Genomic DNA, 144,179 nt, shown 5'->3' with positions numbered 1-144,179 from the left:
CGGGAGTGTTGCAAAGCAGATTTCGAATTTTTCAACGATCTCTGAGTTATGGCGCGATTTTTGGCAACAAATGGTCAGCCCATTAGTGGCCCCAGGATTGGTTTGCACTGGGAATTTGACACTGCTGGAGTTATTCCCTATCGTTGTTGCCTTAGAAATATGGGGAGGCGACATGCGCAATAAGAGGATATTGATTTGGTCAGATAATGAGAGCACTGTCATAGCCATTAACAAACTTACCTCGAGTTCTCCGCCAGTTCTGGCTTTGTTACGTCATCTTGTTTTCTTGTGTTTGGCGTTTAATATGGTTGTCAAGGCACGTCATGTTCTTGGTGTATGTAATGAGATTGCTGACTCTTTATCTCATTTCTAGTGGCATAGTTTCAGGGACCTGCACCCGCTGGCGGAACAGGAGGATTATCAATGCCCCTCTTTCCTTTGGGATCTGCCGGGGAACATCTGATATCAATGGTGCAGTCCTTGGTTGCTCCTGCTACATGGAGTGGGCATGCTAAGGCGTGGTGTGAGTGGTTAGCCTGTGCGGAGGAGGATGTGCTCCTCTCTCCTCAGAATTGCCATGGTATTACTGTTACTTACCTGTCTTGGTTGCGGGATAAAGGGGTGTCTGCCAGGGTGTCTGGGGTAGCCTTTGCTTTAAAGTTGTTGGGTTTGCTGGACGCCACTAAAAGTCTGGTTTTCTCGTTGATCTTGTGGGGTTGGAAGAAGGAAAAACCAACTGTTGACATGCATCGGCCTGTTTCTTTCTCATTATTGCAGCGGATAGTAGGTAGCACGGCGGATATCTGCGCATCCGCGTACGAGGGTTTATTGTTTCAATGTGCTTTTATGTTAGCATTCTTTGGCGCGTTGCGCATAAGTGAGTTAGCCTCCCCTTCGCGCATGCGTCTAGCGGGCCTCCTCAGAGAGGATGTAGTTTTGTTGCCGCCCGATTCTATCAGGGTGAGGGTTAGTCGTTCCAAAACAGACTTATATGGGCAGGGCGCGTGGTTGTCCATTTTTAGTCTTCCTTCATCCTTGTGCCCGGTGGACGTTGTCATGAGATATGTTGCAGTTCGTCCCTCCGTTCCTTATTTCTTGGTACACGCTGATAGCACCCCCTTAACAAAATTCCAGTTTACGAGGGTATTCAAGCGTTGTTTGAGTGTCGCTGGGGTAAATCCGTCGGAGTATGGTACTCACTCGTTCCGCATTGGCGCTGCGACAGTAGCGGAGGCTGGGGGCATGTCTGATGCCGAGGTTAAAAGGTTGGGGCGTTGGAAGTCAGATGCTTTCCGCAGTTATGTTCGCCCTCATTTGTTGATTTGATAATTATTTCTGTTTTCTTTCTTTCTAGGTTTCAGGAGGCCTGTGGTGTGGCTGCTGGGCCATTTATTGGGCTGCACAATGAGCTTCTTATCGGCCCGGGGGTACCAGTCTTGGCTTCCGTCAAGCCGATGTGCATTGGAAGGGTTTTAGGGGCCTTAAATGGCTCCAGGTTCTCCCTGAGGCGGTTAACTTAAGCAAGGTCACGAATGGCCCAGCAGTCGTGGTCATGCATGCTGGGGGAAATGACCTATGTTCTGTTAGGGTGACGGAACTTATTTCTATCATTAGGGCTGATTTCAATCCTTTTTTCCGGAATTGCTTATAGTGCGGTCCGAGATAGTCCCAAGGGTGTTGTGGAATGGTGCTCGCAACCATTCGGCCATTGAAAGGGCAAGGCGTATGGTCAACATGTGGGTGCATGTTAGGTCTATGTGAGGAGTGGTTATACGCCATCGACAATTGGAGGGGGATAACAAGGGTTTGATGTTAAAGGATGGTGTCCATTTAAATGACATAGGTCTGGACATCTTACTGTCAGGCCTTCAGGATGCAATTGATAGGGCGCTTTTCCTTTTGGCTGGTGGGGGTAGGAGCTCGGTATAGGGGTACACCTCACTCCTGTGGCGGTGTGGAGGGGCCTTGTCCGTTCAAGATAGGGACGACGGGAGAACAGTCACCTGCCGTACCAACTAGGACGTGCTCACCGCGGCAGCGGTGGCGTGGTACTCGAGGTGACGGTCATTGTCAAGAAGATCAAGATCTTCCGGTTTTAGCTGCGGACAAGGTTTTTCCCCTCCATGCTATAATAATAAAGCTGTGGCCTACCCCCACTTTATACCCACGCTCAGTCTATTGTGTCAGTTATTTGGAGAAGACAGACTGTTCATTTATATCCCTTTAGTCTCCCTCCTGTGCAGTCCGGGAGTCTGGCAGTGTAGCACATTAAGTACAAATATTTATTGCACACACAACCTTATTAACAGTTATCTTCTCACAGCCTAAGCCAATATATTATTATCATTGCACATGGGATGATATTATGCTTCTAATTGCCCAATAAAGTTTATTAACCCCTTCCCATTACAGCCAGTTTTGACCTTCCTGACAGAGCCTCATTTTTTTAAATCTGACGTGTCACTTTATGTGGTAATAACTTCGGAATGCTTTTACATATCCAAGCGATTCTGAGAATGTTTTCTCGTAACACATTGGACTTTATGTTAGTGATAAAATTTGGTCGAAACGTACAGTATTTAATTGTGAAGAACACCAAAATGTAGTGAGAAATTGAAAATATTTGCATTTTTAACAATTTATATGTATCTGCTTGACAGACAGTTATACCACACAAAATAGTTACTAATTAACATTTCCCATATGTCTACTGTGGATTGGCATTGTTTTTGAACATCCTTTTATTTTTCTAGGACGTTACAAGACTTATAATTTTAGCAGAAATTTCTCAAATATTCAAGAAAATTTCAGGGACCAGTTCAGTTCTGAAGTGGCTTTGAGGGGCCCATAATTCAACCCATTTTAAGAACTTCACCCCTCAAAGTATTCAAAACAGCATTTAGAAAGTTTCAAAACCCTTTAGGCGTTTCACAGGAATTAAAGCAAAGTAAGGGTATGTGCACACGAGGGCATTACGTCCGTAATTGACGGACGTATTTCGGCCGCAAGTGCCGGCCGAACACAGTGCAGGGAGCCGAGCTCCTAGCATCATACTTATGTACGACGCTAGGAGTCCCTGCCTTGCTGCCGGACAACTGTCTCGTACTGAAAACATTATTACAGTACGCGACAGTAGTTCCACGGAGAGGCAGGGACTCCTAGCATCGTACATAACTATGATGCTAGGAGCCCGGCTCCCTGCACTGTATTCGGTCCGGTACTTGCAGCCGAAATACGTCCGTCAATTACGGACGTAATGCCCTCGTGTGCACATACCCTAAAGGTGAAATTTACAAATGTAAATTTTTTGCAGAAATTGAATTTTAATCTATTTTTTCTGTAACACAGAATGTCTTACCAGAGAAATACAACTCAATATTTATTGCCCATATTCTGCAGTTTTTAGAAATACCCCAGTTTTTCCAATAAAATGTAGGTTTAACGAAATTTTTTTTAAGTTTCATAAGAACTAAAGGAGAAAAACACCCCAACATTTGTAAAAAAAAATTCACCCGAGTACGGCAATACCCCATATGTGGTCATAAACTGCTGATTGGATACACGGTAAGGCTCAGAAGGGAAGGAGCAGCGCCATTTGGCTTTTGGTATGGTTTTTGAGCGCCATGTTACATTTGCTGAGCCCCTGTAGTATTAATACAGTGGAAACACCCCAAAAGTGACTCTATTTGGGAAACTACATCCCTTGAGGAATCATATAGGGGTATAATGAGAATTTTGACCCCAAAGGTTTTTTGATGAATTATTTAGAATTAAGCTGTGAAAATGAAACATTTATTTATTTTCCCATAAGATAAGTTTTAGATCAACATTTTTCATTTTCACAAGGAATAAAGAAGAAAAAGCACCCAACATTTGTAAAGCAATGTCTCCCAAGTATGGCAATATCCCATATGTGGTTATAAACTGCTGTGTGGACTTGTGGGAGGTTTCAGAAGAAAAGGAGTGGTATTTGATTTTTGGAGCGTAGATTTTGCTGGAATGGTTTGCGGTTACCATGTCACATTTGTAAAACCCCTGATGTACCCCAAAAAAAAAAGTGACCCCATTTTAGAAAGTACACCCCTAATATCAAGGGGGTGTAGTGAGCATTTAGATCCCACAGGTGTTTTTCAGAAATTAATACATAGTTCACGATGCAAAGTGAAAATGTAAATGTTTAAACTGGTATGCCATAAATAATTAAGCGGGTTCTCCCGGGTATGGCAATGCCATACATGTGGACGTAAACTGATGTTTGGGCACACTGTAGGGCTTAGAAGGGAAGGAGTGCCATTTGGAGGATGGATTTTGCTTGGTAGTAGTTCTGTTTGGGGTTTTACTGGTATTTCAGTTTATAATGTGGAGGCATATGTAATCTGTGCGGAGTACATCAGGGTATAATAAGATGGTGTAATAATGCGGTAAATAATACAATATCCATAGATTTGTGGTACGCTGTAAAGCAATCCATTATGCACAGGCCAGTGTCACACTGATAAACGGTGTCCTTTCTTATCCCACTTTTGTAACTCTGTGCACGTTTTGGGGACTTTTCCTCCTTTGTAGTTTGGGAAATTTTGCTAGGAAAGTGTTACCCTGGTATAATACATGCGCCCTCTCTTCCAGCAGATGTGCTATGTCCCTTCCCTACCTAGTTCCTAAATATTAGGGCCTTGATAATCACTTCCAGGGGCATAACTAAGAAAGACTGGGCCCCATAGCAAACTTTTGACTGGGCCCCCCCTTCCCTGGGTGTAGATAGTGGCCCCTGTACATTGTGCCATACAGCCCCCCCAGTAGATACTGCCATACAGCCGCATGTGGATTCTGCCCCCTGTAGATTGTGATATACAGCCCCTATGTAGACTGTGCCACACAGCCCCCCTGTTGACTGTGTCACACCCCCTTGTATATAGTGCCACCCTTCCCCTTGTAGATACTGCCCCCCTTGTAGACAGTGCCATACAGCCCCCTGTAGATAGTGCCCCACCTCCATTTTTTATATAGTGCCATACAGCCCCCTGTAGATAGTGCCCACCACCTCCATCTTGTAGATGGTGCCACACAGCCCCCCTTGTAGATAGTGCTATATAGCTTTCCCCATGTATAGTGCCTTACAGCCCCACCTGTAGAGTAGAGTGGAATAAAGCCCCCCTGTAGATAGTGCCATACAGCCCCCTGTAGATAGTGCCACACTCCTCTCTCCACCTGTATAGTGCCATACAGCCCCCTGTATATAGTGCCCCATCTCCCCCTTGTAGTTAGTGCTATAGAGCCCCCAGTAGATAGCACCATACAGCCACTCCTGTTGATAGCTCTGTACAGTCCCCCTCTAGATAGCAATATACAGCCCCCCTTTAGATAGCGCCCCCCAAACAATAAAAATATTTTACTCACCTAGGCCCATTCCCGGGACGAAGGGAGCTGTGTCAAAGCATCAATGCCGACGAGATCCTTGCGTAGTGCGGTGTGATCCAGTGACGTCATCTGCGTATGGATCCTGTCTCTGCGCCTGATAGGCTGCAGGCCGAATGCAGCCTGTAGCCTTGTATATGGCAGAGTAGGGAGATACCTCGCTGCTCTGTCATAGTGTTCAATAGTATTTGCTTTTCTAAGGAACAAGATACTATTGAATGTGGCGTCGCTACCGCTGTAGCAGGCATAGCGGCTGCTATTGGCTCCACCGGGCATGGGGGGCGCCCGTGCGGGGCGGTATGGGCCCCTTATGCCACTGGCCCCATAGCAGCCGCTATGGCTGCTACAGCGGTAGTCGCGCCACTGACCCCTTCCTGAAACTGAAGGAATGTTTCCCTTTGGCCTGCACATCGGGATGTTTTTTCATCACCGCATTACTAGTGCCATAACTTTTTTATTTTTTGTTTGATGGAGCTGTGTGAGGGCTTGTTTTTTGTGAGACAAGCTGTAGATTTTATTGGTACCATTTTGGGACACATATGACTTTTTAAACACTTTTTATAAAAGTTTTTGTAAGAGGAAATGACCAAAAACAAACAATTCTAGAATTGCTTTATATTGTTTTTTTTTTTTCGGCATTCACCGTGCGCCATAAATTACATGTTACTTTATTCTGTGAGTCAATACGATTATAGCGATACCATATTTATATAGTTTTTTTCATGTATTGCAGCTTTTGCACAATAAAATCACTTTTTTAAAAATAATAATTTGTTTTTTTGTGTTGCCATATTCTCAGACCCATAACTTTTTTATTTTTGCATGGACAAAGCTGAGGCAGGGATTTTTTTTTTTGCAGGATGGGCTGTCGTTTTTATTGGTACTATTTTAGGGTAAATGTGACTTTTTGATCACTTTTTTTGTGAGGAGATGTGACCTAAAAACAGCGATTCTGTTGTTGTTTTTCTTTTTTTCTTTACGGCGTTCACCGTGCAGGATAAATGACAGAATAGTTTTATCGCTTGAGTCAATACGGACGAAGGGATACAAATTAGATATAGTTTTGTTTTGTTTTTTTGTTTTTTTCCAATAATAAAAGACTTATTATGGGTAAAAAAGGCCATTTTGGTCTTTTTTAACTTGAAACTTAATTTGTTTTATTTTTTTACAACATGTTTATTAACTTTTTTAACTTTTGTTTTTGTCCCACTAAGGGACTTGAAAGCCTGCACCTCTGATCGCTAAACTAATATATTGCACTACATACATACTGCAATTTATTAGAGCTGTCAGTCATTCACTGACAGCAAGCCTATGAGGACCCGCCAGAGGCACCCCAGCAAAAGGGTCGCCGGGGTTCCGGTCGGCTAAAGACCCCTCAGATGCTGCGATCTCTATTGAGCGCAGCGTCTGAAGGGTTAATCAGCCGGATCAGAGGCAAGCTCCGGTCCTGGCCATTACAGCAGGGTGTCTGCTGTAATATACAGCTGACACGCGGTGGCGATGGTGCGGGCACTGCTTTTAAGCACCATCACCACGACGTAACTGTCCTGCGGTTTTCGGGAACCACTTCTCGACAGCGCCATACACATGGCATGTCAGGAAGGGGTTAATATAATATTCAATACTGTGCAAAAGTTTTAGGCAGTTTTGGAAAAATGCTACAAAGTAAGAATGCTTTCAAAATAGAAGTGTTAATAGCTTTGTTTTTATCAATTAACAAAATAAAGAGTGAATAAACGGAAGAGAAATCCAAATCAATTAAATATTTGGTTTGACCACCCTTTGCCTTCAAATCAGCATCAATTCTTCTACGTATACTTGAACAAATTCATGGATTTTGTATGATTATAGTCAGGTGTATAATTAACCAATTATATCAACCAGATGAAAATGATCATCATTTTCATATGTAGGTTGAAACACAGACATGAACTGTAACAAAAACAGCTGTGCAGGAGGCTTAAAACTGGGTGAAGAACAGCCAAACTCTGCTACAAAGGTGACGTTGCGGAAGACCGTTTCATGTCATAGCTCCACCATGGCAAGACTAAGCACAGCAACAAGACACAGGGTAGTTATACTGCATCTGCAAGGTCTCTCCAAGTCAAAGATTTTAAAGCAGACTGGGGTTTCATGTTCTGTTCAAGCTCTTTTAAAGAAGCACAAAGAAACCGGCAACGTTGAGGACCGTAGATGCAGTGGTCGGCCAAGGAAACTTAGTGCAGCAGATCAAAGACACATCAGTCTTACTTCCCTTCTAAATCGGATTTCCAGAAGTGCCATCAGCTCACAACTGTCAGAAATCAATGGGACCCAGGGACACCCATTTACTGCTCGTAGAAGTCTGGCCAGAAGTGGTCTTCATGGAAGAATTGCGACCAAAAAGCCATACCTTCGACGTGGAAACAAGGCCACGTGACTCAACTATGCATGAAAATATAGGAACTGGGTTGCAGTAAAATGTCAGCAGGTGTTCTGGACTGATGAGTCAAAATTGTAAATGTGTGGCTGTAACAGAAGGCAGTTTGTTCGCCGAAGCCTGGAGAGCAGTACAATAATTAGCCTCTGCAGGCAACAGTGAAGCATGGGAATTAGGGATTTGGTCAGGATCAATGGTGTCCTCAATGCTAAGAAATACAGGCAGATACTTATCCATCATGCAATACCATCATCGAGTCTGTCTGGGATTACATGAAGAGACAGAAGGATTTGAGGAAGCTTACATCCACAGAAGATCTGTGGTTAGTACTCCAAGATGTTTGGAACAACCTCCCTGCCGAGTTCCTTCAAAAACATGTAAGTGTACTTACAGTGCTGTTTTGAAGGCAAAGGGTGGTCACACCAAATATCGATTTGATTTAGATTTCTCTTCAGTTTATTCACTTTGTATTTTGATAATTGTTAAAAAAAATCTATTAACACTTCTATTTTTGAAAGCATTCTTACTCTGCAGTATTTTTCAACAACTGCCTAAAACAGTACTGTGTATACACACATATATATATATATATATATATATATATATATATATATATATATATATATAGATAGAGATAAGCAGCACTCTGCGTCAAATTCCACCACGGTAATGGGTGCTAGCAGGTAATACAGATCCGTGGATTATGAGGGATAAGTAGAAGAAATCCAACAGCACTCGAATGGTTCAAAAAAGGGTGTCATTTTATTCAGTCAACAGCTGCAACGTTTCCGTCCTGCTATAAGACCTTTTTCAAGCATAGTGATACAAAAATACATGCAGTATATAAAGCGTGTGCCTCATTACCATAATGAGGAATCATTAACAAAGTGAACAGTCGAGTATTGTACAAAATACAAATAATTGTATAAAGGCATATGCTACAATCATGAAATATAAGTGAAAAAAGTAAAAAAAATTGAGTGATAAATATAAACATACATATAAGAACAAGCATATTGGAGCTTGATTAGCATTTAATCAAATATGCAACATGTGTATAGGGGTTGAGGTTACCAGGCCACTCACCAATCGTAGACCGTGAATGTAAATCCACAATTTCATTTTCGTACTGACTTTGCATGTGTTTTTTAACTATCTGGCGTCCAAATAGTATTGTGCATGCTCTGTAAACATAGCGGAAGTATCCTGTTTCATAGCAACCACGCGAAGCATAACATACTGCGCAGGCGCGAGGGGTCGGGAATGAACCTCACCGGATAAGGTACTGTATAACTAAATATAGAGGACCATTATAACACCATCTGCATCAAGTCTGTATGACAACAAATTACAGAGAGGACAATAGTCCAAATATATTACTGCATAGTGATCCAATCAATTAGGACCGAGGGACATGCACATAGCGAAATATGTCAATGTATTATTACTGTGTTAATTGATTAAGAATATATTATTCATAACGATGTGTATTATTATTTATTCATTTATTTTAAATTTTTTATTATTTTTATTTTATTAAAAAAACATGTTAAATATTTTTAAAATCGTTTTTTAACTGCCATGTTGCACACGAGTACTCGAGCCCCAAGATCCACACTTCCATGGACACTGTTGGCTCGAGCCAAGGCTCGCATGATACCCTGTTAAATTTTCATGAACAGGGATCACCATACGAACAGGGGGGTGGAGGTAGTTAAACGCAGATTGCTAATGTCAGACTACAGTACATCATGTTGGGAGCTGATTATCTCCCTTCTGAAACTCATATTGACCTCCAATTATTTTGTATTTGATGATAAATTCTACTTGCAACAGAGTGGAACAGCAGTGGGGTCCAATATGGCTCCAACGTATGCCAACATTTTTGTTTGCATGATGGAGGAGATGTCGATCTATGTATCCCACCACTTTGTGCATGTTCTGAGGTGGTGGCGATACATAGATGACATCTTCCTCATCTGGACTGACACGGAATACTCCCTGTTGGAATTTCTCACCTTCTTGAATCAAATAGATCCAGATATTCAATTCACCATTACCTATTCGACTGAGAAAATCCAATTTTTGGATGTTTTAGTAAATATTAGAGATGATGTCCTGTATACTAGTTTATACACTAAACAAACTGACCGTAACACACTATTGAAATTTGATAGCTGCCATCCGAAAAAGATGGTATGCTCGCTCCCATATAGTCAGATGCTCAGGGCGAGACGCATTGTGGATGATGATTCTGAACAAGATCAGACCCTAGATCAGATGGTCTTAAATTTTACGCAAAGGGGATATCCAAGACAATTACTACATTCATATAAAGATCAGGTCAAGCATATACTTAGAGAGAATCTGTTGGTGAATTCAAGACAACGTAAATCTACTAGTCGTGTTCCATTCGTTTCTACCTATAACGATTTGAGTGGTGAGGTGTCAAAAATGTTTAACAATCATTGGGGCTTTATTAACCCCTTCCCGACATTTGACGTATCCATACGATAACGGTGTCGGCTGTATGTTACAGCCGACACTTCAGAGTAACTAGCGGCATCACGCTCGGGCGCGATCCCGCTAGTTTAACTTGTTAAATGCAGCGGTCAATACTGACCACAGCATTTAAATCGTCAGAAAGAGGGGGGCGACCCCCTCTAACAGCTCATCGCGCCCCCTGCAACACAATAGTAGGGGGGCGATGGTTGCTATGGCTGCCTGGGGGTTTAATGAACGCCCCCAGGTCCGCCATCTTTGTACACCTATTAAGCCTTGCCTCCGGCAGGGCTTAATAGGTGCCTGTCAGAATCACGATATACTGCAATACATTAGTATTGCAGTATATCGTGCAAGTGATCTAACAATCGCTGGTTGAAGTCCCCTAGAGGGACTAATAAAAAAAGTAAAAATAAGTTAAATAAAGTTTTTTTTGGTGTAAATAAAATAAATAAATATTAAAAGTTCAAAAAACCCCCCTTTTCCCATTTTCCACCTAGAGCATAGTAAAAAAATAACTAAATAAACATAATTGGTATTGCCGCGTCCGTAAAAGTCGGAACTATTATAATATATCGTTATTTAACCCGCACGGTGAACGCCGTAAAAAAAAATAATTGTAAACGCCAGAATGTCTATTTTTTGGTCACCTCATCTCCCACAAAAAATGAAATAAAAAGTGATCAAACCGTCGCATTTACACCAAAATGGTATTATTAAAAACTACAGCTTATGCCACAAAAAATAAGCCCTCATATCGCTTAATCGACGGAAAAATAAAACAGTTGTGGCTCTCGGAATTTGGCGACGCAAAATAAATTTTCTTTTTTACACTTAGGTTTTTACATGTAAAAGTAGTAAAGCATTGAAAAAACTATATATATTTGGTATCTCCGTAATCGTATTGACCCACAGAATAAAGTTAACATGTTGTTTTAATTACACAGTGAATTCCGTAAAAACAGCGCGCAAAAAACCATTGAGGAATCGCTGTTTTTTTCATTTTCTACCCAACAAATAATTTTTTTCCCGTTTCCTAGTACATTATACGGCAAAATAAATGGTGCTACGAAAACTACAACTCGTCCCGCAAAAATCAGGCCCTCATAGTACTATATCGACGGAAAAATAAAGACGTTATGGCTTCTGGAATGTGGGGAGGAAAAAAACTAAAATGAAAATCTGAAAGTTGTTTACGACGGGAAGGGGTTAAAAACCAGTTATAAACACATTGAATCATTTAACAACACACCCCTCATGTCGTACAGACGCCCACAAAATTTAAGCGACACGTTAGTTAATAGTTTAATACAAATAAAGTAGGACAACAGACATTTCTTGGACCGAAAAAAGTGGGTAATTTTCCTTGTCTCCATTGCATCAACTGCCGTCTCATGTGCAGGGGCACTGGCGTAGCTATAGGGGTCGCAGCGGTCGCAGTTGCGACCGGGCCCCTAAGCCTGGGGGGCCCACGGGACCCCGTTGCCATACAGCATGTTTCCTACTGTGCCGTGAAGCCGGCACTTCGTGGTTACGGTCACATGGTACACTAAGTGTACCATGTGACCGTGTTGTCATGTGACACTCTTCCAGACGGAGCAGAAGAGTCGGTGCGGAGGACTCCAGGTGAGCTGCAGTGTAATGTAATGTATTGTGTTGTAATGTATTGTGTTGTGATGCCTTGTAATGTATTGTGTTGTTTGCGGTGGAGAGGGGGGGGGCGTTAAATCACAGCCCCCCCTCCTCCACCGCAAATTGCACAATACAACACAATACAGTATAGTACACATGACTATGAGAGCGGGGCTGCGGCTGTGTAATACAGTCACTGCCCCGCTCCTGTGTCCTGATATGTGCGCGCCGTCAGGATGATGCGCTGCACTAATGATCAGCGGCACTGAAGACAGAACATGGCGGGCGCGCTACAAAACACCCCCATGTTCTGTGTTCGGTGCCTGCGCCGCCGCTCATTAGTGCAGCGCCGGCAGCATCACCTCATGCTGACCGCGCGCGCACTTACTGTCAGGAGCGGGGCAATGGCTGTATTACACAGCCGCAGCCCCGCTCTATAACGGCGGAGATCAGAGAGACCTCTCATCTCCGCCACTATTCCACTGAATGCTGCGATCACAGCTGACTGCAGCATTCAGGGGAAAGTGAGGAGGGGGGATGCCCCTGAATCGCATCACAGGGAATTCCCTGTGACGCGATCGAGGGACATACCATATATGGGCAGTCAGCCCAGGGTCCATTGAAGGACCCCAGGGCTGTCCTACCATATTTCCTGTTGTTAGGCCATACTGAGGTATGTCCTAACAACTGCCTGTGTACTATACATACACAGGCTAATGTACTGGCTTATAGCTATAGGCCAGTACATTGAAGTTTAAAAATGAAGTAAAAACAAAGTAATGTTAAATAAAAAAAATACACATACACCTTTTTTACAATAAACATTAAAATAAGTCTCAATACATAAAACATACACATAATCGGTATTGACGCGGCCGTAATAACCTGCACAACTATTTTTTTGCATCATTTATGATGTGTACTCTGTAAAAAAATAAAATAAAAATTGCTTTCGATTACTTATGCCCCATTCACACGACCGTGCCCGCAATCACGGCCCGCGATTGCGGGCATGGCCGGCCACCGACTGCCACCCACATTTTCGGGCCGTGCTTCCATACAAAGTATGGGAGCACGGCCCGCAAAATGCAAAAGAACGGACATGTTCCATAATTTTCGTAACATTTCTACGGCACGGACACCCATCCGTAGTGCTACGGAAATGTGTCCGCGCTCAATGAAAGTAAATGGGTCCATTTTTGCGGACCGCGCTTGAGGTCCTCAAAAATGGAGGTTATTTACGGTCGTGTGCATGGGGCCTAATTGTGAGGCACGAGGTGCGATGATCAATTTAACCTCCATGTGCCTCACATTAATAGTAATTAACCCCATCATGTACCTTACATATTAACCCATTATTACTGAGAAACATGATAGGGTTAATTACTGTTAATGTGAGGCACATTCAAAATTCATCACACCTCGCGCCTCACATTAGAAAACGGAAAAACTTTTTTTTTTATTACTGTTGGCAAAGTAAATGAAGTATCGGTATCGAAGTCCAAATTTTGGTATCGTGACATCCCTACACTGTGGGTCGCGTCCCCCTGGGGGTTCGTGAGTCACTTATCGAGGTCCCGGTTCCAATCAATGCTGGAGCAAGGAGCTGACATCTCCTTGATCCAGCATTCACTGTGCCCTGAGCGGCTCGACGCAGGCAGGCGGGATGTAGCGACATCATCGCGCCTGCCTGCGCTGAGTCTCTCATAGCACAGACCGGAGGAGGCGAAGGACCCTCCACCCGACGTGGGAACGGGGATAGGTAAGTAATTATGGTATTTTTATATTATGCACATATGGGGGCATTATACTGTATGGGGAGCTGATACTGCGGGGGGGGGGGAATTATACTGTATGGGGGGCTGATATGGGGAGCATTATACGGTATGGGGCTGTTATGGGGGGGCATTATACGTTATGGGGCATTATACTGTGTGGGGGCAGCTATGGGAGCATTATACTGTGTGGGGGCATTATACTATGGGGGCTGTTGGGCAAGGCGTCTGGGCATAGGCGCGTGCAGGGGTCTGATGATGGTGGTGTTGGGGAGGGGTAGGGGGGCCGAAGCTGAATTCTTGCACCCGGGCCCATGAGCCTTTAGCTACGCCCCTGTGCAGGGGCGATGTCTTTATACATCTATCTACACATAGAGAACATAGGATCAAACAATTCCTTATATGTGACTCTGATTGGGTAATCTATGTTCTTTGGTGCCCATGCTCACTCCTATATGTTGGTGAGACTACCTGTGATTTCAAGATTCGCTTCAATAATCACAAATATTCTATCCGCAAGAAAAAAATGTGATTTATAGGTAGCAAAACATTTTTCGGATTTTGGGACACACAGAAAAAGACCTTAGGTTCATGATATGAGAACATATTCCTAGTCCCTATAAAGGTGGTAACAGATCGACATTATTACATAAAAGTGAACTCAAGTGGATTTTTCTTTTAGAATCGTTGAAACCAAAGGGCCTCAATGTGGAGTTCAATGTGACGAGACTCTCAAATTGACATTTTGCTTCTGTTTTTTCCTCTGGGGACTTGCGATGTCTTCCCCAGTGAATATATGTATATACACACATGTGATACATGATCTGTATATTGATTAATAAAATTTTTAATAAATGTCCTTTTTTCTCTTCACAGAGGATAACAGGATTTCAAGACCACTCACCAAGACTGGATCTAGTTTTCCATGCATGATGCGTGATATATGAGGGCATAAATACAAGTCTGTTTGCATTATTATTATTATTTAGTTTCTTTTTCAGTAGATCCTCTAAATGGATGATGGACATGCATATATTTGAATATTGTCCTTATCATGTGCTTTTTCACATATATATATGTTGAAGTTTTCTCTGCTTGTCTATTTCGTATGGTGATCCGTGTTCATGAAAATGTAACAGGGTATCATGCGAGCCTTGGCTCGAGCCAACCGTGTCCACGGAAGTGTGGATCTTGGGGCTCGAGTACTCGTGTGCAACATGGCAGTTAAAAAAATATTTAAAAAAAATGTAACATTTTTTTTTAAAGAAAATAAAAATAATAATAATTAAAAAAAAGAATAAATAATAATAGACATTGTTATGAATAATATATTCTTAATCAATAACACAGTAATAATATATTGACATATTTCGCTATGTGCATGTCCCTTGGTCCTAATTGATTAGATCACTATGCAGTAATATATTTGGACTATTGTCCTCTCTGTAATTTGTTTTCATACAGACTTGATGCAGATGAGCTTCGTTCCTGACCTCTCGCGCCTGCGCAGTATGTTATGCTTCGTGTGGTTGCTATGCAACAGGATAATTCCGCTACGTCTACACGAGCATGCACAATACTATTTGGAGGACGCCAGATAGTTAAAAAACACATGGAAAGTCAGTACGAGAATGAAATTGTGGATTTACATACACGGTCTACGATTGGTGAGTGGCCTGGTAACCTCAACCCCTATACACATGTTGCATATTTGATTAGATGCTAATCAAGCTCCAATATGCTTGTTTTTATATGTATGTTTATATTTTAACACTCAATTTTTTTTATCACTTCACTTATATTTCATGATTGTAGCATATGCCTTTATACAATTATTTGTATTTTGTACAATACTCGACTGTTCACTTTGTTAAGGATTCCTCATTATGGTAATGAGGCACACGCTTTATATACTGCATGTATTGTTGTATCACTATGCTTGAAAAAGGTCCTATAGCAGGACGGAAATGTTGCAGCTGTTGACTGAATAAAACTACACGCTTTTTTGAACCATTGGAGTGCTGTTAGATGATAGACTTGATACACTTTCTCAGAAGTAAACTGACTCTGGATATTACTTTATAATAAAAATCTATTCTGTGGGCCCTAGAAACTGTATCCATAGAAGATCTGGCCTCAAATCCATATATGATAGTATACCTCTAAATAATACACTAATACCATGTAATGCCGCTATACAAGGGCCAAATAATATCGCTACATCATGACCACATATTACCACCACATAGTGTCTGAAACATACCATCATACTGCTGCTGAAAAACAACAACACTATATAGAAAAATAATATCACCACCATAGAGTGACCATATAATGTCAGGCAAACAACCAATCGTTCGTCCACATATGGTTGATAGCCTAAGGCCTCATGCACACGACCGTGTTTTTGCGTCCGCAATTCAACCGCAAATCCACGGGTAAATTGCGGACCCATTCATTTCTATGGGCCCATACACACTATCCGTGTTTTCACGGCTCTCCGCATGTCCGCACATCCGTGCCGCAGAAACTACGGACATGTCCTATTATGGGCCGCAAATGCGGTGCGGACATGCCAATAGAAGTCAATGGGCCCGTGGAAATTGCGGATACACCGCCGTGTGTCATCCGCAGTTTTGCGGATTTGCGGAAGTGTTGCTAGGCGACGACCGGGAATGAGTTCTGTCGTCATCATGTTTTACCTAGGCTTTTTATTTTTCATCCGCATTTTGCGGATTACATACGGATGAACTGCGGAGGACATACGGATGAACAGCGGATGACATTTCACGGAACACGGTCCTGGAATTTGCGGACCAGAAAAACACTACGGTCGTGTGCATGAGGCCTTAGGCCTCTCTCACATATAGATATTATCTGGCATTTTAAGCTGCATGAAAAAATGCCTGTTAGGACTCCAAGATTTTGTAAAATGTAACAGCATTTTTTATTTAATTATTTTCTAGCATTTTTTAAATCCTATAGAAAAAAAGCCACCATACCCAAAGCATGTTGCCATACCCAAAGGCCACTGACCACAAAATTGTCTCAAAAAATGCGACAAACCAATAGGCAGTTGTATGTATTCCTTTCTATATTTCACTAAAGACTTTAATGTAACATCTTGCCACACTAAAAAAAAACCCACAAAAATCTGTAATAAAAAATGCCACAAGAAACGCACAAAAATGCAGCAAAATGCTGTGTGTGTGAATACAGCCTAAGGGCACGTTCAGACGTGGCAGAATTGCTGTGGAATTCCGCTGCGAATAGTCCGCAGTGGAATTCTCCAGCGGCTGTTTTTTTCATTTCTTTCTGTACATTTTTAGGAAAGTTAGTTCAGACGTTGCAGATAATTACTTAGCGGAATTTAGGCTGCGGTGCAGATTTTTCCCTCTGCAGCATTCTCTTTCCATTGCGGAGAAGAAGCGTAATTTCACTACGGATTTCAGCCTTTGCAATGCAAAAACTGAAATCTGTGGCAAGTCCGCTGTAATGACGGGGTAGGGAGACAGACAGGTGAGCCCTAATCTACCCGCCACTCAGTCCCTGCCTACTTGCACGGCCCATCCTAGGCGACGGCGTACAACTGGGCAACGGTCCCTACGCTCAATATGTGTACGACAGACAAACAGACAAGGGTACATAGAAGCTAAGGGAAATGGGGCAGTTACCCACGGCAACACCGTGAGCAACAGGAGTAGTGAATGAGCCAAGTCAAACCAGGAGTGTACGAGGTACCAAACACAGAGCAGGAGCTTAGTCAGTAAAGCGAGGGTCAAAAGGAAGCAAGGTCAATAATAATAGCAGGAGCAGCAGAGCTAGGAAACAGGAAAGAATCACAGGCTAAGACAAGCAGGAAATTAAGGTATAAATAGACCGAGGGCGGGAGCTAGAACTGTCTGGCCAGGCTGTGATAGGCTCTCCCACTCCTGAGCCTACCAGCCTCAGTGGTAGCAGATCAAGTCACTCTATCAGACCTAGGAGCAGGTGCAGACTGATAAACCATGGGCGTCGACACAGAAGCTGTGTCTGGCAGATCCTTTACAGTACCCCCCTTTTATGAGGGGCCACTGGACCCTTTCTAGGTGGACTTGGCTTATTGGGGAACCGAAGATGGAACCTTCTGAGCAATACACCAGCGTGAACATCCCAGGCAGATCCCTAACAGTACTCCCCCTTTTATGAGGGGCCACCGGACCCTTACTAAGAGGACCCGGTTTGGTAGGGAAGAGAAGGTGGAACCTCCTGATCAATACCCCAGCGTGAACATCACGAGCAGGTACCCAAGTCCTCTCCTCAGGCCCGTATCCTCTCTAATGGACCAGGTACTGGAGGGAGCCTTGGACTATCCTGCTGTCCACAATCTTGGCCACCTCGAATTCTACCCCTTCAGGCGTGAGAACAGGGACCGGAGGTTTCCTCGAGGTAGCCAAGGACCGGGAGCAGCATTTCAGGAGGGAGGCATGAAACACGTCGTGTATTCGAAAAGACGGGGGTAACTCCAGTCGGAAGGAGACAGGGTTAAGGACCTCAATGACCTTGTACGGCCCTATATACCAGGGAGCAAATTTTTTGGACGGGACTTTAAGGCGCAAATTTTTTGAAGACAGCCACACCAGATCCCTGACCACAAACAAGGGGTTAGCAGAACGTCTTCTATCTGCCTGAGTCTTTTGTATGCTCTGGGACACCTCTAGGTTCTTCTGAACCTGGGCTCAGACTGTGCACAGTTCCCGATGAACGACATCTACCTCGGGATTGTTGGAACCACCAGGTGAAACGGAAGAGAACCGTGGATTAAACCCAAAATTACAGAAAAAGGGGGAGACCCCTGATGAGTTACTGACCCGGTTATTAAGAGAAAATTCGGCGAGGGAAATGAAGGAGACCCAATCATATTGACAGTCAGAGATAAAACGCCTTAGATATTGTTCTAGAGACTGATTAGTCCTCTCGGTTTGGCCATTAGTTTCAGGATGGAAGGCCGAGGAGAAGGAAAGATCAATCTCCAACTTTTTAGAGAAAGCTCTCCAAAACAATGAAACAAATTGTACCCCTCTGTCAGAAACAATATTGACAGGAACCCCATGGAGATGCAGGATGTGTTTGACAAGCAAGGTAGCTAACGTCTTAGCATTGGGTAGTTTCTTGAGGGGCACAAAGTAGCACATCTTACTGAAGCGGTCTACTACAACCCACACCACCGACTTTCCTTGAGATGGAGGCAGATCGGTGATAAAATCCATGGAGATATGGGTCCAAGGTCTCTGGGGAATGGGCAAAGAACATAGTAAGCCCGCTGGTTGGGACCTGGGAGTCTTGGACCTAGCACAAATTTCACAAGCGGCGACGTAGGCCTTAACGTCTTTAGGCAACCCAGGCCACCAATAGTTTCTGGCAGTGAGGTGCTTGGTACCCAGGATGCCTGGATGGCCAGATAGTGCAGAGCCATGATTTTCCCTGAGTACCCTTAGCCGGAATTGCAGGGGAACAAACAGCTTGTTCTCAGGAAGGTTCCCGGGAGCTGAACCTTGATCAGCCACAATTTCGGAGACTAAGTCAGAATCAACAGAGGAAATGATTATACCTGGGGGCAAAACACAAGCAGAATCTTCCTCCAAAGAAGGGCTGCCCATGAGACTACGCGACAGTGCATCAGATTTAATATTCTTAGACCCAGCCCTATAGGTGACCAAAAAGTTGAATCTAGTAAAAAACAACGCCCATCGAGCTTGTCTCGGGTTTAGCCTCCGGGCAGATTCTAGGAAAACCAAATTCTTGTGGTCGGTAAGGACCGTTACCTGGTGCCTAGCCCCCTCCAGGAAATGGCGCCACTCTTCAAATGCCCATTTAATGGCAAAGAGTTCGCGGTTGCCAATGTCATAGTTACTCCCAGTGGGCGAGAACTTCCTGGAGAAGTAGGCACAGGGACTGAGATGGGTGAGGGACCTGGTACCCTGGGACAAGACAGCACCCACTCCCACCTCGGAGACGTCAACCTCCACGATGAATGGCTCCATTTGGTTAGGCTGAATCAGCACTGGGGCCGAGATAAAGCACTTCTTAAGGACCTCAAAAGCCTGGACCGCCTCCGGAGGCCAGTGGAGGACATCAGCACCTTTGTGAGTAAGATCCGTAAGAGGCTTAGCGATGACCGAGAAGTTAGCAATAAATCTCCTGTAATAATTACCAAACCCCAGGAAGCACTGTAGCGCCTTCAGGGAGGCAGGTTGGACCCATTCAGCCACAGCCTGAACCTTGGCAGGGTCCATACGGAATTCATTAGGAGTGAGGATTTGACCCAAAAATGGTATCTCCTGCACCCCAAACACACATTTTTCGGTTTTAGCAAAGAGTTTGTTTTCCCGAAGGGCCTGGAGCACCTTCCTGACATGCGCATTGTGGGAGGACCAGTCCTTGGAAAACACAAGTATGTCATCAAGGTACACTACAAGAAATACCCCCAGGTAGTCTCTTAAAATCTCATTTATGAAATTCTGGAAGACCGCGGGAGCATTACACAACCCAAAGGGCATGACGAGGTATTCGAAATGACCTTCGGGCGTGTGAAACGCAGTCTTCCACTCATCCCCCTCTCTGATGCGGATAAGGTTATAAGCCCCCCGTAGATCAAGCTTAGAGAACCATTGGGCCCCCTGAACCTGATTGAAGAGATCAGGAATCAAAGGAAGGGGATACTGGTTCCTTACAGTGACCTTATTCAAGTTTCGGTAATCGATGCACGGCCTAAGACTACCATCCTTCTTCCCTACGAAGAAGAAGCCAGCACCTACCGGAGAAGTAGAGGGGCGAATGTAACCCTTGGCCAGGCATTCCTGGATATACTCTCTCATGGCTTCACGTTCGGGACAAGAGAGATTAAATATCCTACCCTTAGGGAGCTTAGCTCCTGGTTCCAAATCGATAGAGCAATCATATTCTCTATGAGGAGGTAACACTTCAGAGGCCTTTTTAGAAAAGGCCATCAGTGAAGTCCTGAATAAACTCAGGTAGAGTGTTCACCTCCTCAGGGAGAGAAATAAAATTAACAGAAAAACATGACGTCATGCATTCATTATCCCATTTGGTAAGATCCCCAGTATTCCAGTTAAACGTGGTATTATGCATCTGCAACCAGGGAAGGCCTAAAACCAAATCAGACGATAATCCCTGCATCACCAAATGCTTGGAGCCAATAATGAGTTCAAAAACAGGGGTATGCTGCGTAAAATAACCATTAGCAAGTGGAGTGGATTCGATACCCACTACGGGGACAGGATTAGGCAAATCAATCAATGGCATAACTAGAGACATAGCAAATTCCACAGACATAATATTAGCAGAAGACCCTGAATCCACGAAGGCACTGCCAGTAGCAGACCTACCCTCAAAAGAGACCTGAAAGGGAAGCAAGATCTTTTTAGGTTTCATATTTACGGGAAATACCTGTGCGCCCAAGTGACCTCCCCGATGGTCACTTAGGCACGGAAGTTCTTCTGGCTGCTTATTCTTACGCCTAGGACAGTTGTTCACTTGATGCTTGTCATCCCCACAGTAGAAGCAGAGACCATTCTTCCTTCAGAGCTCTCTACGTTGTTGGGGAGTCGCGGAGGCTCCGAGTTGCATTGGTTCATCCGAGTTTTACGTGGAAGAATGAAGCAACGGAACCTCGGGAGCCATCATGGGGGAGCCAGAGGAGAAAGCACAAAAACGTTCAAGTCGTCGTTTCCTGAGACGTCGGTCAAGACGTACCGCTAAAGCCATAACCTGATTTAGAGAGTCTGAAGATGGATAGCTAACTAACAGGTCTTTCAGGGCGTTCGACAGACCCAATCTAAACTGGCACCTCAAGGCAGGGTCATTCCACCGAGAAGCTACACACCACTTCCTAAAGTCAGAACAGTACTCCTCAATGGGTCTCTTACCCTGACGTAAGGTCACCAGCTGACTCTCGGCAAAGGCATTCTTGTCAGTCTCGTCATATATGAGCCCGAGAGCAGAATAAAAAAAAGATCAACAGAGGAAAGTTCAGGGGCGTCAGGAGCCAAGGAGATGGCCCATTCTTGTGGCCTGTCCTGGAGCCGGGACATAATTATACCCACTTGCTGGCTCTCAGAACCTGAGGAGTGGGGCCTTAGATGGAAATAGAGCCTACAACTCTCCCGAAAGGAGAAAAAAGTCTTCCGGTCCCCTGAGAACCGGTCAGGCAACTTGAGGTGGGGTTCAAGAGGTGAGGTGGGGGGCACTACCATGTTAGCATCACGCTGGTTGCCCCTCTGAGCCAGGGCTTGGACCTGTAGGGAGAGGCGCTGCATTTGCTGAGCCAGGTTCTCAAGGGGGTCCATAGTTGTGTCAGGGACCAGGGTAGAAAAGGTATATGGGTCTGTGATTATGTACGGGGTAGGGAGACATACAGGTGAGCCCTAATCTATCCGCCACTCAGTCCCTGCCTACTTTCACGGCCTGTCCTAGACGACGGCGTACAACTGGGCGACGGCACCTACGCTCAATATGTGTACGACAGACAAACAGACAAGGGTACACAGAAGCTAAGGGAAATGGGGCAGTTGCCCACGGCAACACCGTGAGCAACAAGAGTAGTGAACGAGCCGAGTCAAACCAGGAGTGTACGAGGTACCAAACGCAGAGCAGGAGCTTATTCAGTTAAAGCCAGGGTCAAAATGAAGCAAGGTTAATAATAATAGCAGGAGCAGCAGAGCCAGGAAATAGGAAAGAATCACAGGCTAAGACAAGCAGGAAATTAAGGTATAAATAGACCGAGGGCGGGAGCTAGAACCGTCTGGCCAGGCTGTGATAGGTTCTCCCACTCCTGAGCCTACCAGCCTGAGTGGTAGCAGATCGAGTCACTATATCAGACCTAGGAGCAGGTGCAGACTGATTAACCACGGGCGTCGACACAGAAGCTGTGTCTGGCAGATCCTTTACATCCGCTGTGATATCTGCAATGTCTGAATTACCTGTCAAATATGCAAATTCTGGTGCAGATTCGTTGCGTAATTGCGCCAAATCTGCACCAAGATTTGCAGGGGAAAAATTCTGCAACGTCTGAACGTGTCCTTACAATAATTTAACACCACCATGGAAAGAGAAAAAAAAGCAAATGAACATGACTGTTTCCTGTTGAATGCTGCTCTAGACTATAATAAAAGGCTACAACTCTACAAGTAGAAGATAAGCAATGCAATGTAATTTCAAAATTAGGCTTCGTTCACATCTGCGTTAAGACTCTGTTCATGGGTTCCGTCGGATTTTTCATCAAGGGAACCCATGAACGAAATCCAAACGGAAATGAACGGAAACCATAGGTTTCCGTTTGAATCACCAATGATTTCAATGGTGACGGACCCGGTGCAAATGGTTTCCGTTTGTCCCCGTTGTGTAAGGGTTCCGTCGTTTTGACTAAATGCATTGCTCAGTTGACTACGGTATTGATTCTGTCAAAACAACGGAATCCTTTCACAACGGTGACAAACAGAAACCATTTGCGCTTGATCCATCACCATTGAAATCAATTGTGATGCACTCCTATGGTTTCCGTTTAGATTCCATTCATGGGTTCCCGACGGAAAGCTCTGACGGAACCCATGAACGGAGTCACGACGCAGATGTGAACGAAGCCATACCAAATTTATTTTGTAGATAATGTCTAAACATAAGCTGTAAAATGATAATTATAGATGAACATTGGACAGTATAACAAACAGCTTTATTTGCCTAAGAATCCTTGTGACGATGTACAATGTGAACCTCACTATTTTTTCATGGAATAATTTATGTTGTTTTATCCACGTTTTATTTTAAAATAAAATTAGTCAGAATATCCTCTCTCAATTCCACCAATCACAACCCAAATCTTCCCTGACGGCACCTCTTTCACAGAATTCTAAAATTCTGTTTTCTGGTTGGTGAAAAAAATAGTATATGCTGAGACAGTGAGTGTAATGCTGCAAAACTAATCTGAGCCTCAAGCTTTAAAATAAAGAATGAACCCGTATAAAATTGAATTACATGGATTTCTAGAATATTACACCGCATAACAATATAGGGATGTTCTTTGTACTCCTGTACTGGTGCACTGTATAGAAACAAGTGTGACATGTTAGACAGATACAAATATTTGTTTTACAATGCCATGCAAATTGTCTGCCATAGTGTTTAATGCAGGCTCATCACACCTTATTATGAAGAGTGGAACAAACAAAGTCTATAACAGGGGTCTCAAACTCGGCCGGGTTAATGGGCCACATATATATAGACAGTTATGTCAGGGGCTTCCCCAGCCGGAGTACCGGAGCAGAACACTAGTATAAGCTCCGCTCTGGGACGTCATGAAGGAGTGCCAGCGCACTCCTCCTTCGGCCTGCTCTCTCCGCTCCCGAGGGAGCTACGGTGCCCTGCAGGCCTCAGATGACAACCTCAGTGGCCGCATGCGGCCCGCGGGCCATGTGTTTGAGACTCCTGGTCTATATCCATTCGAGCTGAGAAAACAACAATGAAACCTATATATGGATAATGGAAACAGGAAAAAAAAATCTAAAATGTATCTGTTATAACCATTGTGACGATCACCGATCTCAGGTCACGTCACAGGGGTGAACTACACTACTGAGTTTATTAATTTACCACAGAAATCCACGCCAAACTACTCTAGATGACAGGATTATGCTAAATTACTCACATAGGTTTCCAACACCCCAATAATTTATACCACAGTATGCTACCACCACCTATACTTATCTAGGCAATAGGGGCCTATGTATCTATGTTCCCTTAACACCAGTTCCTATAACACAGGTTATCTAAATGGAACATAAAATACAGGTAACGTTCACCTTCGGAAGATTGAGTTCTGTAAGACTACAAGGAAGAGACTTATAAATATTTCAAATTTAATACACAATAGTGCAGTGCGATACAAAAAATAGGTGTCAGATTAAAAGATGAAAAATATACATACAGTTACAATGCAATCAAACAGTTTATGAAAATAAAAGGGATAAAAGTAACGGAACAAAACCTTACTGATGTACAGCGGTGATATCCTGGCTGTGGGGACAGCTGAAAATATGGACAGTCACTCCAACCGAGATATGGATCCCCAACGACTGACACTGACCCTCACTTCTCCTGGCATTTTAAACTCAGTTTTTCCCTCCAGTTCACTGGCTGGTGATGTCACTGGGAGGAGGCTGTTCATATGATAATGAAGCGTACTCCTCCCATTACACAGTTATATTTCATTTCTATAGAGAAACATAAAAGTGGTCATGTGTTCCTGCAGGAGTTTCCTGGAAATATAATATTACCTGCATTCACCTGTGCAGACATTTACCAACCAGGAAATATCAAACACCACTATAATAGGCCCCTGTTTTTAGCCAATAGTCAATTTCAGGTACTTCCTCTGGGTGTATGGATGTGAATTTGACATATATGTGACGGCTATTTCCCCTGATCATAACTAGCTATGTGGGTCACTACAAATATCAATTATGATGGGGTTTGCCTTGATGTATTATATTTTCTTTGAAACATGTAACAATGGCCTATGCTTACCTTGTCCACATGGCAGACACACCACAGGCAACCATTTGCATAGCTTTAGATGTTTGGTCAGGATGTGTGGGCAATTACCTCCAGCCCTTGGGGAGAATGCTATCTAAGGTTAGATACAAGCCCTGGTGACAAATTCTTAATCAGCACATCTCGCACCTTGGTGAGGAAAGGGCCAATTAAACATTTGCCAGACAGTGGACATCCTTTGATGGCCAAAGATCTGCATTTCTTCTGTAAATCAGATGTATCTTCTGTGTCAGAAGGAGTTATGAACTGACCTCCTAATAACCTTACGTTGATGATATTACCTATAACACCACAACCATCGTCATTTACCGATGTCCCTCCTTTGCACTTCCAGTGATCTACTTAAAAGCCCGTTAAGATGGTCTTACTCCAAATAACTGTCAACCAAATATGCCACACAAAATGTGTAAATTTAAGTTTCTAATCTAGTCTTAAATTATGCGTGCTCTATGCTGTTTATTAACTTCATTCACTTGCAGGCTGCACACTCCATTAATTTCACTATAGGGCAGAGTAGAAAGGGATTTGAATTACTGCATCCCTTTACCTCCTCCCTGCTGCTAATATCAATTTCAGGAGCACATAGATAGATTAGATAGATAGATAGATAGATAGACAAACTTAAAGGGTTAGTCCAGAGAAACCAAACTTCTGCTTATTAACTTTATAAATATATATAATCTTACCAATAGTGTAATGTCGGGGTAGGGAGACAGACAGGTGAGCCCTAATCTACCCACCACTCAGTCCCTGCCTACTTGCACGGCCTGTCCTAGGTGACGGCGTACAACTGGGCGACGGTCCCTGCGCTCAATAAGTGCACGACAGACAAACAGACAAGGGTACACAGAAGCTAAGGGAAATGGGGCAGTTGCCCACGGCAACACTGTGAGCAACCAGGGTAGTGATCGAGCCGAGTCAAACCAGGAGTGTACGAGGTACCAAACGCAGAGCAGGAGCGTAGTCAGTAAAGCCAAGGTCAAATTGATGCAGAGGTCAATAGTCTTAGCAGGAACAGCAGAGCCAGGAAACCAGACAGAATCACAGGCAAAGGAAAAGCAGGAAATGAAGGTATAAATAGACCGAGGGTGGGAGCTAGCTCCGTCTGGCCAGGCTGTGATAGGTTCTCCCACTCCTCAGCCTACCAGCCTGAGTGGTAGCAGATCGAGTCACTCTATCAGACCTAGGAGCAGATGCAGACTGATTAATCACGGGCATCGACACAGAAGCTGTGTCTGGTAAATCCTTTACAGAACCCCCCTTTTATGAGGGGCCACTGGACCCTTCCTAGGTGGACCTGGCTTATTGGGGAACCAAAGATGGAACCTCCTGAGCAATACCCCAGCGTGAACATCCCGGGCGGGTACCCTAGTCCACTCCTCAGGCCCGTATCCTCTCCAATGGACCAGGTACTGGAGGGAGCCTTGGACCATCTTGCTATCCACAATCTTGGCCACCTCGAATTCTATCCCTTCAGGGGTGAGAACAGGGACCGGAGGTTTCCTCGAGGTAGCCAAGGACGGAGAGCAGCGTTTCAGGAGGGTGGCATGAAACACGTCATGTATTTGAAAAGATGGGGGTAACTCCAGCCGGAAGGAGACAGGGTTAAGGACCTCAATGACCTTGTACGACCCTATATACCGGGGAGCAAATTGTTTGGACGGAACTTTAAAGAGGCTCTGTCACCAGATTATCAAATCCCTATCTCCTATTGCATGTGATCGGCGCTGCAATGTAGATAACAGTAAAGTTTTTTTTTTTTAAACGTTCATTTTTGGCCAAGTTATGAGCTATTTTATATATATGCAAATGAGCTTTGAAATGGACAACTGGGCGTGTTTTTTTTCGTATGTCCAACTGGGCGTGTATTGTGTTTTTAATTGGGCGTGTTTACTTGTTTTACTAACTGGGCGTTGTGAATAGAAGTGTATGATGCTGACGAATCAGTGACCAATCAGCATGATGCACTCCTCTCCATTCATTTACACAGCAGCATCACGTTCTTACTAGAACGATGTGCAGCCACATACACAAGTGCCCTGATAATGAATACACATGACCTCCAGCCTGGACGTCATGTGTATTCAGAAACCTGACACTTCTGAATCTTTTCTGTGAGATTTCCAGCAAGGGAAACAAAATCTTGTTTACCTCGTAATCTCGCGAGATTACGTTTGGCTTGCTGGAATCTCACAGAAAAGGTTCAGAAGTGTCAGGATTCTGAATACACATGACGTCCAGGCTGGTGGTCATGTGTATTCATTATCAGGACACTTGTGTATGTGGCTGAACATCGTTCTAGTAAGAACAAGATGCTGCTGGGTAAATGAATGGGGAGGAGTGCATGATGCTGACTGGTCATTGATTCGTCAGCATCATACACTTCTATTCACAACGCCCAGTTAGTAAAACAAGTAAACAAGCCCAGTTAAAAACACAATACACGCCCAGTTGGACATACGAAAAAAAACATCCCCAGTTGTCCATTTCAAAGCTCATTTGCATATATATAAAATAGCTCATAACTTGGCCAAAAGTGAACGTTTTTTTTAAAAAAAACACGTTACTGTTATCTACATTGCAGCGCCGATCACATGCAATAGGCGATAGGTATTTGAGAATCTGGTGACAGAGCCTCTTTAAGACGCAAATTTTTTGAAAATAGCCACACCAGATCCCCGACCACAAACAAGGGATTAGCAGAACGTCTTCTATCTGCCTGAGTCTTTTGTATGCTCTGGGACGCCTCTAGGTTCTTCTGAACCTGGGCCAAGACTGTGCACAGTTCCCTATGAACTACATCTACCTTGGGATTGATGGAACCACCAGGTGAAACGGAGGAGAATCGTGGATTAAACCCAAAATTACAGAAAAAGGGGGAGACCCCCGTCGAGTTACTGACCCGGTTATTAAGGGAAAAAATAGACCGAGGGCGGGAGCTAGCTCCGTCTGGCCAGGCTATGATAGGTTTTCCCACTCCTCAGCCTACCAGCCTGAGTGGTAGCAGATCAAGTCACTCTTTCAGACCTAGGAGCAGATGCAGACTGATTAATCACGGGCGTCGACACAGAAGCTGTGTCTGGTAAATCCTTTACAGTACTACTACTGTAAAGGATTTACCTGACACAGCTTCTGTGTCGATGCCCGTGATTACTCAGTCTGCATCTGCTCCTAGGTCTGATAGAGTGACTCGATCTGCTACCACTCAGGCTGGTAGGCTGAGGAGTAGGAGAACATATTACAGCCTGGCCAGACGGAGCTAGCTCCCACCCTCGGTCTATTACAACCCACACGACCGACTTGCCTTGAGATGGAGGCAGATCGGTGATAAAATCCATGGAGATATGTAATGTCGGGGTAGGGAGACAGACAGGTGAGCCCTAATCTACCCGCCACTATGTCCCTGCCTACTTGCATGGCCCGTCCTAGGTGACGGCGTACAACTGGGCGACGGTCCCTACGCTCAATAAGTGCACGACAGACAAACAGACGAGGGTACACAGAAGCTAAGGGAAATGGGGCAGTTGCCCACGGCAACACCGTGAGCAACCAGAGTAGTGAGCGAGCCGAGTCAAACCAGGAGTGTACGAGGTACCAAACACAGAGCAGGAGAGTAGTCAGTAAAGCCAGGGTCAAATTGAAGCAGAGGTCAATAGTCTCAGCAGGAACAGCAGAGCCAGGAAACCAGACAGAATCACAGGCAAAGGAAAAGCAGGAAATTAAGGTATAAATAGACCGAGGGTGGGAGTTAGCTCCGTCTGGCCAGGCTGTGATAGGTTCTCCCACTCCTCAGCCTACCAGCCTGAGTGGTAGCAGATCGAGTCACTCTATCAGACCTAGGAGCAGATGCAGACTGATTAATCACGGGCGTCGACACAGAAGCTGTGTCTGGTAAATCCTTTACAAATAGTGATGAATTTCGACTTTTGTCCAGTTTTGCCAAACGGAAGCCTGGTCACGTGATCCCCGAAGCTCAGTAGTTTCAACCTACCTGATGATGCGCCAACACGACAACACGTGACCTCTACTGGCTTCCTAATGCTGTTGGTATCGGCGCCTCACCAAACATGTGACATAAAGGGACTGACTTAGGAAAGGAGCAGTCACAGTTCCAGCCCCTTTAGGTCACATGTTCTAATTTCTGTCTCTCTCCACAAGAGAGAAGTCTAGCTCCATACCTCCCAGTCAATAAAATAATAGTTTTATTAAAGCAGGCACGGCTTTCCATTGAGAATAGTCCTCTTTGGAGAGGACTTACGGAGCTCAGGTGTGGACGGAGTGGGTGTGAACCTATTGGTCACTTATTAAAGAGGGTGGGAATTAGGCTGCAGAAACCAGGGGAAGACATGATGGGATATGTAGTTCCGAAGCACCCAAATTCCCCCTTCAAACATGAAGTGAAGGAGAGTATAAGCCGCAATATCGGGGGTAAGTTACTGCTCTTAAAATGTGTTTATTAGCCAGCAAAGGAAATATTAACACTAGGGAAGCACTTCAGATGTGTTTGGGGAGGTTTTGTTTTTTTGTTGGTGGCCGTCGGACAACCCCTTTAAATATCTTACCCAAACAGGGAATTAATTACAAGCTATTTGTGAGTCTGTAAATGGAACTTGCTAGCTAATAAAGCCTTGGCAATGATTCAAACAGTATGTAAGAGTGAATTTACAGAGGCTAGCAGTGGCAAGCATAATGTGAGCAAGTGATCTTGTAGAAAGATGTACCACTGTATGTTAGACATGGCAGACAATGATACCAAAACTTCATGTCAGTAACTTCCTATGAGTGACCAGCGATTACTTTTATGTTCGCTTGAATGATTATTTGCACGATCAACAAGATTTTTAATACTGTTTTATGGCCATGTTATGAATGGCACTCTTGCTGGTTCTGTTTTAAGGGCACAGTGGCAGGCTATGTTAAGGAGGCACTTTCCCAACTTTCTACAGACCCTGGAAAGCATAGAAATGTGCAATTGTCATGCTAAGTTATATTCTTCACCCTGCCATTGGTTCCTTACAGTTTCCTTCTCCATGTGCAAGGATCACAGTAGGTTTGGCAGCTTTGTAATTCTTGCATTATATATATCGTACTCATGAACCACAGGATAAACAATGCTATAGGTATTACCCAGCTAGATTTGTCAGGAACATCTGAGTAAGAAAAAAAAAAAAATACTCCATCTGTAACTGCAACCGATGTTGCCTTTATGTTTCAATAATTTTTATCAAGAAAAGATAAAGTGTACATCAAACAATGCAATTAGCATCCGGGGGCAATCCCCATAAATCAAATCATGACAGACAAATATATTCCAAACATCGCCACATGTCAAAAAAATAAAGAAGTAATAAAAGGGAGGGAGAGAAAGAGGGAAAAGAGGGGGGAAAGGTAGGAGAATGAGGGTCAAATGCCTTCTAGGCAAAATGAACCTAAGAGATCGTCCCAAGGTATCCGAGCCATGGCTGTCAAACTTGGAGGAAGAGCTCCTCCTTATCTGAGACCATGCAGTGTAAATGATCATTGACCAGAATCAAATTCAGTTTAGTCTTAACCAGATGAAGAGGAATAACAGGACTTTTCCAGGATGTAGCTATAGCAATTTTGCTGCCAGGAAAAGAAAGGATACAAATTTATGAGAGGCCTTAGATAATCCAGGGACGGTCTCATTAAGTAATGCCTGTGAGGGGAAAGTTTCAACTTAATCCGAGTTATAGAATATAACATATTAAAGATTAGTCGCCAGAATCGGCATACCCTTGGGCAACCCCACCATGTATGCGGAGGGTTTCCCACACATCCACAGTGTCTGAAGCAAGAAAATGAGGAAGAAGGGAACATCTTGGCCAGTCTGGAGGGAGCTAAGTACCATCGTAAAAATACTTTATAATTGGCTTCGACCAGCGAAGCAGACATTTGTTGCAGTACGTTCTGCCATATCTTGCTATTCCCTAACAGTAAAGGATTTGTGTAAGTCTCTCTCCCACATAGACATATAGGACAGTATGTCCGATGACGAAACCAAAAATATGTAAATATTAGACAAGAGATGATGACCACTAGAATTATTCAAGCATAATTTCTCAAATACTGAAGTACTTTACAGAACCGATGTAGGTTTAAATGAGGACATAAAATGGTGAATCTGGTAAAAGCGAAAATTCTCAGAGTCCGGCATGTGATGTATAGGCTGATAAAAATGACAGGGTTTTACACCTAGTCTATCAAAGAAGTGTCCAATACGGTATATTTTTATCCAACCACCATTAGAACGCTGATGGTTGCATTCCACGGTAGGATTAGCAAATAATCTGGCTTCAGGTGTGTGTACAGAACAGAACCGAAACCTGTGACTCAACCTATCCCACAGCGCCAAGGAAGAAGAGAGGAGCGGGCATAATACATGTGGTCTTTGTTTGGGTTTCAGCCATAGCAACTGGTCTACAGGAACATCAGGAGTAGCAGCCTGTTCAATATGAATCCAACGTGTTTGGTTACTTACACTGTGGAATGAGACTAAGGGTAGATTCACACGAGCGTTGCGTTTTTGCGCGCGCAAACAACGCGGCGTTTTGCGAGCGCAAAAACCATTTGACAGCTGCGTGTGTCATGCGTGTCTGATGCGCGGCTGCGTGATTTTCGCGCAGCCGGCATCATAGAGATGAGGCTTGTCGACGCCCGTCACTGTCCAAGGTGCTGAAAGAGCTAAATCTTTCAGCACCCTCGACAGTGAATGCCGAACACAACAGCGAAAAACCTGTAAAAAAAAAAGATAAAGTTCCTACTTACCGAGAACTTCCCGGCCGTTGCCTTGGTGACGCGTCCTTGGTGACGCGTCCTTGGTGACGCGCCTCTCTTGACATCGGGCCCCACCTCCCTGGATGACGCGGCAGTCCAAGTGACCGCTGCAGCCTGTGATTGGCTGCAGCCTGTGCTTGGCCTGTGATTGGCTGGAGCTGTCACTTTAACTGAAGTGTCATCCCGGGAGGTCGGACTGCAGGAAGGAGACAGGAGTAATCGGTAAGTTAGAACTTCGGTTTTTTTTACAGGTTCATGTATTTTGGGATCGCAAGTCACTGTCCATGGTGCTGAAACAGTTTAACTCTTTCAGCACCATGCACAGTGAATCTCTCCCGACGTCGCGGACCGGAAATTTTTTTGCCGGGTTCGGCCAAAACGAGTTTGGCCGAACCCGGTGAAGTTTGCCTCGGTTGTCGGGGTTCGCTCCTCTCAAAGACACTCCGTTTGGATGCTTGGAAACAGAAAAGCACGTGGTGCTTTTCTGTTTTCATTCATCCATTTCACTGCTGTTGCGCGAATCACGCTCGTCCCACGGAAGTGCTTCCGTGTGGTGCGCGTGATTTTCACGCACCCATTGACTTCAATGGGTGCGTGATGCGCGAAATACGCAGAGTTATTGAACCTGTCGCGCTTTTTGCGCAGCAGACAAACGCTGCGCAAAAAGCACGGACTGTCTGTACTGCCCCATAGACTTGTATTGGTCCATGCGTGCCGCGTGAAAACCACGCGGCCCGCACGGACCGAATACACGCTCGTGTGAATCCCCCCTAAGGGTGTCAGACGAGCAGCATAGTAGTATTTAGTGAGGTTCAGTAAACCCAATCCCCCCGAGACTTTAGCAGCATAGAGAATACTTTGTGGTACTCTACCTCGTTTAGGACCCCAAATGAAGGACAATATAAGCCTTTTAAGGTCTTTTAAATAGGGGGTAGGGATATCTATTGGTAAAGTGCTGGGAAGAACCATCATTTTAATAGCTGCTATCCTGCCGAACCAGGAAAGAGGCATAGAAGCCCAGTGCGACAGTTCTGTTTTCAGTATTTGTTGACAGGGAGGAAATTTGTGTGAAAAAGTGTGGAATAGCAAGGAGTGAGGTGAACCCCCAGATAGGAGATTTTGTCTTCCCTCCATCTCATGTTCAAGACCTCAGACTTGTCATGGTTGACTTTTAATTCTGAGATGTGGGAAAATTGGTCTAAGACGTGATAAAGATTCGGGAGGGACGTAAGGCGGGATGACAATACCAATATGATGTCGTCCTCATATAGTGCACACTTATTTTTCTGACCTCTAACCTCAACTCCCTTTATGTCTTTATTCATCATGATCTGGTGGACCAGGGGCTCAATTGCCAAGACAAAAAAGATAGGGGACAGAGGTCATCCCTGTCTCGTCCCCCGGGCTATGGTTATACGGTCTGAGAAAAGTCCCTTGATCATTACCTGGGCAGATGGAGTCGAGTATAGACTTTTCAAAAGGGTAATAAATTTATCGCAAAACCGCAACGCCTAAAACAAAAAATCTGTATTCCCAGGTCAAGGAATCGAAAGCTTTATGCAGGTCAAGCGACAGGCACAGTGATCCCGTTTCGATATAGGGGCCTCCATATTATATCTGTGGAGGTCTTTTAATACAGGCAAGAAGATATCCTGAAATAAAGCATCAGCTTTCAATTTATCAAGCTGGGGAGGAGATTTATACAGGAAGGAGTAGAATGCAAAGAAACTATTGAGAACCTCTTTAGGGTGCTGCGTGAGATTACCGTTCGCTAGATTTAGTTTGGGGATCATAAAGTTACGAGACAATGGACCAAGTTTCTGGGCCAAAAGGGTGCCTGGTTTGTCACTTTGGGCAAAAAAATCTATATTGCGTCCAGCGAATGTGACGTTTTGCGATAGTCGTAAGGCACAAGTTAAGTTCGGTACGGGCATCTTCAATTTTAGAGCGTAAATCAAGTTTATTATCTGCCTTTTGTTGTCTAACTAAAGCTAAATAAGCCGCTTCCTCATCTTTAAGAGTTTGGTCTCTAGTTCTTTTTAGACGTGAGGCAATCTGAATAAGTTTCCCTCTAAGGGTAGCTTTGTCTGCCTCCCAATGAATAGCTGGGGAAGTGTCAGTTGCGCAATTAAATTGGAAGTAGTGTTCAAGTTCAGTTCCAATTTCTTGGGATATTTGGGGATTTGTTAGAAGGGACTCATTCAAACGCCATGAACTAGACCGAGGTTTAAGCCAGAAGCAATCCAATGTAAACAGAACCAAGTTGTCAAGATCTGTGGGTATGCGGACCCACTGGGCCGTACCTCCGTAGCGGGATAGCAGCTGGCCAAACAGTGTACCAAGTAAATGTATATATAGTCCATGCACAGGGGTACCTGTAGTAGTTTAGACAGTAGCAACGGCTAGGCTCAGATTGGACGTTGGCAGCAGACACCTGGCGTGGTGTAACACAACAGGCGTGAACGGTAGTACAACACGACTCCAACTTTCTAAGGCACAGGAACAAGGTAGCACGAGATACAGGATACAGGTAGCAGGTATGAGAACACTGGGATAAGGATAACACTAAGGGACCATTTGCAAGACTAACACGGGTAAACACAACAATGCTCAGGCAAGGAGTAAAGGGGCAGAGCCCTTCATATAGTCAATGGGATCATGGGCTAATAAATGATTATTTTCATGTGCACACACTGGCCGTTTAAGGCTGGGCACGAGCGTGCGTGCGCACCCTACGGGACACAGCAGAACGGAGCAGAAGTGAGCGCTGGCATCTCCTAGGGAGGAGATGCGGGCCAGCGCTCACAGATCCATGGCTGCGGCCGTTGGGGGGTGAGTAATCCCGACGGTCTGCGGCCATGGACGCTACACAAGTCATGAGCTGACCACGAAATGGGGTGTATTTTGGCACGGAGTAGACTATTTAAGAGCTGAGATGGAAGGAAGAGATGACCTAGTAAGACGAGTGGGCATGAGAATAAAAGGTGTAATCCCTGGTGGAGAGATTGGCGGATCTCCAAAATCAACAAAATCATGGGAGTGTAAGAGTTTGGCTAATTGCAACCCCTGTTTAGGGGGGGGGGGGGGAGAAGGGAGGAGGGACCTGCGATAGTTTTGTCAAGGAGGTGATCCAATGCTACATTAGAATCCCCACCTAAACATACTTTACCAAGGAAATGAGGAAGTAATTTTATGAATATTGCATTGAAAACACTTATTTGGCCTTCATTTGGTGCATAATAAGAAATAAATATGACCTGTAGTGTACCATTTATGAGCAAATATCTGCCCTCAGGATCTTCCACCGTGGTTTGATGTGTGAAGGGAAGGTTTCTTTTGAAAAAGATGCCCACTCCTCTCTTAACTTCCGCAGCTACCGCTAGGTAATACAAAGGATAATGGTTATGCATAAATTTAGGACAAGAGTTATTGGAGAAGTGCAGTTCTTGTAGAAACACAACATCACAATGCAAGGATTTATATGTTTGGAATGCTTGCCGCTGTTTAATAGGCGAGTTGAGACCTTGAACATTGTGAGTGAAAATGTTAAACGAGGACGGAGGGTCAGCCATGACCAAAATGTTCACAGAAAGCACAATTCCTAAGTCACTCGACCATCGTAAGAAGGGAACAGGAAAGGAGGGGAGAGGTGCAAAAGTAAAAAAGAAAAAGCAATAAAAACTAATTATTTTGGTACATATAGCAAGACGTGAAGCAATGGGGGATGTTGAGAGATCACCACCACAAGAACATTATAATATCAGTGGGGTCTCTCAAGATCCCAAGGAGGGCATGTCATCACCCAACTGGAGGGCTGAGTCTTGATAGCTCAGCCCATATCTAGCTGAAGGACAACAGCATAAAATACCACAGTAGTAAAAGCCATATTAATGTAAAATTAAACGTTAATATTAAACAGTAAAGGGAACTAGTGCGTGTGAGAATTATATCAAGAATGCATCAAGGACTTGCAAGTTCAGGTAGTAGAAGTCGAAGGTCGGGATGAAGATCTGGAGCTCCAGAGCGGTCGAAGACATGCTGTAGAAGAGGAGGAGGCAAGCGGTGGTGATTTCCTCGGCAGAGGTGTACCATCCTTTGAAATAAGTCCCAAACATTCCATAATGGCCTCTCCTTCCTGGAGAGAAGGAAAACTGTGTGGCCGATTGGGATAGGAAAATGTGAGACGAAAAGCGAAGGCCCATCTATATCTAATCTCCTGGCATATCAGGACTTGGAGGAGAGGCTTTAATTAACGAACGACGCCTCTGGATCATGTGAGGAGCCAGATCAACGAAGATCTGTATGTCGCAGTTGCCCAGTCGTAGCTGTTCAGAGGTCCTGGAAGCTTTCATAACCTGTTCCTTCACAGAGTAAAAATGAGGCTTCACCAACACATCTCTGGGCAGACCATCCGTGCGGGGAGCTGTAAGTGCCCTATGCACTCTGTCAATATCAAAGTAGCGGTCAGGTAAATCAGGGAGGAGATGTTTGAAAAGATTGTGTACCGCAGTTTCTAAATCCAGGATGTTTTCTGACAGACTCCTTATACAGAAATGTTCCCGCCTGGATCTATTTTCCATATCTTCAAGCTTAGAGTGGGCTACCTCAAGCCGTTTGTTATATGTCGTCAATGCAATCAGAGTGCTGGTTAACAGTCATCAATGTGTTATCAATTTTAGTCTCCATTGCTTCCATTCTAGACCCCAGAGCATGAAAGTCAGCTTTAAGTTCACATGTGATCTTTACACACTTTTTTTCAAGTTCTTGCTGTAAGAGTTGTGAAAAGCGTGCAATAAGAACTTTGTCACCAGAATATGCACCAGTGTCAGCTTGCAACTGCGAGGAGGATAATTGAGAAGACCCTTCCTGCCCAGCCTGGATAATTGAAAACATCCATACTGCAGGTTCTGCGGCGGAAGCATTGGAGTCAGGGGCGTAGCTAAAGGCTCATGGGCCCCGATGCAAAAGTTCTTATTGGCCAAACATCGTTCTTTCCAATTATTTTTTATTTTATTTTTTTTAAATTACGTGGGGTCCCCCCCATTTTTCATAACCAGCCAGATACAATAAAGCAGCAGCAGCCTAGCATCACCAGGGTGGGAAGGGCCACTGTTTTTGGCCTTTCCCTTCCTGATAATACCAGCCTGCGGCTGCCCCAGTGGCCGACCATCACTACAGATGGTCAAGTACTGGATGGTACCCGGCTCTTCCCAGCACCCCTGGTAGCGGTGGGTACGGGTGTAATAAAGGGGGTTAGTGTTAGCCTCTGCACCGGCTAACACTAAGCCCCGCCTTAGCAATGGATGCTATCAATCAGCCGGCGGCCATTACTAAGGCGGTAGTAATATAGTTTAAAAAAAAACACAAGGACATAGAAAAAATATTTTATTGAAATAAAAAAAACACACAACCCTCATTAACCATTTTATTGATAATAAAAATGCCGTCATCGAAGTAGTCCTGGAATCCGCCGTAGTCCAACAACCGAACCTGTAAGAAAACACACAAAAAAAACAATTAGTAACACGTGTTAGGCTTAGATACAGGGCCCATGTGTGATACGGTCTGTGGGATCCTGTATCTAAGCCTACCACAAGGTTAGGCTTAGATACAGGGTCCAGCAGATAGTAATCTTATACAGTATAAGATTACTGTGTGCTGGGGCCCTGTATCTAAACCTACCGTGTGGTTGGCTTAAATACAGGGCCCATCAGAAAGGATCACATATGGGCCATGTATCTAAGCCTACCATGTGATTGGCTTAGATACAGGGCCCAGCAGACAGGATCACACAATCTGTGATCCTGTCTCATGGGCCTTCTAAGCCTGCTACATCGTAGGCTTAAAGGGGTTGTCCAGTCCCTAAACATTGATGGCCTATCCTCAGGATAGGCCATCAATAGCTGATGTGTCGGGGTCCGTCTCCCGTTACCCGCCAATCAGCTGTTTTGAAGGGGCCGCAGCACTCGTACGAGAGCTGCTTCCCCTTCATTTCCCTTACTCGCTCACACTGTGAATCGCCGACACTGATTCACAGTGTGACCGGAATGAAGTGACCGGAATGAAGGGGAAGCAGCTCTCGTACGAGTGCTGCGGCCCCTTCAAAACAGCTGATTGGCGGGTCCCGGGAGTCGGACCCCGCCAGTCAGCTTTAGCAGTCAGGGCTACTAATCTTACCTTCCTCTTCAGCCGCGGCGGAGGTCCTGTCCTCTCGATGTTGTGCTTGGCGCATAGCGCTGTGACGTCATGCGCTGCGCACAGCGCTTGACGTCAGGACCTCCGCTGCGATCCAGAACCAGGAAGGTAAGTACAGTCTGTTACTATAGTAACAGGGGCCCGCAGCCCAAAGTACTATAGTAACTTTTTATTGATGTGGTGCGGGGGGCCGTGGGCCCCCCTGGCTTCGGGGCCCGGTCGCAATTGCGACCGCTGCGACCACTATAGCTACGCCACTGATTGGAGTCATCTTCACCAAACAAATCTGAGGCAGGGCTTGGGCTCTGAAAACATGGGGTACCTCCATCTACGCTGTGTATCGGGTCCAGTGAGGGTGCCTGCAACTGTGGTGAGTGAGGCGGGTCCGGCACCATCCTGGCCTGCTCCGCGTGTGCAATCTGCAATGGAGGCTTCGGCTCAGCAGCTGTCGATCTGGTCACGATCCTGGACTTTCTGGCGTTCGTTTTCACCATCAAAAGTTCCCTGAGGCGAAGCAGGAGGAATTCCAGTGGAATGTGAGCGAGCTGAGCGGCCGGAAATAGCTGAAAATAGCTGGATACTCCCGTTGAGGTGCGGAGCTCCAGGGAAACACAAACACGTCCACCATTAGCATGCGCCTCAACCGATGGTGCCTTTAAGGAAAAAAGTTAATAAGATAATATAATGCTTTTTTTCCCCATAAAGTCTTTACCATTTACAGTAAAGGGTCTAATAAAATCAGAAGGATAATCTGTCATTTCAACAACAAGTTGAAAATAAAATAAATAAGTAACACTTTGTTTTTTAAGTTCTATTCCTTCTTTCTTGTTAAAGTTAAAAGTAAGTGAGGGAAAAACCCTTATACAATAGTTGAGAGTTGATCAGAAATCATTTGTTTTGCCCTTCAATGAGGTCCCATGGGAGAACCTGTCAGCTTGACATATAGATCACAGAGCAATGGTTGAAGGTGAATGGTAGCCGTGTGTATTACTGTCACTGATGGGGGAGAAGTTATAATAATGTCAAGTAGATGATATTTGTAGCAAGGGCATTGAAAGTATTCCGTATGTTGTTAGTGAACATACATAAGCAGGTCTTCCATCTTCTTGCTTGGAGATGCACATGATTAAATAGGTAATTTACAGCAAGCAATCTGGGATTCTGGATAAAATGCACAGCCAGCACCAACCGTGCATCTCATTTAATGGATAAGGTCATCTCCCTGATCTGCTCAGTAATGCTTCATCTCATAGAATATGGTGTTCCCTAAGTAATATTTGTAGACCTATCTGTAAGGTTAAAAGCTGCTCTGTGGACTAATTCTAAAGTTGTTTCTTGCTACTTATTACCAAGGACAAAATTGTGGGTGTGCAGGTGTCATCAGTATACTGACAAGGCACTTGGGCCCGTAGCTTTCTCTAACCCTGGGTTCATACGTGGCACAAGGAGCAATTAATTTGAAAAGTGTGACGATTTGGAACAAAACCAGCTGCATTGTGGCAAAAACGTGTGGACTCAGCCTAAGTGACAACTCAAGATGTGACAGAATTTATAGTTAATAACTATCATGTTTTATTCACAATATATACACAATATGGTATATATTGAGCAATTAATATAATTTTTTTTGTTTTGCTGTATTTATATAAGAAATTAAAAAAATAAATATAAAATGATATTAGCAGTTCTATATTTCATTAGATAAGCATTTATAAAAAATCTACTAGCTATTTACTGTACAGAAAATAACATTACATCTTCTTTAAAGTAAATGTATCATCAGAATATAACATTTTATTTAAATCAGTTGTTTTTATTTTGTTTTATTTTTGTGAGTTTTTAATTTTATAATCACAATCTACATTTTCTACACTTGCCAATAGGCTGATTTTCTACAGATCACTTGCCAACTTTGCTGTATAGACTGGGATAGTGTTAGCAGAGATTGAAGGATTTAATGACAGCTCTTTTGTACTGCTGAAGGTCTAGATATGGGCCTGTTCACATCACCGTTGCCCTTCCGTTGAGGGGTTCCGTCAGAGGTTTCCGTCGGATTAACCCCTCAACGGAAAGGCAAACGGAAACCTAAGCTTCCGTTTCCTCACCATTGATATCAATGGTGACGGAAACCTAGCTAATGGTTTCCGTCTGTCACAGTTGTGACAGGGTTCCGTTGTTCTTGACGGAACCAATAGCGCAGTTGACTGCGCTATTGATTTAGTCAAAATGACGGAACCCTGTCACAATGGTGAAACACGGAAACCATTAGCTAGGTTTCCGTCACTATTGAGTTCAATGGTGAGGGAAACGGAAGCTGAGGTTTCCGTTTGCTTTCCGCTGAGGGGTTAACCTGACTGAAACCTCTGACGGAACCCCTCTTCCAGTGCAAAAGATCATTGGTAATATAATAGAAATAAAAAAGGAGAAACACAAGAAATTACCTTTCCTAAGATTACACTAAGAAAGCTAAAATGCTCTAAGTAAGTGATAGGCAGCCTTTGAGAGATGGAGAGCTACTGTTGTAATTTGGGATGGTCTTGTGATCTACTAGTAACCGAGCTGTGACCGGACCACGGGGAGAAGGCTTTGTTAAGGTCTTAAAAGACACGGTCTCTGGATGGATATTACTTTTCAAATTTAATTCTGTGCTACAGAACCTACAGTAGAATACAGCACTGAGCAGATGCCGTAACAGGCAAAATACAGTACAATTACATCCAGTGACTCACAGGTGACATCTTCTCTGATTGTACTCATTCTCTTTCCTCATCTACTCCATTTGACCCAGACACCATAACGACTTTTCCAGCCTACACTCGTCTTTGCAGATAGTAAAGTTAATCAGTTGAAAGGGCCCACATAATGTTCACAAAATAATTGTACTAATCATAGTGCTCCCATAGTCATACCTGCCAACTTTTATTCAATGGAAAGATGGTAACACGTTCAATATTCAGTGGGAAACCTAATTTATCCTGGGGGGATCGTGAAACCGTTTTTCTCAGTGAAGACAATTAGTCACTAGTCACATAAGAATTGTGTGGAATTTAGTGCCCCCTTTTTAGCAGTTTGTGAAGGCGGACACATCTAATCCTGTCACCTCACTTCAAACAGATCACTTTGTTAGCATTAGATGGAAAATGCATCTCTTAAATAAACGTCAGATCAAAGTGCATGGTTCTCTCTTTCTAACTATACTATACAAGCTTCAAATATAAATGTATTTAAAGATTCTACAGCAGAGGATTTTCTAGTTTCCACAACCTCACTCCGTAGCTTATACAACCATGGTAAAGAGGAGGACTCTATTGTTGGAGGAGAGACTTATTCCATCTGCTGCATTACCCATTAACATACCCTGCAGTCCATGATATGCATGCTCTCCAACAGAAAGCATTTCTTGTGAGCACAAAGTTGTTACTCTGCCTGTGTTCTTTTACTGAATACCCACATACCTCTCAAAAGATCACATATGGCCACAGCTGGCTCACTGTAGGCTGTTACAGTAGGAGAAGAAATACTTTAGTGCACAAGTGGGGCTTCTGCAGAAAACTCAGGACAGAGAAAGGCGATGTACTTTCAGCCCATTTAAGTTAAGGTCTAGAAGAGGCCGTACTGCAGACAAAAGAACGGAATAAGGGGAGGCCTCCATGACTGAAATAGATGGGAGGGGTAACGAGTTGGTTTGGCCTATGGGGGTTGGGGATAAGATAGTAGGAGGGCTAGTAAGAAAAGGGGTGGGGGGAAGTAAGGGGATGTACCTTTTCCTGTGCTTTCTCTCCCTCTCTTCGCCAGGACGCTGAAGCAGGAGCATGTCCTTCCCCTCCTCTGCTCCTATGGTGTCTGATGCTGAGGTGCTGCAGCAGCTGCTGGCCGCAGCTGCTTCCAGGGAGCCGGGTTGGCTGCAGCGGGAGATTGCGGCGCTGATCGCGGGCCTGGCGTCAGCTGATGTCCGGGACTCATCGGAGGCTCTAGGCGCAGGCCGGGAGTGCTCCCCCGCAGCATCAGCTCCATCGATGCAGGAGCTGCCGGAGGTGAGAACGCGTCGCTTGCGGGGGACAGGGAGCGGGCGAGGAGAACCTGTCTCCCCGACGACGCCGGATGCAGCCGGCACTTCCAGTGCGAAGCGCACCACGAGGCGCTCGCGACCTCCGGCTCGGCTGAGTCCGGAGGTGATCCCGCGGGCACGGCGCTGCAGGAGGAGCCCCGCTGTGGACCCTTCAGGCCGGGCTGCGGTGCAGACACCTGCTGCTCCGCGGGCCGATCCTGGGAGGAATCCCAGAATGTGGCGGCGCCCGGCGGCGACGTCCATAAGATGGAGGCCTTCACTTCCGGCCACCCCATCTCCTTCGTCCAGACGGGGCGGAAGTTTATCGGCGGCCCTGCATGGCGAGGTTCCAGTCAGAGGGCCGGCTGGATCAGACGAGGAGATGACAGTCGGTGAGGGTGTCGGTGATCGTCGTCTGCGGTCAGTGGTGTGTGTGCCAGACAACGGGCACCAGGGGGCCAGTGCTTCAGCACAGCAGAGAGGAGTCGAGTGCCGCAAGGATGATGCGATGTCCCTTCCTCAAGTCCCTTCCAGGAGCTGGAATTCCCCGTGCACACATTGTCAATGCGGACAACGCCACAGCGGGACCGGAACATTAGATGATAGTGAGCGGCAGGCCTCTGCACGTGGACATGCGGGTCCGGCTGACGGGTACACAGCCCCTGGGCAGCCTGGTGAGTTGACCCCTACATTACCTTTTCCTGTGTTATTAATGTCGGGTGTCGGGGCGGATCTAGTTGGGGCAGGGTGTTCTGGGGTTCCTGCGTCGCAAGCGCGTGGGGATAGGGATAATCTGGCGGACTTAGTGGGTTGCTTAAAAGAGTTAGTGGGGCGGTTAGGGGGTCACGTCCCCTGGGCAGGCGGTTGTGTCCCCGGTTGCGGTTTGGACGGGTCAACGTACTAGCGCCCCAATCCTGGGTACGGGAGTTATATCACCTGGGGAGGTGGGGGATGCGGTAGCGGTCTCGGTGCAGACGGAGTCGCCGAAGGAGGTGGATAGGGTGCGTTTAGATGATCGCGCATGGGGTGAGGTTTATGTGTGTTACGAGGGCCCGTTGGGAGCCCATTTGAAACAGGAGGTTAGAGAGCGTATTTGGAAAGACGAGTACATTTAAATTTTTTCCCTTCTGCCTTTGGAAAAGTTTCATTTGGATAAGGTTAAGCGCGACGAAACTAAGAAGGATGAGGAGGAGAAAAGACGGTATAGGTTAATCCCGAAAACATTCGTCAATTGGTTGCCAGCTTTCGCGATATTGGCGAGTGTTATTGGAGAGAAGGCGCCGGACAATTGCTCGGCGCTGTTTTGCTACTTAGACGCGGTAGGGAAGGCTCATAGGGTTTATGGGGGTCAGGCGTGGCTCCGGTACGACGAACAATTTAGTCAGCGAAAGGCAGTGTGGCCAAACATCCGGTGGGACCACAAGGACATAGCCTTGTGGTTGAAGGTAACTGCGTTGTACAAGCAGGGTCAGTCCTTTCCCGGGAGCGGGAGCGGGGCGGGAACCTCTGCTCAGGCAGGGCAGGCGTTGGCAATTCAATGAAGGCCAATGTAAATTCAGAGCCACATGTAAGTTTAAGCATGTCTGTTCCCATTGTAGCGGTCAGTCCCATGGGGCGGCAAAATGCTTTAAAAAATGGCGCCGACAAGGGGGAGTAAGTGGGTCCTCTGGTCATGGGGGTGACGCCAATGATGGTCAGAAAGATGGCTCCCTATCTAAGTAGATACCCCGACAAGGAAGGTGCGTTGCTGCTTAGTTCAGGTTTTAGTTCGGGTTTTATTATTCCGCCTCACGCGGTCCCTTTTACGCAGCGCAACTTGCGGCCGGCTTATCAGCATGCAGGGGTAGTATCAGAAAAGCTTAAGAAAGAGGTGGAGCTGGGAAGAATGGCGGGCCCTTTCACGTCGGTTCCGGTGCCGGATTTGGTGGTGTCACCCTTGGGCGTGGTGCCAAAACGGGAACCGAACAAGTTCCGTCTGATACACCACTTGTCGTTTCCAAAAGGGTTGTCGGTTAACGATGGGATAGATCCTGACTTGTGTTCGGTCGTTTATACGTCATTTGATGTGGCGGTTGAGCTGGTGCGCGGCTACGGAACCGTATTTTTTGCTTTAATGGCAAAGACTGACATCGAGGCAGCTTTTCGTTTACTGCCGGTGCACCCTGACAGCCAGCGGCTTTTGGGGTGTTACTGGAATGGGGGATATTTTGTTGATCGTTGCCTGCCAATGGGCTGTTCTGTGTCGTGTGCGTATTTCGAGGTTTTTAGCTCCTTTTTAGAGTGGGTTGTTAGGAGTGTTGCGGGAGTGGATTCGGTTATACATTATCTTGATGACTTTTTGTGTGTCGGTCCGGCGGGTTCGGGAATGTGCGCGAACTTGCTGGAGACGGTTACGTGGGTGTCCCGGGAATTTGGGGTCCCTCTGGCGGCTGATAAGATGGAAGGTCCGACGTCATCCATTTGTTTTTTGGGGATTGCTATAGATTAGGTGGAAATGGAGTGTAGATTGCCGGAGGATAAGCTGGTGGCTTTGCGGTTGGAGGTGGACAGAGCGTGTCGTCTTAAAAAGATCACGTTACGGGAGTTGCAGTCACTGTTGGGGAAGTTACATTTTGCCTGCCGCATCATGCCAATGGGTAGGGTGTTTTGCCGTCGGCTGTCAGCTGCGACGGCAGGGGTTAAGGAGCCGCATCATTTTATCAGGTTGGTTGCTGATCACCGAGAGGATTTTCAAGTATGGCTTCATTTCCTGGCTACCTACAATGGGCGCTCCTTATGGATGTCTCAGGCGTTGGATAGTTTCGACATGGAGTTGTTCACTGATGCGTCGGGGGCGGTGGGTTTCAGAGCGTTCTTTGGAGGTCAGTGGTGCGCGGGCACGTGGCCGGCCTCGTATGTGGAGGGGGGTTTGACGCGCAACTTGGCCCTGCTCGAACTATTTCCTATCGTGGTGGCAGTCACCATTTGGGGGGATAGGTTCCGGGACAAAAAAGTTTGCTTTCATTGCGACAATATGGGGGTTGTCATGGCAATAAACAATGTGTCAGTGTCGTCTCCTCCGGTTATTCGCTTGTTAAGAAAGTTGGTGCTTACTTGTCTGCAGTTGAATGCGTGGGTAGTGGCGGTGCATGTACCGGGGGTGGAAAATTGTATCGCTGACGCACTTTCTCGCTCACAGTGGGGTCGTTTTCGTCAGCTGGTGCCGGACGTGGACTTGACTGGGATGGACTGTCCCAGTCATCTTTGGGAGCTGGTGTACGGGCTGCCGGTGCCTTGATTGAACGATCCCTAGCCAGATCGACGTGGGCAGCATATTCCGCTGGATGGCGTCGGTGGGAAGAGTGGATTAGGTCACTGGGGGATGTGGTGTTTGACAATGACAGGATACTGGCATTGCTGTTTTGGCTGGGGGAGGCTTTTTCTGCGGGTTGCACGGTTGCCAAGGTCAATCGCTTTGTGGCGGCCATTACTTTTGGTTTGAAGCTCCGGGGATTGGTGGACGTCACAAAGCATTTCTTGGTGAGCCAAGCATTGCGGGGTTTGAGAAATGGTGTGGTGGTAAAGGACAGGAGGCGTCCAGTGTCATTTCAGTTGCTTTGTGAGTTGGGCGAGGTGGTGTGGCAGGTGTGTAGATCACCTTCTGAGAGTAAGCTGTTTCGTTTGGCTTTTTCCTTAGCCTTTTTTTGGGCTTTCCGGGTGGGGGAGCTGGTGTCCCCTAGTACGTCTACGCCGGGAGGTGTGAGGCAGGATGATGTGGATGTGTATGAGGATAGAGTGCAGATAGTGGTTCGTTATTCCAAAACTGATCAATTGGGTAGGGGAAGGAGGTTGGTGTTGTTTGCTTTGCCAGGGAAGGCGGTATGTCCGGTTTCCTGCCTCAGGGAGTTCTTGGCGGGCGCAGTTATTTCGGATTCCCCGTTACTTCGGCATTCGGACGGTACTTTCCTGTCGCGTTTTCAGTTTGTGGCAGTGTTTAGAAAGTGTTTGGTGGCGTGTCAGGTGCGGGCGGAACAGTACTCGTCTCATTCCTTTCGGATAGGAGCGGCTACGGAAGCTGTAAGGTGGGGTTTGGACGACGCCGGGGTGCAGCGTATCGGGCACTGGAAGTCAGCGCGCTTTCGCTCGTCTGTTCGCCCTCATATGCTGTCATTTGTGTATTTCTGCATTACTGATCTGGGTGTGTGCGTTCCCGCCTGTGATGTGGTGTTTTGTGCAGGGGTGAATGGTGTGCGAGTATGTTTTCCTTTGTTTTGCAGGCCCCCCTCTGTGTTTGGTGTGGATCATGGGGCATTCGTACATGTACTGGGGTGCCATACGGGCAGATGTACGGCCTGACGGCAGACAGCTCAGGATACCGCGGGACACAGCGATTTTAAGATGGATGGGTTTCCGTGGTATGACCTGGGGCAGGGTGTTACAGGAGTTTAACACCTTTGTACTGTTGGACAGGGTACCGGGGGTGTTGGTTTTGCATGTGGGAGGGAATGATCTGGGCTTACGCCCTTTTCGGGAACTAGTGCAGGACGTCAAACATGACCTGTTGTGCTTGTGGTCATCACATCCCCAATTGGTGACCGTATGGTCGGAGATCGTCCCGAGAAAAAGTTGGCGGTGGGCTCGCTCCGTGGATAAGGTCAATAAGGCTCGTATTAAGGCCAACAGGGCCAAATCTGGTTTTGTGGCACGGAGTGGGGGGGGGGGGGGGTTGCTGTGCGGCATTGGGATTTGGAGGTTGGGACAGGCAATTATTGGAGGGAAGATGGAGTGCACTTGAATGATGTGGGAATTGATATGTGGAGTCTGGCCCTGTCTGAAGGGATTGAGAGAGCGGTGGGCGTATGGAGGAGCTCACAGGCTTGAGGTGGTAAAGGCCTATGTCGCTTTGGCGGGGGGGGGGGAGTCCTTGAAGTAGGTCGAAAAATGTGGTGGGGGGGAATGCATCACGGGATGCACCCCCCAATTTTGTTGGAAATCGGCTTCTTAGGGTGTTACCCCTTTTGAAGGCTGTGACATATATGGTGGAGGTCATCTGCAAAAAGGTAATCGGTGCCCCCGAGCCAGGTTACGGCTGGGGGTAAGGTATTGGTGGGCAGACGGCCTGTAAATACAAAATTATTGGTGGCTTCAAGGACTTGCCCCTGTCATTCTTTTGTTGACCCGGAGAGGGTCATATGGTTAAGTATGTGATGTTGAATTCCTCGGAGGGGAATTCAAAAAGTTATGTTATATGGTTATTTAAAAGTTATGGTTATTTATGATAATAATAAACGGCTGCTGTGGCCATTAAATTCCAACTCTGTTTCAGTGTCTGCTTTATAAAAGGGAAATAAAGGGGGGCACACGACTTGACTAATTTGAGTCAAGTATGGTCAGAAGTAAGCTGCTTTTTAAAGGCAACAATCCCATATAGACCTGTAATGTTGTGTCACATTCTATTAGCAATGATGTTCCTCAAAGCCATGATATGCCCAGAACTATCCTTCACTGTTAAACTATGCTTGTTCCGGCAGGCAGCAGTCCTGTCAATGATCCTCTCCTAATCATAGATAGCAATTTGCTGTGATGAATCTTTAGTCAGTAGGATATTTCAGAACTAAGCCAAGTGGAGTAGCACTGAGATGCAGCAGGTTTAGTATACCAGACAGGCTAAGAAGGTCCTGATATGCATAAATGTCATATTCATATAATTTATCTTACATTGAATGCCACTGCCAGTCTTGCTTACAAAGTCTCTATGACAGGTATTCATTTCTTTATAGAGAGTTGGCAGAATGTTCATATTACTAACTTACTACTTACTTACTTTATTACTTACTATAAAGGAATAAAGCCTCTAAGTTACATCTCATGTTTTGGAGATGCCTTTGACAACATTGCTTTGGTAATTCAGCACTCTATACTATCCATGAAAAATATTCTAAAATATTTGGAATTGTCCAGTGGGATAGAATCTTTGGGATCCAGACTTGTGCACGGATGTACTATTAGCCACCTGTAGAAACAGCCAATGTAGTTATGTAATACATTTGGCTAACTGAGTAGATTAAAGATGTTAGCTTTTGAAACTGCATAGGTCTCTTCCTCAGGCATGGCTGTGGCTAAATTAGAGTAGAGGCGGTAAATGATGGGGTCACCATAAGTTTGGCAGAAACTTCACACCATTAGAATCAGCTATTTAACTACTCTAGATCTTTTAAAAGAATTTGTGGAGGCTAAGTTAGGTGATCTACCACTGGACCAGTCGCAGGCACATGTAGCCTGTGGGGAATGCTGCTGCATGTTCTTAGCAGGCTTCTTTTTCGGATGCCCGAGTGCCACCATACTAGTGATAACAATCTTATTGCTCTTGCTCCACATTCATGCTTTCTTCATACATGACGGTAGTAGTCCCCCCCCCCCCTCTACCCTACTCTGTGCTAACGTATATATTATCTATCCAGGAATGTAAGACCCGCACCAGTTGATAGCACTGCTAGAGAATTACATTATGATTAACGAGCTGAGGTGGTAATTAGCACAATCAAGCGCAAACCTATAAGGAGGCAGATTTCCTTATCCTGTCTAAACCCGGAGACCTGCCTAGTATCCTAACATCAAGATTTACTTGTTCCCAGTCTACCAGTAGATTACAATCCACTGTTTGGCCACCATTGCTGTATATGAACCAAAAGGCGAGATTCACCCACTACACATTTTCCCTAATGAAAACTAAAGACCTCATGCAAGGGCACGATTTGAAGATTTAACACATTAAGGCCCAGAGATATATCTTAAAATAAAGACCCTAATCAATGATGGTTTCTTATGTGTTGTACTTCTATTCAGACAAAAAGCGAACAAAGCCTGGTGCAACCATTTGCACCTACAGCTTATTTAATATCTGGAGTTTTTTTCCATATGAATTTGTAAAAATTAGCATAATTGAACGTAGCTCCAACTTCAATTATCTTTTCCCTTTAAATCTAAAAATCTGCACTAATGTAAATATATCACGCTACGTGTACAGAGCTAATGAGATTTTTTTCCATGACTGAAGACTTAACAGTTCCTAGATTGACATGTATATATCAAATAGAATATTCATTCTGATGTGCGGTCCTTCAGCTCCTATGCCCAGCTATTAGGCTAGTGGATACATGTTTCCCAGCAGATTTGCTAGACATATTTTTTAGCAGGAGGGGGTGAGAGAAGGAAGGGAGGCGAGCGGGGCCACTGTGTGAATCATTTATAAAGCTTAATAAATATGCTAATCTGGAGCAGTGCAGAAGAGAGGCCTGGTGCTCTGCCATGTTAATTATTAAAACCTTACTAATTCAGAAACGGCTGCCGTTTGCTTAATGGTGGTCTACTGTAAGTTCAGTCAGAGGCAGTGAGCATTAGAGGTCTTAGAAACATTGTGCTCTGCCCTGTATGCCCTTCACCAGCTTCAATCTGATTATCTACCAAGGTCAAGAAGAAGCTGCTGGGTTTGTAGCCCCGTGTAGAACCAGCAGCCGCTTCAGAGATGTGCTACTTTTAGCTCCTCTCCATCTCTCTCCCAGTCGTCTTGCATTTTATGCTTACAGCTTATTAACAGGTCACTGCTTTTGGCTGCTTATTAAGTATAAATGTGTGAAGCGCTACAAATTTGAATCAACAGAGTCAGGGTGATGCTCTAGACTGCTGGGTCATCGGGGGCAGAGCTGGAACTCGTAGGAAGCTGTGTAGGGTGGGAAATAAAATTAGCCAATAACCAGAGAGCCTATGCAAAGGCCACTCTTTCTTTACACACTAAAATATTGTGCATGAGTTCAAACCATTGTGCAGTCAGAGAACCAACACTAGAAAATATAATATAATACAAGTCTGTGCTATGATTAACAGGGCTAGTAATCAAAATCATTAAAAAAATTAAAGGGGCATTACGGTTTCAGGAAATAAAAGTAATTTTTTGTCTGAAAAATTATACAATTTTTCAAAATACTTTTTTGTATAAATTTGTCAAGATTTTTTTAGATCTCTGCTTGCTTTCTTCAATAGAAAGCGTCATTGTTTTCTTCCAGTGGATAATGATCTGTCCTGGTCATGTGATGGACACACAGGTGCATGGCTCGTTACAAGACACAGCTCTGATAATTGTACTGTAATTCTAATGAGCCGTGCACCTGCATGTCCATCACATGACCAGGAAGTAAACAATTAAGGTTTATATTCAATGGAGGATTAAGGGTACCATGGACCCCAGGTAGTTTAAAAAGTGTGCCCCCCCCCCCGAACTCTTAAGATGCTTTACCGTATATTTGAAGATTTCCGTTTAGGCGGCCACAGATCTGGCACGGTTTTGAATTTGCTTTAAAAGCAGAATAAACCATACAGAAGAGAAAAAGTAGAATACTTTGAGACACTGAAGAGGTGAGGAGCTTTAAATGGTTGGTGGTTTCCGGAAAAAAACCTGCTTTTTTATTTTTACATCAATGGAGCGGTGTGTGAAGGATTATTTTTTTGCTGGAGGAGTTGTAGTATTTATTGCCACCATTTAAAGTATCATATAATAGGTGAATTGCAAAAAAACTGCAGTTCCTCCATGGTTTTTTGGGTTTAGTTTTTACTGTATGTATATATTTACCTTATCTTAAGGTAAAAGTAGATTTAACATCTAATTTTACCTTAAGATAAGATAAATATATACAGCACCAGAACAAAGCTTAGTACATAAATATACAGCCCCAGAACCAAGCTCAGTACATAAATATACAGCCCCAGAACCAAGCTCAGTACATATATACAGCACCAGAACAAATCTCAGTACAAATATACAGCCCCAGAACCAAGCTCAGTACATAAATACAGCACCAGAACAAAGCTCAGTACATATATATATCCCCAGAACCAAGCTCAGTACATATATACAGCACCAGAACCAAGCCCAGTACGTATATAGACCCCTGATTTAAAATGGAAAAACATTTCCATCACTGTAGCTGTAGGGGGATTTTTTTTTTTGTGGGACAGGTAGTATTTCTAAATGGCTTTAATTGGGGGTCACATATAATGTATTAATTAACTTTAATTTGGGGGGTTGGGGATTGGAAATAAAACAGCAATTCCAGGATTTTCCCTTAGTGTTCAAAGTGTAGTATAAATGACAAGTTAACTGTATTGTTTAGGATTTGATCACGGCGATACCAAATGTGTATTTTCTTTCAGTTGTACTACTTTTCCCACAATAGAAGCACTTTTTTGAATAAAATCAGTACATCTTTTACTTTTTATTACAATTATTATGATTTTATTTATAACAAATCAGAATCACATATATGTAATTTACAGCTGAACATTTTTAATAAATCGGCTCCCCTTCTGTGAGATCTGGAAAGTATTTCTTAAAAAGGCTCTGTCACCAGATTTTGCAACCCCTATCTCCTATTGCAGCAGATCGGCGCTGCGATGGAGATAAGAGTAACGTTTTTTGTCTTTTTAAAACGAGCATTTTTGGCCAAGTTATGACCATTTTTATATTTATGTAAATGAGGCTTTCTAAAGTACAACTGGGCGTGTTTAAAGTAAAAGTACAACTGGGCGTGTATTGTGTTCGTTACATCGGGGCGTTTTTACTTCTTTTACTAGCTGGGCGTTGTGTATAGAAGTATCAGCCACTTCTCTTCACAACGCCCAGCTTCTGGCAGTGCAAAGACACAGCGTGTTCTCGAGAGATCACGCTGTGACGTCACTCACTTCCTGCCCCAGGTCCTGCATCGTGTCGGACCAGCGAGGACACATCGGCACCAGAGGCTACATTTGATTCTGCAGCAGCATCGGCGTTTGCAGGTAAGTCGATGTAGCTACTTACCTGCAAACGCTGATGCTGCTGCAGAATCAAATGTAGCCTCTGGTGCCGACACGATGCAGGACCTGTGGCAGGAAGTGAGTGACGTCACAGCGTGATCTCTCGAGAACACGCTGTGTCTTTGCACTGCCAGAAGCTGGGCGTTGTGAAGAGAAGTGGCTGATACTGATATACACAACGCCCAGCTAGTAAAAGAAGTAAAAACGCCCCGATGTAACGAACACAATACACGCCCAGTTGTACTTTTACTTTAAACACGCCCAGTTGTACTTTAGAAAGCCTCATTTACATAAATATAAAAATGGTCATAACTTAGCCAAAAATGCTCGTTTAAAAACAAAAACAAAACGTTACTCTTATCTCCAGTGCAGCGCCGATCTGCTGCAATAGGAGATAGGGGTTGCAAAATCTGGTGACAGAGCCTCTTTAAAGAGGATCTGTCACTAGTTTATTAAATCCCTATCTCCTAACTAATCTAATAGGCGCTATGATAACTACATTGTGATTTGTTTTAAAAAAATATATATTATTTGCAAAGTTATGAGCACTTTTCTAAATATGCTAATGTGGCTCTAATAACCAAATAGGAGGTGACTCTTTCTTTTCACTCTGGGTGGTGTAATGTTTTCTGTATGACGCTGTCCAATAGTCATACAGCCAGGACCGTATTTGGAGTTGGTGCTGCCCTATGCACTTTTAGTGTTGACGCCCCTGACAACGCAGCTTTTCCGCCGCAAAAATCGCAACATGTGCTAATTGTTGCAGGTTTTACCTCCCAATGAATTCAATGGGGAAACAACAGAAAACCAGCGATCCCACGGCATAAATTGACATGCTTGCGGATTAAAAAAAACTGTTTTTTCATGCAGCGTGTGTAGGAGATGTGTTTAAATCTCATCCACTCTGCTGCTACTGTATTGTGCTGTAGATCACAATGAAATCCGTTGCGGAAAATCTGCAGTGTTACACAATGTGTGAACTGACCCTAAAATAAATGCTCAGAGCTACCCTGTTATCATTCCCTTCCCTGCCCCCACATGAACACTGGTGCCTATTTCCCCTATTATTGATTAGGTCACAGTTTATTATTATTATTTTTTTTAAAAAGACACTCCCTTCCCGACTGGATCAAATTACACCCCGCCGGTTACATCAGTACATTGTCTTACTTTTAAAAGTAGGCCAATTAACTGACATAACCTTGGATCACGTGATGTAAACTAACCAATGGACAGCTTAGAGCTGTCACTACTTAACTGTCACAGACCCAGGAAGGTAATTATGATAATGGTTTTGCATTTTTAGTTATTAGTGTTACTAATGGTTTTTTTTGTGTGTTTTTTTACAGGTTCGGTCATTGGAGGGTTGTGTGGGGGGTTTTATTTCAATAAAATATTTTTTATGTGTTGGTGTCTTTTTTAACTTCATTCCTACTGCCTTAGTAATGACGGCGGTCTGATAGAGAGCGTCCATTACTAAGTCGGGGCTTAGTGTTAGCCAGTGAAGAGGCTAACACTAACCCAGGGCCGGCCTTAGGGGTGTGCGACCTGTGAGACATGTTCCCCTGACCTCAACCCTATTGAGAACCTTTGGAGCATCCTCAAGCAAAATATCTATGAGGGTGGGAGGCAGTTCACATCAAAACAGAAGCTCTGGGAGGCTATTCTGACATCCTGCAAAGATATTCAAGCAGAAACTGTCCAAATACTCACAAATTCAATGGATGCAAGAATTGTGAAGGTGATATCAAAGAAGGGGTCCTATGTTAACATGTAACTTGGCCTGTTAAGTTTTTTTTGATTGAAAGAGCTTTTGATTTCTTTAAATATGACCTCCTGATGCTGCAAATTCAACAAATTACCATTTTAGTTCTCTTTACAACCTTTAGAATGTTTTGATCTCTGTTGTGCATAATAATTTGAAACAGTGCATTTTGAGTTTTTTACTTCTAAAAAAAAATTTGTTATCATGAGATTTGTTCAATGAAATTCTCATTATACTTCAACGGTTGATGGCTTGAAGATTATACTGACTGTCATTTACATCGACTATTTAGCAAAGTCATCGAAAAATAACATTTGCATAATAATTTGGAATGCGGTGTATATATATATATATATATATATATATATATATATATACATATATATATACAGTATATATATATACACACACACACACACATACACACACACACACACACACACACACACACACACACACACACAGTACGTGGGGTATTATTCATATATACAGTATTATTAATGTGTACTGTATATGGTGGTATTATATATGTATACATTTTACAGACGTATTATTTATGTATAAAGTGAATTGCAGCATTATTTGTACGTACAGGATATACCGGTGTTATTTATGTGAACAGTATATGGAAGAGCTGGGTACAATCCAGTACCCGACTATCCGAAGTGATGGTCGGGCACTGGGGCGGCCGCAGGCTGGTATCATTACATAAAAACAGTGGGCCTTCCCACCCTGGTATTGCTAGGCTGCGGCTTCTTTATTGTATCTAGCTGGTTAGGAAAAATATAGTTTTTTTCAATTATGTTGTTTTTTTCAATTATTTAAAAAAAACTATGTAGGGTCCCCTCCACTTTTCATAACCAGCCAGATACAATAAAGACGCCACAGCCTACCATTACCAGGGTGGGAAGGCCTACTGTTTTTGGGTGTTCCCAGCCATATAATACCAGCCTGCAGCCGCCCAGTGCCCGACCATCACTTCAGATTTTCGGGTACTGGATTGTACCCGGCTCTTCCCTGCACCCCTGGTGTCGCCCCCAGGGTAATAATAGGGGGTTAGTGTTAGCCTCTTCACCGGCTAACACTAAGCCCTGCCTTAGTAATGGACGCTGTCTATCAGACAGCCGCCATTACTAAGGCAGTAGTAACAAAGTTAAAAAAAAACACAGACACACAGGAAAAATATTGTATTGACATAAACCCCCCCCACACAACCCTCGTTAACCAATTTATTGAAAATAAAAACACTGTCATCCAAGTAGTCCTCGAATCCGACGTAGTACAATGACCGAACCTGTAAAAAAAACACACACAAAAAAAACCCCATTGTAATACTAATAACTAAAAAAGCAAAACCATTATAAGGGTATATTCGCATGGAGATTTATGCAGGCAGAAATATGTTGACCCGCCTGCACTCTCTTTGCCGTGTTGTTTATTGCCGCGGATATTGAGAGCAAAAAAAAACTGCGAAAACTAGTTTCTCTGCTAAATGTGGTCAGAGAAGGAAACGCCTGAAGAAAGGGCATGCCGCTTCTTTTTCCTGCTAGCGTTTTTTCCGCTTGCGGGGAGAAAATTAGGTATTTTGAGGCAGATTTATAATTGACAGCGTTATTTGACGGGTTTTTTTTGTCCGTGTTTTTTTAAGCCGTTGAAGCTAATGCAAAAGACGCAGACAAAAAAGTACTCCAAACGAGCGTTGCAGGTATTTTCTGCCTCCTATTAATTTCAATTGGAGGTCAGAGGTGGAAACCACTTGAAGACCATCAGCCCCCCACTTACAGTAAATGGCCATCAGCCCCCCACTCACAGTAAAATGAACATCAGCCCACCACTCACAGATGCCCCCTGTAGATAGTGCCACACTGCCCCCTGTAGGTAGTGCCACCGAGCCCCCTTGTAGGTAGTGCCACACAGCCCCCTTGTAGTTAGTGCCACACAGCTCTCTTGTAGGTAGTGCTACACCCCCCTTGTAGCAAACCAAAAAGAGAAAAGAAGTTACGACCATGTATTTGAAAAAATATAAAAAATACTTTATTATTGTTACTTGAACATACATATGAATAAAATTAAAAACACAGAATAAAACAACCCTCGCAGGATGAAAATGGAAGCAGAATGCTGAAGCAGCGGTAAATCCAATGGTGACACGGTAACAAAGTCCCCCAAATACAAAAGTGTATGCAGCGTAATTTAAAAAAAGTGAAATGCATAATATATTGCACAGATTGGTATCAAGTATTCATCAATGTAGGCACACATATGTGAATCAAGGTATAACATAAACCAAATTATATACATACACCTGTATGAGACTACGATAGCTGGGAGACCAAGACCGGGGACACCGCTGCTGACCCGATGCGCAGGGGGTGGTGTCATACCTGCCAACCTATCCTTAAGTATCCCCAACTCCCAATTAATTACACATGCAGCATAATGAGCAGTTTAGTAACCGTCGCCTGCTATAGGAGGACACTGATCAGCAGCGGTCAATGAAATGACAGCTGTCGATACACCCTGCCGGCTCACGGTACCTACCTATCATACTCAGCAGCTGCACATGAATTTCCGCCTCCTACCGAATGCCACCAATGGCCGGGTCACGGAGGACGAGGGGCGGTGAACAGTCACTCCGCCGTCCCACGTGGGCTGGCAACCGGAAGCAAAAACAATGAAGGCTAGAGGGGAAACATGTGGAGAAGTGATAAGAAATAAAGAAATGAAAAGAATAGAGAACTACCAGTTCCCAGAGTATGACCGGAGTCTCAAAAGCTGATCGCTGAAGTGTATGCCGAGTAGGCGTCACATTGCCTAGCATCATTGCAGCTCAGAACAGCGGATGTTGTCCAAGGTGCTGAAGACAGTGAAGTAGTGAAGATACTGAAGTAGTGAAGGTGCTGAAGACTGTCAAGATAGCACCCCCTTCCTGTACATAGCGCCACTGAAAGAGCAGAATCCCCCTGTGGCCGGGGATTTCGCTCCAGGTCGTAGCGCTTGATGTCTCTTTCCATGTATGGGCAGTGACATCAGGGGCAACTCCTGAAGCGGAATTCCCGTCCACAGCATTGCCAACGCTGTTACTGAGGATTCCACTCCAGGAGAAGCCCCTGATGTTTCGGTCCATTTATGGACAGTGACGCCTGAGGCTTCTCCTGGAGTCAAATCACCAGCCACCACGCTGGCAACGCTGTGGACGGGGATTCCGCTTCAGGAGTTGCCCCTGATGCCACTGTCCATACATGGACAGAGACATCAAGCGCTAAGACTGGGAGCGGAATCCCCAACCACAGGGCTAGCGGTGCTATGTACAGGAAGGGGGGGGGGGTGCTATCTACAAGGGGGCTGCAAAAAAAATCCTCTACCTCACATGCACTTCGCGCTGTGAGGAAGAGGAGAGAAAGCACGGCCAAGGCAGAGGTTTAGAGGAGTGTCGCAGCACTCCTGGAGGGTTTCCACGGCACCACAGGGTGCCACAGCACCCCGATTGTGAACCACTGCATTAGACAATAAATGATTTATTATTATACATACCTGCCCTGGACCTTGCTCCGTGCCCTCCAGCTCTGCCATCCGTTCCCCACAGTGCTTCTTAGACTATAAGTCTAAGACACGCCCACTGTTCTCAAATTGGCCACGGCTGCCCTGGCCAATCCAATAAGAGAGGGCGTGTCTTACAGTCTGAGGAGCGCTGGTGAAGTGCACCCCTTCCTCCTGCCCTGTGAGTGACCTCAGTCAAGTAACAAGTTCAATTGAAAAAAAAAAAACACGGTTCTGCAGCCCCCCCCCCCACGCTGGACACCCCAGGCACCAGAGGCGGACATACCATTGGTGCAGCCTGTGCAGCTGCACAGGGGCCCAGAAGGTAAGGGGTCCATTGTCACCTTATAGTAACCTTCTTTTGTTTGTTAGTTTGCATGTAAATGCCTGAGATGATGAATTTTATGGCTAACAATTACTGATGGATTGTTAGAGAGACTTAAGGGGATGATCTATGATGAGATATTGGAGAGCAAAGGGCCCATATACGGTTCTTGCACAGGGGAGGACCTCAGCTGTCTGTGTCTGCCACTGCTAGGCACTGAACCTCCAGTGCCTAGTGGCAAATACGGCCGTGCATATGGCTTCTCCCCCTTCCCTGCCCAGCAACACAGTGTGATCATATAGTATACAGCTTTCATTCCCGACTGTTTTTTCAACTGGTGATATCTCTGGCTATTTCACAGCTAGAACTGTGATTAGAATCTTTTCTTTCATATGCCTCTGTTCTAGGTGGTCGGAGATATGGCTGTTTGAAGTGATCCTCCTTCTCTCCAGCCTCAGTCTCTCACACTGTGTGAAGCAGCTTCATGCTGATAGGACAGCGTTAGAGGCTGTGAGGTAGCTCCACCTCCACCCATTTGTCAAGTATAAGCTCATTTGCATATTTATAAAAAAAAAAGCTCATAATTTTTTTAATAATAAACGTTTTAGGACACAATTTTCACTAGCATGATCAGTGTGACAGCGCCTATTAGCTAGGAGATATGGCATTACTAAACTAGTGACAGATCCTCTTTAAAGCATTTTAAAGAAAAGGATTTTATGATTTCACAGGACAGGATTGAATCCTGTCCTCGGCTCTAAATAATCGGCTGTAATAATTCACACTTTTTTTGTTTATCATTATTTTTCGCTCCGTAATTAATCCGTTTAGATTTTTACATTATTTACAAACTTTTACCCCCTGCTATTATATCTGAATTAAACCTTTTAAAAAGCTCTGCACTAGGAGTTTTGAAATGTAAAGAAATAATTTGATGTTCTGCTTAATTATAAGCTTTGAACAGCAAACCATTGTGTCTGCATTGTTCTCTGGAGATCTGTAAGTACGCTATTTAGTAGCTGAGCTAACATGCCAATTCAACACTGTCTGCGGCAGCTATTAAGATTAATGCAGTCAGTTACATAGAGGACTGTACTGACAGGACATAGAGAAAAGAGACCAGGGCTTGACATTTTCCCCCAAAATAAGAAACCCCCCTGGGATAGGGAACGGTACATGAAGGCAACAGTTAATTCAGAAATATAAAAAGTGTTTGGCTGGAATGGTGAAGAACATCAGCTGGATCTTTGTGAACGGTGACAGATAATTAGACACCTGGGAAGGCTGCAACTCTCAATCAATATCATAGCTCCAATGTGTGATGTACTCCAACTATCGAGTGGCTCAAGGTTTTAAATCTATATTTTCACAATACGTCTTATAAACTAAGAAAATCACATTAAATACAGTTAGGTCCATAATTATTTGGACAGTGACACAATTTTTGGCATTTTAGCTGTTTACCAAAACATATTGAATATACAGTTATATAATCAATATGGGCTTAAAGTGCAGTCTCTCAGCTTTAATTTGAGGGTATTCACATTCTAATTTGAGGAAGGGTTTAGGAGTTACAGCTCTTTAATATGTAGCTGCCTCTTTTTCAAGGGACCAAAGGTAATTGGACAATTATCTCAAAAGCTATTTAATGGGCTGCATGGGCTAATCCCTCATTAATCCATCATCAATTAAGTAGACAAAGGTCTGGAGTTGATCCCAGGTGTGGCATTTGCATTTGGAAGCTGTTGCTGTGAATCCACAACATGAGGTCAAAGGAGCTCTCAATACAAGTGATACAGACCATCGTTAGGTATAAAATAAAATAAAAACATGGCACAAATGTTAGGCGTGGCCAAATCAACAGTTTGGTACATTCTTGAAAAAAAAGAGCGCACTGGTGACCTCGTGAACTCCAAAAGGCTTTGACGTCCACAGAAGAAAACAGTGGTGGATGGATGCAGAATCCTTTCCATGGTAAAGAAAAACACCTTCACAACATCTACCCAAGTGTAGAACAATCTCCTGGAAGTAGGTGTATCAGTATCTAAGTATACCATAAAGAGAAGACTTCATGAGAGCAAGTACAGAGGGTTCACCACAAGGTGCAAACCATTAATCAGCCTCAAAAATAGAAAGGCCAGATTAGACTTTGCCAAACAACATCTAAAGAAGCCGCCCAGTTCTGGAAAAGCTTTCTTTGGACAGATGAAACTAAGATCAACCTGTACCAGAATGATGGGAGGAAAGTATGTAGAAGGCTTGGAACGGTTCATGATCCAGAGAACACCACATCCTCTGTAAGACATGGTGGAGGCAGTGTGATGGCATGGTGGAGGCAGTGTGATGGCATGGGCATGCCTGGCTGCAAAAGACACTGCGTCACTAGTGTTTATCGATGATGTGACTGAAGACAGAAGCAGCCGGAAGAATTCTGAAGTGTTCATGGATATACTTTCTGCTCAGATTCAACAAAATGCAGCAAGGTAGATTGGACGTCGCTCCACATTAGAGATGGAAAATGACCAAAAACATACTGTGAATGCAACCCAGGAGTTTTTTAAGGCAAAGAAGTGGAATATTCTGCAATGGCCAAGTCAATCACCAGATCTCAACCCGATCGAGCTGAATTTCACTTGCGTAATACAAAACTTAAGGCAGAAAGACCCACAAACAAGCAACAACTGAAGACGACTGCAGTAAAGGCCTGGCACAGCATCACAAAGGAGGAAACCCAGCGTATGGTGATGTCCATGAGTTCCAGACTTCAGGCAGTCATTGCCTTCACAGGATTCTCTACAAAGTATTAAAAAAAAAAACATATTTTATTTATGGTAATGTTAATTTGTCCAATTACTTTTGAGCCCCTGAAACGTGGAGGATGTGTAGAAAAATGGTTGCAATTCCTAAACGTTTCACAGGATATTTTTGTTCAACCCCTTGAATTAAACTTGAAAGTCTACAGTTCAATTGCATCTCAGTTGTTTCATTTCAAATCCAATGTGGTGGCATGCAGAGTCCAAATTATGAAGATTGTGTCACTGTCCAAATAATTCTGGACTTAAAGAGGCTCTGTCACCAGATTATAAGTGCCCTATCTCCTACATAATCTGATTGGCGCTGTAATGTAGATAACAGCAGTGGTTTTTATTTTGAAAAACGATCATTTTTGAGCAAGTTATGAGCTAGTTTAGATTTATGCTAATGAGTTTCTCAATGGACAACTGGGCGTGTTTTTACTTTTTACCAACTTGGCGTTGTACGGAGGAGTGTATGACGCTGACCAATCAGTGACTAATCAGTGTCCTACACTTCTCATTGTTCCAGCCCAGCATGACCCACAGCACAGTGTGATTGTGCAGTGAAAGAAGTAAACACGCCCAGTTGCTAAAAACACAATACACGCCCAGTTGGAAATAAGAGAAAACACGCCCAGTTGTCCATTAGAAAGGCTCATTTGCATAAATATAAAATTGCTCATAAAATTATCGTTTTTAAAAAAAAACAAAAAACATTACTGTTATCTACATTGCAGCGCCGATCACATGCAATAGGAGATAGGGATTTGATAATCTGGTGACAGAGCCTCTTTAACTGTAACATAGAAAATTTACCATATAACACATTTTAAATCCAAATTGTTATGAGCCATAATCCCTTTCTCTGTGCTCCTGCCACCAATGTTCTAAGAATGCACATGCCTGTGACTCCTTTAAAGTGTAGCTAAACGTTTGACAAACTTCTGACATGTCAAAGTGACATGTTAGAAGTTTGGATTGGTGGGGGTCCGAGCACTGAGATCCCCACCAATCGCTGGAACGAAGCAGCTGAAGCACTCATGTGAGCGCTCAGCCAATTCGTTTCTGTTCGGCTTTTTACAGAAATAAATGTATCGTGTACGGACTCAATAGAAAGTCTATGAGCTCATACTCCGATATATCGGCTTTCTGGAAAAAGCCGAACAGACTCAAAACGGCTGAGCGCTCACACGAGCACCTCAGCTGCTTCGTTCTAGGGATAGGTGGGGTTCTCAGTGCTTGGAACCCCACCAATCCAAACTTCTGACATGTCACTATGACATGTCAGAAGTTTGTCAAACATTTAGCTACACTTTAAAATATAATAGTGATGACGCAAGATGTCATGTAGCAAGTCAACACTCATGGCATACTATTAAAATTATATAGTAAAAATAGTTAAATAGGTGAAGATCAGCAGCCCAACTTTCTCAAGGGCAATCCCCACTTGATGCACACAGCATAGGGTCCCGGCATGAGACATTCCAGTAGGGTTCGAAAGGTGTTTAGTGATTAAGATTACTTTTTTTGGTGAGATTTGGAGTGATGCAGTCTATTTCTAATTCCTATGTGCTACTTGGTTGGGCATTTCACTTCTCGCTATTGCAATCGTGGTTGGGCTGGTTTACCAGAGTACCGGAGGATCCTGTGGCAGTCTCAAGTTCTTACCCAATAATGTGCCCCATAGGTCCAGCAAAATGCAACCCAATTTGAGGATAACTTTGGAGCCAAACACTTGCCGCTAAGGTTTATATTGAATTGGTTGAATCGGTTTCTTTGGTGGGTCCAAAGAACCCCAGCCGAACAGTGATTTCTAGAATACAGGTGTCCCATTTCCAGCCTTCCTTAGTTTCATGACTGTAATTCTTTCCCTGTGTACCATGATAGCTTGTATGGCCATATTGTTTGCCTCTCTGACCTTACCTAAGTATGTCTCATGATTCTGTTCATGTTCTGCTTTCTGAAACCAACTTGACCTGTTTGACTACTCTTTGCTGTTGTGACACCTCTATTATACACATTTGGGCTCATTCATTAAGACTAGAGTATTGCTGAATTTTTCTCAGTCTGAAAACGCAGCATAGCATACCCTATATACTCCAACAACAGGTGGACCCACCTGTTGAGGAATGAGCCACATGCTACTGAACAAAGCCAGGTTTTTCTTTGTGCAGTTCATTACCACTAATCTCTTAAGATAAGTGGTAGAAAAAGTTCATATTGCAGTATTGCAGTTCATATAATACTGACTCCAATAAAGCAATAGAGTCATACAATCTGATTCTTCTCAGTCAATCAGAGATCATGTGATCAATACAGAACCAGCCTGTTTAACCCTTTGGAGCATGTAATAGTATCCAGTAGTCAAACTTTATTAGGGTGTCATACTAATGTCCCAATTTTATAGTTCTATCATAATAACAGGATATCTGTCGCATGTATAAGTAACGTAATTTTCACACTGTCGCAAGTTAGAAGACTGCAAAAAAATTACTTTTTCCCCCCTAAAAAAGTATCGAGAAAAAGTATCTGTTTAGACAAATGGCAGCCCTATTATACTTCTTTATATACTATTTGTGACATTTACCTGTAAACCACTTTCATAAATTGTTTGGTGTAACACAGTTTACTACCCATAAGGCATTGCAATGTAATTTCTTCCAAGTGCCTTAATTCCAATCATTTACTTTTTACTCTGGAAGTGTCTACAGAAACTCTGATCTGTGAAAGCCCGAATTGTAGGACTTAGAACTTGGCAGCTTGTCGATAGAGGCAATATCAATAGAGTTATTGGAATTTTTTTTTTCGCCGGCTCTGAAGTGTTGATTACTACATGATGTTAGGATACTGCAACCTTTCATGTATTAAACAAAAGGGGAAAAAACTGTCATCTTCAAAAACTATAATTAGAAAGATCGAGAATTTGGCTGCAGAAAAGAAAATATCTGGTTAAATAATTTGGTTAAACCTTTGAAATAGGCTAAATAATTTTTGGAATAAATCAAAGAGAATAGATAAATTAGGATTTGTAGCATTGAAAATGGAAGGGGTTGGAATAGATTTGACACGATTGTGGGTAGTTGGCTGCACCAATGAACTGTATATGATGAGCTTTTTCATATATTGCATTATGCCACATGCTGTTTATCTTTATAATATATTGAAATACTATACAGAAGCTTTATAATAGAATACTGTCTCATCAAAGAGCTCATTACATTGCATTTAATGCCAATAATGCCCCTCTTCATACAACGCAATTAGAATGTATTTTAATTCTCTTCATTACGTGACCTTCATACATCTTTTTAAAGTGGATCTGTCAGATCTTCTATGCTCCCTATCTGAGGGCAACATAGGATAGTGGGGGAGATGCCGAGCTCGGGGATATATAGTTTTTTATGATTTGATGCTGTATTTTTCTGTAAAAAGCTGTTTAAATTCTGCCAGGACTCAGAGAAAGCCTGTGCATCCTGCATCCCCCACCTATACACAGTGATTGACAGCTCTCTCTATACAAACTCATACATGAAATCTGCGAATCACTGTGTGTAGGCGGGGAATGCAGGATACACAGGCTTTCTCTGAGTCCTGGCAGAATTTAAACAGCTTTTTACAGAAAAATACTGAATCAAATCATAGAAAACTATATATTCTCAAGCTTAGCATCTCCCTCGCTATCCTATGCTGCCCTCTGATAGGAGCGAATAGGAGACCTGGGATATCCAAGTTAATGATTTTTCTATATATCTATATATATTTGGATATTACACATTATTTCTCTATTATGTATAAGGCAGCAGACCAGCGGTGGTATCACTGTAAAGTTCATTTGCATATCAGCATCGCTCATGGGGTGGTCAGTTTTCTCTTCTGTAAGGCCACATTTATTTCCTACCCCTATGGGTTCATGCACATGAGTATATGATGGCTCTGTATAACCTCCTAGCTGTACAGAACCATAACATGTCGCCCAAGTACTGTACCCTCCGCATGATTCCATTTTTTAAATGGATAAGACAAAAAAAAAATGACGTCTTAATCTCGCTGTCAAGTCTTGTTGGATAGTAAGGCCACGTAGATATTATCTCTTTTGATCTGATGAAGGAGAACACTCCCCAAAACGCGTAATCCTTTGTGAGACTAATAAAAAAAATGTATAGAGCCTAGCAAAAACCCATATGGTGAGGTTCGTCCGTGCGCAACATATAAAAGAAAACCTATATAAATCACATGAGCAAAGATGATTTACAAAAAACAAGTATCAAAGTTTATTCAGTCACTCCCACACCACGATGGTGGCATCTGACATCACTGGTGCGCGAGTTGGAACTACGTGACACGATACCACTCTGTTCAGCTTGTTACGTCTGATGGTATTACATGTGCTGCGATTGCTTCTTGACTCAGTGCTCATCTCCCACCGGACATTGGGGCAGACTGGATTATTTGATTTGACTGAGCATGCAGTTATTATGGCTTGTTATGTTTTATTGTATAAGAGGTCTATAAACTCTGTGGTAAGATAGAGAATCCCTACCCTGCTGAAGCTGTGGTGAAATGCGCGTTGGGTCTGCGGTGGTGTATCCTGGACATGAGCCTCTCTTCAGCTACTATTATGGCAATTTTCGTATGTACAGATGTAGCCAAGTTTATAGTGATTCTTATAATTTGCGCAGTGTAATATCACACAGCAAAAGCCATTGGAAAGTCATTGAAAAAGGTCAAGTTAAAGTTTCTTGCCACTGTGTATTTAATGCGTTTAGAGTCAAGATACATGGGTATTTAATGCGTTTAGAGTCAAGATAAACATGGCTACATCTGTATCTATGTTTTTTGGGTGGTTACTTATGACCCACTGTGGCTTTATATGGTTGCACACACATGTACCCCCCTTTGTGGTCTGTCTTTGCCTACAGTACATCACCTTTGTGGCCCTGACACAGGTTATCCACCTTGTGTTTTATTTCTTCTTTGCAAAGCCTTTGGTTTTATTTAATGCCTACTAAAGGGTCGTGTCATTTTTTATATATGTATGATTAAATATACTTTGATACTTGATTTTTTGTAAATCATCTTTGATCCTGTGATTTAAATAGTTTTTCTTTAATAAAAAGAATTTGCATGATATTCTCTTTGTCTATGTGGACTTACTACCCGACAAGAATTGACAACGCATTAAGACAAACTTCTGTATTTTCATTTTTCTTATCCATTTAGACTTATCCTTTGCACCAGCAGAAGCCTGGATTGAAGGCATCATTTGGGCTAGCTATTATTCTACATACCCCAGAGTGGGTTAGATTCGTTTACCTTTATTTCACCAGGTGAACACAATTCTTATGGGTTCCACGAGTCACTCGAATTTATCGTGACATTTACACGAGGCTAAAAACAAAGAAAAGGTCCTCAGCACCATTCGTGTGTTTGCCATGGCTCCAGGCTCCACCAACACCCAGCAAATATTGGATCCAAAAAGATCATTCACTACTGCACCGGAACTTAGATTCAAGTTTTCTCCTTTATTGCATATCAATTCACAAAAACAGTCAAAACAGGCGACATATTGGCCATACAATGGCTGAAACGTCGCCTGTTTTGACTGCATTTGCCAATTGATATGCAATAAATGAGAAAACTTAATTGTATATTACATGAGGTGCCGCCATTTTTTTCTCCCGTCTCCCCAATTCCTCTATGTGGGCATACAGAGATATTTTCTGTTGGATTCAGTTTCATTCAGTGAATCTGAAAGAAAAAAAATTCTGGTATGTTCTATCGGGTGCTGTATTTTGGAGGTATTCTTCACTAGAAGCAATGTCCCTGTAATACAGTAGCATACCGAGTAACAAACAGCAGCACATAGCTTTACAGTACCTAGCCACAACAAGTCTGTGTACCTCCATATTTCCTCCTTGCACATGGCTACTTTCTTTTGTTTTTTTTTCCTGTAAAAATTGTCTAGTTCTCTCTCCTAGACTCCACCAGCTCTGTAGACAACACTGGCAATATTCCACTGCTTAGCATCAATTTACGTAATGAACTATCGTTCCATATTATTTCCCGGCTTGTTTTTTTGTACACACTAACCTTGAGCCCTCATTTACTGGAGTGATTCTTCTGGTATGTGTGTAATTTTACATGATGCGCAGGTCTGCCCGCTTCCAGACATTAGTCAGAGCAAATAACCCTCACAGGATCACAAAGGGCAATGGAAGAGAGTTTTCATTAGGAATTTGCTTCTTTTCATCTTGCTGCTATGCGTGAAATCAGGACATTTTCACTGTGACTAGGCCATGAAATCTGCTAGCGAGAGTCATGGTGTGTAGTGGGGCTATTAGTGTGATCAATCCCGGTGCGGGACACCTTCAGGAAACAACTAATAAGGAACTAGGGTTGGAATCAAATAAAGCGTGGAATGGTAGAATATAAAAAAAGAGAAAGTGCTAAAAACGAAAAAAAAAAAACAACAACTAGAAAATATGCCTGTATCAGGAAAATAACCTCTTCTCGTAAACATGCCTTTTGCTTTCATCGTTTTTTACACAGCTGCTATGTATAATTAATAGGTAGCAAAGGGAATTCGTTACATGTGGTTTAAACACTATCTATTTTGCTAAGCTGTGAGATATAGGTTTAAAATCAGAGCTTACTCTATGTCTTATAAATAAAATGCATGAGTCTGTGCTAGAAGATGTGGATTTAACATCAGTGCTTGCTCTCAGTGGTAAAAACAGTGCACATCGGGGGACACTACGGAAAAGAGTTCTCGCTTGCTGAAATCATCTAAGCAGCTTTATGCTAATGACGGAATCATTTCCCGGATTTATTCATTAACTGGGATTATAAATGACCGGAGCTTAGAACAGAATTTCTCATTTTTCGTCCTAATTACCCCCTGAACTGGTCAAGTTTAAAGAATACCTTTAATGAATCATTAGTGAATATAGAAAATGATTTGAATTGTCATTCAAGAGATTCATCTTATTTTTACTATGTTCCTTTGGACGTATCTAATTACATGGACAACTGCAAAACTGATTCATGTATTTGCTTGAAAATGTTTCTTAGGATGCTAAGCCAGTGAACAAAGCTTCTTATATACTGATCCAGCATTTGAAGAGGACTTCTTCAAAGTCAAGTTAAAAAAAATCTTATGCATGCGAAACTGAAAAACTCTTCTTACTTAGATGTTGACCAGAGTACATTGCCTTAGACTGGTTCTACAAACAAGAAAACAGAGGCAATAGTGGTGTAGGAAAACACCACAATTACTATCTTACCTAAACCTCCGCATGGCCTCTTTCTCATGAATGTATTATTGTGCAAGCTCCGAGTTGTGCAGAGCCATAACACAGCACCCATAGAAGTCAATTAGGCCCGTACTATGCATTTTTTTTCTCTTGGATTCAAATCTTGCCATCCCTTGTCGAATTCTGTATTATGGAAATATTTTCCTCACAAAGCCTTGCGTCTAGAGAAGAAACCCTTTGTAATACGATGCCTTATGGACGTGACAGTCTAACGACTCTGTAGTACCATATGGACTCTGTGTGCCTCCCCACAGGCTCATGCACATGGCTCTGTCGTGTGCTTGAGGCCTTAAAAACCCATGTTTGTTCTGTTCAAAATATGTGTAGCATCAAATGGCATTTATTGCAGGTTTTTCCATCCCAAAAATTGTACAAAAAGGCCACCTTGCTGCAATTTCATTAAAAAAGTACAGACGCTAACATATTGAAATTATTTGAAAATTCACTTACAGTTAGTGTCTTACAGAAGAAGACTACCCCACAGTTTCCAAATGGTTGTATTCGTTTTTGTCATAATTGTATGTATAGAAAAAAGGATAATAGTAAGGGCACGTTCAGACGTGGTGGAATTCCGCTGCGGTCAGTCTGAAGTGGAAATCCACAGAAGCCTTTTTTCCTTGGTTTTTATAGCTTTGTAGGTGAATTAGTTTAGACGTTGTGGAAAATAACAGTGCGGAATTTAGGCTATGGTGCGGAATTTACGCCTCACAGCATGCACAGTCTGTTGCAGAGAAGCAGCGGATTTTCACTGTGGATGTGCAAAGGTCGAAATCTGCGGCAAGTCCGCTGTGATATCCACCTCGTCTGAATTAACTGTCAACTATGAAAATTTAGCGGCAGATTAATTCCGTAATTGCCACGACTTTGCAGCAAAATCTGAAATGTTCTGTTACGTCTGAATGTGGCCTAATACTTTTCTTGTTCTCACTCCATTCTAACATTTGGTGCCAGGGATGTCATAGCATTGCTAGAACTTGGTTCTCCCATATTACTAGCAGTTAACAGTAGGGCTATACATTTCTTTGATTCACTTTTACTATTCAGTGCAGCTCAATTCTACCTTTCGTATTATGAAAATGGATTGCAAGCTACAAAAGGTCACCATGTGTCGATTATGGAACTTACACCGAAAAATTAAGTTCCAGTCTGTATACCAAGAACAATATATAAAGATAAAGCTAATGCAACACTTGTCAGTGTGTATTTTAATGTTTCTTTTTCCAGAAAATGCTAGATTAAACATATAAGTATTCAAATGTAGGTAAACGACTTTAAGATTTTGGAGATACAAGAGCTCCATAGATGATCAACATGTTATAGTGTTCGCAGCATGTTATCAGATATGGTCTTCTATGTTTTGTTACTTTTAATAGACAAATTACAGTTTAAATCATAAATTGTTGCTCTAGACAACGTCATACTCTCTATTCCTGGCTTTCATAAGCATAGCCAGTTGTGCCTCTATATATATTTTCTTCTTCTGTTTTTAGTACTGTATTACATAGATGAATTTATTGGGATCTTGAATCGAGTTATACTGAAGGGCTTGAGATCATATGAAGGCGGCTTCCCGATGCTGAGCTCACACAATATCTTCCCAACCAGTGGTGAAAGTTTGAAGCCATGACCTGTGACAAAAGAGGGAGATTACAAGTAGGCCCTGTACATGACATAACACAGTGTATCAGTTTTGCCATGTTAAGGCCACATGCACACGGCGCGTATTACTTGCGGATTTGACGCGCAGATTTTCCACTGCCAAATCCGCTGCATTATACAGTACCAGCGAAGTAAATGAGATATATCAAGTAATATCATCTACACGTTGCAGAATTTTTCCGCACATTAATTGATGCGTATTTTAAAATCTGCAGCGTGTCAGCTTATCTTGCGTTTCCGTCTCAGATTTGTATCTGAGAAGTTTATTTTAAAAAAACAACAAAATCTGCAGCATAAAATCTGCACCTGTTTCCGCATCAAAATGTAAGGATGCACCTAAAATCACATTAAAAAAAAGTGCACAAATAATGCGGTTTTTACCTGCGGAATTACCTGCGTTTATCTGAGATTTCGATGTCGATTTTCTGCACCAAATTGCGCAAATGTGTGCATGTAGCCTAAGGCCCTGTTCACACAGAGTTTTTTTTGCAGCCGGAAAAATCTGGATTTTGACCTGCCTGCACTCTTTTGTCTCATTTTTTGCTGTGTTTTTTGGCCACTGAACACCGCGGGCAAAAAATGCTGCGAACCCCGCTTTCTCTGCCTCCCATTGTTGTCAATGGAAAGTCAGAGATGAAAACACTTGAAGAAAGGGCATGACGCTTCTTTTTCTCAGAAAAAAACGCCGCCACCTCCCATTGAAATCAATGGGAGGCGTTTTCGGACATTTTGTGGCGCAGTTTCCAGCACGGTTTCCGCATAAAAAATGGCACCAAAAAACTCAGTGTGAACTAGGCCTTAAAGGCTTTTTCAACCTGTCACAGAAAAATTTAAATGGGTGAAGGCCACTGCAAAATCCACATGTTAAAACTCACAGATGTTTTGCAATTTTCTTTAGGGTTCCACTGTGGAAAAATCTACAGAACGTGAACCCACCGTAATATACAGGAAAACATCTCTCACCTGAAAATCCAGTTCCTATGACAATGTTTTTGTGTAGTGGGTGATAGTCCAAAATAAAATTGCAGTCTGGAGTATTCTACATAGGAAACAAGAAGTTGTTTAAAATGTATTTTTATGTATTAATAATAAAATGGCAATTTTCTTTTTTTATAAGTTATATGATTCCTATCTCCTCACCCACCTACACAACCATTACACCAAACCCAATTGATTCTCCCAAGGTGCCCAAACTTCATCAAAGTTAGATAGTCTATCTGAGATGATGCTAGTTAGATGCTCATTAACCGTGATCCAAGAAAGTTTCATTTGAACAAACTCTATGGATATATTCCCTGTGTGCCAAGATCAGGCAATAGCAATCTTTGAAGCAAAAAAATATACTGTATACGTTTTTGTTATTTTTCAGAAACATGGGGCAAAGGACCGTTTAACAGAGCATCAATTGGGTCAGCCGATATGGTAGTGAGGGACGAGATAAGAGCATACACTTCTGTCCAAAATCTTTGCACTGTGGGACATCCCCACCAAATATGAAACATAGCACCCGTATTACCACATCTTCTAAAACATTCAGAAATAACATTAGGATACATACAAGATAGTCTAGAAGGGACCATGTACCGTCTCATGAGTACTTTATAACCAGCTTACACTAATGATGTATTAATAGATAATTTAGAAGTTAAGGAAGACATGTCTTGTCCATGGCTCTGCTTTTAAGGATTAACCCCCACCTGTAATTACTGCAGGTAACCATGGCCATGCTATGTAGTTACTGGATCCATATACAAGGTGTAGCGTCCATGGCCACGGGCTGTCGGGTTTACTCATGTCCCGACACCCGCAGCCATGGATCCGTGAGCGCTGGTCCCCATCTCCTTCTTAGGAGATGCCAGCGCACACTTCCGCTCCAGTCTGCTGCGTTCCTTGTCTATAAGAAGGCCCCAGCCCTTCTGATCCTTGCCTGAACGTTGTTAGTTATCCCAAGTCTGTCTTGCAAATGGTCCCTTAGTGTTTCCCGTTCCAGTTGTTACATGTGCCCTGTTACCTGTTCCTGTATCCCGCGCTGTTCTTGTTCCTAGTAGTGTCGGAGTCGTGTCTACTGCACCTGCTGTCGTTTGCCACGTCCAGTGTCTTCTGCCATGTCCAGTGTCTTCCGCCACGTCCAGTGTCTTCCGCCACGTCCAGTGTCTTCCGCCACATCGGATACTGCCCGCCACGTCTGGCTCTACCTGCTGAACCGACCTCCATCCGTGCTGAAGCCACAGCCACTGTCTGGACTAGTTCAGGTACCCAAGTGTTACTAACTACTATAGACTTTCGTATAGACTGTGACCTGGTCAGCTGCCTCTCCGCTACAGCAGAGCGGCCTAGTTGGTCCACATACCCTGTGAACGTGACACAAGGCAGACATTTCCCCCTAAACACACTAGTAATATTTACATAATTACAATGAAATTACTTTCTCAATAAAATATCCAATGTCCTAAACTCTTGACCTTTAAAATATTTCTCTACATAACTCAACTTACAAGGACATTGGATAATAATTTCAGGAATATACTGTGTATATTTTGTTTATCTATTGGACAACCACTTCAAATGGGTTCTCTGTAACATCACAACTTATGACCTATCTTTTGGATAGTTCATCAATGTTTGATTGGTGGGGGTGCTGTCTACTTAGGCACAGCTTACTTGAATGAGACAAGCTACAGTACAAGGCCCAGCGTATGTAAACATGAATGCTGCCTTCACTGTGATTGGTGAGAATGCCAGAGGATCGAGCCTCATCGATCAAATATTGATGGCCTGGATAGACCATCAATGTTACATTTCTGGCGAACTAATACATGAAAATTTTAATATGACACAGATCTTCCACGTTTTACTCACCGTATACATGCACTGTTCTATCACAGCAGGCTTGGGGTGCAAATCAGGAAGGTATTGACTGACAAAATCACAGAGTATTTGAATATCTTGGATTTGGTTGGGTTTGTCCTGAAGTTCACGTTCTTCAGGGTCTGCCTCATTTCCACCATGAAAGCAAATCTGTGATAGAGGAGACAATATTTTATAATATATAACAAAATACACAATGTAAGTTTCTATGGGAATGACAAGGCAACATAATGGGGCAGATTAATCGATTAGTTGGTGCTGGAAAACTGTGCTAAAGACTAAACTTCCTTCATATTTTGCAAACTGTTGAGACAATTTTCTTTTTTTTTAAAGTACAGTTTTCTGCACAGATATTTAGTATGAGCCTTGAAAGTTTGTAATAAATATGTCTCTGATATCACTCAGTTATTAGATATTGTTATAGTTCAGATAACTCTTCCCCACTGTGTATTATATTGGTTCATCAGAATTCCCTTGTACTATGATAGCTTGGATATATACCTTTGGAAGATGACATAACTTGTTTGTCAGTGGATGCATTAATTTTTCCCACCAATATTTATTTATGGCATATCGATAAGATAACCCCCACTTATTACTATAACAAAACGGCTACATCACTTCAGTGGATTTCAGTTTAGAAGCTGTGCAGTTTTGCATCTCAACGCCATTCACTTGACTACAGCTGAGTTTTCTGTGTAGCTCCTGGTCGGGAGTGCCGTAGTGAAAAAGATAAATGGGGCTCCAATATATCAGACCCCACACAATCAGTATGTTATGGTTTATGCTAGAAATATGCCTTAAATGGGTTGTCTCGTCTTAGACAACCCCTTCGATATTTGACACAGGTGTTTGCTGCTTTGGCTCCGGTTACCGTCCCAAACAGCTGATTTTGCCGGTGAAAGCCATGGCCAGACAGGCATTTCCCGTGCAGTGGCTGATGACTACAGTTGTAATACATGGAATGCTTAAGTCTGCCAGAGCAAGAGCCACTTTTACAGAGAAGCTTTCTGCTCTTGCTCAAAAAAAAAAGGTTCTGAGCGGAAGACCCCCTGCTATGACGTCCATATGCCCTCATAATGATGGGAAAACCGATTTAAGGATTTTAGGCTACGTATGATTTTGCAACAGGTAACAGAATTGAATTTTAGTTTTGACAATATTCCAGCCGGAATAACGTTTCTGTGAATCCCTATAGTGTTTACACATACAAACATTTACACATCAATTACTTGGTTAAATAAATCATGGTCAATTATTATGTCATTGTAATGATTTAATTTTCATATCTATTACTTTATTTACATACTGTCTCATATTTTCAGAGACCATAAAAATATTCTCATAAACTCCTTCAAACTGCATTACTTAATCCATTGCTGTGCACGTTTCATGTTTTGCAATCGTGCACCATCAGTGCAGTACATAGAAAAGAGGGGGACCCTAAGACTAAGATCAAAATGGGCCCCTTACTTGCAAAGTGAATGGACCCAATTAGGGGTGGGTCATCTCTCTCCAAGGGCCACATTGCAGCCGCACAGTTTGCCTCAATGATATGTACACACGTGATATATTTGACTAAAGGTACCGTTGGTCATCCGATATTGGGTCAAACCGGGCCTATGTATATTATAGACAGGTTTTCTACGAACAAATGGAGACTTATGCAACATTTTCTTTCTGCTAGTTGTGCTCCATTATATAGTACACTTAACTCACGCACGTCCATGTGTTACCGTCAGATACCTCTTTCTTTTTGTATCATTGTTTGTTCATTTGTTCTGAACACTTGCCCTTTTTATTTGTTTCTTACTTCCCCAATTGTAAAGTGCTGCGGAATATGTTGCTGCTCTATAAATAAAAAATAGATTATTTTTATTTGCGGTTTGTGAATCTGGAATATGTCTGGCTAAAATGGCACCATTTTTGCATCAGAAATTTGTTGCCAATGTGGCCCAAAGTATTTCTGTGAATAATGTGAGCCTGGAATCCCCATCATGGCCCTGATTGTCAACTTTTTCCCTATGCACGGTAATAGGAAGAAAGCTGTCAATTAGCAGCTGCTGGGCAGGGGAATACGCAGCATATGAATACTTCAACTAACAAAATATATGTTCAGCTAAATGATATTGAGATGAGTTTTTACACATAAAATTTAAATAAGTTCAGATCGGTGAGCCTGTCACTAGTTCATGCTGATCTTCTCATAGCAGATATCAAAGTGGCCATAATAATTACATGTCAGTGGACATTTTCCATTGACATGTATGAAAATAATACCTGTATAATCAGCAGATTGTGACATCAGAACATGGCAATATAAGTATAGAAATTAAACCTATGTATATGGGTGTCTGCATGTGTTGACGATACAGAACTCTGCTGGACTTTTGTGAACCCTGAGAGCAGCAGCCTGAACCAATAATGAGGCTAGATGTGGATTTCCTACTCAGACTTCCAGTAGGCATTGTAGCTATACTGTAGTCACCAATCACAGCTCTGCCCTAATGGAGATGAGCTAGAAAAAAACAAAAACTGCCACACAGCAAGTACTTAGAAAAATAATCAGCAGGTAGGCACAGGGCCATTTCAGCAATGGGTCTTTCTGAGGGGGCCAACAGCTGCCACCCCTGCCAGTCCCTCCTGCAGCACTACAATTGTATCTGTATCTACAAGAGGGCCCTGTGTGTGGCACTATATACAGTGGCCATTGTGTGTGGCACTATATACAAGGCGGTATTGTGTGTGGCTCTATCTACAATGGGTCACTGTGCGTGACAATCTCTGCAGGGGGCACTGTGGGTGGCACTATCTTCGGGGGCACTGTGGGTGGCACTATCTACAGTGGCACTGTGGGTGGCGTTTTACATAGGGCCAAGTGTGTTGCACCATTTTTAAAGGGCACTGTGCGGGTGATGTTTTATGTTTATGGAGCACAGTCTACGGCACTATTTTCAGAGACCAATGCCTTATAGGGATCGGAGCTTTATTATCTGAATCACAGCTCCAAATCCTTTGCTTTTTTTCCCCCTACATAGCAGTAGTGTTAAAGAGGTTGCTTTCATCTAGTAACCGTTCCACACCTGTCCATAGGTTGTGTGTGCTATTTCAACTCAACACCATTCATTTCATGGACGGATGTGCCACTGCTTCCGGAAGAATGTTACAATTCTGGCTGCTGGCTGCCACCGATAGCAGGAGCTTCCCAGCATGTCCAGACAGCTAAAGAGTCATAGGTTGGAGACCACTGCTATAAGGATATAATATGAAATTAAAAAGCACATAAATTTGTAACTAAAAAATTAAATGTTGGAGGTAAACATTAAGGTAGTACATTTTCAAAATAAATAAAGCAGACTTCCTACATTATGTCGACTTTAAATAATGCACCTTAAAAAGCCCTGGATACTCTTGGGAGGGTAATCCATAAACCTCATGCTCTTCTCCATTAAGATTTACACCTAGGAATGTAGGAAAGTTCTGCAGGAGTCCAGATCTCCCAGGAATCTTCTCTTTCCAGTAACATACATTAATTCTCAGCGTCTAGGAAACAAGCACACTTATAATGAAATAAATAACATGAAACATCGGCATGCAATAACGGTACTGTCATGAAACATAATAAGTAATCCATAATATGCATGATTTAATAAAGTCAGCTAAATAACTACATTATAACGCACTCATATACACTGTTGTCATGTAACTACATTACCCAATGCTATTTAGCATACAATGATCACCATGCAACCTGCACAACCTAAATAATTTATTATGTCATATGGTAATAAGGAAAACTGTTTTCTCTTACAGTCAATGTTAAACTTGAATATTCAATAGAGCAGAGCATAATGCAAATGGTACCAATTTTTAGCAATATAGTTGGTGTATGTTAAAATTTTAGCTCTTATGCGCTGTCTATAGTATAACCCAGGGGACAGTTAGAGGAATAGTGCTGTGTTATGGGAAGGAATTTATGGTTTGTTGAAACCACTAGTATTTGTTTATTTCTACAGGATACTTGTGAGCTTGATAGGGTTAATCATGTCCAGTCTTTGTCATAGTGGCACATGCCTACCTTGGTGGTCACAACTCCATCAGGCTGTTAAACAAATTTAAAGGAAAACTGATAGTGTATTATGCTTAGGCCTCATGCACACTTCCATCACCGTTTTCTCGGCCGTTTTTGACGGATCCGTGTGTCCGTTTTTGTTTCCGTGTGCACTCCGTTTCCGTTCCGTGTTTCCGTTTTACACGGACGTTTTGCTTCCGTTTGGCTTCCGTTTTTCCGTTTAAAAAACGGATGTGAACTTCATTTGAACTTGTCACATGTCCCAGGAAACACCCATAGAAAGTTTACAAGAAGTTTTTGGTGCTGTTTTCTGTAGCTTTCAGAGCATAGAGAACAGTTTGAGATTACTCTGCTTGGCTTACTTTGTTGTTTTGGGTGTTTTGGAGTGAAAATATCAGCCTATCTTCTGGAATGAATGTTTACTGTAGTCTGTCAACTTTTGCTCACCCAGCCGTTGCTATGGCAACGGATCCGTCAAAAACGGACGGCACACGGAAGCCTTCCGTGTGCCATCCGTTTTTTTCACTGACCCATTGACTTCTATGGGCCACATGGTCACTGAATCACTGAGCAAAGTAGGACATGCTCTACTTTGCACGGAACGGAACAACGGATCCGTTTAAATAACTGAAGTGTGCATGGAGCCATTGAAATGAATGGGTTCAGGGTGCTATCAGTGACAAAAACGGATAGCACCCTGAAGGAAAAAACTGAAGTGTGCATTAGGCCTTAGTGTAGTGCCTAAGAGGGTATTGCATGACCTCTTTTTGGTGTTTGTTGAATCCCTGAGACATGCACCTCTCTCAGGTCTTGCACTAGGCACAACGGAGTATTAGATGTGTATGGAGTGTACCTTTAAAAAACTGAATATCCTTACAATGCATTCAAACACAGTAGGCCTTATAGCTGTGTTCTCCAAGATCAGAGCTTTGGTATTATTTATAAATATATATATATATATATATATATATACACGCACACACACACACACACACACACACACACACACGCGCACACACACGCGCACTACAGTGCTAAAGTTTTAGGCAGTCGTGGAAAAATGCTGCAAGAGTAAGAATGCTTTCAAAAATAGAAGTGTTAATAGTTTTTTGTATAAATTACCAAAATACAAAGTGAATGAACAGAAGACAAATCTAAGTCAAATCAATATTGTTGTGACCACCCTTTGCATTCAAAACACCATCAATGCTTGTCGGTACACTTGCTCAGGGTCATGGATTTTGTAGGATTATATTTTAGGTGTATGGTTAACCAATTATACCAAACAGGTGATAATGATCATCATTTTCATATGTAGGTTGAAACACAGTCATTAACTGAAACAGCTGTGTAGGAGGGTTAAAACTGGGTGAGGAACAGCCAAACTCTGCTACAAAGGTGAGGTTGTGAAAGATAGTTTAATGTTACAGGTCCACAATGGCAATACTGAGCTCAGGAACAAGACGCACATTAGTTATACTGCATTAGCAATGTCTCCCCAGGCAAAGATTTCAAAGCAGACTGGGGTTTCAAGATGTGCTGTTCAAGCTCTATTGAAGAAGCATAAAGAAATGGGCAATGTTAAGGACCGTAGACGTATTGGTAGGCCAAGGAAACAGATAAAAAAAAGCATCATGCTAACTTCCCATCAAAATCGGAAGATGTCCAGCATTGCCATTAGCTCAGAACTGGAAGAAACCAGTGTGACCCAGGTACACCCATCTACTGTTTGGAGAAGTATGGCCAGAAGTGGTGTTCATGTAAGAATTGCAGGCAAAAAGCCATACCTTTGACGTGGAAACAAGGCCAAGAGACTTAGCTCTGCACAAAAACATAGGAACTGGGGTGCAGAAAAGCGGCAGCAGGTGCTCTGGACTGATGAGTCAAAATTGTAAATGTTTGGCTGTAACAGAAGGCAGTTTTTTTTTTCGCCGAAGGGTTGGAGAGCGGTACAATAATGAGCGTCTGCAGGCAATAGTGAAGTATGGTGGAGGTTCCTTGCAAGTTTGGGGCTGCATTTCAGCAAATGGAGTTGCGGATTTGGTCAGGATTAATGTTTTTCCCCATTGCTGAGAAATACAGGCAGATACTTATCCATCATGCAATGCTATTAGGGAGCCATCTGATTGGCTCCAAATTTAATCTGTAGCAGGACAACGACCCCAAACATACAGCCAATGACATTAAAAACTTTCTTCAGTGTAAAGAAGAACAAGGAGCCCTGGAAGTGATGATCTCAACATCATCGAGTATGTATGGGAGCACATGAAGAGACAGAAGGATTCGAGGAAGCCTAAAACCACATCTGTGTTTCATTCTCCAAGATGTTTGGAACAATCTCCCTGCCGAGTTCCTTCAAAAACTGTGTGCAAGTGTACCTAGAAGAATTGCTGTTTTGAAGGCAAAGTGTGGTCACACCAAATATTGATTTGATTTAGATTTCTCTACTGTTCATTCATTTTGCATTTTGTTAATTGATAAAAAAAAAGCATTAACACTTCTATTTTTTAAAGCATTCTTACTTTGCAGCATTTTTCCACAACTGCCTAAAACTTTTGCACAGTAGTGTCCACTCCTGGACAAGGTACACATCAATCAAGTCTTCTAGCCCAGCTCCTATGTATGTCTGTCTGTCTGTCTATCTATCTATCTATCTATCTATCTATCTATCTATCTATCTATCTATCTATCTATCTATCTATCTATCTATCTATCTATCTATCTATCTATCTATCTATCTATCTATCTATCTATCTATCTATCTATCTATCTATCTCTCCATTGTTTTAACACAAAACACTTAAACACTTCCATAGTATGGTCAAAGAGTTCTGGAATTGTATGCCAGGGAAGTTCTGTACTTTTGGTGCATTGGTAATAGGAATGATCTCCTTGTACTTCATTACCCATTTGTTTTAGTGGTAGGAGGAGGCTATCATTATGGATCGCCAGGATGCAGAGCAGTGGTGCGGGTTGCTGAACTGGGATAGTGGTTTTAGGGTGCAAACTAAAATAAATTGTTACTATACCCCCTACATAGATATTGTTGGAGTGTATGAGAAATATACTCTGAAAAGTTTATAGAACAAAATATTTTTTCTCTGCAAGTGGCTGTATAATTGACATTGTTGTATGTAAATGTGAAGGGATCAATTCATACGTATGTAAGTGTTTTAATGTATAAATTCAAATATGTGAATTCAAAAAAATAAAATATTTGCACTAATCTAATACATTAGAATGACTACTCGGATAAAACCAGCTTTACTTTTCCTGTTGTAAGTTATTTAATTCCTTACCACACTGCCAATAGTTCTCGGTTAGTGTCATCCTGTTCTTTTGGCACGGCATAAAATCAACTGAATCAATATAGTATTTTAGTGTTCCCCAGTCCCCACACATCATTCAGTCCGCAATAATTGTTTTATTATCACAGAGCAATTGAATTCTATGTATATTCTGTAATGTTCTCGGTAATAAGTGGATGATTTGTGCACATTAATATGAACAAAGGCTACAGAAGATGATGAGGGAGAAATGATGGAAACTTTCTGATATATTTAGATTCATGTAAATTTTAATGTAAAGTCGTGAAAGCTCAGTACAATGAAACAGTTATTGTCAGATTGTATTGCAGTATGATGCATAATTATATCGTTACCACTCGCATTTCTACCCCAGGCATTACATGAATGTCATACATATAGCTTGGAGAACATGGCAGAGGAGTATGAAAGAAATTAAAAGAACATAATAAATTATTCTACCAAATAGAATGGGGGATCGCATTTGCAGAAGGTTACACATTGACTATAGAAGGTTGTGCATTGAGCATTTTTTTTGACTACTGTAATTCATTGTGTATATGTTTCCTTCATAGATTGGAAACTAAGTTTCTTTATCAGAAACTTCAGAAAATACATTTAGCAAATACAAAATGTTTTCTATGAGAGTGCATATGCAATATATTATCCAAGGTGAATTAAAATCTACAATCTAGGCCAGTGTCGCCTTATTGGTGGCCCAGGGGCCTCTAGCAATCCTTATGTGCCTGACGTACAGCCGCCGGGGAAGGAAAATTCAGATGATGCAGGTAAATTCAACAGGAGACACCAAAGAAGAACTCATGCATGAATAAAGATATCTGTGTATAAAAAGTAGATAAAAAATATGCTAAATCCTATGAATAAAAAGTTGATGCACACACAGACTGGAAAATATTAATGGTGGGCTTTCCTGATGCCGAGAAAGAAATGCCACATTACTAATGCATATGCAAGGTACATAAATAAAGGTATCAATAGACTAAGGGTATGTGCACACGATGAGAGGCTTTTACGTCTGAAAAGACAGACTGTTTTCAGGAGAAAACAGCTGCCTCGTTTCAGCCGTAAAAGCTCCTCCTCGTAATATGCGAGGCGTCTGTGACGCTCATAAATCTTGAGCTGCTCTTCATTGACTTCAATGAAGAACGGCTCAAATTACGTTGCAAAGAAGTGCCCTGCACATCTTTGCCGAGGCAGTCAATTTACAGCTGTCAAACGACGACGCGTAAATGACAGGTCGTCTGCACAGTATGTCGGTAAACCCATTCAATTGAATGGGCAGATGTTTGCCGACGTATTGTAGCCCTATTTTCAGGCGCAAATCGAGGCATAATACGCCTCGTTTACGCCTGAAAATAGGTCGTGTGAACCCAGCCTAATACTGACATACATGTATAAAGGGAACACATCCCTACAAGGAAGTCATTAGCAGTAATGCATAGAAAAGTTTCATAGGAACAAGAGACACGACCCCCAAGGGAAGTGGAAAAGTGCAAGTGCAACAATGACATATGAAACACATAGCAATGGCATAGAAAGCCTAGAGAATGCTTCGACTAAACTTCTGCATATAGGGTCACTAATCGGTGTTATTATGACCTACACAGGATAATGATCAGATATGAGTGCTCCTGTTTGCTGAGTAACTGATTGCGCCCCTTTTTACTCCTTTGTGGGTAGCACTGTTGTATCATTCCTATATCTTTTGTGTAGTGTGTGTGTTTATGCATCCGTGTATCGGCATCCATGTACGGTCCCCTTTTTATTCATTCCTCGACTGGATGCGGCAGCCAGCGGCCTCCTCACTGGTGTAACGGGGGACCTTTGTTCTCCACATAGGTCCGTGTCCCAGAGCTGGAACCTGCACATATCACACATTTATGCCATATCCTGCGGCATATCCAAAAAGGCAGTATATCTGCCCATTATAAACTGTGTACTGATATTAGATCTGTGTTCTAAGGGTACTTTCATATGTACCTGTAATAGTGCGGCAGAAAGCATCACCAGTACCGTATCTGAAAAACGCAAGTAGTTTTTGCCAAGGTTTTGATTAGGAAACATTTCTAGAGAAACATTACTAGAATTGCTTCAGTAAAAAACTGCATTGTTGTGCCGCTTATAAAAACGATAGTGTTTTAAAATGATTATCAGCACTGATTAATTGGTTAATTGGAAGTTTATGGAATAAAAAGTGGGAAATACGCAACCAAACCAAAATATAATATGATAACTAAGCAGCTTACAGTTTAGTTAGAACATACTATAACGCTAACTACTGGTGACCACAGATGTTGAGTCTATTATATTTGTAGACAGTGGTTACCGATACATGAAGGAGAAGGGGGCATCAGAACATAAAGATGATTTAAGGGGTAAATTAATAGCAGCAGAGGGCAAGGTATTTTATTGCTAATAGATCGTAGAAAAGGGGTTTTATAAGGTTGTTCAGATTTGTAAAAGTGGTCTGACAAAAACAGTGCATATCATGTCCATGGGCTGTGTCTGGTCACTTGAACAGGGATGATCTACGATACCAGACACAGTCTTTGGATGGGTGTTGGGTTGCGAATGGATAAAAAGTAGATCCGTTTTCTAATCCTGATCAAGTCCCAGAGAGCCCATTTAAGCTCTACTCTTACATATGTTGGGAGTGGGACTTGTATACCATGAGAGGGGGGAATCATTCCTCGCAAGCCCAAAAATTGGGTTAGTGATCATCATGACTCAAACACTACTTGCTCCAGCCATATTATGAAATCCTTTCTTACAAAATATTGTCTATTGCAAAGAATTGTATACAAAATGTACACAAAATAACAAATAAGTCGTTTGGTAGGACAATGACAAAGTGTTGTTTTAAAGTGTCTGCTTTTACTTATATATTTCTACATTTATAAATTATCCTACATTTCCTTAATATACATTGGGGGGAATTTATCAAGACTGGCGTTTCAGATGACAGTCTTAATGTAAAGAGCACAGGAGTAAGATGCGCCTAATATATTAAGAGGCACACGCCTCTTACGATATTGGACGCATCTCTGGCCGACCGTTTGGCAGAAAGACATATCTACTCCAGCTTTGAGCTGGAGTAGATTTTCACTAATTTACGCCAATTTGGCGTACATTATAGTAAATTTGTTGGACCTGAGAAAGCCAGGCCCCTGTCTGCTAGGCCCCACCCACTTTATAGTAAAGTGGCGTAAATTCCTCAAAAGTCGTAATTGTTTTTTTTTCGCAAATTGCAACTTTTTGAGGCGTTTGCATCTTTTCTACTGCAGAAAACTGGCATAGAAGAACAATAAGCTCCCCCATTGACTTGCAGAATCAGAAGCAGTTGAACATTTTTTAATTTGCTGCAGCATCACTGCAGCCTGTCAAAAGATTAAGGCCGGCTTTACATGTAGCGTAAATACTTCAGATTTTTCGCACCAGATTTAGTTGTGGGAAATCCAAAGCATAATACAGTAGCAGCAGAGTAGATACGATTTAACAAATCTCATCCACACGCTGCGTAACTGATAAGCGGAATAAAATGATCAGAAATTTATTTGCGGTCAGGTTTCTTAATCGGCAGCATGTCAATTGTTTTTGTGTAATGGCTGCTTTTTTTTTGCGGGTTTTCCCCAGTGAATGGGGAGGTGAAAGCTGTAACAAATAGAAGATGTTGTGATTTTTGCGGCGGAAAAGGTGCGATTCTGCCGCAAAAATCGCAACTCAGGACGAAAAAAATAATCTTATACTTACCCAGAATTCTGTGCTTCATCGGCCATGCCAGCCTCCTGGGATGATGTTTCATATAGAATCCGAGGGCTGTAAAATGTCAGGACGTCGGAGGAACGCTTCGCCATGGTAAGCATATACATTTATTTTTCATTGCAGGATTTCCGCAGCGGACATTCCGGTTGAAAAACTGCACCACAATTTGGTGCGCTTTTTTTGGCCAGAATTTCCTGCAGGCAACAGTGTGGGTACGCTGTGCACATTTATGCCCCTGTGTGATTTTAATGCTGCTTTACCACAAGTCTTGTGTTGGAGATTCTAAGTAATGGCAATCTGAGGACAACACCATAAGGGCTTTTAGCCACTCGAAGTAAAAAAAAGTGGCATGATCTTTCTTGCCGCGGTTACACCTCTGACCTCCCATTGAAATCAATAGAAGGCAGAGAAATTGTTTTTCGCTGCGTTTGTTGCCCGCGGCGCTCAATGGCCGCGGTCAAAAATTGCAGCGAAGAACCCGTGGCAAGAATTTGTAGGCAGGTAAAAATCTGCCTCAAAATTCGTAAAGGAATTTTGAGGCATATTTTTTCTGCCAAAACTCTGTGCGAACAAGGCCTAACATGTTATGATCTCATCTGGTCAGATTTGTAGCATCTAAACTAATGCTACATCTACTGCTACATCTACTGGGTGGTTATGTTTGTTACTGACCATAATCAGGTAATTACAGCGGAGTAAATATTTTAATCCCTTGGAGACAGCCAAATTTATTCTTGTGTTCAGTCCAATTTTTCAAATCTGACTTGTGTCAATTTATGTGGTAATAACTTTGGTATTACTTATCCAAGCGATTCTGGAAGTGTTTTCTCGTGACATATTGTAATTTATGTTAGTGGAAAAATTTGGTCAATAAATTCAGTATTTATTTGTAAAAACACCAAAATTTTTTGAAAATATGCAAAAATTCACATTTTTCTATTTTTAAATGTATATGCCTGTTAGGGTATGTTCACACGTAGTATTTTCAGACGTTTTTCGGGCTGTAAACGTCCTGAAAAATAGCTGAAAAATTGTCAGAACGCCTACAAACATCTGCCCATTAATTTCAATGGGAAATACGGTGTTCTGTTCCAACCGGGCGTTTTTTACATGGCCATTTTTCAAAACATCCATGTAAAAAAACGGCCTCGAAAAACAAGTGCATGTCACCTCTTGAGCCATTTTTCATAGAAAAACAACTCCAAAAACGGGAGTAAAAAAACGCCATGAAAAATACCCTAAGACAGATAGTAATACCACACAAAATAGTTACTAATTAACATTGCCCATATGTCTACTTTAGATTAGCATTGTTTGTTTGAACATCCTTTTATTTTTCTAGGCCGTTACAAGGCTTAGAACTTTAGCAGCAATTTCTCACATTTTCAAGAAAATTTCCAAAACCTATTTTGTTAGGGAGAAGTTCAGTTCTGAAGTGGCTTTAAGGGCCTTATATTTTAGAAACCCCCCATAAGTCACCACAATTTAAAAACTACACCCCTCAAAGTATTCAAAACAGCATTTAGAAAGTTTCTTAACCCTTTATATGTTTTACAGGAATTAAAGCAAAGTAGAGGTGAAATTTTCAAATTAAATGTTTTTTGTTTTAGAAAATCCATTTTAATCCATTTTTTTCTGTAACACAAAAGATTTTATCAGAGAAACACAACTCCAGAGCTGCTCACGTGATCTTCATTCTGACCTTGTCTGGAATAGCTGCTTTTCAGAAAACCGGAAGTAAGGCTCTCGATGCATTCCTATGGAGCCTCGTTCTGGCTCCCATAGGAATGCATTGAGAGCCTGAGTTCCGGTTTATTCAAAAGCACAGTGACTCCAGACGGATCACGTGAGCAGCTCTGGACCCGAAAAAGACAAGATGCAGGGATCGGTAAGTATTTTTGCACACAGCACCCCACTGCAACACCAATGTATAAATGGAGGGTGCAATAAATAATAAAGTGGATTGCTTCTTTAAATAGAATATATTTTAGGCACCATGTTAGGTTTGAAGAGGTCTTGTGTGCCAAAACAGTGGAAACACCCCCAAAAAGATACCATTCTGGAAACTACACCCCCAAGGAATTTATCTAGGGGTATAGTGAACAATTTGACCCTACAGTTTTTGTATTGGAATTAGGCAGTGAAAATCAACATTTTTTCTGATAAAATGTAGTTTTAGCTTATATTTTTTCATTTGAATAAGGAATAAAGGAGAAAAAACACACCAACAGGAGCACCATTTGGCTTTTGGAGCTCAAATTTTGCTGTAATGGTTTTATGATGCCATGTCGAATTTGCAAAGCCCCAGATGTACTAAAACAGTGGAAACACTCAAAAAGTGACTCCATGTGGAAAAATACACCACTCAATGAATTTATCCAAGGGTATAGTGAGTATATTGACCCTACAGGTTTTTGCTGAATTCATTTGAATTAGGCCGTGAAAATAAAGAAACATTTTTTTTCCAATAAAATGTGGAATTTTTTAATTTCCACAAGAAAAAAAAGGAGAAAAAGCTCCCTAAAATTTGTAAAGCAATTTCTTGTAATTGCTTGCAAAGCAAATTCACCTTTGATTTTGAGGCCTGTGTTTCAGTCCAGTAACATACTAGGGCCACATGTGGGATATTTCTAAAACTGCAGAATCTGGGCAATAAATATTGAGTTGTGTTTCTCTGGTAAAACCTTCTGTTACAGAAAAATATGGCTTAAAATGGATTTTCTAAAACAAAAAAAAGAAATTTGTAAACCCCATACATGGTCGAAAACTGCTTTTTGGATGCACGGCAGGGCTCAAATGGGAAGGATTTGTTATTTGGAGCTCAAATTTAGCTGGAATGGATTTCAAGTGCAATGGCGCATTTGTAAAGCCCCCGAGGGACCAAAACAGTGGAACCCCCCCAAAAGTGACCCCTTTTGGCAAACTACACCCCTCAAGGAATATATCTGGGGGTATAGTGAGTATTTAGACCCCTCAGGTCTTTTGCAGAATTTGTTGGAATTAGGCCATGAAAATGAAAATGCACATTTTGAAAGTGATAAAGGAGAAAAAGAACCCCAACATTTGTAAAGCAATCTCTCCCGAGTACGATAATACCTCATATGTGGTCATAAACTGCTGTTTGGACACATGGGAGGGCTTAGAAAGGCAGGAGAGCTATTTGACATGCAGATTTTGCTGGATTGGTTTTTAGGCACCATGTCATGCAGAGCCCCTGAGGTACAAGTACTGTAAAAGTCCCTGAGAAGTGACTCAAGTTTGGAAACTACTCCCCTCAAGGCATTCATCTAGGGGTGTAGTGAGCATTTTGACCTCACAGGTGTTTCATAAATTTTAGGCAGTGAAAATAAAAAATATAATTTTTTCAAAAAATATGCAGATTTAACTCACAATTTTTCCTTTTCACAAGGAGTGATAGGAGAAAAAAAACACCACAAAATTTGTTACTTAATATTTTCAAAGTACGGAAATACCCTAAATGTGATCGTATACTGCTGCTTGGGCACATGGCAGGGCTCAGAATGGAAAGAGCGCCATTTGGCATTTAGAGCTCAGACTTTGCAAGATTACTGTTCGAGCACCATGCCAGATTTGTAAAGCCCCTGAGGTATCAGAGTACAGTGGAAACCATCGAGAAGTGACCCTATTTTGAAAACTACACCTCTCAAGGCATTTATCATTTGCCTGGACATTTGGCAGGGCTCAGAAGTGAAAGAGCACCATGCCCATTTGAGTCCTATCTTGGTGATTTTCACTGCATTGGCCCAAAATTGCAGGGCTCCATGGTCAAATAGTAAAACAAATCCCCCAGAAGTGACGCAATTTTGGAAACTACACCCCGCAAGGAATTTTTTTTAAGGGTTGCAATGAGCATTTTGACACCACAGGTGTTTTTTATTGGAAATTAATGCACAGCGGATGGTGCAAAGCGAAAATTATTTTTTTCCACAGATATGTAATTTCAGTGCCCAATATGATATGTGGTGCCCAGCTTGTGCCCAATGTTCCCTCTAAGTCTTGGCAGCTCCTGAGTGGGGCAGTTAGGGAGCAGGGCAAGTCTCCATCAAAGGTAGGCAATCTGATAACCAAAAGTAATACCCCCAGTAAACGCTAATATAGTGTACTAAATAAGACATAAGAAAACGTATTTTAACCCCTTAATGACCAGTCTATTTTAAACCTTAGTGACCAAGCCATTCTTTACGTTTTTCCATCGACGCATTCCAAGAGCTATAACTTTTTTATGTTTGCGTCAACATAGCTGTTGGTCTTGTTTTTTGCGGGACAAGTTGTAATAGTAATAGTAATAGCACCATTTTGGGGTACATATAATTTATTGATTTAACTTTTATTAACTTTTTTTTGGGGGGGGGGAATAGAAAAAAACCCAGAAATGTCACCACTCTTTTTTGCACCCTAAATCCACGCCATGTACCGTGTGGTATAAATAACACAATAACTTTAGTCAGCGGGTTGTTACGATTGCAACGATACCAAATTTGTATAGATTTTGTATGTTTTACTACTTTTACACAGTAGAAAAAACTTTTTTTTCAAAATTATTTGTTTTTGTGTCTCCATATTTGAGGAGCAATAACTTTTTTATTTTTCCACCGATGCAGTTGTATGAGGGCTTTTTTTTTGCGGGACGACTTGTAGTTTTTATTGATACCGTTAAATAATGTAATAGCTTTATAGTCGGGGTCCTTACGGACGCGGTGATACCAAATATGTGTAACTTTTTTACTTTCATTTGTTTTTTTAATAGTAAAGCATTTTGTAAGGGGAAAAAGTGTGGCACATTTATTTTTATTAACTTTATTAAACTTTTTTTTTACTTTTTTACTAGTCCTACTAATCCTTCGATCGATTTAAAATACACTGCAATACTTTTGTATTGCAGTGTATTACTGCCTGTCCGTTTAAAACGGACAGGCATCTGCTAGGCCATGCCGCTGGCCTGGGGGGCCTTTATTAGGATCGGAGACGGAGACACAGACACTCAGCGATCTTATCGCCGGGTGTCGGTGGGAGAGAGAGAGGGAGCTCCCTCCCTCTCTCCAAAACAACTCAGATGCGGCGCTCGCTATTGAGCGCCGCATAGGAGGGGTTAAACGGCTGAGATCGATACTGATATCGATCTCACCCGTTTGAGCAGGAATGCCCCCAGCCCTCAGCTACCTCCAGTAGCTTAGAGCAGGGAGATTTAACGGCTCCCTGCTCTGTTTATTTATTCAGATGCAGCGCCGGGAAATGGCATATTGGCGGTCACTAACGGGTTAAATTAGTTTTAATTACTTATTTAAATACTATAATATTACAAGTTCAGCAGTAAAATAGACAGTTATAAACACCAATTATAGATATCAATGAAATAATCCCTCATTACACCACTGTCCCTGTAGATAGCGCCACACAGACCCCCTGTAGATAGCGTCACACCCCCTCCATGTAGATAGATAGCGCCACACACAGCCCCCCCCTGTAGATAGCACCGCACATCCCCCTGTAGATAGTGCCACACAGACCCCCTGTAGATTGCGCCACACAGACCCCCTTTAGATAGCGCCAAACACAGACTCCCTGTAGATAATGCCACGCAGACCTCTGTAGACAGTGCCACACAGCCCCCCTGTAGATAATGCCATACAGCCCCCTTGTATATACAAACACACAGCAATCCCCCTCTCCTTGTATATACTGCCAAACAGCAATCCCCCTCCCCTTGTATATACTGCCACACAGCAATCCCCCTCCCCTTGTATACACTGCCACACAGCCCCCCTCCCCTTGTATATACTGCCACACAGCAATCCCCCCTCCCCTTGTATATACTGCTACAAAGCAATCCCCCTCCCCTTGTATATAATGCCACACAGCAATCCCCCCTCCCCTTGTATGTACTGCCACACAGCAGTCCGTCCCACCCCTTGTATATACTGCCACACAGCAATCCTCCCTCCCCTTGTATATACTGCCACACAGCAATCCCCCTCCCCTTGTATATACTGGCACACAGCAATCCCCCCTCCCCTTGTATGTACTGCCACACAGCAGTCCGTCCCACCCCTTGCTTGTATATACTGCCACACAGCAATCCTCCCTCCCCTTGTATATACTGCCACACAGCCACCCTCCGCTTGTATATACTGCCACACAGCAATCCCCACTCCCCTAGTATATAGTGCTACACATCCTGAGGATGCACATACAAGTGAATGTGGCTGTCGCTAACACAGGAGCCCCCACTGGTGCTAGCGACTCCACTGCATCCGCCCGTGACAGTGTGCGGGCTTTCAATTTTAGTGAGCGGGCGAACTGTGGAAGGGGCGCTGCCGCGCACCTTATAGGGAACACGGCTTGTGCCACTATGAAAAGACAGCTCTCTAATTATTATTATATATTAGATATACCCTACATGTGGCCCTTATCTTTTGCCTGGACATACGACACTGTTTAGGAGTGAAAAAACACTGTGCGCATTTGAGGTCTATTTAGGTGATTTATGTAGCATTGGCCCACAATTGCAGGGCTCTGAGGTCAAATAGTAAAACAAATCCCCAAGAAGTGACCCCATTTTGGAAACTACACCCTCAAGGCATTCCTCAAGAAGTATAGTGAGTTTTTTCTTTTCCACAAGTGTTTTGTACCAGGTATTAATGGCAGCAGATGGTGCAAAGTGAAAATTTTAATTTTCCACTGATATGCCATTTTAGTGCACAAAATGTCATGCTCAGTTTGTGCCACTGAGGACAAATACCTCATAAACTGTCAAGCAGGTTCTCCCGAGTACGGTAATAACAGATGTAAACTGATGTTTGGGCACACTGTAGGGTTCAGGAGGAAGGGAGCGCCATTTGGCTTTTGGAGTGTGGATTTTGCTTGGTAGTACTGTTTGGGGTTTTACTGGCATTTCAGTTTATAATGTGGGGGCATATGTAAGCTGGACAGAGTACCATCAGGGGCATAATAAGGCTATGTTCACACGGAGTATTTTGGGGGAGGAATATCTGCCTCAAAGTTCCAAACGGAATTTTGAGGCAGATATTCCTCCCCCAAAATACTCCGTGTGAACAGCAATTATCGCGCCGTTTTTCGCCCGCGGCCATTGAGCGCCGCGGGCATAAAACAGCGAGATATACGCTTTCTCCTGCCTCCCATTGAAGTCAATGGGAGGTCGGAGGCGGAAGCGCCCGAAGATAGGGCATGTCGCTTCTTTTTCCCGCGAGGCAGTTTTACTGCTCGCGGGAAAAAGACGCCGACGCCTCCCATTGAAATCAATGGGAGGCGTTCTCGGGCCGTTTCTGCCGAGTTTTGCGACGCGGTTTCCGCGTCAAAAAACTCGGCAAAAGACCCCGTGTGAACATAGCCTAAGAGGGTATAATAATGGGGTAAATAAATAATAATTCATAGATGTGTGGCCAGTGACGCACTAATAAATGGTGCCCAAACTTATCGGTGTTTTGGAACGCTCTGCACATCATGTTCTGGGAGCCATAACTTTTTAACTTTTTCGTCAATGGAGCTGTGTGAGGGCTTATTTTTTGTAGTACAATCTGTCGTTTTCTTTGGTACCATTTTGGGGTACACGACTTTTTAATCAGTTTTTCAATTTTTGGGAAGCAAGGTGACCACAAAACAACAATTCTGGTATTGTTTTTTATTCTTTTTTTTACGATGTTCACCAAGTGCTATAAATTACATATTTACTTTATTCTGTGGGTCGATACGATTACGGCGATAACAAATGTATATGGTACTTTTTATGTTTTACAGCATTAGCACAATAAAATCACTTTTTTATTAACCTTTTATTTTTTGTGTTGCCGTCGTTTTGACGGAATCAATAGCGTAGTGCACTATGGTATTCATCCCGTCAAAATGACGGAACCCCTTGCACAACGGAGACAAACTGAAAGCATTGGCACCGGATCCGTCACCATTGAAATCAATGATGATGGAAACGGAAAACTTTGTTTTTAGTTTGTGTCCGTCAGGGCTCCGTTCCGACGAGAAGCCCAGATCAGGTGACCAAAAAACTGTGATTCTCTCATTGTTTTTTATTTCTTTTTTTACGGGAAAAATAATATTATAGTTTTGTATTTGGGGTAATTACGGAAGCGCCGATACCAAATATGTGTAAGTTTTTTTTATATTTTAAATTTTTTCCTATAACCAAAGACTTATGGGGAAAAAAGGCGTTGTTTGTTTTTTTAGCTTAAAACTTTATATTTTTCTAAAACATTTTTAACTTTTTTAAACTTTTTTTTTGTCCCACTAGGGGACCTGAAGGCCCGAAGCCTTGATCGCTAATACACTGCACTACCTAGGCCTCTGGGTGGGGCCTAAAATGATTTTGTACTTGGCAGCCAGGGGGCCATTGTTAGGCCTCCGGTTGCCATAGCAACCATCGGCACCCCTGCAATCGTTCCAGTCCCTGCCTTTACAGCAGAGTGTCAGCTGTGATATACGGCTGACACCCGCTGGGGATGGAGCAGGCTCAGCTTCTGAGCCTGGTCCATCACTGTCACGTACAGTTACTTGACAATGCGCTAGCCCCTTGGCGGCAGCGACGTGACTGTACGTGAGATGTCGCCAAGGGGTTAAGGTATGCTACCTAAACCAAATGTCAATTTTACAGTTGCTTGTCAGAAAAACATGAGAAGGACAACATTTAATGGTTGAAAAGAATGTGTTCTGAAAAATACACGTTGAGCCTTATGCAACCAAAAGCTTTCATTTTTCCAGTTCGGGTTAAAAAATTAATAATGGAATGTAATGGGCAATCGCTCCATTTTTAAACAGTATTGCAGAAATCTCTCATGGAAGAATATTCCTTGGCTCTCCTCCATTTTTGGCTAGGGAACAGATATTTAGGTCTAGCTTAGCAAAATAAGCAGGCTTTAAAGGCTATGTACACCTTTGAGGATTTTTTTTAATAAATAGATCAGTCAGTGTGTTTTGTGTAACTTCTTAATTAGTTTATATTAAACATTTGTTTTCCTTTTTTAGATACAACTGTTCTGTATTCTCTATGCAGAACAGCTGTATCTAGCTCTAAATCCTGTTCAGTGAGAGCGGATACTGCGTGGCTCTATAAGTTCATAACGCAGGACGCTCTGACACTGAACCCATCAGGTCTGCGGGACAGACGGATTCAGTGAATAGCAAACGATACAGCAGCTCTGTATAGAGAATACAGAACAGCTGTATATAAAAAAGTAAAACAAATTTTTAAAATTACGAATTTTAAAATGTCAAAAATAAAATTAAAATTACACAAAATATACTGACTAACCTATTTATTTAAAAAAACGTTCATTTTTGGCCAAGTTATGAGCTATTTTATATATATGCAAATGAGGTTTGAAATGGACAACTAGGCGTTTTTTTTTTATGTCCAACTGGGCGTGTATTGTGTTTTTAACTGGGCGTGTTTACGTGTATGACGCTGACCAATCAGTGACGAGTCAGCATCATACACTCATCTCCATTGATTTACACAGCAGCGATGTGCAGCCACATAAACAGAGATTAACGTTAATCAAGTGTCCTGATAATGAATACACATGAAATCCAGCCTGGACGTCATGTGTATTCAGAATCCTGACACTTCTGACTCTTTTCTGTGAGATTTCCAGCAAGGGAAACAAAATCTCGTTTACCTCTGTAATCTCGCGAGATTTAATTTCCCTTGCTAGAAATCTCAAAGAAAAGAGTCAGAAGTGTCAGGATTCTGAATACACATGACGTCCAGGCTGGATGATCATGTGTATTCATTATCAGGACACTTGATTAACGTTAATCTCTGTGTATGTGGCTGCACATTGCTGCTGTGTAAATCAATGGAGATGAGTGTATGATGCTGACTGGTCACTGATTGGTCAGCGTCATACACGTAAACACGTCCAGTTAAAAACACAATACACGCCCAGTTGGACATAACGAAAAAAAAAATGCCCAGTTGTCCATTTCAAACCTCATTTGCATATATATAAAATAGCTCATAACTTGGCCAAAAATGAACGTTTTAAAAAAAAAACAAAACGTTACTGTTATCTACATTGCAGCGCCGATCACATGCAATAGGAGATAGGGATTTGAGAATCTGGTGACAGAGCCTCTTTAAACATTACATTTACTGTAATGACCTACAGTGGGACTTTAATCAACAGATATATTCGGCACCATAGGCCTATGTTTGTAGGCAGCAAGGATTTGGATGCAGACCCCATCCAATCAAGCTGTAGATATAACTATGAACTGCAAGTACTAGCTAATATGAACAATAGATGATAGTGGAGTGTTCCGAGAAGCAGGCCTGATCCTGCACGCTTGTCATCTTCCAGCTACTGCTGAACGGCTGATTAATCAGTGCTGGTCAGATTACACGGATGTGATCCACTGAGGCTCATACGGAGAGAACGACCTGATTGGGCTGCCTTTCCTTAAGGAGAACCTTTCACCTTCCCATACATGTGCAGCTGAGTGCATCATGTAATGGGGAGGGCTGCACAAACCCTGGGGCACTTTACATTTTTTTTCTACCTCCCTTCGTTATTTAGATACCGGTGCCATTATATATGCCATTATATATGGCGACCGATATTTAAATAACCCCCTGAACAGTCAACGTGCCTGTACTGGCAAGGGGTGGGGGGGGTGTTACTATGGCTGTGACACTGTCCAATCAGATATGGACAGTGCCACAGCAAAAGCGAGGAGAGAGAGTGTGCGATTGCAGTCTTTACACCCAAAATGGCTCTTACACTGTCCGTAGCAGTGACACTCCCCCTTGCCAGGTCGGCAGAAGACTAATCTTGAAAGCTGAAGAGTGAGAGTGAGAGCGTGTGCGCGCGCGCACACTCTCTATTCTCGCTCTTGCTGTAACAATGTACATATCTGATTGGACAGTGTCACAGCCAGAGTAACACGCCCCCTTGCCAGTACACACCTCGTTGACTGTTCAGGGGGTTATTTAAAAATCAGGCGCCAAATATAACGGCACCGATATCTAAATGACGGAGGGAGGTAGAAAAAAAATGTAAAGTGCCCCAGGGTTTGTTCAGCCCTCCCCATTACATGTTGCACATGTATGGGGAGGTGAAAGGTTCTCTTTAAAGACTATGTACACCTTTGAAATTTTGTTTTTTTTGTATAAAAATATTTTGCGCAACTTTCTATATACTTTTTAGTAATTTAATTTTTTGAGATACAGCTGCTTTGTATCCTGTATACAGAGTAGTAGTATCTTACACTGAATCCTGTACCCATCAGGTCCACGGGACTGAGACCGTGGGTCCTGCGTGTCTCTGACATGCAGGTTCGAGCTGTTACTGATCACATCTAAGTTCATAAAAAACAACTATTTTAAAAGTTTACATAGCCATTAAGAATCCCTTGCTCCAGATAAGATATACAGAAAGAGACAGTGTTACAGCACTTTGGACTAAAAAATAAATTGGGTGTATACACATTACTGTCAGGGAAGGATCCGATCCCCAACCACAATGTACAACAATAGAGGATGACACACAGTCTTCAATTATAAAAGTAAAGCTGGTTTATTTCTAAACAAGTGTCCATGTGACATTTCAGCTCACAACAGAACCTTTCTCAATCTTCAGCATTAGTGTTGATGATAGTGTATGCTATTTCTCTTTGCATGTCATTCTCTGTGTAGATTGTTACCAACCTAGTCTTGAGTATTTCCAACTCTGGCTTATATTTCCTCAGTCCTTGTTTTTTGCTTCAGTGTTTGGTCTCAATTCGTTGTCCAGTTTTATCTTGTCTCAATTGTTCTCTGTTCTGCTTGCCTTGTTTTACTGGCTTTTGGATTTCATTACCTCTGGTTCCTAGTGTGTTCCTGATGTTGTTAGTGACATAGTCTGCAGATTAGGGACTCCATTAGGGACAGTGCCCGGGGCAGTGAGGGTTAGTGGCGCCTGGTTTTGGGGGTCACTGCTTAAGGATTGATCCAGGCAGTGGTGTATCTATAGAGGTTGCAGCGGTCGCACGCACCTGCGACCGCGCCCCTAAGCCTGGGGGGCCAGACAGCGCGCTAATACAAATTTTTTATGTGCCGTGACGCCGGCACTTACTGGTTATGGGCAGGGCTCTTTTAGACGTCACATGGTACACTCAGTGTACCATGTGACTATGACGTTTCGTGAGGGGCGTTCCAGCCACTGTGGAAGAGCCGGTGCGGAAGAGCATGGAGGACTCCAGGTGAGCTGCAATGTGGGCCCGTAATGTATGTGTGTTGTATTGTACTGTCTGTGTTTGCAGTGGAGAGAGAAGAGGGGGGGCTTTAAATTACAGCCCCCCCTCTCCTCTCTCCACCGCAAAAACACAAACTGCACGATCCAATACATTACAAACTGTGGATCGTCACCTCCGGGTGGGTCGTGTGAAGACCTCCGTGGGTTCGCGAGCCACTCACCGAGGTCCCTGTTCCAACTGTATTTGCGTTCTTAGGACGCAGATACAGTTGAATTTTTTGCTGGAGCAAGAAGCTGACGGCTCCATCCTCCAGCATTCACTCTGCCATGAGCCATTAGCGGCTTGGCACAGAGCAACACGATTTAGTGACGTCATCGCGCCTGTCTGCGCTGAGTCACTCATAACACAGGACAAAGGAGGAGAATGATCTCCTCCTCCACCTGTCGTGGGAAAGAGGATAGGTAAGTAATTTTATTATTTTTCTATTATGCAAATATGGGGGAATTATACTGTATGAGGGGGGGGGGGATGATATGGTGGCAGCTATGAGTAGCATTATACAATATGGGGATGCTATGGGGGCATTATACTGTGTTGGGCAGCTATCGGGGCATTATACTGTATAGGGGGGCTGAATTGGTGGCAGATATGGGGCATTACACAGTGGGGAGACCGCTATGGGGCATTATACTGTGTTGGGCAGCTATGGGGGCATTATACTGTATAGGGGGGCTGAATTGGTGGCAGCTATGGGGCATTACACTGTGGGGAGACCGCTATGGGGCATTATACTGTGTGGGGGCAGCTATGAGGGGCATTATACAGTATGGGGCTGCTATGGGGGCATTATACTTTGTGGGGCATTACACTGTGGAGGGCAGCTAAGGGGGCATTATACTGTATGGGGCTGCTATGGGGGTATTATACTGTGTTGGGCAGCTATGAGGGGCATTATACTGTATAGGGTCTGCTATGGGGCATTATACTGTATGGAGCTGCTATGCGGTCATTATACTAACAGAAGCTGTGGGAGGGATCCTCCAGCTCACCTTGAATGCAGGTTTTCTGCGCTCTGCGCCTGGATCTCCGTGACGGCTCACGGTATTGAAGACAGGAAAAGCGAAAAAATAGAGGATCCAGCGCAATCAGTTAAAATAGAACGTTGTTCCAATTTTATTTTGAGTGATTAAAACAAGATCGGTCCGATCTTGTTTTAATCACTCAAAATAAAATTGGAACAACGTTCTATTTTAACTGATTGCGCTGGATCCTCTATTTTTTCGCTTTTCCGGTCATTATACTGTATGGGGTTGCTATGGGGTCATTATACTATATGGGGGCATTTATGGGGCAGTATACTGTATGGGGTCTGCAATGGGGGCATTATACTGTATGGGGTCTGCTATACGGGCATTATACTGTGTGGGGTAGCTGTGGAGGGCACTATACTGTGTGGGGCAGCTATGGGGGGCATTATACTGTATTGGGGAAGCTATGGGGGGCATTATACTCTATGGGGGCCATTATACTGTGTGGGGGCCAGCTATGGGAGCATTATACTGTATGGGGCAGCTACAGGGAGCATTATACTGTGTGGAGGCGGCTATGGGGGGCATTATACTGTGGGGGTGGTTGGGCAAGGAGGCTGGGCATAGGCGCGGCAGAGGTCTTGTGGTGTTGGGGAAGGGTAGGGGGCCCAAGCTGAATTCTTGTACCAGGGCCCATGAGCCTTCAGCTACGCCCCTGGATCCAGGGATAGATATAGGGCGACCTAGAGTTCGGGTCAGATGTTACTATCATCCATTATATGTTTGTTACCATAACTCGACTGTTATCATTACCCTGAGGATAAATGAGTACCAGGAGTCACTGTTAATCCCCAGGAAAGGGGATTTCTATAGGTGAAGCCTAGTTCTGCTATCTCGTGGCCAGTGCCAGTTGGCGTCGTTACAGGGAGATTTATCAATAGCGGCGCACAAGAGGAATGGAGTGTCGGTCTTTCCCTCAGTGCAGCATGAACTCTGAAGCTTAAAGAGTAATTGCACTTCCTTTTTCTGTGACAGATATGCAGTGTATTTGAAAAACAATAAACTTTATTAACCACTTAACGACCAGGCCTTTTTTGGCCTTAATGACCAAGTATTATTTTTCTTCTCTTCAGTGTCGCCTTCCAAGAGTCATAACTTTTTTTTTTTATAAGGGCTTGTTTTTTGCGGGAGGAGTTCTATTTTTCAATTACACCATTTTTGGATGCACATAATATTTTGATTAACTTTTATTAACTTTATTTTAGGAGAGAATTGAAAATAAACACCTATTTCCGACATTGTTCTTTGCGTTATAAATTTGCACCGTCCACTATGCAGTGTAAATAACATGTTACCTTTATTCTATGAGTCGGCTCGATTACAGGGATGCCCTATATGTAAAGGTTTTTATGTTTTCCTACATTTGCACAATAAAAGCCATAATTAATTTTTTTTGCATTACCGGATTCCAAAAGCCGTAACTTTTTTATTTTTCCGTCAATGTAGCCGTATGTGGGCTTGTTTCTTGCGGGACAAGGTTTCATTTTCATTGGTACTATTTTGGGGTACATGGGACTTATGAATTAACGTTTACTTTATTTTTTGTGTGGGGAATGTAAAAAAAAGGAATTTTGCTGTTGTTTTTTTTTTTTTTGGACGACATTCACCTAGCGGTTTAATTAATGTCTTAACTTCATTCAACAGATCGCGGCGATACCTTATATGTGGATGTGTTATTTTTTTTTACATTTTATTTTTTTTTCATAAACTTTATTTAACGGTTTTACACAATTTATTTTAGTCCTACTAGGGAATTCTGATCACAGATATAATGCTTTGGTATACTTAATATACCAAAGAATTATTGCCCTTTTACTGTAAAACTGGCAGGAAATCAATTACGGCATACCTCTGGCATGGCCTTATAGGCAGTTGCTGAGGGCAGACCTCGGGGCCTTTGGAAACCCATCGGCACCCCACGACCGCGTCGCGGGGGCGCCGATAGGTTAACAGAGGGAGCTCGCTCCCTCTGTCAAACTCACTAGATGCGCGGTTGCTATTGACGGGCATCTAAGGGGTTAAACTGATGCAATTAGAGAGAGCCTGGCTGTTTGTAACAGCCGTGCTCATGCCGCTGATCTCGTGGGTACAGTGGCAGTACCCACGAGATCAGAGTGACGGATATATCCGTCACGATTTGCGAACTAGCACCCACTAGTGACGGATATATCCGTTAAGGGGTTAAATAGCTTCATCAACCGATTTGTTTGTTTTTATTGTTAAAAATCTATTTGAAGTTACCTGTTTGTTCTATTTCAGGGCATCTCAAATTCGTCCTCCACTGTCTGTTGCTACAGCTATTCCATCTTCAGCTCCAGGAATGCTTCAGGGAAGGGGGCTGAATTCCTATAGCCATATCTCCGGTTGTGTCACAGCTAGAATCTCATCTTTCATATGCCACAATAACCACTGTTAGGCTGGGTTCACACGACCACATTAACGTCCGTAATGGATGTACGTATTTCGGCCGGAAGTCCCGGACCGAACTCAGTGCAGGGAGCCGGGCTCCTCGCATCATAGTTATGTACGATGCTAGGAGTCCCTGCCTCTCTGCAGGACAACTGTCCCGCACTGTAATCATGTTTTCAGTACGGGACAGTAGTTCCACGGAGAGGCAGGGACTCCTAGCATTGTACATTACTATGATGTTAGGAGCCCGGCTCCCTGCACTGAGTTCGGTCCGGGACTTCCGGCCGAAATACGTACATCCATTACGGACGTTAATGTGGTCGTGTGAACCAAGCCTTATAACCACGTGCTTTTCTGTTTACAAACATCCAAAGGGAGTGTCATAATGATGGCGGCTGCGCGAAAAGCACGCAGCCGCGCATCCATATGAACAGGACACACGGAGCTGACACGCTGCCGCTGTGCGCGCAAAACGCAGCGTTTTGTGTGCGCGCTAAACGCTCACGTTCATCTGAATCCGCCCTTAGGGTATGATCACACGCAGTGACCAAAATACATCTGAAATTACGGAGCTGTTTTCAGACGAAAACAGCTCTTGATTTTCAGACGTTTTTTTAACAACTCGTGTTTTTCGCGTTGTATTTTATGGGCGTTATTGGAGCTGTTTTTCAATGGAGTCAATGAAAAACGGCTCCAAAAACAGCCCAAGAAGTGACATGCACTTATTTTTCGCGGGCGTCTTTTTACGCGCCGTATTTTGACGGCGATGCGAGAAATTACACCATAATTACAGCGTAATGGAGCCATTTTTTCAGGTGTAATTCGAGGCGTAAAACGCCCGAATTACGTCTGAAAACACTGCGTGTGAACATACAATTACTGTAACGCCGAGTAAACGTATTTCGTTGCAGAAAATCCACAGCATAATACAGTAGCAGCAGAATGAATGAGATTTTGACAAATTTTATCAACATGCTGCGTAAATAATGAGCAGAAAAAACGCTCAGAAATCGACCTGTGGTGTGTTTTTTTAATCCACAGCAAGTCAATCGTATTTGCATAATCACAGCTTTTGTTTTTTTATCCTGAGTTGCGATATTTTTTTGCCGGAACTGCAGATTTTCCGCCGCAAAAATCGCAACAATTGCGGTTTGTTGCGTGTTTTATCTCCCTATTAAATTCAATGGGACAGACAGTAGATGTTGCGATTTTTTGCGGCAGAAAAACTGGAATTCCTCCAAAACAAAATCGCAACTCAGGAAAAAAAAACATTCTAAGGGTATGTTCACACGCAAACTCAAAAACGTCTGAAAATACGGAGCTGTTTTCAAGGGTAAACAGCTCCTGATTTTCAGATGTTTTTGAAGCCACTCGCAATTTTTACGGCTGTTTTTGGAGCTGTTTTCTATAGAGTCTATGAAAAACAGCTCCAAAAACGTCCCAAGAAGTGACCTGCACTTTTTCGCGGCCGTTTTTTACGCAGCCGTTTTTCAAAATGGACCGTCGGAACAGAACGCCGTTTTTCCCATTGCACTCAATGGGCATATGTTTGGAGGCGTTCTGCTTCCGATTTTTCGGCCGTTTTTCGGCCTTTACGGCCGTTTGAACATACCCTTATACTTACCCAGAATTCTATGCTTCCTCGTCCAAGCTGACGTTTCATCCCATGTGACCTCTGCAATCAATCACAGGGCTGCAGAACGTTGGAGGAACATGTCTCCATGGTAAATATATCCGTTCTTTTTTTCATTGCAGGATTTCCGCAGTGGACATTCCAGGTGAAAAACGGCATCAGAATTTGGTGCGATTTTTCGACCGAAATTCCCTGCGGGCAACAGGGCGGATACTCTGTGTACCTTTACGCAGCGTATACACTCTGTGTGAACTTATGCTTATACTGTGCACTCTATGGGTATGTTCACACACAAACTCAAAAACGTCTGAAAATAGGGAAAACAGCTCCTGATTTTCATACGTTTTTTAAGCCGCTTGCTAATTTCACTGCGTTTTTCGCGGCCGTTTTTGGAGCTGTTTTCAATAGAGTCTATGAAAAACAGCTCCAAAAACGTAACAAGTAGTAACATGCACTTCTTTTTCGCGGCCGTTTTTTTACGCGGACGTTTTTCATAACAGCCGCGTAAAAAAATGGCCCATCGGAACACAACGGGCAGATGTTTAGAGGCGTTCTGCGTTCGGCCGTTTTTCAGGCGTTTACGTCCCAAAAAACAGCCCGAAAATAGGCCGTATGAACGTACCCTATGAGTTCTTAGACTACTGGACGTGCCCTAACTAAAGACACGGAATGCAGGCTCAGTGTGAGAGACTGGAGGGAAGGGGGCTCACTACAAATATCTCGGGCTGTGGACCACCTAGAACAGTGGTTCTGATGGCATATGAAAGATGAGATTACAGCAGTTCTAGATGAGACACAACTGGAGATATGGCTATTTTATGTGAGCCCCGTTCCCTGGAGCTGAAGATGGAATAGCTGTAGCAAAAGATGGTGGAAGACGAATTTGAGGGTCCCTGAAATATAACAAACAGATAACTTAAAATCTATTTTTAACAATAAAAACAAACAAATTGGCTGATCAAGCTATTTAATAAAGGTTTATTGATTTTCAAATACAATGCATATCTTTCATGAAAAAAGAAAGTGAAGTTACTCTTTTTTTCCAACACATTTGTATTTATTGGAAAAGTTGACAGAGGGCTTTATAAAACCCGGTAAAAATACATTAACAAATCGGCCCCAATGTGTTTTTATCTATACAGGTAAGGTCCCTTTTACACCAGGCTTTTTTCTTTACATATTTCTCTCAGAAAATGTTGAGAATTGTATTCCTGCAGGTATGCGCTCCAAGTGGCAATGTAATATTACAGGAACAAGTTAAATGTTCACAGCACACATTAAAAGAAGAACAAAATACCACTTTCAAAATAGGTAGAGAAAAAAACATGGCATAGAAGGATCCTCAAGTTAGGTTCATACTGCATTTGTATCCTATGTAAGTATTTTTTTTTTTTATTTTTTTTTAATGCATACAGTTGCAATCGTGCTTACAATTGCCATCGGTTTGATATTTCTTTTTTTTTTTTTTTTTTTTTTTAAAGGCGATGTATGCAAACTCATACGTACCCAATGTATACTCAAAGGACACACTTTTAACATATGGCTGTTCCATAGAAGCCTAGGGATATTGTACAGTATATATTTGGATATTTTATTTTTTTTATCCCAGATATATACTGCCAACTATATGGCCAAACATGGTGTGAATAGAGCTCAAGATATTTATGTAATATAACATCATTATCTGTACCACCTATATTCCCGATCAAAGTACTTTGAATCACTCCAGTAGCAAAGTAGTTGGAAATGAGTATTGTCAGACCAATCTATAATAATCAACCTCTTTCGAAGAGGTTCATAAATTAGGAACACATCTACACTGTCTTGCTCCTTTAATGGCAACCGGCACCGGTTAAGATAAATGACCCTGTTATTTCTCTATCTAGAGTGTTCATATAAAGGGAAAAGTAATCCCTAAAGGTGGTTGGAAATTGACAGGCATACAACACTTGGGCTTTGTGTTGTTACTTAGAAGGAATCTCAAGGCTGTTGGAAAAGAAACTGGCTGGTAATATAAGCTGTTTGTTAGTGGAGGAGCTTCTAACACATTGCAGTGATATATATTGCCCAAGGGAGGATGACAGTCCCAGAAACCTTTTAAATGCAGTTCTGTTTCAAAGAATCCTACTGTAAATCAAATAAAAAAGTAATAAGTAATTTCACTACTTGTCTACTTGAAAAAAAGTGACTTTATGATAGATACCAAAATGTTGTAGCAGTAGAAGGCTCAACAAATTAAATTTCTTACCTTTAGAGGTAGTTCAAGGCCAAGAGGACTAAGCACCTTCTGGGCCCATGGACCTGCTGTGATGACTAATTTTTCAGCCTCAAAGCAACCGGAGGTTGTTGTCACAGTAACCACTCGGCCAGGTTGTATGTGCTTTACCTTTTCCCCATCCCGGATTACTCCACCCATTTTCTGAAATTGTTCCTGTAAGAGAATCATAAAGGACTTTATGTTCACATAAAACTTTTTGAAACAGTTTACAAGATTTGTCCCTGTGACTATAAATTTGAGATAAATTAAACAATACCCTGATCCTCTTCCACCAAACCTCTATCCCACAGGTTCTCATATTTTGGGAATAAAAGCAGGTATACTAGGAGGTAGGCTGAAAAGAACATTTTACGTTTCCAGTTTTTTGGAAACCATAGAGAGTCCCCAGCCCTATAGGAGTTGTCTTCGATTAGAAATATGGAATAAGGCTGTGCTGCAATACAAGGCACATCCCTTATGACAGAGTGGCACTATTTGAATGACACAGCTTCCAGAGAAAAAGCAGACTATTTTTTTTATCTCAAACAACCCCATGAAGGGAGTCTGGAGTATTTTGTCCCTAGGCTGGGGTTTACTATAAAGGTACATATGGAAGTGTAATTTGGAGCAAACACCTATTTTAGGACCAATGCTGCCACATCTATGCACTCAAACAGACAATTTTAAAAATAAAGATATATCTTTGTTGAAGATAAACATATATTAGGGAATTGGTTAAGCACTAATGTCCTAATATATCTTTTATTGGATTTCCTCCCTTTATAAGTGGCACAACTTCTATAATAAGCTCACAATACTATGACAAAAGGGAACAATTCTGATAATAGGAATATTTTAGGGCACTATTTGCTAAACTGGAACACTTGGGCTTATTTGAGCCTGGTTAGGGCTTCCCCAGAAGACAGTCTGCCCCATGCTTGGCATAGGGCAGACAAAGCAGTCACAAAATCTAAGCCAGAATATAGTAATCCAAACTCCATTACACTACTCCAAACTACTTTGAGGTAAGACTGGGAGTAATCGTTGCCTGGGAGTGCAAACAACTTTCAGGAATTCCCCCATAGTAATATGGTTGGGAATCTGTATTAGGGGACTTTTTAGGGGAAAAAGTTGAAACAATAAGATGTAAAAACGGACCTTCTTATTAATAACATTAGTGACAAGTGACAGAGTGTTAGGGATTCCCAGCTGTTCACCCTTTAACCGCTGAATGTCGATGTGGACTTGGCAGCTAGTAAACCCCAGGTCGCTACCCCCAGAGTAGTCTTCGTTGTCAACAGTTGACGTGAACAGACAACGTACAAAAACAGTAGACAAGGTACACATTCAATACTAGCAGAGGTCAGGGCAGGTGGCAGACGGTCACGCACGGTAAGACAAATCGGTGGGCAAGGCAGGTAGAGTTATACTATAATGGTTGGAAGAAGGACAGAAGATCAGAGCAGACGACAGACAAGACGTGGTCAAAGTTCAGCTAATGGTAAATCCAATAAGGCAATCCAGCAGAGAACAAGTTTAATTAACAAACACCCTTATTGCTCAGGCCCAGAGCAAAGCTGAGCGTACCTTGAAGGGGTTTTCCTATGAAGGACATTTATCACATGATATGTCATAAATGTCTGATAGATGTGAGTTCCACCTCTGGGACCCGCACCTATCTCTAGAACTGGGTCCCCTAAACCCCGTTCTAGCTTTTTGTGCTCACGCTGCCTCCCAGCCACTTACTCATTACATGGTCGGGAGTTACAGAAACAGCGTAGCATGCGAGCTACGCTGTTTCCATTACTACTATTCAGTTCTATGGGAGTTACAGAAATAGCGTGGCTCAGCAAGTTATGCTGTTTCCGTAACTCCCGACCATGTAATCAGTAAGGCAGCGTGCGCACAAAAAGCTAAGACCGTTCTAGAGATAGAAGTGGGACCCAGAGGTGGGACCTGCATCTATGGGACATCTTTCTGACATTTATGACATATCCTGTGGATATGTCATAAATGTTCTTCATGGGAAAACCCCTTTAAGTACCCTGGGAAAGCTGGGTGGTTTGGCGTACATTGACCCTTTAAGACAGGAAGCGTCAATGCTCACACGCAGTAGTGGACAGCAGAAGATCTGAAGGAGAGCTGTGGTGGGGAAGAAAGCCAAACATGCAACACTGAGGCGCGGTGTCGGCCCAAACCGAGGAGACGCCAAGAACAGTCGAGAGCGGGGGTAAGTTGCGGTAGACGTGATCATGATAATGTTAATTTGCATGGCAGCCAGAGATGGAGTATCTTAATCATATACAAAGATGGGATAAGAGAAAGTGTAATTAAATAGTGACATACCCAACTTGTATACATCAGTGAAACAATTGTCAACAACCCATTTCATTTGTCTGGATGTTTAATTAGATATACTGTAGATCTAACATTATGTAAAGAAACATGTTTAAATTGATCCAGGGTTTTTTTTTTCATTAGTTGAACTCTTAGCAAGAAAACACAACTATGCTGCAGTCTGGTTTAGTCCCCAAAGAGTTATGTTGCTCTTTCCACCGTAAAACAAAGAACTATTTATGAACAAAGCAATTTCACACTTTGGATATATGCGCTCTGTAGATCGAAGACGTCTGTACTGAAAATTAGATTTTTTAATTCTTATGTGTAAATAAATTGTAATCATTAGCTAATCTAATTACGGGGAACGTTCCGATGTGTGTCTAGCAGAGGACATGACGTGTTTTGTTTATCAGTTTATGTAAGGGTGTATTATAATGTGTACATGCCTTGGTGTTCCATGTTCTCATTACAAAGCTCTCTGAGGAATATCAATATGGAATAACTTTACTGTACCTGCACCGCCCGTAGAGCCTTGTCGGCGCTCAGAACTCCACCATCATGGTCACAACAGGCAACTTCTCCAGACTTTAGAAAAAAGTCGGGATATTTCAGTTTGCATTTCTCTTGAGTCAGAGGCTCCCATGATATCTTTCTTTCTTCCATAATCTTACACATTGACTCAAACTCCTCATTTCCAGGTGGAGCTATGAGCAGAAGTCCTGTTTTCCTGTGGGCACATTGTAAAATGGTCTAAAAATGCATCAAATGAAAAAAGAAATAAATATATAAACATCTCTAGGAGACCAATGGCCATGTTTAAAAACGTGAAAAAGGAGGTTATAGATCATTGTATTTGATATATGTTTATGAAAATCTCTTATACGTCATAAAATACTAATTGCACATTCGAGTAGTTAAAGGGGTTGTAAGAAATAACACATTTATGGAGTTCAGCTCCATTTGCTTGTCACATGGATCCAAATGATGGTGCCCATAGAATTTCACTGGCTCATACTTTTCATAAAAAGAAGAATTGTTGCTTGCTCTAATGCAAATTATTGCATTTGGGTAGAATATTGCCTTATGGAGGACCACACGTTAGTACACAGAATTCTTATGGGTTCATTTAATGAAAATGTGCCTGAGCCCTAGAAGTGGGTGATGTACCCAAAATATTATTGGAAGGCATTTTTTGAGTTTTATGTAAATAAGGATTAGGGTATGTTCACATCTGCATTGGAAGCTCCATTTGGGAAACGACGAATACAATGATGGAAACCTGTTGGAACTCATTAAAGTCAAGAGGTTCCGTTAGGCACCATTGGTGTTCATTATGTGACGGATCTGGGACGTCTGTTTCTTTAGCTGTTCTGCTCCTGTTATGATGGAGCAGAACAATGAAACACCACACGCAGGTGTGAACATAGCCTTACTTACGGTGGTCGCCATACAACACACTTTAACACAGGAGCGTAGACCCAAGGCCCCTCTGCCACATAAGAAGACACCAGTATTATAAATGGCGCACAGTAAGCTGGAGGGTCCTGTTACAGATTGAGCTTCAAATTACACCAGAACATCCAAGTATGGAAAGTTCCAGAGTTTGATACCCCCTTCTCATTACTTGAAGGAAAATTGGACAGCATTACCCGCTGTTTCCTACTTACTTGTTAGGCTGAGCTGGGTCTCTTTTCTCATGGGCTCCTTAGGACCCCATAGTAGCTGCTTAAGTTCCTTTTTTAATACATATACCCTTGCCCCGGTTAAAGTTAACAACTGCAAAAAATGTGAAGCAAATCATCTGCAGTTTTCAACACCACTTTATCCAATTTCAAAGCTCCCCACACTTACTGTATGTATCTACCCCAAATTTGGTGCATAAGAAGGTTTTTTTTTTTGCACTTGTGTATTATTAGCAAGCATTTTTTCTTTATTTTTTTTATAGGATCATCCAATTTAAATCTACTTAGAGACATGCCCTAGTGTGGGTAATTCAACTAAAATGTTAGTTTATAATCTGACATTAGTTTAAGTATGAGAAAGAAAATCTTTTGATAGATATCTTTTGATATGATTATTTTAATTTGATTACGACTATAGTAGGCCAACTCACAGGTCTCCATAATGTAGCACTCCCCCCCCCACACACTCCTACCAAAGGGTTAACATTGAGTTTTTCCTGGGAAATGACTCAATGTGATCTCCAGAGACATTTATGTTGCTTTCTGTGATATCCCTGAAGTGGCTTAAAATAGATGTATTGTTAGATGAAACACTGTGGAAGAAGCACAGCAACAGTCCTGTTTAGTAGGAGTGTGGGAGGCTACGTTAGTGCATACGGAGACTTGTGAGTGGCAGCTTGGAAATGAAATATGTAAGGTGGGGTATGGGGGATTTTTTTTCCAAACAATTTTATCATAGAGGTGAAATTGCCTTTGACGGGGAGTCTCAGCTAGAAATAGCAATGTGCACACCAGAGACAAAGAACGTGCACGATACACTAGAAGACACAAGAAATCGCTATTATGTTCTGTACACAAGAACTGCAGATAGAAGACAATGAAAATAAATATAATTAATAAAAAAGACACCGCTTGCATAGAGTAGCACAAGCTATTGAGCAGAAAATAATTACGTTGTCAAGGTCACATGAATGTCATATTGTGTTTGAAACTTTAACTGACAAGTTTTTAATGAGCGAATTTCGCAAACTGGCCATCAGATTAGAATAAATCCAAATAAATTTGTCGCAAAATTTAAAAAGGTATTCTAAGGGCATGACCACACGTGGCGGATTTCCTCCGCAACTGTCCGCATCAATGCCGCACAGAATCTGCGTTGCAGATTCTGCTGCGGATCTGCACAAAATGTGCAGTAAATTGATGCGGACTAGCTGCTGCGGACTGTGGGAAAAGTGCTTCCCTTCTCCCTATCAGTGCAGGATAGAGAGAAGGGACAGCACTTTCCCTAGTGAAAGTAAACGATTTTCATACTTACCGGCCGTTGTCTTGGTGACGCGTCCCTCTTTCGGCATCCAGCCCGACCTCCCTGGATGACGCGCCAGTCCATGTGACCGCTGCAGCCTGTGCTTGGCCTGTGATTGGCTGCAGCCGTCACATAGACTGAAACGTCATCCTGGGAGGCCGGACTGGAGACAGACGCAGGGAGTTCTCGGTAAGTATGAACTTATCTATTTTTTTACAGATACATGTATATTGAGATCGGTAGTCACTGTCCCGGGTGCAGAAACAGTTACTGCCGATCGCTTAACTCTTTCAGCACCCTGGACAGTGACTATTTACAGACGTCTCCTAGCAACGCTCCCGTCATTACGGGAGCCCCATTGACTTCCTCAGTCTGGCTGTAGACCTAGAAGTACATAGGTCCAGCCAGAATGAAGAAATGTCATGGTAGTAAAACGAATACGCTCCGCAGCACACATAAGATCTGCGGACTTCATTGCGGAATTTTGACTCTCCATTGAAGTCAATGGAGAAATTCCGACATGAGTCCGCCACTGCTCCGCAACAGACAGAGCATGCTGCGGACACCAAATTCCGCTCCGCAGCCTATGCTCCGCAGCGGAATTTTACGCCTCGTCTAAACGAACACTGCTAAATTAAAGTGTAAGTCAATGGACAAACGGCACCGCTGCGGATTAACGCTGCGGAGTGTCCGCAGCGGAATTTAAGTGAAATTCCGCCACGTGTGAACCCGCCCTAAGACTCAACCCCATCCAACCCCTCTCAAGGTCTTTAATGCCAAGACAGCATTAGTAATGTCCAAGTGACAGCAACATATATGGCTTATAGGTAAACGGATAGTAACTGGGGGTAACAAACAGTCTGTTTAAACGCACAATGCACTGTCAGATTTTTATGCTTTTTAAAATTAATAAAAAGGTTCTAAAATTATCCCTTTTTGTTGGCAGCCTGCCGGCGTTTATACACACATGGCGGCATCGGAAGAAGCAATGGCTTTTAAAAAAGAGGTCCAAAAATTATCCCTTTTCTGTAAAATAGCAACAGGTTTGGTGTAATTTTTAAATAAAAAAACACAAAAAAATAATATATATATATATATATATATATATATATATATATATATATACACACATAAAGAAGCAATGACTTTTTACAAAAGCTGTCAAAAAATGATACCTTTTTTGGGGTAAGGCTGTGCAGGGCTGGTAGTAGCGGCGGCAAGGGTAGTGGTAGCTGCAGCACTGGCAGCAGCAGCAGTACAGTATGAAACATATGGGCCGGTGATAAATAGCCAGCCGCTTACTGTCAGCAATGGCAGATCTATTCATTGGGATCAGGCAGAGGTATGCGAAAATCCTCACAGATCCATGCCTGATTCATTATCACAAATGCAATGTTTTCCACACTTGTGGAGGCCAATTTTGTCCTCTTCGGTGTGAGGACGCCACCTGCCATGCTGAATATTCTCTCTGACAATACACTGAAGGGTGGTCAACACAGTACATGGATGGCAAACTGGGCCAGTTCCTGACACTGCTGCAATCTGCTGACCCAGAAGTGCATGAGGTCAGGGTTCAGGGCATCTTCCGGAGAAAGGGAACGGTCCATGTACGATTGAACCCAGTTTTTCAGACGCTGCGTATCCGTTTGCTGATGTGCGTCACGTTGGCGCGGCAGATAAAATTACTGTTCCATTAAGTTCAGCAAACTATCAACTGCTGCTTGTGCTGCTTTTGCTACTTGTAGCAGTAGCGCCTGCAGAGGCTGTAGATAGGCAGCAGAGAGGGGCCTTCTAGACAGACATGCGGCCGGCAGGCGTCTGCCTGGTGAGAGCTGCGGCAAGCTGGGCACAGAGCATATTGTGGTAATACTACAATTTTGCTTCTCTTTTGGAAGCAGGAAAAACTTCCCCAATTAGCTTTTTTTAAGCGAGGGCCTTTAGAGTAACATTACAGAGTCTTCAGAGTTCGGGGAGGCCCACACTTTGTGAACTGCCCGGGGCCCATGGTACCCTTGATCCCGCCCCGGCGGTGAGCAAGATGTGGAAGTTGCTCTTCCTCCGTCCTTTGTTGCATCAATGTGAGTGTTTGCTCCACTAGAAATATCAGGGGGATGACTCGATGCCGCTGTTGTCCCTACTCACAAATCTGATGGCTTCTTCGAAGGGCCTGAGTAAGCAAAACGCATCCCTGATGAGCTGCTACTGCCTGAGCTTAAAATAGCACATGATCCATGTGTTAGTGATCTGGTGCAGGGTGTAATCATTGATCACTTTGCCCTGCTTGTACAGACGGTCCAGCATATGCAAGGTAAATTCCAGCGAATATTGCACATTAAGCAGTGCAAAAAAAAACAACACAGAAAAAGGCCATAATTACTATTACAAAGGCAGGTTCAAGCCCCAGTTCCCAGCAGGATGCAGAAAAGCCTCAATGCTACATGGAGGGAGGTTGCACAGGTGCAAAATAATAATGAACAGCCACTCTCACACCTACTATTCATAAAAGGGTGGCTGCTTAGTAATATCATTGCACACAGATAAGGCTTATATAAAGGTGCCAGTCACACGGATATGTGTAGTGCACCATGCCGGATTACAGTCTATTAATTGCGCCCATACTATTAGATTAGGCGGGCTAACCAGCACTTTCTAGTTGTACCACACTAAGTACTACCATCCCATTCTCCCCAGCATTAAAAGGCCTGGCTGCATCCTGTAAAAATATACATGATAAACATGAGGTATTAGTTTATATTTTGGTCAAAATACGCAAGGTCGCAACCCGTGTTAAAGTTCATCGTCCCGCGAGTACCCACACTTAAACAAATCACAGATAAAGGACATATATATATTTGTAAAAAAATAAAATCGTCACTTGGACACAGACTGAAGTGTAATGGAGCTGTACAAATGCTTGACGAAGAACAATACGCCAAATGTTAGTGGCACTATTAGATATGTGCAAAACAATGAGTGACGTTACGTCAATGACATCTGTATCAGAAGGTAACGGCATGCCATAAGCACAAAGATTTTAATTTGAAATAAAATCTATTTATTTGAAAAACATTTGTCACTTGGTCACAGTTTAAATTATAACGGTGCTGTATAAATGCTTGACACAGCACAATATGCCAATTTTTGGGAGCACTATTAGGTTTATACAAAACAATGAATGACATCACGTCCATGATACCTGGATTCAGAAGGCATCAGCACATTATCAGCGCCAGAATTAATATTATTGAAGAAAATTTGTGAATGATGTGATAAAGATGAGTGAGTCATAAAAATGTATGTAATAAATTACATGTATAGCTGCAGCAGCATTCACTCACAGCAATGACTGCCTTTGCCTGCCTAACTAACACACTGACTCTGACTATTATCTCTCTATATAATCTATCTCTCTATCAAATTATTGTAAATCGAACTATCTATTCTCTAATCTCTTCTCCCCACTATGAAAGACGCTCATCGACATTAATCCCCTATCTACCTGTATTCTGTGTTTTACTAGCTCTATATCTCACTCTCTGTCTGATGTCTTCTCTTTCCTCTCCTCATGAAGCAGACACATTTCTGGGTTGGGCTGTTTATAGTGGCTATGACTCGTATGACTGTCATCCATTGAGTCATCAGTGACTCACACCTATACCTCTCATGATTGGCTGTGCTAGAGGGAAGACTGCTTGCAAAGCATTATGGGGAATCCTGCCAGGGTGTCAGCTGAGGTTAGGTGATCCTTTTTTTCTGTCTACTTGTCTTCTTCTGAGCTGTTTAATGGTGGCTGCCTCTCTATGCGATTCGCGCAGGACGAATCCCAAATATTTAATGCAAATCCTTTGGGAAATTCGTAACAAATTTGATTTGTGTAGGATCGATTTGCTCATCTCTACTCATGAGTCCATAAGTTTGGCAGTGGGAAAATACATACATTTGATTTTCTAATTGTACAGAAATGAAATGTGTTTCTTATTTCAGTAGAATTTATTTGATCAAAACAGCTGCTAACCGCATAGTCTTGCCCTGTTCTGTAACCACCATGGCCCCTCTCCGGTGCTGCAGAAGATATGTGCTCCATTCAAATGAATGAATTTAAAATCATTCCTTCACAGTTAAGCTTCCTTACAGTACACAAAATAAAGTGCTTAGAGTTTGCTCAGCTCATGTGGAAGGAAGGAAATGTTTATAATCAGTGTTTCTCTTTCAGTGCTTACTGAAAAGAATACATATATATATATATATATATATATATATATATATATATATATATATATATATATATTTTCATAAGAAATTATAGTCAAAGCCTTTCATAAACTAAGGCAACTGAGAAAAAAAAGAAAGAAATTAGGAAAATACATGTACCACATTTAATGCACTAAAATTATTTATTTTTGTACATGTGTGCGTTCAAACTGAAAGGTGGATAACACCCCATGTATATATGTTCTAATCTAATAGTAGCTTAACTTTAGTACTGAATAGTCACTCCATCAGCTTTGATGTAATCATACTTTTTGCCTGGAAGCAACAGGATAATTTTATAAATTGGAGAAAGAAACACAAATGTATTCAACTTATTTTTGACTCATAAGAAAATCATTAGAATATGGCTAAATGTAACAAAGCACATTTCCTAGTTCTCCTAGTTATCCAATGTTCTCTGCAGTGTTTAAACAGGCTAGGAAATTAGGAAAATGATGGACCTTATAGCGGAAATGTTGTATAGATTGTTAACTATAGCATTTACTCTGGAAATTATACATTAATCTCCCTAGTGTTAATTAAAGAAACCAGAACGCTAACGTTCTTACTTAAAGAGGTTCTTCAGGACAAACACATTTTATTGAAGTGAGCACATAATGTACTGGCAATTTGGAATGCCTGCTATTCAGTTCTTTCTTCCTTGAATGTAGGAACAATAATGGCTAATGTGCATATTTGTTTGTTCTTTACTTAATGGGTATATATAGATGAAGTATGTATGCATAGCGTTCTATGGATGTACTCCTCTTATGGAGCCATGTCCCCAAGAAATGCTCTCAGGGACCAAATCACATTGTAGTATACATTATAAAGTTTGGATATGTTGTGTGCATTCTTCATATCTTAATTAACTTTGCTAGTACCAAAAACTCTTCAATTAGCAATAGCTTATTATACCCCATTCTTCCTAGTTTTAAGAACTATTTTCGCAAAGACTTGAAATAAGGCTTGGGCTGCAAGATTTTTCATCTATGCATACCCTGCCCACGAGTGCGGACATCACAGTTAACATAAGTGGGGGGGACACCTGTTCCCCCAATAGATGAGGATCTCAGAGAAGGGACTGTATAAGCCAATTATGGGAGATCCTCTAAATAATTTCCCCCATACGTTTCTACTTTTTACCATTAAAACAGGTTCTGTAATCATAGAAAACAACAAATAACATTTGCCACCCTAAAGACATTAGTTTATATATTGTACACCAGAGGTCCCAAACATTTTTTCGCTTATGAACCATAATAATTTGAAAGCAATTTTTGCACAACATTTTTTTTTTTTACTAAAATTGGAAATGGATCCAAAAAACAGCAGTCATGAAGCTTTCTCCTTGCTCTGATTTTGGCTAATAAATACTGCATGCAAAAACTAGATCAAAACACAAAGTGTGAGCTGGGTCTAAACATTAATAGGAAGTCTACCAAAGATATCAATCATTAAACCCCTGTGATAAACCAAATTAATTTAACGTGGCTATTGGCATGTCTACACTATAAGGGTATGTTCACACAGGGTGGATGCGCTGTGTAAAAGCACACAGGGTATCCACCCTGTGCGCCGCATGGGATTCTGGATGAAAAAAAAACGCACCAAATTGTGGTGCAGTTTTTCAGTTTGGAATGTCTGCTGCAAAAAGCTGCACAGAAAAAAAAAATGGATACTTATCATAGCGACGCGTCCCTCTGACTTCCTGATGCTCTGAAGCCCTGGGATGACGTTTCATCCCATGTGACCGCTGCAGCCTGTGATTGGCTGCAGCAGTCACATGGGATAAAACGTCATAACAGGAGGCCAGCCTGGACGAAGAAACACAGACTTCTAGGCAAGTATAAGAACTTTTTTTCCGAGTTGCGTTCTTTGCAGCAAAATTGCTTCTTTTCCGCCGCAAAAAACGCAACGTCTTCTATTTGTTGCGGGCTTTACCTCCCCATTGAATTCAATGGAGAAATCCCACAACAAATAAGCAGCATTTACGCAAATACAATTGATATGCTGCGGACTGAAAAATTGCACCGCATGTAAATTTCTGAACGTTTTTTTCTGCTCACCATTTACACAGCATGTAGAGGAGATTTGTTCAAATCTCATCCACTTTGCTGCTACTGTACTATGCTGCAGATTTTCTGTACCAAAATCTTTTGTAGTAAAACCGCAGTATTTACGCTATGTGTGAACTAACCCTAATATTGGCAGCTACCAACAACTAGAGGACTATAAGCATGGTTACATGGAGGCCAAGTTTGGTTCCTGAGACATTGGTTTGGAAACACTGCTTGCTTTACAGTTTGCTGCAAAACATCTGTTACATAATCAGGGTATACAAGAATATCCTTACTTTTGCATAGATATAGGTAAGTTCTATTTTGTCCCTTAGAAAATGTTACCATAATCTCAGTTATAAATCTAGTTTACCATTCATATGGGATTAGAATTTTACAGTAAATGGATGAAGTAATCATGGGAGGCATTGATACATAAACTTTCTGTATTTCACTTGGGTTTACACACTTGAATATGATATATGTGCTTGTTGTCAGGTTCACAGCTTGTTTTCTACAGTAATAACTTGCTGCAATACTCTATAGACTTACAAGTGGGTAAAAGCTGTTATTGGAATCAGTAGAGTGATCATGGTACAGTTTAGGAATGGGAATTGGACTTCATGGTCACTGTACAGATACTTCTCATCCTTCATTGAGAATGCTCCTTTTATTGTTGGCTTTTCTGTGCATATACCATAATCCCATAACCATTTCTATTTTATTGTTACTGTAGTTTTCTTTATTGTTTCTTCCATCTTGAGTTGTAGGAATTTGGCACTTTTCGTTTCATACTCAAATACTGTTTTCACATTCATTTGTATTTTAGGAAAGGTGGGAATGGATTCCACAGAGGAGAATTGAAAAGGGTTTCCAAGACTCCTTAGGATAGGCCATCAATGTATGATCAGTGAGGGTCCGAATCCTGGAACGTTCAAGCGTTGTGGTCCCTCCATTGTTTACACAGGCACATTGACTCTTTTGTATGGACTGCTGCGTTTAGTACTAATGCTTAGTTCCATTGAAGTGAATGACACAGAGAACAGCTATACAGTACCTTCGTTTTAGGGATCATGGGGATTCCAGAGGTTGCGATATGCCTTAACATTATAAAATGATAACTCTCCTATGAATCAGAGTTTTTTAGACTAGGCTACTACCAGTTGTACATTTATAATTATTACGTGGCTACAAGTAAGAAAATTACTACAGTGATATTGTATCAATATATGGCCAGTGTTAACACATAAAGACATCCTCAAAAAAGCTAATTTCCCAATACGCCATGATTATGGTAGAAAATGGCTTATTGTCGTTTAGACTCATCATAACCTATAAGTGTGACCTATAGATTTCTGAGCAGCCTGCTGTAATCTGCTGGTGACCCTCCATCTATAACTACCACTGTCAGTGAGTGCTCCTAGGAGAATCTAAAACTACCGACGTCTTCTATTCTTGCCTTTCTGAAAATATTTCATGCCTTTAAGGTGCTTGAACTGAAGATGGTCCTTATGGGATCCAAAACATCTGCGTCTATTCAAAGTGCAACACAGTATAAGCCGTATATTTATCACAGAACTGTGAGCTGAAGGTTTCTTGCAGATAGCCAGGCTTGCATCGAATATCCTTATATTTTTAATAATGAAATACGTCCCTAGCTGTATGAAAACAGTGTGAATTAAATATTAATTCCAGCGCTGGAAGAAGAAAATGTTCCTAAGTCTTATTCTAGTGTGACCAATACTTCTTCTCACAGGTATTTCCACCCATGGACTTTACACATATTATTTAATGTGCAAGAAAAAAGTTGGGTAACTTATTCATTATAAACACACCATGGCTGATGGAGCCAAAAGCTATTTAGCCGCAATGCATGGAGCCCTGCTCAGAAACATACATTGTAATAAAAATATGGAAATTGATCATGCTGCATAGCCGAGCCTCAAGGCTTCTGCTGACACCTCAAGATGTGTTAATGTGAACGTACCGGATCTCACAAGAGCTGGACAGAAAACGTGGATACAATTCACTTGGTAAGATTTGAATGTTGAAAAGAGAACAGTTATTTTATAAAGTATAGGTTGGCGCAAATACAGATACAGAACACTTAGAACTAAATATTCATTACTCACCTGTTAAATCCACCGCCGCTCCACTGTTGATGCTCCGGTGGTTCCTCCCAGACGTTGTTTAGATGCCAGCACCAATGTCATACCTGCATGTAACCACTGCAGCCAATTACTGCGTACAGCGGCCACATGCCAGACTTCCTGGCATGACTCCTGCGGCCAATGATTTGCTGCAACGGTCACGTGCCGCTATAGAAAATGATCTTTGGCATGTAGACAAGAGCGTGTAAGGGTAAAGACCACCAGGGGACCACAAGAGCATCAACGCTTGAGCGGTGAGTATTGTATATTTTGTTGTTTTATTACATATTCTGCTGTTTTTTTTTTTTTAAAGTCTTAGATAACCTCTTTAATTGGCCATATGTAATATTAGTGTCTTAATTTGCGCAAATTAAATTGGAGAGGGAAGTTAGTGAGCATTGTACCTTATTCATTAAAAGATGCATCCCTGTTAATAAGGCCTCATTCACACATTGCAGATTTTTTTCAGCATTTTGCATCAGTATTTTTAAGCCGAAATCAGGAGAAAATGCAAAGAAGAAAAGAGGAACACATCTTTCCATTATATTTCCCTTGTGTTTAGGATCTAGTCCTGGTTTTGGCTTTAAAATACTGACCAAATCTGCAATGTGTGAATAAGGCCTAAATCTGGTGTATTTGGTATTGTCTGACTATTTGAACTTCTTTTTATGCCTGCGATAAGCAGCTGCACATTTGCGATACTACCTTGGGCCTTTTTTAACCTTTGTCTTGATAAATGGGGCTAAAAGTAGATCTTGACTATAACCACTATTTTGGGCTATTTCCTATTTTGGAATGAGAACAAAAATCTGAACATTTCTGCGTCTTATTTTGTGCAAATTTTATACTCTTTAGCCTTTGCAATTTCCTACAAAAGTCAGATGTAAACTGAAAAATAGATGTGGACCATTAAGTTTCTATGATGGTAATCCAAACTAATCGATTCTAAGAAAAGTAAAAAAAAAAAGATGGCTTGTGACACCTCAGCTTTATCTATGGTTTTTGTATTCTGTATTACAAAATAGACTTCTGTATAATGAGTGTGCACACAACTCAGCAGGGGTAAGTCACTAGAATCCACTGCTCCTCTATGGGTACAAAGGGGTATGTAACAATGGGGCCTCATACCCATGCTTGGAATAGCACCCACACTACCATTCGAAACAACACCAGACAACTTTCCTGTCACGGTGCCTTGTCCAATAGTCTGTGAAACAGTACGGTCCTTGGTCACTCAGTTGTTCAGTTTCCAGTCAATGGTATTGTGCTCAATCAATGATTAACCTGAAGGATAATGTGTAAATGTATCTGCTCCTATGGCACAGTGCCTGTCCTTGGTGATCCAGAAGTGCCGTCCCTTGGAAACTAAATGCGCTTTTTTCTGCCCCTTATAGCCCATGTTGTTTAGAGGTAACTCTCAGTGTGATCTAGGAAAATAGGGGACTTTTGGCCAGTGCCCGTTATAAAAATAAGATATGTCCTTGATTTTTCTTAGCTGGTTATAGTAGGTATCATCATTGTACAGTTCACAGTAAATGCTGCAAATGTGTTAATATTACTAATCTTATCTATACTACTTGTCTATATTACTATTTTTATGTATATATTATACAATACTCAATACTAAGAATCTATCCTAATTTGAGGTTTTCAAGTGTATTCATAATTTTTTTTGGCTGTCTAATTTTTTGCCAAGTGATCCAGAGAACAAAAAAACGGAGGTAAGGCTTCGATCACATCTGCGTCGTGCTTCCGTTCATGGGTTCCGTCAGATATTTCCGTCAGAGGAACCCATAAACGGAAACCATAGCTTTCTCATTGTATTACCATTGATTTCAATGGTAATGCTTCCAATGCAAATGGTTTCCGTTTTTGTCTCCGTTCCATAAGGTTTCCGTTTTTTTGGTGGAATCAATAGCGAAGTCGACAGCGCTATTTATTCCGCAAAAAAAACCTGGAAACCTTATAGAACGGGGACAAACGGAAACCATTAGTAAGGGAATCATTACCATTGAAATCAATGTTAATGCAAACGGAAAGCTATGGTTTCCATTCATAGGTTCCCCTGACGGAAAGGTCTGATGGAAACCATGAACGGAAGGCCGCTGCAGATGTGAACGAAGCTTTAGTAATCTTGATGGTAATCTCAGTGGTGTAACAACTGACCCTATGACTAAATGATTTAGCAGTCATCTCTTTTTGATTTACTAGCTTAGCAGCCATTTCTATATGCTAGTGACCAGTGGTTTACTAAACACATAGGTGGTCTTTCTCTGGTAATTATTATAATTTTTTCTTCTATGTATTTATTTATGATGTACCTAGTTCCAGACTATAATGACAAAACAGGGGTATTAGTCATATCTCCTACTGCAAAGGGACATATTTCTTATTTTTGTGCATTTTATATGATATATTTTATATTAAGCATTGGACTGATTGTGGGCTAGGTTCCACAATAATTTGCTAGCTCATTTTGAGTCTGGCCTGTAATATTCTCATGGATTATAGTTTCAAGAGTCTAAATTATTGCAGCAGATTAATTACCTATTCGGAGTAAAGTATCTCTCAATGCAGGAAGTTTATTAAACATAAATGCACTACAAAGAACTGCTTTTAGAATGACCATCATTTTTCAGTTGAATAAACTAAGTTTTGCTCTTCCAAAATTAGTTGTTTAAGGCAAAAACACAAAAAGGATACAATACACTCATATAATATCAAGGTAAATAGATTTCAAATTATGGTATTAGTGCTCATCCTTTAAGTGAATGCCCAACTTCTAACAGCATGTCGTTTTTACGTCCAAAACTTTGTGCTGACTAATAATGGTCTGAGCTCAGTTTTTCTCATACAGAGATCCAAATCGCCTGCACAGACAAAAAGTTAAATTATACCATTTTGGCTGCCCGCAGAAATCACTAGCGGGAGTTTATGGCATGTTGTTTATACATTTAAGTGTAACTAAACTTTTAAAAAACTTTTGACATGTCATGGTGACATGTCAGAAGTTTTGATCAGTGGGGATCCGAGCACGGAGATCCCCACCGATCTCTAAAACAAAGTGACAGAAGCGCTCGGTGTGCCGCTTCGTTACTGATCGGCTTTCCTCAAAGTGGTGTAAAAAGCCTATGGAGTCTGTACACCGCTCGCTCGGCTTTCCTCGGGGAGCTGATCAAAAACGAAGTGGCGTAGTGCTCATCCGAGCGCTTATGCCGCATTGTTTTAGGGATCGGTGGGGGTCTCGTTGCTCGGACTCCCACCAATCAAAACTTCTGGCATGTCACGATGACAGGTCAAATGTTTTTTAAAAGTTTAGTTACCCTTTAACTCCATTATAAAGCAGTAAGCCCCCCCCCCCCTAGTGATGGCAGATGCAACCAGAGGAACGTATGTTAATGCTTAGTAGGTGATATAGAGCTCCGAAAAATAGAGCTCCCACCTCTATAAAGCTATATTAAGAAATTAATCAGCTCAGAATTTCAAACCTGTTTAGAAAAAATATAAAATAAAATCGTATTCAATGGTGGTCTTTTGCTTTAATCTTTTTTTCTCTCTACACGTATACAGGAAATATCAAAAATTGTCAACTAACAATCACCATTTTTATTTCTACTGAGTTTAAAAGACTTGGCATTAAAACCATCAATCATTTTTCTAAAAGAAAAATTTCAGGAATCAAAGAAATTAGAATCAATGTCGACAATAACTTTTCAAGGTCTAGATAAGCAGAATTCAGCAATAAGTACATTCTTTTTCTTGGAGCTCTGGGGTAGGTTAGTGACAATGCTACAAGCCATGCTTTTGTCAATGATTGTACAAACTGCTGTGGGTATATGGAGGGCGGCTGAAGGTCAGAATAGTGCAGAAATCATTGGCACAGTAGGATTGCTTTGTGCCCCCTTTGTGAATCATGATACAGACAGATGATAAATCTGCCATTAGGAAGTCTGAGCAAGAGAGAGAAAGATATTGATGGAAGGGGTCACGTGCCAATGAAACAAAAGAGTACGTACTTTCTGAGAGCTGCTCAAACCCACTGGGATAATTAATAAAAAAGAAGTTAATGTGGATGAGAGAAGATGACAGAATTAGAATAATTAATACCTAATGATAGGCTGCTGGAGTCCTCTGTCCTTTATCTGAAAACCCTTGGCAGCTAGAAATAATTATCTCAGGCAACACATTACTATTGTGAAGTACAGCTGTGGAGCACCGCCACCTTTTATGACATAAATTACATAGAAAAAGTGTTTCGGAAATAGTGGAACATCAGTCTTTTAGGGGATTTATTGAATCAGATTTGTATGCAGAAAGAGAGATGATACCAAATGATAGCTACAATTGTAGATACAATACAGCACAAAATATACCATACAATTGAGAATGCATAATATAGCATGAGAATAATACTGAGAAATACACCTTATTTTTTTATTTGGCACTTTCATTTTTGTATTTTTTAAATGCTCCTGCACTTCGCTCCTCACTTCTCTCATGTCTATTGTCATTTATGCTTGTAAGATTTCTGATTGTAATGTAGTAACGATAATCACTCATTCTCCAAAATTATATCACCAGACACTTTGTGGTTTTTTGTTTTTTGTCGCCCTTCATTCCAAAAAAAATATTTCAGTGAATGCCTGCTGCGGACATCTACTCAGAAAGGGCCCTATTAAAGTATATTATGGTATATATTGTGTGTTTTGTATTTATGTGCCTAAGGTCACACTCAATGGCTTTTCACTAACAAGTATACAATTGTTTGCTCATCTTCGCATGCCTCTTAATAATTTAGCCGCCTCTGTGGCAGTTTGTGCACCAGAAAGGGAAATCTACATAGATTTCAGCTATAATTTATATCAGTTTATGGAGCAAATTATAATAAATTTGTCGGGAAGTGGAGGGCCCCGTCCCATTTGACTAATCTTCGCCCACTTTTTTGTAAAGAGGCGTATGGGGTGCAAATTCCGCAAAAGTTTAATTAATTAATAAATTATCCCCATTCTCACAACCTATAAATATGAATGGTATGTGGAGAATTTTTGTAAAAATGTTTTTACAGTGTACATTGGCATGGAAGATGATTGGACTATATAAATAAATTGTCATAATAATGAGTCCAGTTTTACTATATGAATTGGGGACTTGCCCATCCCTAGTGTTAGCTACTATCACTGAACCACAGTCCTACTTTAAGAAATTTACAAAGAAATCCTGAAAGCATACATAAATATATAGTACATACATGTGACACATTCTTAGAACTGCTTGGGTTAATAATCGCCAGTTTTACTGTAGACCATATGGAATATATAGGACCCACATGATTGGAAAAAAAAAGTATAGTAATAATACTGGATTGTATCATACTAGAATACTGGGCAAGCCGAGCAAAAATCAGGCTTGACTAGGGTAAGTCCTTGTCTTACACTCTTGTCAAAGTAGACTTTGGACTACTGCTTTAACTGTGCCTGTGCTGAAGATTCTGCCCTGGATAACAACATAGTACCGTAGAATGGAGACAATATTTTTTCTGTCACGAAAATCAATTCAACATTGACTACTAATAGCCTCTGGTCATGAAGGTGTCAGGTTCGAGCCAGTGATAGAAAGTTTAATTTAAGGCTAAGAATCAATTATCTAAACAAGGCACCTACTGCCTTTTGGAAGACATATGCAAATTGTAGATATGAACATGGTCAAAGTTGCATAGAGTTAAAGCAATTAAACTTGACTAGGAATTACACAAACCCTAAAATATGCAAATTGATATTACATTCATTGTAATTTTTAATACCTCACCTGTACAATTTTATTCCAGACTCCTTCTCCAACTCTGCCCAAAGCTGGTAAGTCTCCTCCATCATGTTGGTGTAAAAATCTTCTGCATAAGCTCTACGAATTATCCTTGTCTGCCCATGAGAACTGCCTCTGGAGTGGGGGAGGGGGAACTGCAGGATAAATGAATTAGTTACAAAAAGTTATTCCTGCCTAAAGCACAATATATGGGTTTCTCTTATGAAAAAGTGATGTCATTTTTCTGTACTTTCTATTTCATCCTATTAATTATAGTCATAGAATACATCCTTGGTGACCAGATGTCTTTACTTCCGAAAAGAGATTTGACATTCGGCTGAAGACAGTCCCACGACTGGCACGTATATCTCATTATCTTTCAATCTTGTTGTCTCACTATATAATGTTGTGTAAAATGCATTAGCATATTAAAATGGAAAACTTCCAGTCCTATTTTCCATCAGAAGAATCAATCTCCTTCTATATTCAGCTCCCTGGTGAGCAATGTTCAAGGTCAAATACACATTAAAGGGAAATAATAATCCCTTTACCAACCAACTCTTTTCTTCCAAGTGTGGTGTATACAGATATTTCTCCAGACTCTTACAATCCTAGGTATTATGGATAAGTATTAAATTCATGGTTATCCAAAAATTGTCAGCTTTAAGATTGACAATGGAGATGTTCAACCCTTACCACTGCTGAAAGCATCCTAGCTGTATGATACGTTAGGAAAATATTTTAACAGCTATTTTCTCTATTATGTCCTCTGTCTTATAAATGCTAGCATTTAAAAGCAGAAATGTACATCAGGCCAATAATCTATGTGGCAAATTTTCCAACTTGCATAAAGAGCAATGTGGTTCACAGTCTTCATCGAATGGTGTTCGAGAAATACTCTGATGCCAACATCCTGAAATGGACTGCAAGGCTGCGGCTACATGTAAGTGAAAACATTCCCAAAGATGAATGTGTAGATATTGGGCTATTATTTCAAGTGTAAAGAAAGAAAAGCTTTTAGGTTTGTTTACTGCAAAACATGCAAAAAGCTCTCCTCCAGAAAGATAACTGTCTCTCCAGTACCACCTATAGGCAGAGCCGGACTGGGACTTAAAATCAACCCTGGCATTTTAAATCACACGGGCAGTGGCGTAGCTATAGGGGTCACAGTGGTTGCAGTTGTGACCGGGCCCCCAAGCCTGGGGGGTCCGCAGGCCCCCCGTTGCCACACAGCGCACTGATACAAACTTTGTATGTGCTGTGATGCCAGCACTTCCTCATTACGGGCATGGTTTGTTTAGACGTCACAGTCACATCGTACATTGAGTTTACCATGTGACCGTGACGTCACGTGAGAGTGCGTTCCAGCCACTGTGGAAGAGCCAATGCGGAAGTGCATGGAAGACTGCAGGTGAGCTGCAGAGGGGGCGCGTAATGTATGTGTGTTATCTGTTGTATTGTACGGTCTATGTTTGCAGTGGAGAGAGGAGAGAAGGGGTTTTAAATTACAGGCCCCCCCCCCTCTCCTCTCTCCACCGCAAACACAAACTGCATGACTCAATACATTACAAACTGTGGGTCGTGTGAAGACCTCCAGGGGGTCGCGAACCACTCACCGAGGTCCTGCTTCCAACTGTATTTGCGTCCTCAGGATGCAGATCCAGTTGAATTTAATCCTGGAGCAAGGAGCTGACGGCTCCTTCCTCTAGCATTCACTGTGCCGTGAGCTATTAGCGTCTCGGCGCAGACAGGCGCGATTTAGTGACGTCATCGCGCCTGTCTGCGCCGAGTCACTCAACACAGGGCAAAGAAGGAGAAGGATCTCCTCCTCCACCAGTAGTGGGAGCGGGGAAAGGTAAGTAACTTTATTATTTTTCTATTATGCACATATGGAGGAATTATACTGTATAAGGAGGGGGGCTAATATGGTGGCAGCTATGAGGGGCATTATACTGTATGGGGAGCTGATATGGTGGCAGCTATGAGGGGTATTATACTGTCTGGGGGCTGATAAGGTGGCAGTTATGAGGGGCATGTGGGGGTTAGCTATATGAGCATTATACTGTGGGGGGGGTAGCTATGGGAGCATTATACTGTATGGGGGCAGCTATATGTGATATACTGTATGGGGGAATTATACGGTGTGGGGGTAGCTATGGAGGCATTATACTGTATGGGGCTGCTATGGGGGCATTATACTTTATGGGGGCATTATACTGTGTGGGGGCAGCTATGAGGGGAATTATACTGTATGGGGCTGCTATGGGGGCATTATCCTGTATGGGGGAATTTATGAGGGGGCATTATACTGCATGGGGTCTGCTATGGGGGGCATTATACTGTATGTGGGCATTGTACTGTGGGGGGGGGGGGTAGCTATGGGAGCATTATACTGTGGGGGGTGTAGCTATGGGAGCATTTTACTGTATGGGGTCAGCTATGGGGGGCATTATACTGTATGGGGGCAGCTACGGGGAGCATTATACTGTATGAGGGCAGCTAATGGGGGCGGCTATGGGGGAATTATACTGTCGGCTGTTGGGCAAGGCGGCTGGCTATAGGCGCAGCAGGGGTCTTGTGGTGTTGGGGAGGGGTAGGGAGGCCCAAGCTGAATTCTTGCACCAGAGCCCATGAGCCTTTAGCTACGCCCCTACAGGGGGAACTGTGTGTGTGTGTGTGTGTGTGTGTTTTGCATTATTTTACAGTGTTTGACACTATTTTAGTCATGAGCACAGTGTATGGTACTATTATATTCGCACTATTATATTTGGGGACACAGTGTATGATGCTATTATATTTAGGAGCATAGAGTGTGGCATCATGAGAATTTTCTCTTTGTTTATAGGTGCGGAAACGTTGGAAAAGCGAGAACCAAGCTCAGTACATATATACAACACCAGTACCTTCTGGTACTGTATATATGTACTGAGCTTTGTTCTGGTGCTGTATATATGTACTGAAATTTGTTCTGGTACTGTATATATGTACTGAGCTTGGTTCTGGGGATGTATTTATGTACTGAGCTTGGTTCTGGGGATGTATGTATGTACGGAGCTTTGTTCTGGTGCTGTATATATGTACTGATCTTGCATCTGGTATTGTACTTATGTACTGAGCTTGGTTCTGGGGATGTATTTATGTACTGAGCTTGGTTCTGGGGATGTATGTATGTACTGAGCTTTGTTCTGGTGCTGCATGTATGTAATGAGCTCAGTTCTGGTGTTGTATGTATGTACGGAGCTCGGTTCTGGTGTTGTATTTATGTACTGAGCTCGGTTCTGGTGTTGTATTTATGTGCTGAGGTTGATTCTGGTGCTGTATTTATGTACTGAGCTTTGTTCTGGTGCTGTATATATGTACTGAGCTTGGTTCTGGTGCTGTATTTATGTACTGTGCTCAGTTCTGGTGCTATATTTATGTACTGAGCTTGGTTTTGGTGTTGCATTTATGTAGTGAGCTTGGTTCTGGTGTTGTATTTATTTACTGAGCTTGGTTCTGGTGCTGTATTTATGTACTGAGCTATGTTCTGGTGCTGCATTTATGTACTGAGCTTGGTTTTGATGTATTTATGTATTAAGCTTGGTTCTGGTGTTGTATTTATGTACTGAGCTTTGTTCTGGTGCTGTATTTATGTACTGAGCTTGGTTCTGGTGTTGTATTTATGTACTGAGCTTGGTTCTGGTGTTGTATTTATGTACTGAGCTTTGTTCTGGTGCTGTATATATGTACTGAGCTTGGTTCTTGACCTGTATTTATGTTCCAAGCTTGGATCTGGTATTGTACTTATGTACTGAGCTTGGTTCTGGGGATGTATATAGGTACTGAGCTTGGTTCTGGGGATGTATATATGTATGTACTGAGCTTGGTTCTGGTGCTGCATATATGTACTGAGCATGGTGCTGGTGCTATATTTATGAACTTGGCTTGTTTCTGGTGCACTAATTATGTACTAAGCTTGGTCCAGGCACCGAATCTGTGCATTAGCCGGGAGATTTGTCGTGGCTTACTGCGCACGCCGCACTGTCCTCCATCCTTCTCACATTGTGCAGTGTAACTAAATGGGCTGAGCACGCTTAGGATATTGAATGTGCACATATAGGTCTATACGTAATGAGTGAGTTTAATATAATGTGTGGGTAGGTATGTATGTATGTATGTATGTATGTATGCTTATGTAATTATATACATAGTGGGGAAATCCACATTAAAACATTCTGGACAGAGAATTTCTTTATTTAGAGTCCACTTTAATATAGGGTGTATTTGGAATATCGTAATTGTTTTATTTTCTTATCAGAATAATTTTCCATGGCACGATACACTGTGAAACACCGCAACCTCCCCCCGTGGCACGTATGTCTTAATCCAACCCATGGACAATGTGCAACCATGCTGCTTACATAGCAGCAAGGATTCTTGTAATCACTTTACCTAGATAAGTTATTTTATCTGCCCATTGTATCGGGAAAGGAAGTTTGACATTCCTGGCCGCATTGTCTATCAACATTACAAAAGATTTTGATCAATTCACGCGGAGCCCAGAAAAGGATGTAAATAAATGAAACAAAGGTAATAGTGCCCGCAGCGATGGACCCGGATAATTGAGGAATAGAAGTGAATCATCTCCATAGAGACATGCTCCTCCCTCTCCCCCATCTTGAAGCCCTTTATGTCAGGAGAGGCTCTTATAGCTATTGCTAGTGGCTCAATGGCCAGTGCAAAAAGGGAAGGAGACAGTGGGCAACCTTGCCTAGTCCCTCGGGCTAGCGTAAATGAAGGGGAAATGGGACAATTGGTTTTATTAATCACCGTAGGTTGGGAGTACAGTAACTGTACGCATCAGATAAATCTGGGGCCAAATCCAAATTTTCCTAGTACAGACCACAGATAGGACCACTCCACCGAGTCTAATGCTTTCTCAAGATCCAAAGAGGCAACAACTCTGGTATACCTGACTCCATATTAGATGATATGTTGGTAAAGAGGCTCCAAAGATTAACATCAGTGGCATTCCCTGGCATGAAGCCAGATTGGTCTGGATTAATAATATGAGATATAATCTTTTTCATACGCATCGCCAGAATTTTGGCTAATATTTTAATATTACAATTAAGAAGTGAGATAGGCCGATATGAGCCACAGTCTCGAGGATCCTTACGGGTCTTGGTGATCAGCATTATAAGAGCTTCTCTCATTGAAGGAGGGAGGGTAGAACCACTACTGAAGGATTGAAAATGGGTAAGCAAATGAGGAGCAATCAGGTCAACATGCAACTTATACCATTATATTGGTAGACAATCCAGACCTGGGGTTTTCCTGTTTGGAAAGGAAATAATAGCCTCTGTAATTTCCTCTATGGTCAGATCAGCTTCCAAAAAAATTGGCATTTTCACTATCCAGGGTGGGGAACGCAATGTTATCTAAGTATGCCTCTAGTTCAGATGGATCATTTGAAACCTCAGAGGAGTACAAATCAAAGTAGAACTTAGCAAACATGTCATTAATGGCATGTCACTGACAGGCATCCCACTACACGAGGTGAATTCTAAAATAGGATTCAGTGTGGTATCCTCTCTAGCTAAGTAAGCCATCAAAAGGCCATTTTTATCCCCCTGCCCAAAAACTCTCTGTTGAGAATATAAGCTTTTTTTCCTGGTGATTTCAGTTAGTAAAAGGGTATATTCACGTTGCTTCGCTGTGAATGTAGTAAAGGCAGAGGAGTCCCTAGTCCTGAGATATTCCTCCGCTACAACCAGTTCAGCTTCCAATATCGTAAACCTATACGTTGTTTAACTAGTCCCTTTCTATGTGAGGATATTGCTCGTACAACCACCCCTCTAATTTATGCTTTGAAGGCATTCCACATCAGATTGCTATTAGTTGATCCTAGGTTAGTATTTCAGAAATCAGTAATTCCTTGTTCTAAGGAAGTCGCAGCCTCAGTGCAGGAGAACCACAGGGGCTCAATCTGTATATTTTCCATTTTGCAACTTCAGGGAACACCAGTGTGATCATGAGGTGAGAGTGGTCCGAGATACCCTGATGGAGGTATTGTGCATCTACCACATATACTAGAGAAGCATCAATTCCAAATGCCAGGTCAATTCTGGATTGGACCTATAGGCAGGTTAGTGGAATGAATAAGCTAAGGAATGAGGGTAATGAGTCCACCAAATTTCCTGCAAATAATAAGTTGCAGCCCAATTAGCTAAAGGGGAGCTACATTCCGGGACTCCCCACGGTTTATCTAATACAGAGCACAGCAAAAGGTTGAAATCCCCGAGGAGGAAAAGAGGAGCAGGGCCAAACTCAGTGACCAGCAACATTATGTCAGTGAGTAATTGGACAGCGGCTGGAGGAGGATTATAGACATTAACAATGATAAAAGACGTAAAATGGATCTGACATAACAGCACAATGAATCTTCCCTTAGGATCCGTCTTAACAGATGTAACCTCACATTGCAAAGATTTGTGGACAAGCAACAAGACCCCACAAGAGTAACTGGAATAAGAGGCATAATAACCATACCTGAACCATAGCCGTGTAAGAGCTCGTAGTTTGGAACCGAGTAAATGAGTCTCTTGTAAAAGAATAATTTGCGGGTTGTATGTGGAGAGAAAATTAAAAACGAAGGACCTTTTAAATTTATCATTAAGTCCTCTCCTTTTCCAGGAGATAATTTTAAGATGGCGTATCGTCTCCATAAGTGGTACTAAATACAGTACAGATCTGGAGGACATCATTATACAGGGGTTGAACATAGGTCTAGCCTATAGAAGAAGGTCAATTAACACATAGTTTAATAGAAATATGAAAAAACTTTATTGAACATGAATACACACAATAAATCAATAAAATGGAACCATGCAGTGCAAACAAGTGTCCTGCAGGCAGAAGCAATATGGGAAGACAAAATAACATATAGTATAGAAACCAAGGCAATATAATGAATAAATATGTTCACCTGAAGTGACGTGATGCTGTTTCTATATCACTGCCTAGAGTTAATGTATATAAACATAGAGAAAAGCCAGATGTATGGCCACAAATCAGCTTACACATGTATGAATGCTCCTGCTGCCTGCAGAGACACCAGACCCAACGCACGTTTTGGTAGGAATGCCTTCGTCCAGGGGGTTGAACATATAAGTTGCGCACCCTTTAGGAATTGTTAACTCCAGCGCTCATAGAGACAAGATCACTAGTCCACATGATCAGACAAGTCATATATAAATAAGCAGACCAGTATGAAAGGCATAAACAATTAAACTCCACCCTACCCCCCACCCCAAACTCGAGACAGGTTTCATTCCCAAATGCAGCATGTAGCAATAAACAAAAATAGAATTACAGGATATGCTTAAATGGCTGGTAAAAGGGGGCAACCCCCTTCCCCTAGAGTTCAGTAAGGATATTCAATTATAACTAAGAGGCTGAATAGAGCTACAGTATGGAAGACAGGCGTGTTGCAGCTCTATATCCAAGTTGGAGTATATCTCCCAACACCCATCACAGCTGAAGACATCATCGAGGAAAATCCAAGTCCTCACAGAAAAGCAAAGCTAGGAACATGTTCTATGACAAGGAGTAAGTTCCCTTGGATAGATTTACCCATCACAACCGAGGACATCAGCAAGAAGAATCAAAATCTTTACTGAAGAGCAAAGTTAAGAACACGTTCCATGGTGTAGAGTAATTTCCCTCCGTTATATTTCCTTACAGCATAGAGAGATACGAAATGATAGGAGTAGGGAAATCAGAATCCATGACATTCTAACCAGGCAAAGACATCTTCCGGCTTGTCGAGGAATATTGCAGAGCCGGTGTGCACCAATCTGAGTTTTGTGGGGTATACCATAGAATAGATGATTTGTTTCTCCCTCAGACATTTCTTGGTCTCCATAAATCGCTACCTTTGTTTTTGCACCTCCAACGAATAGTCGGGAAAGACTCTAATATCCTGGTTAGTATGGGTAGAGATTCAGATAGCATTAGATAATCTTGTAAGTGCATGAATAAGGGCCCACCCAATGTCAGATAGATGAAAGAAGTATTCGCCACGCAAATTGGAGGTGAAAAATTCTTGTTGTTGTTTCTTATTTTATGCCAGTGGCTAGGTGCGACGTTTCGGTCACATTGACCTTCATCAGGCACTAAGCCGTGCTGGGGACTGTTGAAAAATTTGTAATGGTGCTTACATTTAAATGGCGGCTGGACGCAAACTATAGTGCTATAGTTACAAATGTTGCTGGGGACTGTTGTTACAAATTTTACAACAAAAATAAAATAAAAAACAAAATCCACAAAATCAATTAAAAAAAAAAATCAAGACAAAAACTGCACCCTGCTGTGTTATTGTTGTCTTATTCTTCTCTTTCAAGTCCGCATGGCTAAGAAATAACATGCAAAACTGTATTACAGCTGTACTTTGTGCACATGGGTGAGGGTTCTTATATAAAATGTCTGATCTAATCTATTTTTGTGCTATTGGGGCAATATCTAAATTGACCAAGGTCAAATCAATAACTGGGGATATGGGACAAATTTTCAGAAGTTTTTTTCAGTTTCTGAAACATCTGAGCCAAAAGGTGGTAAACTTGTTCTCTACACTGAATAACTATTTCTGAAGTTGACTATCTACATAAGATTGGTATCAATCAGCCGACAGTTACCTCCCCCAATATCGAGATGCCAGTTTTGGCTATTTTTAGAGTGGGAGCAGGGGTAAGCTCCCACAAGACACCTCGGCACCACATATTTTAAAAGGAAACAATAAGATCAACCTACTTGATCTGTTTCCCGCAAAATCTGTTTTCTGCAAAAAAATCTTTAACATGAGACACTTGGCGGATGACACTATTGTCAAACAATCATAGCCCTCATTTCATTCTATCTTTTGCAGGACTTCTCAACTTTTTTTTTCTACTGGGATATCAGAAGCCAGAACATGGTAATGTCTGGGATAACGTTGTAGTCAATGCCAAAATTATTATATCTTGTATCTGCAATATTCCAATTGAATATAATGAGTGGTGAAGGATCTTGTTAAGTGTCAATAGCTGCAGCGGACAAACAGAAAATGTAATTGGTTTTTTTAAACACCTGGAGCCGTCCTTCTTCTATGTTCTGTGTAGGCTTTCAGAAGGCAGTGAGCAGAATTTAGGTGACACAATAGAAGTTAATTGCAATTATGATGGGATTTTGCCTTGTACTAACAGTACACTATCTGATCTCTATGTGACCTTTAACATTTGAATTTTAAAATTGTTCTGAACATTTTACATTTTAATTTTTACATCAAGATGTACAGAACAAACTTTTTGCACCTCCCACCCAATAACCCAAGGAACCAAACTAAATGATATGGTAAGATATAGTATTGTCCACTGCTTTAAAAGATCAGGGGGAGCAGGTCTTACCCCCGGTGTTATGCAAGCATTACATAGGTCATGTCAGTCGCGTAATGATCGCAGTCGCAGGGTATGTGACTGTGACTGGGCTTGGAGGGGAAGGGGCCCGCAGTTGACAAGCCTTGGTGTCCCCTCAGGCTGCCATATCAGGTGGTCTGTGCAACGCCGTATACAAAGTCCTAACGCTGGGTAGGATCAGGACGTTATATGTGACGCAGCACACAATGTTTTGACGCTGGAGATTGTGTGCTGCTTCACATACAACATCCTGACACTGCTTGGCATCAGGTCCTTGTATATAGTGCAGCACAGAATGCCAATTGGGGTGGCCAGAAGGGATCCAAGTTGGGTCCACTACGGCCTAGAGAAGACGCAGTAGCGGTAAGAAAATGCTTTTTTTTTCTAGGGGGGGGGGGGGGTATGTCTGATCTGGGGACGAGGTCTCATCTGGTGCATATAATTAGTGTGCCCTGGGTTAATTCTAGAAATGTTTGTCTAAAGGTCAGTTGTATCCGCAAGCTAGTCTTGGTTCAAACTTATGGAGTTCTTAAAATCAGCTTAACAAGCATTTCTTAGTAAAATAACAGCATATATTGGTATAGGACAAGTTTCGTAACAATTTCACAGAGGTGTATTTATGCAGACGTTATTCATGGTTGGAACATTAGTGCTCTATTCTAAATGAGATAGGCCCTTACCTAATCTAGTCAAATCTAACCATCTACCCCAAAGTTTTTCACATTTGTACAATGGGTCCCTTTTAGTATATATCTGTCCTTACAGGAATCAACCAATTAACCGTATTATTAAAATTCTCTATGTGTAGGGGGAAACTCAATCAACGACTACTGAGCTATTCATTTTCGGGCCATAAATAATAGCCTTGCCATAACTACTTTTGTAGCGTCATCTATAGGTAGCGCTTCCATATATCTTGTAGAAGTTCTGTACTAGATTTAGGAGAGACATTGGACATCTTGTGGAAATATCCTTCTTAACTGGCTCATAAAAAAAGAGAAAGATGGACACCCCCGATCTGAGGTTGCATAGATTCCTTTCCTACGGTTGGTGTCTGCGAGTCATCTGACCATGTATGGCCACCATTGTGCATTAACACATACTGTTAAGTTTTATTTATGATAGTTTAAACTGTTCTGTATGTTATACACAAATTTATGTCAAATTGTATTATTCTCTATCATCCTTCTACCTCCAGGTAGGGGAAAAAGGAACGTCACTGTATCCCAAATCATCCCAGGGAGCACCATGGATTCTACTAGTTGAGGAAGAGTAATTATTCACTAATCAGAATTTTTTTTACCTTTTAGTCGGCTCAATTTATAAACAAAACACAAAAGACATTAAAACAGAAGGTAAAGGAAGCTGGTCCCTAAGAATTATTTCAGGAAAGTCATATATCTCAGACATATGCAGGCTTTAATATACATTAATCTCTAATGCTTGCTAAGGACCATTACACTTTTTATATTAACTATGAAAATACATTTGAAGAATTATTCCTCACTTTTGCTCTTGAAGCACTATTGTAATTAATCTTTTGAAAATGGGAATCTAAAAATATCTGATCCCTTCCTCACAGGAACCTATAAAAAAGACTGAACGCTTAAAAAAATAAAAAAGTAACATTTTGAAGGACTTCCTTGAAATGCAGCACAGAGGTGTTTGATTATAGTAAAACATAATTCACTCTTGTCAATTAGATAATTTCATTAGATACGATACATATATTGTGATGTGATATCATCCTACTGCATTGAACGGATATATTTTTCTATTGTCACCTTTCAGAAGAATATCTGAACTAGCAATTAGAATTTAAAAACTATTACAACCCGAAGTTCAAAAGTAAAGGAATAAATGTCACATAATGTACCCACACGCAGAGACGCCAAACATTTTGGTCTAATCTTTTGTTTAAAAAAAATAAAAATATGCATTATTGGGATGATAGTTATTAATGTGGATAGTAGGCAATGGGTGCAGAATTAAGACAGTATTAAAGCCCTTTTACATGGGCCAATTATTGGGCAATGATCAGCCGATCAACGAGTAAAGACTCCTTCATTGACTGATTGTATAGTTTATGCAGCTGAAAATATTATCATTGTCGTCAGCACATCTCTCTCTGTAAACAGGGAGACGCGCTGCCGACACGATAGAAATGTGAAAGGAGAAAACGAGCGCCGATCAACGAGCACGTCGGACCGTGTAAGAGGATCCTTACAGTAATTTCCCCGCCTGTTGAATACCCTCATGAATGTTGGTTCCAGCTTTCGAAAGCTTATCTTAAATACATTTAGATGCTTGCAGATATATATCTAAATATCTAGATAAAGGGCTTACTTTAATGCACTTGTAGCTCATGATTTGCCTTTGTTTTGTTTTTGTCCTTGAAACGCTTCCTTGGACATTTCTAAGAACTATGCTATTCTATCATTACAGTTGGCAACATCAATGTTATTTTAACTTTCGCAGTGCTCAAATTGCCATATAAGTTGGTTTGTTGTCAGTAAATCACACTTGGTTCCATGCACCCATAAGCAATATAAAGTCATTGGACATTATTAGACACCCAGGGATAGCTATTTATGGGTTAAAAACAGAGCAGTTAATTTACAATAGATTATTCCAACCAATTTTGTTACGGTATGACATTCTTGATTATAACTGTGGGACTAAATAATAATTAAAACTAAAGGGCTTTTCTGATATATTTAAAAAAAACAATATTAGAGCATTCTGATTTAATAGAGGGGACCATGGTTTGGGATTTTTATCAATTATAAGGAGGAGAGGACGGCTAAAAAAAAAGTGTGTCTCTGTCTCTCTGTAGGACCCTTCATGTCTGTACACGATGTAGATCATAAAGGTCAGCATGTAATGCTTTATTTCCCCTGTGGAGGCACTGCAGTCAATTGAACACTTGCTGCTTGGTTCTCTCGCAGATTACAGATGATCTCTTGGAGTCTCAGCAGTAGGACAACTTGCAATTTAGTTTATTTTTTTTTGGGGGATCTTTCTAATAAAGAGGGGTTGTAAAAAGTGGACATTCTTTTTAATGTTCACTGCAATGAGAGCTAAATTTTCTGATTGGGGGTGTAAAGGGAAGTGTCTATATATATATATATATATATGGAAAAAATCGAGCAAAGAAGCAGCACTCAATAGCAAAAAATGAAATTTATTCACCCAACACAGCAACGTTTCACTTCCTCCATGGAAGCATTTTCAAGCAATTAGTGAAAAGCACACACAGGTATATATAGGGAGCACAAAGCTCAATTAACAAATCATCTAAATAGCAGCAATTATACACTTCATATTGAAAAAAATACCCCGTGTAACAGTGTAACAAAATATTATATATATGTGTACAAGAGTCAAACATTGACAAATGGTATGAAGAACTTTAAAATTCCAACGAGTGTCATACGTGCCTATAAAATAGTGTAATGCATTAATTGCATATTGATTAATAATCACATTATAATACACAATAGCTGGCACTCACCAATCTGGAGAAACAAGGACATCCTGAACAGAACATGTGTGGAATTAAAATTTCCGGCGTTACAAACACCGAACTGCACATGCCCCAACTAAGGTTTTGAGAAATTTTGCCATATCTGCTAGATCTTATATTAGGGATACGGCGGATTTTCTGAGCAGAATTAGAGATATTGAGATTCCTAATGGGGCTTTGCTGGTCTCATTTGATGTGACCAGCTTGTACACTTCCATCACCCATACGAGGGGTATGATGAGTGTGAGCAAAGCACTTGATGGAACTGAATTTTCCTGTGAGTGCAAAGAGTTTTTGATGGGCTTGCTGGATATAGTACTTACCTGTAATCACTTTCTGTTCAATGATGAATATTTTATGCAACTTCGTGGAATGGCTATGGGGTCCAATGTGGCCCCTACGTATGCCAATATTGTCATGGCTGACATGGAGGAGACGTCGATCTATGTATCCCACCACTTCACTTCGGTACTTGGGTGGTGGCGATACATAGATGACGTCTTCCTCATTTGGACAGGGGACCTGCTTGGTTTGAACAGTTTTTTTGAGCATTTAAACTTGATAGACTCCGACATTCAATTCACTATGGTTGTTTCTGATAGTCAGGTCCAATTTCTTGATACCTTGGTATGCATACAAAATAATAAACTTGTAACTGATTTATTTGTTAAAGACACGGACTGCAACAATCTACTCAGCTTTGACAGTCATCACCCTAAGGGGATGATCAAATCCCTACCGTATAGTCAGCTATTGAGGGTTAAACGGATTGTTGATGATCCCATTAGTTTAGACCATAAACTCAATACGATGGTTAGGAAGTTCATAGACAGAGGATACCCAGAGCGTCTTCTTAAGACACATCTGGAAAGAGTTAAACGAGTGGATAGGGCCCAACTAGGGCAGGATAGGAAGAAGATTCAGCAGAAAATGGATAGACTCCCTATGGTTTCCACATTCAGTGTATGCAGTCCTAATGTGGCAAATATTATCAGAAAACATTGGGGAATTCTGAGTAACTACTATGATAAAGTGATAGAATTTCAATCCCCTCCTTTATTTTCATACAGAAGACCCCGCAATTTAAGGGACAGATTGGTCGTGACGGATGTCAGTACAAGGAATGTTCAGGGCAGAGGTAGACAACAGGACTCGACACGGAACGGTTGTTTTCCCTGCCTGTCCTGTGATAGTTGTGCGATTATTCTCAAAGGCAGTTCTTTTTTGCATCCTACTACCGGTAGAGCTTATAAGATTACCTCCTACTATACATGCAGAAGTGACTATGTTATTTATGTTCTTCAATGTCCTTGCAATTTGATTTATGTGGGGGAGACCACAACTGAATGTAGACTGAGATTAAACAATCATAAGTCTAGCATACGTACAAAGAAGGTAGAACTCCCTGTAGCGAGACATTTTGTGGAAATGGGTCATAGTGTACAACAACTTAGATTTTGCATCATTGATAGGGTTCCCCCCCTCAAACGGGGAGGGAATAGGGAATTGATCCTTAAACAACGGGAGGTTCAGTGGATCAATAGACTAAATTCCCTCTACCCTAACGGTCTCAATATTGATTACCCCTTGAATGTATTCAAATAAGTATTTTATTACATCTAGGACATTGTGGTCCAGATGGTTTTGAGAGGTCATTCTCTTCATGTACAGCCTTTAGATTTGGCCTCTGCGGCGTTCCTTGGGGATTCCTTTGCCTAATGATATCTGTTCATGATCCCTTCACTACTCTAGATATTGTCTGATGTATAGGAATAGGAAAGCTATTATACTGTAATTTTTAATATACCTCTTCTTTCTTCTTTTTTATAGATTGAAGTCTCGATATTGATATTGGAAGACACTTGCCAACTGGAACAAGGAATTCTGTACACATGTGGCCTCTTTTTTTCTGTCATAGGAGAGTGTTATTGAATAAAAAAAATTCATTTCAATTTTTATTTAGATTTTTCTTTATCTATGTGAACTGCAATAATGTTGTTGATTTTGCACAGCTCCACGACATCTGCCATCTATGTTTGTTCAGTATCATTTGGGTTGCTTATTGACTCTTTTTATATATATATACACGTTTTGAGCCCTGAATGATAGCTCCGCAACGGGGGAGTTCTGATTCGAAGGTACAGGTTTTTGCTCATTTTCCAGAGATCCCTTAATAGGAGTAATACTACGCGCCTCTGTGTTGATGATAGATCATCACATTGGTTGAGTATTTCTTCGTGGGACTTGAGTTCTGCACGCTATGCGAGCGGGCGTTCTCTTGTCTCTTGGGACATAAGGTATTCCAATTGAGCAAAACCTACCACTGTGCATCTTATACACAGTTTTCATACACTCCTTCTTGACTAGCGGAATGTGTTATTCACGACTTCATTAGAGGTATTTTAGTGGTATCTCCACCCTGTAAACTGTAGTTCTGGCATATTTGCCCTTAACAAACATGGCGTATTATGTTGCATTGACCCTAACACGACTGTGCGATTTGATGGGCCTCTGCTAGTGATGTAATCATGTCAGCTGTTGCGTCGCTGTGCATCGTCACGGCGAGTCAGATCACATGTGATAGCCTTACCCAATGGACAGATAGAGTTGGGGCATGTGCAGTTCGGTGTTTGTAACGCCGGAAATTTTAATTCCACACATGTTCTGTTCAGGATGTCCTTGTTTCTCCAGATTGGTGAGTGCCAGCTATTGTGTATTATAATGTGATTATTAATCAATATGCAATTAATGCATTACACTATTTTATAGGCACGTATGACACTCGTTGGAATTTTAAAGTTCTTCATACCATTTGTCAATGTTTGACTCTTGTACACATATATATAATATTTTGTTACACTGTTACACGGGGTATTTTTTTCAATATGAAGTGTATAATTGCTGCTATTTAGATGATTTGTTAATCGAGCTTTGTGCTCCCTATATATACCTGTGTGTGCTTTTCACTAATTGCTTGAAAATGCTTCCATGGAGGAAGTGAAACGTTGCTGTGTTGGGTGAATAAATTTCATTTTTTGCTATTGAGTGCTGCTTCTTTGCTCGATTTTTTCCATATACCTTATTGGGAGAACGTCACTCCCTGTTATTTGAAGCTTAGCACCAGCTGTTTTTGGTTTTTTGCACAGTGCTGCTCCTATTATATGTTTGTTTCTATATATATATATATATATATATATATATATATATATATATATATATATATATAGTGTGTATGTATACAGTGTATATGTATATATATATATATACACATATATATAATATATATGTGTATGTATAATACATATAATGTGTCATGAGCCAGGGCTGTAACAACAACAGCCCTGGTCATGAATGCGGTTGGAAGCAGAGCAGGACAATTAGCATGGCCCTGCTTTGTTAGGAAACCATGGAGACAAGGGATCGTTATCCCCTGTCTCCATTTCAAGTCTCCCGCGCGCACGGACTGTCTCGTGCGGGCGCTCAGGAGTCGGCTGGTGATACATTATCACCATGCCGACCCATGCTAGCCAGGGGCAAGCGCCACATTCCCCGCTGCGAGCGTACCGACAGGGTTAAATAGCCCTGCGTCGGTACGCTCAGGAGCCGAAGCTAGCTGGAGCTACGATCAGCTGAGAGCTGCCTGCCTGCCTCCCACACCACCGACCCGGCTCACCTCTCTCTCCCCCAAAGACCTGGGCTCCTGCTCCTGCCACTGCTGCTCCACAAAGTCACGCTAAGTATCAAGTGTAGCAGCAGCTACACTTAACCCTGTCTCTCCCTGTCTCCTCCTGCTGTAACCCTTGCTTCCCTGATTTAACCCCTTGATCTCCTTGAGTACTGTCCCTGCTGTCCCTGAGTTAACCCTTGCTTCCCTGAGTTAACCCCTTGCTCTCCCTGAGTCCCTACTGTCCCAGAGTTAACCCTTGCTTCCCTGAGTTAACCCTTGCTTCCCTAAGTTAACCCCTTGATCTCCCTGAGTACTGTCCCTACTGTCCCTGAGTTAACCCTTGCTTCCCTGAGTTAACCCCTTGCTCTCCCTGAGTCCCTACTGTCCCTGAGTTAACCCTTGCTTCCTTGAGTTAACCCCTTGCTCTCCCTGAGTCCCTACTGTCCCAGAGTTAACCCTTGCTTCCCTGAGTTAACCCCTTGCTCTCCCTGAGTAAGTCAACCCCTTGTTCTCCCTAAGTTAACCCTTGCTGTCCCAGAGTCCCTGAGTTAACCTTTGCTGTCCCAGAGTCCCTGAGTTAACCCTTGCTGTCCCAGAGTCCCTGAGTTAACCCTTGCTGTCCCAGAGTCCCTGAGTTAACCCTTGCTGTCCCAGAGTCCCTGAGTTAACCCTTGCAGTCCCAGAGTCCCTGAGTTAACCCTTGCTGTCCCAGAGTCCCTGAGTTAACCCTTGCTGTCCCAGAGACCCTGAGTTAACCCTTGCTGTCTGTTTTACACAGTAACCCATTCCCCTTGTTCCTCCTTATCCCGTATTAACCCTTAGTGTATAGGGCAAGTTATATTAGGAGGGAGTGGGATAGAGATAGAGAGCGTGTGAGAATCACAAGTAACTTATGTGTATTGTGTTGTAACGTAACTGTATTCTGTGTATGTTTAGGTAAATGGGTGGCGGTATAATATTGTGATACCGTGTTTATACTGTACTGTGATTAGTTACTGTATTATACATATGAGAGTGATTACTGTATGTTAATAAATATTACCTTTATTTACTATACGGTCTTATTCCCTTGAGTAGCCGCTAAAGCAATTAGATCGACGTTAGTATAAGGAAAAGGTAGGGGAACTAGGCATAACCCTAGTGACCCTGTTTATAAAGGCGGTAGTAATAGTGTGTGTCACTAACCAGTGAATCCTGCTATTACCCCACCCCCTTTAACAGGGGGCAATTGATGGCTGAAAATGTTTTGGCTGACAATTAACATGCTTATGGCTTTACTGTGCTGACAACATAGGTTTTATTGTAATCTCTGTGTGAGCTTTCCCTCATTTTACAAGCTAGAATCAATTAACTTTAGATTCTCTTACTGTTTTTGTCTTGATCGATGCTATAATGTGAATTGGGGCTGCAAGAAACCGTCGTTGTCCATTTTTATAACTCCCGCCGCCTATGATGAGATAGGACAGAGATGTCTTCCAGCTACTGCTGGCCTTTACTGTCCCATAGGGATAAAAGTAAAAGCCAGACGTATATTTGCTAAATGGGCCAAAACAGCTTTAATAAATGTTCAGCTACAGATTGCTTGACTCAGCTAGTACTTGGATATACATTAAGTATCTATTACAGTAAAATAATCATTTGTAACTGATCTTTGTACCGGTAAAATCTTTCAGGTGAACTAAGGCTAGGGTCCAGTGGCATACTTTCAATGAAGGCAGACCTTGCTATGGGGCCCATTGGGGCTTGTCATGCAGGGGGGCCCGGTCGGCCCTGGTGTGAAATGGCCACACCCCCTATCAAATGTATAAGGATGTGACGGACACCAGCAGCAAAACAACTAATACCTGCCCTGCGCCTGCCCAGTCCTGTAGTATGGAGTATGCGGTTGGATGCTGCAGCTGACAGTGACTCACACAGCTATGGATTGGCCAGTACTTTCAACTGGCCAATAAGCAGAGAGATGCTCTTCTGCTGCTTATTGGCCAGCACCAAATAATTCTAGAAGAACTAGAACTTCAGTTCACACCTCGAGTGCCAGCCCAGGTTTTGAGGTCAGAGGACAGAGACATTTTGCTGGCACAATCGGCCAGACGCCCAGGCTGTCACTGCTTAGCGGTGCGCCTTCATATCCCGCCATCTGTACTTCTGGGTTTCGGCCGCTCCCTGTGCTGCTCCAAAGAGAGGACTGCACACTGTGGATGGTTAACATGAACAAGATAGAAAAAATTAGGTCCGCTCACCACAATGAAGTCTGGCTGCCATGTCCTGTATTGATTGGTGCTAGCGGACCAAAGATCCATAGGTCTAGCTATGAGTAAGAACCAACAGGGTCGAAACAGCCTTCTTCACCCGGGATTTTCGTTTCTTTGGTTTTAAATTTGTCACCAATAAAGCAGAATTGAATTTTAACTGCATCGTGTGCCAGACCCATCTCTATTCTTATGGATACCACACTGTGGATGGTGCCTGCTGCTTAGTCGGCTGTCATCATAACAAGGTAAGCAGACCACGCGGTGTCACGGAGCAATGGAGGGAATGGGGGTCAATGGGGAACGGGTAATGGCATACATCACAGTTACAGTGAGTGACTATATAGGATTAGTCAGTCACTCTGTGTAAGCATTACCGTTGCTTCTGACTTTTTTTTTTCTTTTCCTCTAAGGTATCTAATTGTTTTATTGCCCAAATGTGCCTAAATATTGGCATGAACTTCTCTGTCGGCTTCTTAAATATCAGCTAAATTCTCTAATTTTATTGACAAAAATGTCTTGAATCAACTAGTACAGTTAAAGCAAATACTTTGTATTATTGTTTCAGGTGGTCCTCCTGTGTGATCTTCTCATCCCTGCCATGCTACTTCTGAAAGTTGGATGTAAATTATTATTATTTTTTTTGCACCAATGTTTACATATTTTATAAAAAAATGACTGTATTATTTTTCCGCGGCTAATGATGACTTTTGCTATCGGGCCCCATGATTTCTATGTACGCCCCTGCTAGAGTCACATCACGTTTTGCCTCTAGGTCAGTGAATACACTAGAACATTCTTCCAATCTATATGTCTAACATGCCCATATGTTATCATTAGCTAGACATGCCTAAAATCTGTACATTAATTCTGTCTGATGAGCACTGGTTGCAATAAAGGAAATATTATCATTTAAATTGTACTCTGATTTAATATGAATATCTACTGTTACCATAATAGCATTGTCACATATATCAATGCTACTTTAATTTACTATACATGTGATATACAGTATAATAAAGGCCAGCAATTCATTTTCTACAGAATCCTTGATTTAATTTGCAATTAATTTGGTACATGTACAGGGCTTGTGTAGCTTGTACAATAAATATAACTATAAATTAATAGGACACATATAGCAGCCTGTGGTTTAAGTATATAGTAAAGATAATATATTGTCCTTCTTCATAAGCATAAGGTTATATCCTGCAAGCCACGGCAGGTCAGGACTGTTTGATGAATTGCGCCAATCTTTCAAAGTTCAACATTCTGAGTAAACAGAAAGTGAACCGAGAAAAGGTCAGTTTTTCTTCTTATTCTCTAATACAGTAAGTAAATTTACAAATATAAAATTTGTTAAAGCCTCAAAATATTCGACTTCATCTCTTCCTATTGTACACTGTGCTAGTGACATGATACTTATCAACACACAGAACATGACGGCTCACTGTTCATTCTCCCCCCTTGTACCTGCTCCAGTAGAAGGGTCTTCTTGTGGTTTTTAGCTAAGTGATAGGCAGTGGAGGAACCTTGGATTCCGGCTCCTAATACAATGCAGTCAAACACTGTGTTGCTGGGAACAGCCATGTTTACTTGCTTCTTCACAGTGATCATGTAGAGCAGAGGAGGCCAGAAGCCCCCAGTCTGACTCCACCAGGAGGAGGGAGCTTACACTCATTCCTTAAAGCAGAAATATCCAGTGACTGTTGCACCACGTGTGGATGTGCACTAAATACATTGCTGCACTGTTGCAGTTGTTTGCACTTTAATACCTTTGACACATTTATTGCTTGCCAAGTATCATTCATTATAGATAAAAGTTAATATTTCTTTTCGTTGGCAAATACACAGTAAAAAGTTCTATTTGTCAGGTCCATTTGTATCTACAGTGCTGTCTGTGAAATTTTACACACAACTTTATAGAAAAAGAAAGAAAAAAGTCTGGTACTAGCAAATTTTACTAATTTAATATGATGGATTTTGTAGTGGCCATAGCAAGCTATATTTGCACATGAAAAGTTTAGATATACTGTAAAGCTATACTCTATAGAAACTTTACCTGTTTATTGAATCATATGGTGATATGAAAAATATGCCAGAATAGAGGCCATGTGATGTGGACAAGTACCTACTTTCATACAGTCAATATTTAGCTAGAATTTAGTTACGTAATTCCACTTTCCTGTTGTCCAAACAGCAGCAAATACATATATATGGGGGATATATTCCCCTACCATATGCTTTGGACAGGGAACACCAAGGGTTAATTCAACTTGAACCAACCCTATAAGTGAACCTTAGCTCCTCCAAAGTGTATTTTTAAAGACCACACCGAGAAAAATGATAAAGAAAAAACTTAATCGGGAGGGTAATTTTGTGCTACTGATTGGATTACAGGAAAGAGGAATTGTGTAACTAAATTCTAGCTGTCCTGCACATCCTGCACAGCAGAACATACATATGGGAATGTA

The 144,179-nt window shown here is 42.1% G+C and overlaps 1 protein-coding gene across 1 annotated transcript; it reads right to left on the bottom strand.

Moving 5' to 3' along the window:
* Window positions 1-69,144: 69,144 nt before the first annotated feature.
* On the bottom strand, window positions 69,145-143,395 carry PIPOX (pipecolic acid and sarcosine oxidase). The gene is made up of 8 exons (XM_075854296.1): window positions 143,179-143,395; window positions 122,842-122,990; window positions 106,104-106,317; window positions 103,242-103,424; window positions 75,872-76,024; window positions 72,473-72,631; window positions 70,577-70,652; window positions 69,145-69,582 (listed from the first exon to the last, which is right to left on the bottom strand). The coding sequence occupies exons 1-8, from the start codon at window positions 143,320-143,322 to the stop codon at window positions 69,452-69,454; spliced, it is 1,209 nt and encodes a 402-aa protein (XP_075710411.1). The 5' UTR covers window positions 143,323-143,395; the 3' UTR covers window positions 69,145-69,451.
* Window positions 143,396-144,179: the final 784 nt, after the last annotated feature.

The sequence above is a fragment of the Rhinoderma darwinii genome, chromosome 2, assembly GCF_050947455.1.
Source record: "Rhinoderma darwinii isolate aRhiDar2 chromosome 2, aRhiDar2.hap1, whole genome shotgun sequence".
NCBI classification, from domain to species: domain Eukaryota; kingdom Metazoa; phylum Chordata; class Amphibia; order Anura; family Rhinodermatidae; genus Rhinoderma; species Rhinoderma darwinii.
Note: the sequence above shows the minus strand (reverse complement) of the source record. Positions and strands in the feature narration are given on the sequence as shown.

Excerpts from the sequence above, each read along its gene's own strand:
- PIPOX (XM_075854296.1), bottom strand. The coding sequence starts at position 143,322 with ATGATCACTGTGAAGAAGCAAGTAAACATGGCTGTTCCCAGCAACACA. Across the intron at positions 122,991-143,178 it reads AGACCCTTCTACTGGAGCAG|TTCCCCCTCCCCCACTCCAG; the intron begins GTACAAGGGGGG and ends TTTATCCTGCAG. Across the intron at positions 76,025-103,241 it reads GCCTTGAACTACCTCTAAAG|ACGCTGAGAATTAATGTATG; the intron begins GTAAGAAATTTA and ends CTTGTTTCCTAG.